This window comes from Fringilla coelebs (assembly GCF_963513975.1).
Source record: "Fringilla coelebs genome assembly, chromosome: 4".
Classification (NCBI taxonomy): Eukaryota; Metazoa; Chordata; class Aves; order Passeriformes; family Fringillidae; genus Fringilla; species Fringilla coelebs.
The window spans coordinates 45,415,854-45,556,674 of record NC_140032.1 but is presented as its reverse complement, the minus strand read 5'-3'; the positions used below and the strand labels follow the sequence as shown (position 1 = coordinate 45,556,674).

At 43.1% G+C, this 140,821-nt stretch overlaps 9 protein-coding genes across 15 annotated transcripts; 7 read left to right on the top strand and 2 right to left on the bottom strand.

Annotated features, from left to right (window-relative positions):
- Positions 1-27,764: 27,764 nt before the first annotated feature.
- CSGALNACT1 (chondroitin sulfate N-acetylgalactosaminyltransferase 1) lies at positions 27,765-42,015 on the top strand (the record flags this gene model as incomplete). Its single annotated transcript, XM_084204594.1, has 7 exons — positions 27,765-28,398; positions 35,349-35,565; positions 36,742-36,843; positions 37,624-37,802; positions 38,143-38,237; positions 41,281-41,362; positions 41,732-42,015. The coding sequence occupies 7 exons, from the start codon at positions 27,765-27,767 to the stop codon at positions 42,013-42,015; spliced, it is 1,593 nt and encodes a 530-aa protein (XP_084060720.1).
- A 3,743-nt stretch (positions 42,016-45,758) lies between these two features.
- SH2D4A (SH2 domain containing 4A) lies at positions 45,759-62,485 on the bottom strand. Of its 2 annotated transcripts, XM_084204212.1 has the most exons (10): positions 62,110-62,485; positions 55,510-55,854; positions 54,578-54,737; positions 53,894-54,056; positions 51,769-51,834; positions 51,219-51,354; positions 49,783-49,999; positions 49,243-49,373; positions 48,619-48,839; positions 45,759-47,198 (listed from the first exon to the last, which is right to left on the bottom strand). In XM_084204212.1, exons 2-10 carry the CDS (start codon positions 55,682-55,684, stop codon positions 47,106-47,108), a joined length of 1,362 nt encoding a protein of 453 aa, XP_084060338.1. In that variant the 5' UTR covers positions 55,685-55,854; positions 62,110-62,485; the 3' UTR covers positions 45,759-47,105. The 2 variants fall into 2 exon arrangements, with proteins under 2 accessions (XP_084060338.1, XP_084060339.1); XM_084204213.1 differs by lacking the exon at positions 51,769-51,834.
- A 1,492-nt stretch (positions 62,486-63,977) lies between these two features.
- Positions 63,978-67,515, top strand: AP5S1 (adaptor related protein complex 5 subunit sigma 1). Its single transcript, XM_084203894.1, has 2 exons — positions 63,978-64,161; positions 64,602-67,515. Exons 1-2 carry the CDS (start codon positions 64,004-64,006, stop codon positions 65,026-65,028), a joined length of 585 nt encoding a protein of 194 aa, XP_084060020.1. The 5' UTR covers positions 63,978-64,003; the 3' UTR covers positions 65,029-67,515.
- Positions 67,148-68,862, top strand: LOC311152638 (sulfotransferase 1 family member D1-like; the record flags this gene model as incomplete). The annotated part of the gene is made up of 7 exons (XM_084203896.1): positions 67,148-67,541; positions 67,616-67,741; positions 67,845-67,942; positions 68,036-68,162; positions 68,238-68,332; positions 68,413-68,593; positions 68,717-68,862. 7 exons carry the CDS (start codon positions 67,148-67,150, stop codon positions 68,827-68,829), a joined length of 1,134 nt encoding a protein of 377 aa, XP_084060022.1. The 3' UTR covers positions 68,830-68,862.
- Positions 68,863-71,196: 2,334 nt separating this feature from the next.
- On the top strand, positions 71,197-72,730 carry LOC311152633 (sulfotransferase 1B1-like; the record flags this gene model as incomplete). The annotated part of the gene is made up of 7 exons (XM_084203891.1): positions 71,197-71,344; positions 71,525-71,653; positions 71,765-71,862; positions 71,981-72,107; positions 72,184-72,278; positions 72,352-72,532; positions 72,604-72,730. 7 exons carry the CDS (start codon positions 71,197-71,199, stop codon positions 72,714-72,716), a joined length of 891 nt encoding a protein of 296 aa, XP_084060017.1. The 3' UTR covers positions 72,717-72,730.
- Positions 72,731-73,231: 501 nt separating this feature from the next.
- On the top strand, positions 73,232-75,534 carry LOC311152637 (sulfotransferase 1B1-like). Its single transcript, XM_084203895.1, has 8 exons — positions 73,232-73,323; positions 73,832-73,980; positions 74,205-74,333; positions 74,422-74,519; positions 74,699-74,825; positions 74,902-74,996; positions 75,071-75,251; positions 75,323-75,534. The coding sequence occupies exons 2-8, from the start codon at positions 73,833-73,835 to the stop codon at positions 75,433-75,435; spliced, it is 891 nt and encodes a 296-aa protein (XP_084060021.1). The 5' UTR covers positions 73,232-73,323; position 73,832; the 3' UTR covers positions 75,436-75,534.
- A 400-nt stretch (positions 75,535-75,934) lies between these two features.
- On the top strand, positions 75,935-78,094 carry LOC311152634 (sulfotransferase 1B1-like). Its single transcript, XM_084203892.1, has 8 exons — positions 75,935-76,025; positions 76,534-76,682; positions 76,863-76,991; positions 77,103-77,200; positions 77,319-77,445; positions 77,522-77,616; positions 77,690-77,870; positions 77,942-78,094. Exons 2-8 carry the CDS (start codon positions 76,535-76,537, stop codon positions 78,052-78,054), a joined length of 891 nt encoding a protein of 296 aa, XP_084060018.1. The 5' UTR covers positions 75,935-76,025; position 76,534; the 3' UTR covers positions 78,055-78,094.
- A 4,273-nt stretch (positions 78,095-82,367) lies between these two features.
- On the top strand, positions 82,368-94,831 carry LOC311153409 (UDP-glucuronosyltransferase 2A2-like). Of its 2 annotated transcripts, none has more exons than XM_084205272.1 (6): positions 82,368-83,188; positions 89,518-89,666; positions 90,874-91,005; positions 91,415-91,502; positions 92,116-92,335; positions 93,537-94,831. In XM_084205272.1, exons 1-6 carry the CDS (start codon positions 82,459-82,461, stop codon positions 93,811-93,813), a joined length of 1,596 nt encoding a protein of 531 aa, XP_084061398.1. In that variant the 5' UTR covers positions 82,368-82,458; the 3' UTR covers positions 93,814-94,831. The 2 variants fall into 2 exon arrangements, with proteins under 2 accessions (XP_084061398.1, XP_084061399.1); XM_084205273.1 differs by lacking the exon at positions 82,368-83,188 and adding an exon at positions 85,092-85,555.
- On the bottom strand, positions 91,129-117,614 carry YTHDC1 (YTH N6-methyladenosine RNA binding protein C1). 5 transcript variants are annotated; one of them, XM_084205268.1, is made up of 18 exons: positions 116,928-117,614; positions 113,042-113,143; positions 112,124-112,452; positions 111,637-111,991; positions 110,322-110,411; positions 109,756-109,809; positions 109,054-109,148; positions 107,117-107,225; positions 106,899-107,016; positions 105,967-106,051; positions 103,908-104,074; positions 101,327-101,409; positions 99,897-99,933; positions 99,765-99,804; positions 99,598-99,660; positions 97,991-98,125; positions 97,144-97,351; positions 91,129-91,212 (listed from the first exon to the last, which is right to left on the bottom strand). In XM_084205268.1, exons 1-18 carry the CDS (start codon positions 116,953-116,955, stop codon positions 91,178-91,180), a joined length of 2,133 nt encoding a protein of 710 aa, XP_084061394.1. In that variant the 5' UTR covers positions 116,956-117,614; the 3' UTR covers positions 91,129-91,177. The 5 variants fall into 5 exon arrangements, with proteins under 5 accessions (XP_084061394.1, XP_084061393.1, XP_084061396.1 ...); XM_084205267.1 differs by lacking the exon at positions 91,129-91,212 and adding an exon at positions 96,096-96,747; XM_084205270.1 differs by lacking the exons at positions 91,129-91,212; positions 109,756-109,809 and adding an exon at positions 96,096-96,747.
- Between the last annotated feature and the right edge of the window lie 23,207 nt (positions 117,615-140,821).

The window sequence follows — 140,821 nt, the reverse complement described above, 5'->3', positions numbered from 1 at the left end:
ACTTTTAATTCTGCAGTCACATTGAAAAGTGCATTCCACAGTTTGTATTTTCCCTTTTCTATTCCTGTCCCTTACCAATGCCATTCTTCTTTGCAAGTTCTTTCTGCACACATGTTGCAGGCATTCATCGCCTTGTCATTTTGGAGTGGCACTCATCTCTAAAAATGTTGCTGTCTGCAACCTCTTTTTGGGAAAGCCATCATGGTTTCCCTTTGTAGGCAGTGAAGCCCAGAAGGCAGCTCAGCAGACCAGATGCAGGTTGGAGTAGGTTGCACTGTGCTCTGAATGCCTTTTCTTAGGTCTCCATGGCTTGTAAAAGGAATGCAGGGCGCTGTCCTCACCTGCAGAGATCTGTGTGGCAGTTTCCTGTATGTGGTGATGAGTGTGGCTTTACTAGTGTTTAACCAGGTTGCTTGATGTCCTTATTCTGTTCACCTTATGTACATGGGTTCAGCCCCTAAAGATGTCCTCAGTGATGGAGCCATCATTCCTGGGAGGGACAGTTCACTCATCCCATGTAGCCGCAGTCTCTGGTGGCTCTCCAAGCTCTCTGCACTACACACAAAGCTAGGCAGCAGCATGTGACTACTGATTTCCTTTAGTCAGAGAGCACTGCTGGGGCTACAACATCCCAAGGGAATTGCATTAGAGGTTTCCTCTCTAAGTACTGTGCCTTTCAGGATTGCTTTCCAACAGCACACTGAATGGTCTAAGTGGGGAAGGGAGTTTTAGCAAGCAGTCAGTCATCAATAGCATCCTGCTCTTAAGCCAAGGTAATGATGGCTAGTTTGAGTGTGCCTGCATTTTCCCCAAGTGCATGCAGGTCTGCTCCCTGAATGCAGGTATGTATACGTGTGCAATTGCCCTCATCATGTGCAGCCAAGCCGGTAGAACAGTATGTTTATAGAAACTGTCCTTAAGAGTGATTGCCTCTTGAAGGAGTAGAGCCCATATAAGAGGAGTGGGACTGTCTCCAGCCAGCCCTGGGAGACGATGCTGAGAGCATATTGAAAAGCTGTCTTCAGCAAAAGCTTGCCAGTTTAACAACTCTGTTCACTGTTCCTATTGCACAGTGGGCTCTTTGACGCAACAGAAAGAGCTGCCTTTTTTTTTTTTTTTTTTTTTTTTTTTTTTTTTTGCTTCCTCTTAAATCCGCCTGGCCAATTTAAAGCTTGTGGATATTTCTTCCCCTCGGGGAAAGCTTATGTGAGGATTTTCTTTTTTGCCAGTTCATTCCGTGAAACCAATTTTTTTTCTCCTTGTTTGCTGTTAGAAAATGTTGGAGCTGAACATAAGGCTTCCATTGCAGGTCAGTGACTGAACTCTTGACCAAAGCATTTAATATTTGAGTGTTGCTTTAGTAAGCACTGTCATTTGGGAGGAAAAAGCAAGTTAATAAGGTTGTATCGTGTGAGCCCATGTGTGCTTACTACTGGAATAGGAATCTTTTTATGTCTCCAGTGTCCGAGTTCTGTGTGGATGAATTTACAATCTTCCTTTTGTAGATAAATGTACTGAATTAATATTTTAGTGACAATTGAGGTAATATCACTGCTAACTCTACACTATCTAATTCCTGAATGTCTCAACTCCCTTAAAATGCAATAAATCATTCTGTGAATTTAAAATATATAAACTCCTTGTCTTTTTATTTTGCAAGGATTGTCTTTTTGAGTTTTAATTTTTTATTTCTTTTCTTCACACTTTACTGGAAAGTGTGTTATTCCTTGGCACAAGCTGTCTGAAGGAAAGATAGTTATTTACTATTTTGTATTTCTTCTTAGATTGCTATAAAGGGAACTAAGAAAGGATGTAGGCATATTGTTAATGCCTCTCTTCAAGCTGTATTTGAGGTAAGGCAATTTTTAATCATTATCTCTGAAATTAGACTATGAAGTAGATGCAGTATTTATTTTCTTTGTAGTTGCTGAGATTATCCTGTTGCTATCTGTTTTTCTTATTGATAAAATGTGTTTATCCTTGTCACAAAACTGTTACTTCTCTATGTGAGACTTAAAATCCTGTATGTTTATTTCAGCAATATCTACTACATATCTGCATGGTCCTATTAGCTTTTGTTGTCTGCATCAATGAAAGATCATTTTTTGTAATTGCTTTGGTTTTGTCCTCTATGCTTATCACATTGTGTGGGAATGAGTGTATTTCTTGACCTGGGTGGGCAGTTCTTATGCAAACTTTGTAAAACTGAGTTTCAAATTGTTTCCACTGTGAATCACTTTCCTTGTAAAAGAATTACTTTTATGGTAATGTTTAACTTAAGTAGACTTGTTTTCAAACATATACAATGTACTTTTTGTGTATTCTTTTTTAAGAGCAGTCCAAATAAAATAGTTACTCATATCAAGCTGTTTACTTCCTTGTCTACTTAATGTTTCTTCTTACAGGAAGTATGTAGCTTTAAAAGCTTGAATCATTATTTATGAGCATCAGAATAGCTGAAAGGTGTCACTGCAACATTGCCCAATGCAACTGCATTGAAAATGGATTTGTGTGGGAAACCACTATTGGTGAGTTATGATTAGTGCATGGGGAATTAGAAAACACTACTTCTTGTTCACATTTCTTTTCAAACAATTTAAGAGCTTGCAATTCAAGGGATGTTAATTTTTCTTTTCTGCAGGTTGCAGGTTTTATAATTCAAGATTTTTGCTCATGCTTTATATCGTTTTCTCATTATTTAAATCAATCCATATGGATATTTGGTTCATCTCTTACAAGGGGAGTCTGCATCTTTTAAGGCAGACATGCTGTACTGCATGCCCAGAAACACTTTTGATTTAGCAAAATGTTTTAAATCTCTCTTGTTTGTCTCCTCACATCTCTGTGAGGTGTTTGAACAGACAGCTGTTTGCTGTTTGAATTCCAGTTAATGTTAGCTCCATTCAGAAGTGTCCTTAAACAGTTTGTCAAGAGGTTTTTTTTTTTACTTGGGATGGGGTAAGGAATGATAGAGGGCAGAGTTACAAAGTTACAGTAAACTATTTTTAATTTTATAGAACAAAATTATTTACCACTGTAAGCATTTACAATACTCAAATGAACAAATTAATTCTAAAGTGTTTTAAAACCCATTGAGGCTTAACTTTCTTTAATTAACATTACACCAAATCTTATTATTTTCTGTCATCTTATTTTTTGGAGTTAGAAATCCATATCCTGCCACAGTGCAAATACCCACTTTATGTCTGCAACCTGTTTTCTCTGTCCAAAAAAAAAAAAAAATCTCCTTTATTCCCTATTCTTAAAATTATCTCAAGTTGAATGTTCCTTAAAAAACTTAAAACTAAGCAGTATAATAAATGAATGCAGTCTTTGTAGAACATGTATTCTGAACCTTTTTCTAAAAAAAATATATAGGATCTCTGATTCACCATCCCTGGCAGAGGGTGTATTGGGCTGCCTCCCTTCCCTTCTGATCTGGTTTGAGAGGTAGCCAATACTGCTTTTCAAATCTTATTAGACTCCCACCATGATGTGTTGACATTTCTATGGACATGACTTTAGCAGAAAACATGAATGGGGAAGGAGGATGAGTGCTGTGGGTGGCTTGGTGTGTTCTTTGGGATCTTTGGAGTTGATGCAATATCTTACTGGATTCCATCCTTCTTGCTTCCCAAGAGCTACTGGAAGGTGTTCATTTTTCCATGATGTTTGTGGTGTCAGCTTTCTACCTAGTCAATGTAGCAGAGCTCATGGGTTGCTCTATTTCTCCTTGCATGCCCCAAACTGGGTTCCTGTTACCTGGTTAACTAGGTGCTTGTGTTCTTACCCTTGTGACCTGGTCTGTGTCTTGCCAAGGAAAGGCTCGTTAGTCTAAACCGTGCACAAGGTCAAGACAGGTTAAACGGAAATGCGCTGTGAACTTTTGTTTGTAACAGTTAAAATCAGCAATGCACTTAGAAACACGAAAGATATGGACAAAAACCATAAGGCAAAAATGCTGCATCTATTTACACCTAGCTTCTATTTTCTTTCACCCTGTCCTTCTGACTTGATCCTCTTCTAACAAAATTTTTTGTTTGCATGTAGCTTACCTTTCAGGTCACATCTACTGGAGAAAGCCTGCTCATAAGCCTCCCTCACTTAGTTACCCTCTGGTGAGAGAAAGCTCTGTCACACTGCGTCTTTGTCCACACCAGCAAACCTCAAGTCATTTTCTGATTCTTGAAGAAACTCTCATTTTTTATTCAGTCGCACTACAAAAGTTTTCAGACAGTGCAGTGTTAATCTTTCATCCCCAACTATTTGTGTCTACACAGATAAGATGTCATCATTGTCCTTAATGGTTTCCTTGTTAGAAACTCACAGATATCTTTATTAGCATAGGTGTAACATTCTTATACTTGACTGGTTAGTCAAAGTAGGAGTAAATGTCTTCACCTCCCTTTGGGACTTTGTTTTCAGAAAAAATGTCTGCATGGTGAGCTGTAGTCTCTACCAATGAGTAAATTAACACATTCAATGTTTTGCAGAGCTCTGTCTGTCTTCTGGCATGGAGACAGAAAGTTGATTGTCAGAAGATAGCAAAAAACCACAGCTGTGTGGTTTTTTGGTTTTGTTAAGGTACCTCAATTTTAGAGTAGTTACAGTTCTGGATTCTGTTTTCAGGTTCATCTTCAACAGGTTTATGCGTTTTAGGCAAAACTGTACTATGCTAGCCCAGTTCCATGCCAATGGGAATGTACTTACGAGTTCATTAGCATTGAACATTGTTTAAGGATCATCTCATTCCAACCCCCCTGCTGTAGGCAAGTACATCTTCCACTAGATCAGGTTGCATTGCCTTGATAACAGAGAAATGTTACTCAGTCACTTGGACATGAGCATCATCCTCCTAAAGTAAGAGAACAGTGATAGAAACCCTACTGAAGTTAAATCTTCAGAACTGTTTTTTTCCTTTTTCCTCTCCATTATGTGTCTGACAGCGGTTTGGCAATTTACTGGCAAGAAGACATGGAACAATATGCACTCCAGCAACCTTGGAACAGTATGTAGATACCCCTGGGAATTGTTTCTACTGGAGATGGTTGGGCAGCAAGAGGTTTCTGGCTTGCTACTTCTTAAAAGAATTTTTTTTTTAATAGCTGAGGCTATAAATAGCTGACAGTTCTTAAATTGAATAATCCCAGCTTCCTTTCCAGGATAAGAAACTGGATCAAGATTTTCAAAGCCAAAAGTCTGCAGCCCAATATATCTATTAATCATCTGCTTATAATGTTGCTCAGATTTTGAGGCAATTCTCTTATTGTTCCTGTTTTGTGTATGGTGAGAATACTCACACGTAATCTTGCCAGTGGGCCAGTGGCAGAACCAAAAGCTGGACTTATATATCCTGCATTTAAAGTCAGAGTTTTGCCTACTAGATTATGGCTTATTGTATAGCCATATTTAGAAATTAGAATCACTTAGTTTTCAAACCAGTTGAGCGATCTGTAACTCCACCTGGTTTACTAAGAGATCATTTCTTTTGAAAGTTGGCTTAATAAAGAATTACAGGCCAAAATGTTCAAACCGCAGGAGAGATTGACTATCCAAAGGCCTCCCAGGCACATGCACCAAGGCAGAGAGTTTCAGAGAGTTTCATGTTACCCAGACCAGTACTTATGGTCAGTGGTTTGTGTTGCACTGACATCTTTTGCTGGGATGTGAATGGTAAAAGGTAAGGAGATGTTATGTCACCTGTGCTGCCATTCCTGCTACCAAGGTGGTACTTCAACTACATCTGGGAAGGCAGAACATTTCAGTCTTAAAAGTGGGATTTTAATACTTGTACAATTTTAAGTTTTTTCCAGCATTTCCCCCTATGAATTGATTTAATAGAAGGTAGTTATGAAAGTCCTGGCCATGATCATAACCAAGTTAGACAGAGCTCCATTTGCCAGGGATCAATGGTAATCACTCAGTGAACCAAGTGGCTTCCAGTTTTGAAAGGTACAGTTTTATTTTTTAGCTTTTGTAGCCAGTCGCCCAATCCCTGATAGGACAATTAGATTTTCACTTGCCCAGACCAGAGTATGTCTATATTTGGGTTCTTTGCATTCATGTATCCTGCAACTGATATTTTCATTAGCATTTACAATGGCCACGTACGTACCGTCTTTCTTCACAGAGGGAAGCTTTGAGTTGTATTGATTTTGAAAGGAGGAGCTTTACATCAAATAGTCTTTCCCATGTGTGCTTTTAATGTGGAGACAGTATTTTAGAAAAGCATTCCTCTTCAGTTAAAATAGTCTGAAAATAGAGGTAACAGTTTTGAAACATCCTTTGTACAGGAAACTTTGTATTATTTTATTTGTGAGAAGGTGTAGCCTTTAGATTTCAGGGAAGAGATTTTAAATAAACTTTGGGAAATCTTGTAAAAAGCTATTAAAAAAATATACAGTGGTGTACATAAGGAATCATGTTACCTGCACAGCTTTTTTCTCATCATACTGCTATTAAGTAAAAAAACTGTCTGAAGGGAATATATAACACATCATAATGTTACCTCTAATCCTAGCAAATTTAAACAGAAATATTTTAGATTAATGAACTTACTGTGAAAGTAGTCATTGCTAGCTTAAAAATTGATACAGAGATTTGTTTGAGCCACAGGGATAGAAAACTTTTCAATTTACGGGATACTGTAAGGTGATTTTATGAGATAAAAGTCAGTGGTGAAGTTTTCTGATGCTTAATTGAACTATATATATAAATTTATGAATTAATAAGCTACTCCAAAAATATAGCGGCTTCCTCTGAAAATTGTTCAGGAAATGAAAAGCACTTTCGTAATGTTAAAGGAATGAAAGGAAAATTTCTCAGCATTAGAGAAAGGAAAATAAAGCTTCACTCTAAAATCCTTAGGAACCAACTACACTAAGAAACTAGATCTTTGCAAATGTAAGGTACCTGCAAAACTGTTTTGAGAGCACATTTCAGAAACCCTTAAAAGTTATGAATTGGTGGCCCTAGTTTTGAGATGCGGACAAAAAAAGTTTAGAATTTAATGGGCATGGATGTTTGCATTTGTCCAGTGTGGTTTTCACTTCATTTTTCTTCCTTGCTATTGGATCTGCCTTTTGCTATGACAGCCAGGTAGAGGAAGCTGAAGAAGGCTGGTGTTACACACCTTGTTTGCCAGCAATTCCAGGGAGGGGCAGGAGAGACAGAGCTATATGGTGTGCCTGCATGTGCTGTGTACTCCAGCTGCAGGAGTATGTGGGAAGCAGAGCACTTCAATTTCAGCAAAGCACCTCTTATACTGGAGTGCTGGCTCTTCCTGGTTAGCACAGGTGGGCAAGTGAGTCACATCCAAGGAAAATGTAAGCTTTTTTTAGAGATTTTACAGATGTATGTGACAGAATTTTTCCAGTAAATTCAGGGCCATAATTTTCTTTCTTTCAAGCAGTTCATCTGCTTGAGTTGGGGAAAATGGGCTCATCTGCTTTTTGGTTTTCCTAGGGTACTTGTCCATTTCTCATACTCTGATTAGGATCTTTTGGGCTATTCACTACTACTAAGGTCAAAGCTTCAGAGCCCAAGTAAAAAATCTTGTCTGGCAGCTACTTAGTAATCTTGTAAACCTATTAAACATCAAGAGCAAAAGAGACACAAAGGTGTGGATTAGAGTTATGAATTAGGACTTAAAATAAGATCTCAATTTTACCACTTTCCTAGGAGAAAGAAGCTTGTAAAATGTGTTTGAAAAGGGTTGTATCTCAGTTGGAACCCTCTGGCATTTTACTGAAGTAATCTTCACTTGTTTTCTAACCTCCATCACTGATATCAAGGACTTTTCCCTTAATATTACACTATGATTTCACTTTCATGCAACTCCAGCATGCCCTTTATGTGGGTCACATATTCCTTGTCCTCCTCTATATTGGTCTAGGATTTCTAATTATTTCCATATTGATGGAGCTCAGTCACTACACAGCCAATTGAAACAGGCAGGCTGCTCAATGTCTTTTCCACTCCAGGAGTAATTTAATCAGGGAGTGACTGCATTATTTTTTCAGAGAGCTGAACTGTGCGTGCCAGGTGATCTGCAGCGGAGAAGAGCATCATTATTAAAAGGCTCAGACGTTCCATGCCATTTGTGCTTCTGCGACTTGTAGTGCAGCTAACGGTACCGTCCTGATGTTTTTTCTCATATGCATGATTCAAATGTAGTCAGCTAGAGGAGGAAGAAAAGAGGATGGATGTATTAATGCTGCATGAGACCAAGTTTCAAAGATGTTGCATCCTGTGAGATCCTTCATCGCTGCTGTATTTGTTTTACAGAAGTCCTGGTACTCATAGAGCAGGTTAAGTGAATTTCTTTAGTTTTCTTTTGAAGTTCCATCCTGGAGTTAAAAAATCTTACATAGAATTTTGATATTGGTACATTCCCACATAAATACTTCAACTTTCATAAAGCGGCAAAGGAGAGATTTGGCTTTGGGGAAAAGTCATCAGGGAGTCCTTGCATCGATTATAATCTTCATCTGGGCTGATTAAGGTGCTCAAACAACCAGATGAAATAGGTAAGCCTTGGCTGTCACAGATACCTTAGATCCATGAGGATTTCCTTCCACTGAGAAGAGCCAAATGGATGTCCCTTGCTATCAAAGGGAGTCCAAGGGAAGGGTAAGCTCTTTTCCAGAGTTACCAAGGAAAGAGAGAAGGTGTGGGTGAGGCAGATCACAGAGTGCTGGTGTCATAAATAGCTGTACTGTGTCAATTTCTTGCTGCTGGGGACTGTTATTTAGATGAACATCAGGTACAGGTAACAACTACATTTTTCTTTGGAGTCCTTGGGCTGGATTACAAGCTTGTGGGTGTGATTTCATGATGGAAGAATGGCACAGGTGTGGTGAGCATTGCCTTGGGAGTGCGCTGCAAAACTGTCCTGAGGTCCCCTTTCAACCTGGTATTCTATGTTTATATGATTGCTCAGTAAAACTTTTCTGCTGTTTCTTTTAGGAGCTGTGTTTTCACATTTATATTGTATTTCAAAAAAATAGAAATTGAAAAAATCTATGGATTCAAATGAGAGTCAAATTGTGTCCACAGCTCCTCTCAGCTGAGTATGCACGATCATTAAGGTGATTGGTGATAAAATCATCTGACTCTTAAAGTCACAGTCAGTTAGACTCTGTCTAACTAGTTGAACCTTTACAGTGGCACGTTAAAAGCTTTCATGTTGGTCTAGACTTCTTTAGTTTCTTGTTTCCTCACTGCAGCTGCCATGCATATCCAGTCTGGGCACATTTTCCCCCTCCTATTTGAAGTAAATAGACATTTTCCAATTAAAATCTATGATAACATTCCTGTGGAGAGGGAAAAACTCCCACCTTATAGAGGTGATATTCTGATCTAGAGGTGAATTCTGATCTTTCACCTTGAGATTTTTGGAGAAGTATTCAGCGTATTAATAATGATGCTAACTCTTACACTGCTAGGGTTGAATCTGGAATGTCCAGTTCCAGATGCATTTCAATATGCAGTTCAATATCTTGTTAAGCTCCCTTGCATGATAGTCAGTGAAGAGAAGAAACCACAGCAAGTTATTTAATCTTAAGTACATATCCACTTCTGTTTATTTTCATCATCTTATATAAATGCATAATACAGTGGGCATCATCATTATTGTCTTTGCTTCAGATGGAAATATCAAGAAGAAGACAGGGAAATGACTTGCATAGGATCATCTGACCTTCAGGAAGGAGACTTGGCTTGCATATGTTGCTGTTCGGTCCTATAACATAGTGACATATATATGTCATCTAGGAATTGATCAGGACTACCTTCCAGACCAATTTCCAGACTCTTTTGCCTTTGGAAAGATATTGGAACCTGCATGTGATGACCTAGAAAGTGGAGTAGTGTTTTGGAAAGTTCTGATGTGCTGCACGCTGGTCACCTCAATGCGCTGAGAGCTTTTGCTCTTACTTACAGTGTTCTTTTGCTTTTACTCCATGGGCTTTCTTCAAGAGAGGACTTATTTCTCTATGTGAAGGTTGCAGTGTACTTTTGCCTGCTGAATGATATAACTTCTGAGCTGTTGCTCCTCAGCTTATGGTACACAAACAATTCCTACTAAACTTTTGGTCTTTCTCATCAAACTGATGTGTATGGTCAGTAGCAGTTCAAGGCAAACATTTCAGATCTCTTAGGACTGAAACAACAAAGCCAAGCCAAAAAAGTTTTACCAGCACTTTTTATATTGCACAGGGCAATTTCCATTCAGCTATGTCTATTTTCTGGCTACATATTTATTTGTTTTCCTTGGATATTACATCTTTTTCTTAATTCTGAACTCTTTAAAATTTTTTATTCTCTGTCATCTTGCTGGTGTTCCAGAATAGCATGAATTCACTTGCATTCCTCAAGATTGTATCAAGGTAGAGGAGAAGAATTTCTAAATTGCATTGTTGTTTTTCAGAAAGCAACTATGACATGAAAACTTACCAGCAGAGAAGATCTGTTGCAATTCACAAAGGAAAAAACAGCTGATGTCTTTGTGTTGTGATAACTATATCAAAATTAGGGCCTGAGTCTGCATTTGATTCTACATAAGCTGCAGCTAGAATTGGATTTTTGACAGTCTCCCAAGCTAAAACTGACATGGAGGTGCCTTTGTGTTCACAAGTTCCAAAATAGCTGTTTTAAAATTAATCCAGAGAAGGCTGAGGTGATACAGGAGGTAATACAAAAATGAAAAGCTTCTGTCCTGCCCAGTGTATTATTCATCAAGCCTAGGATACCAAACTGGGCTGCAGTATCACCACTCTGATATATTGATACTTATTGTCAATACTGCATTTCTGTGTTCTCATCTATTGAATAATCCTATTTAATGCCCAGAAATGTCAATTTTTACTGAAATCTGGTAGTTCCCAGTAATTTAATTTTGACTCCTGCTGAGACAAAACAGCGATTGTATGTTGTTATTATGTTTCTGCCTTTTTGGTGCTTCATACTTTGTGTCCTCATACCTGTATCCAGAACACAGTCTCTTATACTGAATATCTGCCTTGGTCCAGGTTTTCACCAAGTGGACAACCTCCCTCTTAGGCTGGCCTAAATTGTGATGTACTTACCACAATAATTTTAATCTTTCTTCAGGTATTTCAGTATGTGCAGTCCTGGCAGCCTGGACTTGATGTCTCTTTCCAGGGTTCATTTGATTTTTCCTATTTTTTCCTCTGTCTTGATGTCTGATTAGTTTGATACAGTTCACATAACTGTATTGTCTGCTAACTGAGTAATCCAAGACACGCAGACCGATATTTGGTTTTCAGTGGAATAGCAACTGGGAAAGAGGTCTGGTTTGTCTTTCCAAATATATTCAGATGCAACCTACATTGTCATACATTATTTGTGCAAAGATAGGCTGAAAAGCTTCTGAAAGATGGAAAATAGTCATCAATTCCTATGAAGCAATGTTGGGGTGCTTGGCAAGCAGTGCAGATATGTGCCATGGCCCTGAACTTCCACATGGTAGAAGGAAACACAGTGAGGCTGACAGAGATCAAAGAAGTAACACTGATAACCTACAAGGAACTGGCAAGATCCTCTTCAGTTTCTGCAGAGGAATCTGGGTTCAAGCTTTTTTAGGGATGTTTATTGTTCTCCGTCTCAGGAGCTCAGTGAGGAGTCCAGAGTGCTGAGCTGAGGTGTGCTTTTGGTCAGACAGCAAGCGCAAATTTTTGCCAGAAATTTCCTCAGAAAATGATTATTCCATATGGCTTGTGGGAGATATCTAGGCTATGTTTTGACCTTATATTTCAGGCTCTGTTGCTGCTCACCATGGCAATGGGAACATAAGTGGGGAAATGCTGGTTGTAAATAAGCACTGATACCTCTGATTCAACTGCATCACAGGACAGGTGACCAGGAATGTCTGAAGTGCAGAACTACAGACCTGGGGAGGGAGGCAGACAGTCAAAAGTTTATGGGGAGGCAGAAAGCCAGATAGAGACACCTGCCTAGGGTCAGAGAGGAGGACTAAGCTTTCTAAGATGAAAATATGTAGGGATGTGTCCTTTCTGACGCTTTCTTTTTTCCTGCCCTGGTTTACTAAGTTCCAGTAAACAAATAAAATATGTTCTATTTTTGAGGTAGCTTGGCTGAGTCACTACATTTCATAACAGTCGGAGGTGCCCAGAAAGTTTGTTGTAGCTGGATTCAGGCCTATTGGACTTTCCCAGAAAAATACTTTTTGTGGAAAGAGGAGTGTTAAGAGCTTTCTAACCCAGCCTATCTTTGGAAGAACAAAAGCTGGTAGAGGCTGCACAGGGAAAATAAGAGAGTAAATTGAGTGAGGGTCCCTGTGCACTCATCACTCCTTCCTGGGAAGACGTGTGGTTCTCGTCCAGGCCCTGTTGAGCTCTCTAAGGCTTTCCTGATGTTCTCTGCAGATATGTATGTCTTGAACATGTGGGGAGTTTTGTTGTTTTGTTGGGGTTTTTTCCCAAACAAATTTCAGAATCCAGGCCAGCTGCTACAGCTGCTTCCCTTCACCAAAACCACTTCAAGCCATGTTGAGGTTTTGTGGCTCTTTGTAGCTGCAAACTTACTCACAGCCAATTTCCTCACATTACAAGGGTATTTTAGCAACATAGTAATTCTAAGTGGTTCCACAAATGCCCTCATCTTTTGTCTCCATTTGTTTACTCCTCACTTCTTTCTTCCAAACATTTTTCCATCCCTTCAGCAAAGCAGAGTCCATAATGCTCCAACAAAGGTATATCGATGCTGATGGAGGAGACAAGAGGAATGCTTGAGGACAGCACAATCCACCATTTAACCCAGTCCTTTCTGATTCTTAGGATGCAGGTTTCAGCTTTAAGCAGAGTGGTTTCTTTTCTCACAACCATATGGCCTCTTTGCATGCATGTGGTCTGAGCATTAAGCAGCAGCAATCAGAGCCTGCAAAAAGCCTGATGCATTAGGAAATCTAGACTGTGCTGCTTGTTTACTTAGACTGTAAATGTCATCTTGGCAAGTGATCTCCTGTCTTGCATACACAGTTTGTAAGTTGATTGCTGAGCTTAAATGGCATCAGCTGGGTAATGAATTTTAAGGTTTGTGTTTCTGTTCTTTAGTGGCCCTGTGCACATGACATGAAGGTGCAAAGCATCTCTGAAGCTCCTTTCAGACGTTCAATCACAGTGTATGTGCTGAGCTAATCAGAGGGATTTGACATTTTGATATTGAATAGATTAACTGAGGACTAAAAAAAATATTACTGTAATTTTCAATGATATCAGGGCATGGACTGGTTGAAGTAATGGCTCTGGTCAGATGGTCTACTTGCAATTTCATTAATAGCAGTTACTACTGCTGTACTGATATTTTGGACTGACAAAATGCTTTACAAAGAATCAGTACTGATTGACATTCAGCAGATAATACTGTTCTATGCCTTGAAAAGAGCATTTTAAAAAATTTACTTTTAAAATGAAACTAAAACTTCCACAATAAATCATTATGACCTTGGTAATAATTTAGTTTTTCCATTTAGGTGATACATAGATACTCTTTGCATTTTTTTTTCTTTCAAGTAATTTGGGAAATAAGACAAATCCAAAGTCTCCTGATCCCCAATCACAATGGCATTCCAAAATGAAAGGGAAAATTGTTGAGAACATGTCTGCTTATAGGGGGGGAAGTAGCAGAAGTTAACGAAATGTATCCAGCTATAAGGCTTTAAAAATAATTTTCATGTTGTGTCTGTACCTTGAAATCTACCAAGGATGCATAAAATCAGATGTGTGAAAATGTTTGCTTTCCATCACTACAGCTGATTTGCTTTTAATAGAAAATTACAATTTGTAAATTCTTTCTCATTTGATTTCTCAGTAGTTACTGAAGTCAATGGTGTGACTTCCTCATGTTATCTGACAAGTATTAATAAAGTGTTGTGTCAGTGCTCCTGATTTTGTGTCAGTGTTCCTGATTTTATGTTCCTTTGAATACAGAGTATTTTGTCTCTGGCACAGGTAAGTGTGTCTTGACGGTTTTCAGTTACAGTAGAACTAGTACTACACATTACAAAATGTTCTTCTTCTAGTATCATGTCATCATGACCTTAGCTCCTTGTGGAAATTCCCTTTCTTCAAAGGAAAAAAAATTTAGTGACCACCCCAGTAATATCCTTTTTGTAAGATTTTTTTTTTTGGTTACATGTTTTGGTATCTCTCTAATGAAATTCAAAGTTGAGCTCTGCTTTCACAGTGAACCATCTCCTTTTAGCATCTCCTTTCAAGTAGTTTGTGCACTGTTTTAGTTGTGTGAGGAACCTTATCTAAATACCTCATTTCCACCCTGGTGAAAAAGACAGTGCGTCATTTAGAAAGCCTCCTCAGTGTTCCCAGGGATGGATACAGTGTTTCCAGCTGAGATTGATCCGGTGTTCATTACAACAGGAAATGGCCATGCTGGAGTCTTCAAAATCATGCACTTCTGGTGTAGAAAGTATTTAAACTGTACTGTCTTCTGCAGGTGTGGTGGAAGCATTTTCTCATCATTTTGTGATTTTTTTCTGGTCAGTTTTGCAGACTGAAGTGGATCACACCTGAGAACTGACTTGTCCAATGAGTATAGCCTGCATCTTGCAGTGTTGTGCTAAAGTGTGGGTTTGATCTGAGGGATGGCTGTGTTTTGCCAGTGCTTTGGAGCATGAGCAGTTGAACTTTATTTCTTTTCAGACCATAAGATGTGTTGCTAACAAATGCTCTATTGCATGAGCCTCTAGTGCAGTGTGTACTCAAAGAAAGGCTCTTAAGATTGAGCTACTCTGGAAAAGGAGGCTGCCTAAAAGAAAGTCTTCCCACCCATTACATCTAGCTGTCTTTAGTTTTTCCCCCCTTTGGACACCAGGGACCCATACCTAGAAAGACTTCCATGTGCAGTTCAACATCTGAGGAAGTCCATTCTCAGATGCTCCTCTTGACTCCCGGCTGGGAATCCTTTTCTGCCTGTGCTAAAGGATATAGAAGGCCTATCCTATAACTGCAGCCTGGGGATTTTGTGTGTAGCTGCACTCCTTAAACTGCAGCTTTCTGCTAATAAAGGAGAATGTGCTTGGAGGGAGTGAATTTCATGGGGCATCTCTTCTGGAAGTCAAGAAGGAGTGTGTAGAGCCTCCACGAAGCAAATGGTGTGCACATCAAAACAGTTATCCTGAGGGTGTGCCCTTCTTAAAAGAAGGAGGTGGAAAATGATGCTGTGAGATCATGGCAGGGGTATTTACCTCACATTTGCTCTTCAAATTCCTCCTAGTGCTCCTGTGTGACAGACTCATGTGAAATTCCAGATCTGTCAACAAATGAGGAACCTCACTGTGTAGCTGCAATATGTGCACAGTATTTAGTTTTAGACTCCTGATTTTAAAGGATAGATGAGATTATAGAGTTCTAATTTCAAGGTATTTACCGTTTTCTTACCCTTTTTCCTCTGGGCTGGAGTCACAGTTTGTACCATATTTAAGGTTTCCAGGCTGATTGCCAGCACTAATGTATCATTTCAGTAGACCAGCCAAGTTGGTTCTGCCAGGGCCTCTGAAGTGGCTTGCACATCTGTTAGGGAGAAACAAGAAGCTATGTGCCATCACCTGGTATTTGATGCCATGCTGTCATAACAGATTCATTGAGAGCCCAACTGGACCTGACTTCTACTGTGCAAAGTGTTGGACAGTAAGGAACACAATTGTTCTGGGAAGGTTTGCTATGGAGGAATAGAAAATGGGTAGGAAAAACAGCTAGAGAATATGCAAGGAGTGATAGGAAATTGTGTAGCTTGCATCTGGAGTAGACCCCACTTCCTGGGAGCCTGGACATTCTGAAAGGAATGCAGCAAGACCCCAGGTAGAGCAGTTTGCTCTAACATCACTGTTAGAGTGATGACAATATTTGCCTCTGGAAGTCGGGATTAAATTGCTTTATTTCTTTAACCATCTGTTTGAAATAGCTTCTTACCATCTTTTTTCTTTCATCCACAAATTACTTTTATATCAATATGCCACATGTTGCTGTTCTAAGAGCTTTGCAAAGGCTTGCTATTTTTAGGCTTGTAATAATGGATGTGTGCATGACTCCTCAGCTGGCAAGCAGCTTGTTAACTCAGACTGGTACCTGATTCTTGCATCTTTTTATATTTTGAGTCAACTGTATCTTTTGAGGTAGAATATCTGAAATAAAGCAGAAATAGGTGTATAAAACCAAAGGGGAGGCCAAAACCATCTGATTTTCATTATATTCTTTCCCTTTTCTGCTGAGTGCACCTTGGGTGTGTTGGACTTGCTGGAGATACACTGAACTATTGCACTAATGAGATCTCTCAGCAGCATGTCTCTTACAATAAACAAAGGAGAGTTCTGCCTATGATTGTCTGTAAGATAATAATGTTCTTTGAACTTTCCAGTTATTTACATATAATACACTTTTCTTTGTCCTTTTTGACTGCAGCTTAATAGAATCAGGTGAAGTACTGATCCAGAAGAGTAGCTATTGAAATTGGTTGTCCTCTTTCAGAAGTAGCTAAAAGCAGTACCTAAACATGTAGTAATATGCAACTTCTCTGACAAGGAGATGGGAAAATACCAATTTTGAAGCAATGGAAGTCAAAATCAGGGTAAAAATACAGAGGAGTTATGAAGGAAAGTAACATTTCCCAAACAGAAGAATTGTTTCTTGCGCATATCTGCAAAAATACAAACTTATCCTTAGGGAATAAATTGATCATCAAAATCACAAATTTATGCTCAGGGAATAGATTAATCATCAAAATCACAAGCATTAAAAAAGATTTCTTTGCTATACAAGATCTTTTTTTCACCTTCCAAAGCACTTGGTATCCTCTAAGAGATGCAATGTAAACCATTACATAGATGGCTGATGTTATCTGCTCCATCAGGCAGTTTTTCTTTTCTATATTTTCCTTTAAGAACATAGGAATTTCCCACAGCTCCTTCAGTTTCACTGAGTTTTTGTCACCCTTTCAGTGCAAAGTTTGTTGTCAAGGGTACGTGCCACATGAGAGAATTAAACCACAAAAATCCCCTGTGCATGCACTAACCTAGTGCTTAAAAATTCTCTCTCTATGTGAACTTTGTTTAAACCAGGTATGACTTGCTTTTTATCGCATGGTCCACATCCACATGCTGACACCATTTGCTCATATTTCATTCCTTCCTGTAGGAGCTTTCAGCTACTGTTTAACAACTAATATGTTCCACCAACAGTTACTTTCCTTCCTCTTTTAGACAAAAGGCTGTTAAATTCTCTTGACATTTGTCCTCAAGATGCCAGCCCTGGAAAACTCTGCCTGTTATTTTGACTGCAGTTGGAAAAAGGAGATGCTTTTACATCCATAGGAGAACAATTTTTCTTTTGGGACTAATGAACTATTTGTAGTGAGACGTTTTAGTGCTGTTTCTAATAGCTCTTGTTGAAGCCTTGCTCTGTGATAACAGAACACAGGGAAAGAAAGTAGTGGAGATGTAGGGAGTTAAACTGAGTTAAGCTGCCACAAGCTGGTGCTGAAAATGATATGATTTTAATATTCCACAGAGAACTGTGGAATACTGAAAGGAGGGAATGGGAGAAAACTGTAAAGACACAGCAGCAATTTATTCTGTTTCATTAGCTTACACAGCTGTGCCAGCACACATCCTAGCCGATCTTTGTTAAAATAAAAATAATGCTGTCATTTGCACACAGGTTTCAATGTGGAGAGAAACAGACTCAGTAGCATGAAGCTTAAACTCATAAGGAAATTTCTTTTCTTCAAGTATTCTGGTAGGCTATGAGATTACACTTTTTTCTCTATTCCTGTATTCTGAAAAGAATTGCACCTAAGGAACAAGAATAAGCAGAAAACTGTTTTCTTTAAAAAAATTTAACTATCCTTTAAAAAAAAAATTGTTTGCATCAACTTTGATACAAAGTTACATTAAACCAAGTCAGATACTTTCATGGTGCAATGAGGAACAATGTTACAGAGTAAGATCATATTGTGTGCATTATTTCATTACTTCACGTGAAATGGTTGTGCTTCTGATCGAGGCCTGAAGTTCCTTCAAAGGATATCTTTCAAAGAATAGGCTCTTTGTACCTTTTCAGGAAATGCTGAGCTGACTGCAGGGTGTACCTCTCCTGTGTAACAAAAGGGGAAAAAAGGACAGCTCTTGCTGGTTGGGGAAACTGGCTTTACTTATGTCGTCAATCAGCTCTGTGTTAGAGAACCAGGCTGCCTCTTGTGTAAACTGCTAACATTTAATGTGTTTCTAGCTGAATGACTGGGTTTAAGAGCTATTGACAACATGCAATAACTGCAATTAAAATCTCCTTAATAAACAGTTTTAATCCCAGATACCAACACAGTCAATGAGGGAACTGAAATTTCTTAAGGACCAATGAGAAATTATGTTTGTGGCTGTAATTTGGTATATCAGAGAGGTGTAAAAGAGAATATCAGACTACTTGTTTGAATTGAGGTATCTTATAAAGAAATTGAAAGACAGATTCCATTTTTAATGTGATTTGAGGATTAGAGATGAAAACTTAACCAAAGTAACTGTGATCTGATGTCTCATTAACACTTGAAAATGTGGCTTGGTTTACTTAAGGATATAGAAATGTGAAGACATTTTTCATAAAATTAAAAGAATATTTTTTTTCTTGTAGCCATTCAACCAAAAGCAGTTTTCTGAGGACCTGTGTGCATTCTGGCACCTTCAGAGATACAAAAACTGAGAGGAATTGGAAATTTGAAGCCCTGTGATTTGTTAAAACAAAGTAGACATTCTCAAGCTATTGAAATATTTTATTTAAAAATAAATCTATATAAGTGATAAAATATCATACAATGATAAATATCTTCATTCTGTTGAAATCAATTGACCTGAATGAAAGTTTGTAGACAGCTGTGTTTTGCAAGATAATTCTTTAATTTTTGGTTGTCCTCAGGTTTGGGGTTTTTAAAATTCCTTTTTGGAAGAAGAATTGCATGGTCAAGTGGATAGAAGACTATAATATTAATATTTTAAAAATTATATGTTATGTTAATATTATATCCTATTACATAATATGATATGATATTATATTCTATTATATATATTATATATAATATAATATATTATACATAATATATATAATATATATAATATATAATATATAATATATAATATGTTATATATTATATATATTATATATAATATTATATTATAGTTAGTATTTAATATTGTGTTATATATAAAATATTAAATATTTTTATAATTTATTTCATCTCTCCCTAGACCTTTCCTGCAGAGACTTTGCTGTGATTTGTCTTTTCAAGTTCCCATAGTAAAGAATTAGCTAGTTTAATGATAAAGGTGGAGTGAGTGAGATTCAAGTATTATGTGAGCCCTAAATTAAAAAATGGAAAAGATATTTGGAAACTTCTTCTAGAAAGAGAAAAACTGTTTTACTGAAATAACTGAAAGAGCTTGGGCTTTTCAAAGAATTGCTAGGAGATGGTTTCCTGGTATATCAAGGGAATGCTGGGGCTATGACCAAAACCACGTATCAAAACAGTGGTGATGAAGGAAAGGAGACCTTGTGGCACATCGTTTCTGAGTAACACTAACCTGGAGGAGGAAGGAAGTGGGGGCTGAATCAGGGCCCTGGGCTCTTCCTGTCAGTACAGAGCAGACTGACAGCGAAATGCAGATCCGTGGAGCTTGGGGGCTGGTACAGCAGCCCTGGGAGCTGTTAATGCTGCATGTATTGGTGCTCTATGTGGAGCCTGGGGAGCTTCTCTAATACTGAATCAGGTTGCAGTCGTTTTCTGGCTTCCTGATTATTTGTTTGTAGTCTGAAACTTGATTTTCTCCTGTAATGTAAACCACAGATGAAAAGTAATTTTGGTCAGCAAAATTAGTTCCTATCATGCTAATTCTTGCTTAGCCTAGATAACCTACCTAATCCTTAACACCTTGACTATCAAAATGTTTTTTCTGCTTTCTCCTTTGCTGTTAATTATTTTATTTAAAGCTCTGTATTGATACCATGCTACTCAGAAAATTTCATTTAAAGTACAAGGAGCTCAAAATTTAGGGCTCTGCATTGCTATAAGACTATAACATTAGACTTGTGGGAACCAGATGTCTCTTCTCAGTTCCCACATGCTGGACTCAGGAGGGAGGAAAGCTCTTCCCCTGCCAACTCTGCTGAGTTAATGAAGTTCGAGTCCACATCTAGCTTGATACCGAGCAAGAGATTATGTCTTCCTCTCCTTACCAGAAATCCCTGGCTGTACCAGGGATTTCTAGCAGGGAGAGGAAGACATAATCTCCAGGTCAGGCTAGATTGTTCAAACATCTTAAAACTCTGTTGCTACCTTACAAGGACCTTGATGGGATAGATACCTCCAGTCACTGTTACTGTACTTTATCACCTCACAGCTTCTCTCAAATCAGGGGGCTTTTACTGCACTGTGCACTTGTAGCTGAAGGCCTGGATTGGCAGCTAAATATATGAAAGGTTTTATAGCCTTGACTAAAGAACTCCTAGTCAAATACTGGAAGAGACACAAACTGCTTTCCACCCTGTGGCTCAGCCTAGCCAGGCTTTCCTGTGTCTGAGCACAACTAAGTAATGGATAAATGATGCCTTTGCTTAATTAGATAGGTGCTAAACCTTCCCTGATTCATGACCTACATCACAGCTGTGCATACACTGGGGTTCAGATTTCATTGAAAGTCTGGCTGTGCTATTGTGGCGTGTATACCTTTGGGGTTCCTCGCATAAAGTGACATTAATTAGAACTTTATACAAGAAAATGTTTTAAGTAACAGTCATGAGATGGTCTAAACCAGCAAGCATTCACAGTGTCGCCACATAGGTGTAGATCTCTTCAATTTTACAGGCCTTGCTGCTGCTGACCTGAGCTACTTTCATAAAGCTGTGGACATCTTCATTCTTAAAAGGAATGACTGTTCATTCCTGTGGAGGGAGTCAATTTTCTTTTGCTTGTGTAAATCATTGAGGGTGCATGTTCAAAGTGAAATAATAGCATTTTTTCCCAGGTCCAGAATTAAATGGATAAGTAAAATGTATCCCATTATTTGTTTTAATCAAGAAATTTTAAAGGATTTACTATTGCTAATAATAATTATTTAATAATTTATTAATACTCTGATTCCAAGATATTTCAGAAGCTGGTATAGATTGGTGTTATGTTAAACCTGAGTTAGTCTATCTGAAAACTCACTACATGCAGAGAAATTGTTCAATTAGATCTTAAAATGAAGTGAATTAGAGCAGCATTATTTAGCTGTTCCCTGGCTGTAGCTTGTCCTTGTTTTGTTAGCTAATTTCCTACAAAAAGAAACTGCATGTTGCTGTATTTGATGTTGTATAGGGCTCTTGCAGCATCATATGATTGGACAAAAATGCTCCTTTTTTCCACATGTGCGAAACAGAGATGGCACTCACCTAAATGAAATTAAAGTGACAGCCATGTTCAGAAGATGATGACCTTCCAGCTAAGTTGGACATCTCAGCTGTCCAGCCCTACCACAATTTTTTAGTTTTGGAAACTATGATACTTTGCTAATTTGCTCTTAAAAGACCAGGTTGAATTCCAGCTCAACTCAAAAGCATATTTCTTGTCTCCATTTTAGCAAAGTTCAAAACTTTTTTGGAGTAACTGAATTCCTAAAACTCCAGGCCAGAGCTTGATTATGTGAAATGGACCTTTAGAGAAAAACCTTGTCTTTGTTTTCCTGTAGTAGCATGGAGATGGTCTTTGTAAGTCACAGCATCTCTGCAGCAGCATTGCATGCTTGTCATCTCTTCTCTGCATTTTCTCTTTGGAGCCTGACAAGGCATGGATCTGTCATGTCCTTACTGGCAGAGGGACAGAGTGGTGGAGACTCACAGGAAAGTCCTGTGAAGGCTTTTGGAAGTTCCCTATAGTACCCCCAGCTGATAGTTGCACTGAAGATGTGCAGGTTGCACGTCTATAGATCAGCATGTTTAGCAGAGAAGGGTGGTTTGTTTTGGTTGTAAAGTGGAAATCTGAGTACCTCATACAAAAAATAGCATTCCTAATAGAGACCCTTGCAATGGCTGGTTATTGATATCTGGAAAACTGCCAGGTCTTACACAGATAATATTGTTCTGGGACAGAGAAAGCCGTTTTAGGAGTGTTGTTGCAGTTACTTGGGAGTAATGGGGTTTTTATCTGAAAAAATAATGTTATTGGTGTGTGGAGATAATTTTAGGTGTTACACTGATTCTTTTCAGATGTAGTTAGAAATTAATTATTGTTTATCCTCTGTGGTTTTTTTAACTTTTAAACTAGTTTTGTTAACAGCGGAGAAAGGAAAGCAATGGTGCTTTCACTCTTTTGTGTGTATACACATTGATAAACCCACACACAGAATAGGTATGCACTGGGAGGACCAAGGGACCTCAATACTCCTTTCAAGTGTCTTATTTAAAACGGAAATAATGATACTGTAGAAGAAATAATTATTACTGGATGTCTACTGTAAGAGTAATAATGGCTACTGTAAAAGTTAAAACAACTCTGGCATGTTTACTGCATATGATAGCAGAAGGCTTTTAGAGTCATATTAATTTCTGTTCTGTACTGCCTTTGGGAAGATTCCCTTCATGAGCAGTGAGACCACAGGTAAGTGGATGGTCTAACACAAGTACACATGACCTCAGACTTCAGCTAAAGTGGCACAGTAGATAAAGTTAATGCTTCACCCTTACAAGAGGAGCCAAATTAAATTAGCAGAAATGGGGTCCAGATACTATAAAAGGTAAAAGTTAGGACTTCTGCACTGGTTTTGTAGCTTCCAGAGTGAGAAGTCTATAGCAGTATCTTAAATATAAGCTGCTTCTTGAATGAAACAGCTACTTCTCCATTCCCTTACAAGAGGAAAATACAGTATTTCCAGGACTGTTAAAGTTTTGAGGGTTTCTTCTTTTGAAGTCAGCTTCTAACAGTTGTTGTAACCTATTTGCAAGAGGATCAGACTGTAATTGTTATTCACAGCGGGGAACAGTGTAATTGTCCTTCTGTGGGCAGGGTTAGATGCTGAGAATTTCCAAAAGAATGCGTGACAATGTAAGATTTTCTCTTGAAGATGACTGATATCAAAGATTAGGAAATGAAAAGTTTTACAGTAAGTTGTCTACTGTCTTCAACTATTAACATTTAACATTTTCATTCTGGATACTATTTCTTACTAACCCTGTTTGGGATGTGTGAGTGTCAGCCCAAGAAGGAGTGGTAGAATTTTTAAAAGGGGACAATACAAGAAGGCCAAGAAGGTACACCCAGTCAATTTATCAGACAGGCTTTTTTCTTTATTCAGCTTTTTGTTTAATTTAGCCCTAAACAGAAGAACTGGGCTGAGAAGTAGCCGAGAACTCATGATCTAGCCATAAGGAGAAATAGAATTAATTTTTGCATAAAGTATGTAAATTGTTATGTCAGACTAAATTTTAATCCCTGTGACATGTTCTATTCTGCTGAGGGTCTTGGATTTCTGTTGAGAAGCTAAGGGGAAAAATCTTGCTCCTAACATTTAAAGCAGACTAATTTGTCTGCAGTGCTATACACAGTCCTTGTAATTAAGAAATTCAAGGCAAATTACAAGTGGCTGCAGAATGTCTTTCTCTATTTTTGTAAGGCACTTAAAGTCTGGGAGGAACATCTGTTTCCTCCTCCCCACAGCTCATCTCAGAGACTATTATGATTCTAGTGAAATCTCACTGTGACATGTGCTGCTATTCAATGAAGATGTTTCAAACACCTACACAAAGCCTAATTGCAGCTTCTGCCACTTACTGCCTCTACTGAAAAAAAAAAAGAAAATAAAAGGAATTTCAGAGTTTTGTGAGCTAAAATGGGAGTTGCCAGTCTGAGTTACACCTACAATAAGAAGCTGTGACAGAAAGTACTTAAAAACATGGAATTATCTGCCATTGCTCATGTCACATGTGCTGAGAGATCACTGCCTCTGCAAATATGACTGAGCTTTTGCCATCCATTTATGTCCTCAACATGAGGAGTGCAGAAATTGTGAAGCTCAGAGAGGAGATATATATACAGAGATACTTCGGTTTGAGTCCCTTTCTCCTGCACAGATTCTCAGTGTGGTTTTCAAGAGTAAAAAATTCAGACTTGAAATACATTGTCATTTCTGTGCAGAGATGAATTTCCTGTATCTCTATAGTCCAATAAAAATTCAGATGTTGGTGAGACACAGTGATGGGTGCATTCCATCTGAAATTTCAAACCAACCAATTTTCCATTTTTTGCCGCTCCCTGTGATTGGGTGCAGCACCCCCCACTGTGCAGAAATGTTTACAGAGTGCTTAGAGTGACGACAGAATCTGTTTCTGTGTTTAGAGCATTTTTTGGGCCCAGGCTCCTTGAAAGCAAGTGAAAAGCACCTCTGTGAGCAGGGCTGACCTCTGGCTGGGCTAACAGGTTGAACTGAGGTTGAAGATGTTTTTGCAAGTGAAGGCTTTTTTAAGAATTAATGTCCTTTTCCTTGGCCACCAGACTAATCACTGCATATTTGTTCCAGCTTCTCCTTGCAAACAGACTAATACTACTTGATGCAGCTGACTGCTGTGAAATACAGAGGCATTTTTGTCAGTTCCTCGGAAAAAAAACTGACATTTCAGTTTGTCTTTTCATCTCACTTGGTGTGAAATTGTGTTGGTCTGGTGAAATCAACAGAATGGTTGTTAGGAGGAGTTACCATCCCTGGCTTTCTGGTACTTGCCTATGCAGCTGACATGCCTTAGCTGTGACCACCTTTGGTGTTGATTTAAAGTAATCTGCTTTTTTTGGCGCTGACCTGGATAGGGACTGTTTTCACAAGCATGCCCATGAGATAGTAGTACAGTAACAGCTGTATATTTAAATGTCAGTCACTGTAAGGCAATGCCACTGAAGCTACCAGTACAATTTAATAAGATAGATCCAGAGTGCAAGCAATGAAATCTTCTTGTCAGGATGCCTCCCGTCATGATGGTAAAATCCTGTGAAAAAGGTTAAAGTCCACATAGTCTCAATTCCTTACTACGATAATGGTGTTTCAAAGGACAAAGTAGCTCTGCTAATTTACTGTCCTGAAATGTTTATAAAGATACATCTTCGATGGCAGAAATTTCAAACCAGAAAACTATATAGAAAAGAGATAGTATCCCGAAGAGAGAGATACTATGTTTTAGTGATGATGGCTATCTATATACATATATATTCTAAGGTCAATGTTTGAAGAGCTCTTTGACCAAAACTCAAATCTGTTGCTGCTTATAGAAATTAAATAGTGTGTTTATCTAAGCCATTGAGATGTAATTTCAGTTTATACCATGTTAGTACAACTAATCCTTTCACTCATGTTCAGCTTCTGCCAATTCAGTCAATGGACTAATTGTGTGAAGGGAAGCATACAAGCACAGCAGTGTTTTATGTACTACATCTCACCACTTCCTGACCCTGTCTCCCTGCACACTACCTTCTTACAGTCTTCTAGCCAGATCTGTTGTACAGTTAGAAATGCCCAGATTAATTTTCCTTACTTTGACAAGCTCCTTTACATTGCAGGAGGCCAACATTTTTAGTGCATCCATAGGAAGCATCTCCACTACAGCCTTTCACCACACGAGAGACAGACTGAAGATGTAGGCAGCTGACAAATGTGAAAGCAATGAAGAGGTGTTCTGAGGCTGACAGCACTTTTCATAGTACACGCATTTTCTGGGAAAGGCATGAGAAGGGAGATAAACAGGCAATGGTTTTGGCAAGCTGAGAAGAAGCTGTAGCAGACCAAGATGTTCCAAAGAGATCACATCAAAAAGGTAAGGGCACCAGCACCCCGTACTTTTCTTCTGCTGCTTGAATATTTTCTTGAAAATCAGCAATTCTTTCTTTGAAAATGCTGACATTTTCTGGAGAATCCTATAAATGCTATACAAGTAATTTAGCATTACTTTGAAAAAAATACAGTACTATTTTTATGGCTCATTCTAGCCCCCTCAATTCCTGCTCAAAGTTGGGTTTTTTCCCAGAAGCTCTGCAAACTGATAAAATAATAACAGTCCAAACATCAGAAATATCTCTGTGTAACTGCTGCATATGGAGTAATAGTCAATCAAGATGGGGGGTGGCAGGAGGGGGGAAGCCACAGAGAAGTTTATAAAAAGTCCTACATAAGACTTTGATTCAAGACTAGAAATAACTGAAAATAACTCTGAAAGTCTTATTCTTAGTCAAACTGCTTTTGCTTAAGGGTGTGCCAGCAAGGATGTGTGCCTAAAAGGACTGTGACTCTCTGTCAAAAGAGTGTAATGATGTCATGCATGCATCCAAGGGGAGAGCACCAAGGGGTTAATTTGATTGTGTTTGTGTCTAACAATGTGTAATCTAGGATGCTACTCAGCCTTGATACCTAAGTGTACAGTCAGCTGAGTAAATGATGAAGCTCCTTGCACCAGCATGGGTTTGGGCCAAACCCAAGGGATTTTGAAAATCTCTCTGGTAATGTTCTCAGCACAGTTGTTTTAATGTAGCTTATAGCTAGATCAATATTCAACTTCAATCATCTATTTTTTTCCCCTTTTTTATATATACTCGAAGGAGTTTTATTAAAAATTATAATGTTCCCAGTTCCATCTTCTCTGTGGTCTGTAGTCCTAGGCAGACTGGAAAACATGGTCGTACTGTACATTTTCATAATGTTATAAGAAACAGAAGAGGGTCTTGAAATGTTAAAACAATGTGCAATGATGACAGTTTCAAAATTGCAACAAAGCTTCTGTTGAGTTCAGGTAAAATCAGCTGAGTGTTCCTAGAATATGTCCTCTTCCTCATTATTTGGTTTTTATGGGAGCATCTGGTAGGATATGTCAAACAATGATAGTTGCAGTAATTGGCCTTGATAACAGTTTTTAGTTTTCTGGTTATTAGATTTCTGCTCCAGGTCAGGCTTCATATGTTCAAATGGACTATATTTGTCATCCGGTGTTTTTGAAAAAATCTGCCTGGAAGCTAAAATGTATGTGGTAGCTGTGGGACTGAGTGCCTTCCTTTCAAAACTTGAGTGAACACTCCAAGATTTGAGAACACCTGAAGGGCCATCAATGCTTGGATGAACTGAGCACTTTAGCATCCAACCACCAGACTAACCACTAGACTCTTCCAAGTTATTCTGAAGCATGGGAGTCTTTGAGGCCTGGACTAGTTTTCCATTGGCAATGGGCCAAGACATGTTATAAACAATGAAAGGGATGCATATGGGATTTTCTGCATAAGGAACTTGGCACCTTTAGGGTCTTAGCCCAAGCACTTCACAGCTTTGAGATCTGCTAGAGCAGCTGAGAAACAAGCTAAATTAGAACATACTAAATAATCTGGACTGAATGACCAAATTCTACCTTGTCTGTCTTTGTCATTTATCTTTCAGGTCCTCAGGCTCCATCAGCCACCGTCTGATTATATTTCATCAACATAGGTGTTGCCATGAGGATCAGGACATATCCTGTCTGCTTCACAATTTGTCTTTTGGTCCTGCTGGGTATGCTCCAGAGAGAGATCCATATAGAGGCAGAGCACACATTTCAAGGGAGCTGACAAACCAGTTCCTGCACATACATGTATCTGTGTAAGAGTACTCCAAGACCAGAGGCCTCTGTGGCACTGCATGGATATAAGAACTGTTGCATGTGTGGGGTTAGACTCTGCTTTTTTGAGATATGATGCTCCGACGAGGATTTATTCTATTTCTTCCCCGACTTGTAGGCCTGCTGGTGGTGGCCTGTTGCTCAATGTCTATTGTTTATATGTTGGCCTGCACACCCAAGGGTGACAACCAGCAGCCTGCCTTGCCCAGGGTGCACAGTCCAACTGTGAAGGAGGGATACGAAGCCATTCTGCAAGAGCGAGAAGAGCAACACCGCAATTACATCATCAGCTTGAAGAAACAAATTGCCCAGTTGAAGGCTGAGCTCCAGGGCAGGACCGAGCAGCTTAAGAACATGCAGAACCTGTACCCAGACCCCTTGGACATTCAGCTTGACCACAGCAAGCCGGAGCAGGCCCAGGCCAACCTGCTGGCTTTCCTCCGTTCCCAAGTAGACAAAGCAGAGGTGCACAGCGGCGTTAAGCTGTCCACAGAGTATGCAGCAGTGCCCTTTGAGAGCTTCACCCTCCAGAAGGTTTACCAACTGGAGACAGGGCTGACACGGCATCCGGAGGAGAAGCCTGTAAGGAAGGACAAGCGAGATGAGTTGATAGAGGTGATCGAGTTAGCAGTGGGGAGCTTGAACAAGCCAGACGGGGTCAGCAAAGCAAAACCCCGTGTATACACAGCCTCCGACTTCGTTGAAGGTTCGTATGCAGAGAGCAGGTTAGAAGGTCCACGCAGTGCTGGGGAGGAGTTCTGGTGTGACTGAGTTGCTGAGGGAGATGGGAGCTGTGTCAGAGCACAGATGTCTGGGATGGTGTCAGTGCTGCAACCTAGCGATGCTGCCTCAGGCACAATTGCAAAATGGCAGCTTTCCTGGGGAAAAGGACTTTGTGACAACTTTGTGTCCTGTAGTGACACAAATGTGTTCTCACAGCTCTCTAGTCATGTGCTTGCCTCAAAATTGACAAAGCAAGGAGTGACTGACCAGGCTGCAATCCCAGATTGCAATTCCAGAGTTAACATTGGCAACTGCAGTTAAAATCCATGCTGCCATTCTCCTCCTTTCTGTGTGTTGTTTAATTTATCTTTTCAAAATATGGTTCTACAGTTTTTATAGGTGCTGAACAAGCATTTGTAACTGTTGGGCACCACCTCTTCCATGTGAGAGGGTGAGAAGAAAGGAGATGTTTCCTGACACACACTGGTTAATATCAATTAAGCTGTGAGCCTGCCTTTATGCATAATTAAGAGACTTTGACGAGGTACCAGCGCTGTGCTTGGGGAAAAAGTGCAGAAAGGTGTGGGGAAAAGATGCACGCTAGTGCTGGCTCTGTGGAGGTTCTTCATGCACTAATGGTCTTGCTGGCTTTCTTATACCATGGTGAAGTACTCCAGAGGGAGGAAGCCTTTCACTTAACTCAGAGCTCAAGAAACTGGAGGCCTGTGTACAGCTCAGTCTGAGCTCAGAGAACCTTTCTTGTGTCCTCCCCTGCGGGGCAGGTCCTTGCTTCTGTAGGTGCAAGGGAACAAATTCTAATTCTCACTCATCAGTGCAGACTGATTTGTTTGCAAATGCAGCGATCCATGTATTAGGGCTGGAAACAAAGAGATTTGGCAGAAAATTTCCCTGCCAAATCCCTTTGGACATCTCTGTGACCTCTTGTCACTCTTTTTTCTCCTCAACTTTATTCTCCCAAGAATGGTAAAAACTGCCAATCAAAGGACAAATCCATTGTTCTGTGTAACTTCAGTATATATAGGGAGGATCTGTTCCAGTTCTGCATTTCAAGTATAGTTTGGACTCTGAACTTGTTTTGGAAACAGTGCTCTGCAGGTGCTACTGCCTACACAATGAGTAATAAGCTGGATTCTATGTCAGCTTCCGGCAACTTAGTAAAAGTCCAGCAACACAGCAACCATGAGTCCATTAACCCAGCCAGCAAGCCAGCTGTTTTCATTTTCTGGAACTGCCATGGGCAGCTGGAGATTTTTGGGAGTGCCCAGATTTGCACTGAAAGTAATAGCACTAACCCTCTAAGTGTTTTCCAGCTGCTTAAGCAATAACAGCACACAAAACTGTGAGCCTCTCCTGTTAAATGTGGGGCTACTGCTTTCATCTTAAGGTTGGTCTTAAGGTTGTGCTGAAATGAAAATCAGGTAATCAGGATCAGAGACAGGATTTAAAATCTGAATTGCTGCTGTCAATATGTGGGATTTGTGCCCTTGTTTCTGCTCTACTTAGAGACGCCTTTGACACCAGCTTTACTCAAGTGTGTTGCTGATCCTGAGTCTAGCCAGAACATAGAGTTGTGCACAGTAATCTTGTTTTCTTGGCCACCTGTGTGGATTTTTCTTTTCTTGTGGATCCTGGCACCTGCTATCACTTTTTCAGTACTAATTCATTGCAAGGCAGGGTGGTGGTGTGTGGCAATAAACTCAGTTGGGGTCTGTATCTCTTCCTTTTTTAAATTTTGTGCATTTATTCTTGTCTTTGCAGAGGGGAAATGTTTCTTCAAACACTTCTTGCACTTAAGGAGAAATGTTTCATCTCTGTGGCATCTTAAAATTAGTGTTGCATTCTCTGCAGTTTCTAGACAGAGTAACTTGTGTGTGGAAATTAGACTGTAACCCTAGTACCTTACATTGGAGTTAAACTCCTTCTCAGCAGTTTGCTGTTACATGAAATTTGGATAGGATTCTCAGTTCTCCTTTCAGAGCAATAACTGACACGTAGTGGAATTTTCCATTTTTCCCCCCCTTAATCAAAACCAAGTGAGCCACACCTTCTCTCTGGAGGTCGAGATGTATCCATCTGGCTGCTTCTCTGCTTAGCTTCTCTCCTGACAGAGGCACTTGGACTGTTCAGCTGCTATAATGATCCCCTCTCCCCCTTATTCCTCCCACTTGTGAACCAAGTTCACTAGCTTTCTGCCAAGGGGAGTCAGTAAGAAACAGCATGGGGAAGAAAAGAAATTTCTGTGTATTATAAGCAGGCAAAGGACTGTTCTGTTTCCAGTAGAAAGCCAGTTGCTCAGAAAGCAGGATAACAGGTCTGGTCATTAATTTATGTAAATAGCAGCAGTGCCAAGTAGATCTGGGAGTTGCTCATTTTCTCAGAGATGGAGATACTAATTCGGAGACGGACAAGCCTCAGTAGTGTGTTCCATAAGTGAATGGAATCACTGCCTGATGATATTCTTTCCTAATGTGAACAGCTCCAGAAAATCCCTGGACTTTTAAGAAATGCCCTGCCATAACACCTTCAAATATGCTAGATCAAAAGTTTTTGTACTTGAAGTATGTGGCTGTCCAGTGACTGGAATTTTAATCAATGTCTCAGAGGCAAATGAAAAAGGATTATCTTTGCTTCCTCAAATGGGCAGCTATTGGTAGTGGTCTATCTGATGGAATTTTGCCATGGCTGCTTACTGGGAGCAAGGAATGATGCTTTTCATCAAAGGATAAGATGCTGTATTTTACTGCATGTGAAGTGGGACCACCATTGTCATACAGAGTTAAAACGAGGATGACAAATTCTGATAAATCCTCCTAGTGGCTCCTACATCATCTAACAGAAGGGACCTAATGAACATGAGTCCAGGGAGTGTTTCTAGAGACACTAGGAGACTTGAAGCCTGTAGTCTGTAGAACTGAGGCTAGAATTGTCATCCACTCAGCAGAATTTTGTTAAGAATGAGTGGCTGTTTGCTAGTTACATGTTTCATGTAGATCCATATAGGTGGCAGTTGTTTGTCTGCCCTGCTGAACAGACATCAGGTATTTTCCATTTCTTTAGAAAGCCCTGGGAATTGCTGATCTGAAGACTGGAGACTTACTGCTCTTTCATCAGTTCTTCACCCCAGGCCATTTTTGCTTCTCACTTGTTCTTTTCCTTCATCTTAGGGCCATTATATCTGCTGACACAGAGCTCCTGTTTACTTTTTTACATTGGGTTTACATTGGCTTTGACTTTTCTCTCTGCCTCTGAAAGAAATGGTGCATATTTTGAAACATATCTGCTGTAATGAAAGCAATAGATAATCAATTAACATTCTTTTATCAATATTTAATATCTAGCCTTTCCAAGGCTTTAATTTCAGAAGCAATCTTTTAAGGAAAAGGTTTTTTTGTTTACTTTTTTGAGACTACTTTTTTCCTCTCTTCATAGTTCATATCTCAGAATTGAGGTTGTTTGACACATCTTCCTGAATCACGTAGAAAGTCCAGGTTGCACAAATAAAGTAGAGCCTTTGGAAATGGAAAAAATTTGTAAAAGGCAGGATGTTCTGCTGGGTGAGTCGCCAGAGTGACTCAAGACATTCAGACTCATTTCCAAGGCTCACTGCCTGCCCTTGGGCACTTTGTTCTCTGCTTCTAAAAAGAAGATACTTTAAAAGGAAAGAACATTTTTAAAAATGAAAAACAAATTGTTTAAATATGCATGAAGAATAGCCATATTTAACTAGAGGCATTAAAGTTGCATACAGTTCTCTTCAGTATAAAAGATTAGGATTATAAATTCTTGGATTATTTTGCACAAATGCCTGCACCTAAGCTACTTGTTTTCAGCCATAGCTTTGGTCTGGTGTCTTCAGCAACACTCATCAGAGGGACTTTCCTGTTACAGACTAGAAGCATATCTTTTAGTGTAGGGGGTGGTTCTAGGGGAAGACTCAAAATTGCCGCTCAACACTGTTCATTTGCATTTGTAAATACAAATTTCCTCTAAAACCTCTTCCCTTGCATTCTCTTTTTTAACTTGTATTTCAATAGCTCTAGTTAACCGTTCTACAAATTTCAAAAAAGGCTCTGATGGTAGCTGCTTGATCTTACTATAAGGCTCCAAAGACCCCTCAGGTTGGAGGGAAAAGAATGCTTTTTCAGCTGCTTCTTTGACTTTCTCAAGTGTTTCTACAGGAATTGCAGTAACTTGGGTTGAGGGTAACGACCACTGGCCTTCACCATAGAGATGCTCTATGGTAATTGGCATGCCATTGGTATCTCTCGCTGTGTTTGGATCAGCATGCAAGCTTGGGAGAGCCTCTTTTAGCAGTTGTTTCCATGCTAATTCCCATAATTTGAATTCTGTGCAGGTCATAAGACATGAGAAAAGCTGTTTTAAATCATGTGGAACTACTACAGTTCCACTCAGTTCAGAATTTAAAAGGCCACGGAAGTATGGGCTGTATGGCCCATATTTCTTACCTGATTTGCACACCTCTTTAATCAATTGTCTTCCAAAAGAACTCCAATTAGCAGTTGGGGCTGCTTCCCCTCGTGCTGCAGGCTGATATGTAACAGGAGCCAATGACAAAGTGGGACCCTGTATTGGGTCTGCAGTTTCCTGCCCTGTATCACTTGAATCGGAAACATTGGGAACACAGATACAGCTGGGGGGGGGAAGCAGTGGTACTAAACAAGAACAAAACTACAGAGTTAGAAGCAGCCTCTGTGTGTATAGTCCTAGGAGGGACCCCAGTCAGGTCACAAACTTGCATTCTTCTTTAAGGTCCTTCTTATTTGGCAAGGTTTCCTTTATTGGATAGTACATCTCTCTAGGCAAGTGGAATTTGTGGGGTCACTGTTTCTTGGCTGGGGTAGGTAGAAGAGAATGTAAAAGCAAAAGCTGAGATATTGTGTACTAGATACTATTAGATTTGTTAATTTAATTTAGAACTTTTTTATTATGAAAAAATGTCAGTTCACTATGTCATACATGTGAAACAGTCCTATCAATTACCTCTAAAGGGAATGAAAATCAGATTTAATTTAGAATTTTGTTTAGCTGAATGTCAGGAGGTTAACCTTTCAAACACAAATGTCTTTGGTAAAACCTGTGTTCAAAAACTGCCTGAGCAAATGAGTGCCCCCAACAATGCACTCAGATCATCAGCAGGCTTTCTGTAAGAATAAATGGGTGAGCAGAGCTCAAAGGCCCAGATTTCTACTCTCTGGCCACCAGGAGGAGGACAATTAGCCCACTATGCAGATGACCTCCAGTTCAGTAACAGATGTAGTTCATGGTCTGCAGCTTGGGCAGACTTTATGAAAAAAGCTAGGAAGAGTCAAGGGCACAACTTTGAAAGATTAGCAGCAAAAGAATTATGGAGCTGCTATCTCCCTAGATTAATTTACTATGCTAGAAGGAGGATTGGAGCATTTGTTGAATCAGCTTATATTAAAAATAAAACATGAAGTGAATAACAGATCAGAAAATCTGCATATATTATTAACCAGCTGAAGTGTTCATTAAGAATAAAACATTTGGAGAATGATAGTCAAGATAAGACAGTCCAAGGAACTCTCTCCAGATAAAATCACACCTCATTAGTCTTTTGATTATCCCAATGTAAAAGCTGCAATGCAAGATGAACAGATTATGTCACTTTGCTCTTTGAAGAAAACTTTGACCCAGACTTTCACAAGAAATACAGACAGCTGACAGTCTATGGGTCAGATGCCCAGCAATGTTACACATCAGGGAATAACCAAAATTTTTTAAAAAGCAAGCCTTATTTTGGTCTTGTTTTTCATAACCACAAGAAGCTATGCTTCCTAGCCAGATGGAGAGGAAAAAAAAAACCCAAAAAGAAAGAAAAAAAAAACAAGTTAAGAGGAGGAGTTTTTTTTTTGAGCCATTTGTGCTTGTCTCTTTAACTTCTGTAAGAGATAGAAGGCATTGCAATTATACTCTTGTACTGATTAAGTTGTTAAAATGTTTACAGTGACTTAATGACTAGTTAGAATTAACATTAATTTTTCTTTCTTAAATCTAATGGATTTGCTGGTGAAAAAGCTTTATTTCAGTATATACTGTAGGGACTGAAGCATCATTTAGAGTAGGTAAAATCTATAGCCTTTTGCCAATTTGATCTCATTTAGGATATTATAGTATTTCAGTGGGGCATGATCAAGGCTTTTATAGTTCATGCTGGCTCTCAGCATGAACCAGACCAATTTCACCCATCAAGTATGTCAAAAGCTTCTTCCATACAGGAAATAAATGCATGATTGTATGAATTAAATATCCTGGTCTAGCCTCTGACAAACTGTAGTGTTATCCTTGCAGGAGTGGGCATTCATAAAGAAAATAGCGATCTCTTGAGAGCTGAGTAACAGGAGAGTTTTGTCCTGTCTGGCAGTGGGTGAAGTTGATGGCTGGGGCCTGTTTGCCTAGTTTTTTCAGGGGACTTTCCAGAGAACCTCCCAGTGCTCATCAGGAAATTGCCTTTCTGGGAGATGGCCTAATCTCTCTTGTTGCAGAGAGGCAGACTGCCTTTGCAGTCCCTCTGCATTCCATTACCATGCATGTCTGCATGTGCAATTGGAGCAGTCTGAAAAATAAGGACAGTACGTCTGCTGGGTTATATTGAGAGTGAGCAGTTGGTAATCTTCAGGGGTTTGTAACTCAGCCAAGCCTTGGAATGTGCCTGCAAGAATACGAAACAGCTCCTGCATCCCAGGGCTGTGTCCCTGCTACAGTGATGGCCTCCTCCAAATGATAGTGGATTGTGTATTGGTTTAAAAGTAAATAGCTCATTGCCTCTGCTGCGTTTTAAACTTAGATGTAGCAACTTAAGACTTTCTCCTTTTTTTCCTCCCAGGAGCCCAACTTTAATACAAAAATCTCTTCATTTTTGTTTTCATGCAGGGATCTACCGTACAGAAAAAAATAAAGGTACCTTGTATGAGCTGACTTTCAAAGGAGATGCAAAACATCAGTTCAAGAAGATTGTTTTATTCCGGCCATTTGGTCCTGTAATGAAAGTGAAAAATGAAAATGTCAATATGGCTGACACACTTATTAATGTCATTGTGCCATTGGCCAAGAGAGCCAGCAAATTTCGGCAATTCATGCAGAATTTCAGGTGGGTTTTCTTCAACGCTGCCTTTATTTTTTCTTACTTGGAAAGTAAGACGCAATTAAAAGAGTTATCAAAACCTCACTCACCGCTACTTTTCCATAACAGTTCATTGTGCCACAAAGTGATTTTTGAGATTACAGACTGAAAGGCATTTGGTTGCTTAATGCATTGTGATTAGCACTAAGAGCAATTATATTCCAGTCATCAGGGTTTCTGATTTTCTTGATCTCCTCAAGAGTCTCAATCTATTTGTTGGGCACATACAATTGTGGCAACATGAGAATGTCATGCAGTAGTTGCAAAGCAGCATTTCTCAGAAAAAGGGGAATCAGTGCTCCCAGACATTTTGCTACGCTCCATTAGATAAAATATTAAGGCAACAAAAGGCAAGAAGGAATATTCAAACTTTCACCATAGTTACTCTTAAACTATTATTTTTTCAGCACAGATATGATGTTCAGAGGAAGAACTTAACCAAGACGTAACTTCAAATAGCTGCCCAGAAAAGACTGTGTTATCAAAAGATTCTTACTCTTACAATGGGATGTTTTATCTAATTACAGCCATCTAAAAATAGGCTCCTTGTCTAAATTAGCCTTCTGATTAGTATTCTGATTATCTTGTTTTAGACTGGGAGAAATCGCCCTCTGGTCATGCTGATGTCTCTGCTGATTATAGATGAGCTCTTGCTAACTAAACTTAGCGCAAGTGAGGCATGGTTCTAGCATTTGCTCAGATTGGTCTTACCCTTGAGCTACAAGTTTGATCTCTGCTTAATACTTAGGTTTTAGTAAATGCCAAAGATCCGAACTCTGGAATATCTGTTGCAAAAACTCAAGGTTATGAGGTAGGGTATGATAAAAATCCCCTTTCTCATGTTCTCCTGAGTGCTGAAGTTATTGCCTGCCTGATCATTCTTCCTGGGGCTGGATGGCCTCTTTTAACAGTGTCCTATTAATATAACAAATGCTGCTTAGACACCTGGTACCTAATCTGCCTAAAAGACTTCTGTCTCTTGTAAGGGAGAAAGTGAGCTGCTTTCTCAGGACAAGAATGCCAGTGAATCATGTCCCCAGGAATGCCTCTGAGGTTCACCCTACTCTGCCTTCCCCAGCTGCTGTAGATTACTGAAGGAAGGCAACTTCTGGGACAAGTTACAAATCTGTCTCTTTTCTCCAGGGAAATGGGCATTCAACAGGATGGAAGAATTCACCTCACTGTAGTTTACTTTGGAAAGGAACAAATGAATGAAGTCAAATCAATACTTGAAAATACCTCTAAGTAAGTACCTGAACATCTGGTGCCGTTCATATACAGTGATCCTTCATGGAGACTTGATAACTCAAAACTCATAGTTGTGCCAAAAGGTTCTAAAGTGTATTGCAGAAAATAGCTTTCTTTTTGTATCAAATAAAAATGGTGTTACCCAGAGTCCCATAGAGTGGTCTTTAGAACTGCAGAGCAGATTTTAACTCAATTTACCTCAGTGCAACTGCTTTTTTTTTTTCCCTCCCCCCACACACACTGGTAACTCTTTAGTTCTTTGGAAGTAGCTTTGACAGTTAGGACTGAAAGCTGACTTCGAAAGGCAGGCGGAAGACAATTTCAGTAGAGCAGTAGAGCACAAAGGAACTGGATATACTTTTGGCCAGTTCTGCTCTGTTGAGTTTGGTTTTGTAGCTGTATTTATCAAGATCATGTGGTACTGCAGCCTTTTGCTTGTCTTCTCTGGGTAGGAAGAAGACCCTTGTATAGATAATGTAATTGAAATTTGCAGACTGAAGATATTTTTGTGAATCTAAACCTTGTTGGGATTTTTGTGAGATCTGCCCAAATAAAGTCTGACAGGAATGCTAGTGTGTGAGTACAGGTCAAGCTCTGAACATAGATAGGAAATCTCCTCAAGAGTCAAACAGGACATCTTCTTCCCTCCAGTTGCTCTCAGAACTGTGATACTACAGATTTCTATTAATCCGTTAATTCTTTCATATGGGGTTCCCACCCCCAGCTTGTATTAAGAGCTGGATGGACAGGGTAAGTTGCTAAATATTTTCCTTCTAGGTCAGCCAACTTCAAGAACTTTACCTTCATCCAGTTGAATGAAGAGTTTTCCAGGGGCAAAGGATTAGATGTTGGTGCTCGATTTTGGAAAGGAAACAATGTTGTTCTCTTTTTTTGCGATGTGGACATATACTTCACAGCAGAATTCTTGAACTCCTGTAGATTGAACACACAGCCAGGTACAGTTCCTCATGAAGTACATTGTCTTTCAACAGGTTCCACCTATTATGTAAAATCCTTCACCAGAGTATTCTTGCCTTTGAATTGGTAATGAAGCTACTGTAAATCAGTTGTAACAGTTCTTGCTCCCAATGTGATAGAATCTCTTGCCTTCAGCACCTGTTCTTTCTGGAACAGTATCTTTTTATTAATTATATCCACACATTCTCATGGAAAGAACATAGGCTTAGTGCAAAACTTGTGTGACTTTGTCTGGATTTGGTCAGGTCTGGACTGTATCTGTAAGAGACAAGTATGTTTTATACAGCTTTTTAAAAAATAACCCATTGTCATTTCCAGGGAAGAAGGTATTTTATCCTGTTCTCTTCAGCCAGTATAATCCCAGTATAATTTATGGTCACCATGATTCCATACCATCTTTAGAACAGCAGTTGGTAAGTACATGCTTCTCTGAATGCCTGCTTTTATTTGAACAAAGCATTTTTTAAAGGTACATGTGCTCTTGGATAGCATTTCCCTACTCCTTGTGCACAGTGACCACCACACAGACAAAATTAACTCTAACACTCACCTTACTGTGAGTTCTGCAGTGTTTTTCACTGGGAAGTACATTGGTTCCATTTACTCTAAACCTTTTTGAAGTTTTTACATGGAAACTAAGAATTTTTAAAATGTCTGCTTCTCTGCTAGAAGGAATTTCCTAACTAGTGAACAATTCCTCCATGGTGTGCTATCTTGGGGTGACAGTCCTTGACTTGCTCTGATTTCTTCCTATCACTGAATAGTATTTGCATTTGAATACATGACATTTGTAAAAAGCAGTGCTGTCCTCAGATCAGTCAGTAAAAAGAGAATTCCAGGGTCTGTCACAGTTATTCCTCACTTGCTTGAACACCTTACAGTGGCCTTTCCCTTCCCACAGTTCATGATTGAACTGCCTCTGAGCAGACAGTGTTTCTGAAGTGTCTGAGTCAAATCACATGCTTGGAGTTGTCACTTTATTCTGGCACTGATACAACACAGCACAACTCCACTGATTTTCATCTCACCTGCATAATTTTGATGTGAGAAAAAAGCAATATTTTTAAAAACATTGCCATAAGGCATACGATTAAGACATGTATGAGTCTCCTGAATGAGGGAGCTGTTGTGAGGAACAAAGAGCACACAGATGAGAGGTTCACATGAATGTTAGTGACCAAGCCATTGCTTGGCACTGCTGCAGACACTGTTCTTCTTTCTCTTGTGCTCTGGTGTTGCACTGTTGTTGAGCCTAAAGGCCTGATAGAAGGGAGTCTTGCTTCTCTTCAGAGTCAGTGGGTCACAGTCCTCTGCCCACTAGTGCTGCTAAGTGGCTGAATTTTCAAATTGAAACGTAAGCCAACTATGCAGCTTCATTCAGTTCCTCTGGGCCAGGTCCTAACCTGCCACATCTGCCTCTCTTACTGCCAGGCACTGCATTTACAAGGGCTCATCCTGTCCCAGGCTGGACACTGTCCCCAGAGCATCCCAGCTTCTATTGTTGTTCTGGGTAGGTATGAATTAGGGGTGTTGTGAGCCCAGGGACAGTCACAATTGAAAAAGATCACTTGGGCTCTGAGTCCAGTCTTCTGTCATCTCTACCCCCATCTTTGTACAGTTCCTCTATAAAAATGAAGAATGAGAGTTTGAAAAGTCAATCCAAAATATTTTAAAGTATTTTTTTTGTCTACTGCTCTCTGGGTTATGAGACATATAGACAGAAAGTCTTTTACTGAAGAGTCTGGAAAATTCCTTGTACTGGTTTTTTCCTCGGAAGAAACTTGTTCTGATCATACCATGGGATTCACATTAGCTTTTCTCTCTATGCTCAGAACCTGTCAGGTATCCTCAAGCTTCTAAGAATTGTGCTTAGGGAGTGAAATAGAGTTTAGCTTTCAAGCTAGCATAAATTCCACAAAGTACATTGTCAGGATTGTGAAAATATTTATAGCTAATATTTGAATCATAAAATGTGATGCTTATGTCAGAAAAGCTTCTTGATTTAAAGAAGTACAGCCAATCACATTTTTATGTATATTTTTATATTTTTAGCCCATGTTAGTTGCCAGGCATGAGGCCAGATCGATGGCAATAAAACAAGACAGTGCTAGCTCTCTGTCCTGGAACTTGGGCTGCTGAGGAGAAAAAAAAAAAAAAGCCTTCAGAAATCTTGGATAGAATTTGATTTGTGCAGCAGCCACTTGCCCTAATGGGAAATAATAATGCTAATGCACATGAGTATCTTGCTGTAAGGGCATTGTGATGGAGACTTCTTGTTACGTTACAGGCCTGACAGATACAATCTTATTTCCTTTTAATTGGCTTCTGCTGTGACTTGGCTTTTTTAAGGAAAGGAGAAAAGAGAAATGAAATGTATAGCAATGTAAGCAGTAAAATATTTTTTTTTTAAAGGCATTTGAAGTGACAAAAGGTGTGAACAAAAAGGGGAGGCATGAACAATAAATCAGGAGAGAAAATTTTGGAAGAGCACTTCTTCATAAAGGAAATACTAGGATTTATAAAACCAGAAATGGAAGTTCTCTTTCCTCATCTTCTGAAATTCTGTCACAACTAAGTCAAGATTTTCTAAAGCAGATGCTAATGGATAGCTTTCTAACCAGGCATTCAAGAGTGTGAAGTACTGCTGACTTGCTCAGAGGATTTAAATGCCTGTCCCAGTCCCTTGAAGCTCTTGGATGTCTCACCAGATTGGGTTAGGTCACTCACATGCATGAATTATGGCCTTAGAGATCTGTACTTAGATATCTGCCTTTCAAAATTATAGCCATAGTTTCTCAGTGCTCTGATTTTCTACCTGTAATACATAATATTTTCATTGTCCATCTCAGGAAGACAGACCATTCATCTTTACAAAGGCTTTTATGGGACATTTATCTATCACCAAGCATTTATGGAGTTAAATTTTAGGTGGATATAGCATTTTCTGTAATGGAAAATTATTCTCGTTACTCAAAATCAACATAATCAAAAAGCTGTTGATTGTGTGATCAGATTAGAACCACTGTTTTCTTCTACAGCTCATGTGGTCCACAATGCAGATGCCACCATCTGCTCTGACAGCAGAGCGGCTTCCCTGGTTTACCAATATGTTTCTTTTATCAGGTGTGAATCCCACAGAAATGAACAATTTTGGATGATGCTTTGCCTGCAATAGATATTGTTCTTCTTGGTCTACAACAGAAGGAGTGGAGCAAAAACTGATTGTTCTGCATCAGGGGGGTCACCCATGATAGCTAAGAACACAAATGTTTGGTGGGGGCAGGGGGGGCAGATATATCCAACGAGTATCTACAAAAACGGGTTCAGGACCAGCTGTGGATTCACATGGGGGAAAATAAAAGGGCAGTTGCTCCTATTTCTGACCACACTCAGGTCAGAATGCTCACTCTGAAAGCATTTCTGCTTCTATGTAAATATTCTTTTCCCTCCATGCAGATTATTAAAAAAGAAACTGGATTTTGGAGAGACTTTGGTTTTGGGATGACTTGCCAGTACAGATCTGATTTTATCAACATAGGTAAGAAAAATACACTCCAATACGCCTGCCTTTTTGCTAAAACATAGAAAGTTATGATGAGCCTCCCTTTCCTTTGCCAGTGTGTCTGTGTCACTAATTTGCAGCATTGCTGTAGTTAGATGTTCAGGCTTTTCCTAGATGCAACAGAATTACAAGAACCTAAACACTGCTTACAAATAAAATTACAAATAAAGAACTTTTCTCTGATGATGGAAGATTTGAAGATGGGCAGTTTAATGTTCACAGAAAGTGTGTGTGTTTTAAAGGGCTGACTAGAGTCAGAAAACAGCTGTAGTACACTTAATAGCATCGCGTTTGCTAACAGATTTCTAGTTTTATTTTGATTATTTTGACTTTTGTTTGTGTCAGGTGGCTTTGACCTGGACATTAAAGGCTGGGGTGGTGAAGATGTGCATCTGTACCGCAAGTACCTTCACAGCAACCTGATGGTGATCCGAACGCCTGTCAGGGGTCTCTTCCATCTGTGGCATGAAAAGCAGTGTCTGGACGAGCTGACTCCAGAGCAGTACAAAATGTGCATGCAGTCCAAGGCCATGAATGAGGCTTCCCATGGCCAGCTTGGGATGCTTGTTTTCAAGCAAGAGATTGAGACACACCTGCACAGACAGAAATTGAGCAGTAAGAAGACATGAATCCAGAAAGGGAGGTTGAAAGACCCTGAACTGGACTTCAGGGTGTTTTGGAAAAGAGGTTTTAACCAGAAAAGTTGGGATGAGACTGAAAGAGGACAGAGATTCCAGCAGGATGGCAGCAAAAGAAGAGGGGAAGCATCTGTCGTCCATACTTTTGTTTTCATTCAAATGGGGTTTTTAAGTACTCCACTATCCTGATTGTTCAGCACTTGCTTCTGGAAGTGTTCTGGGAAGACTTGAACACTTGATGAGATTCAAGGTCACATCACAGAGACAAATGAACATTATTTGTTATTATGTGACCAGTGTGGTATTCACACTAACAAATGGATGTGCTTTTCCTTTGAAATGTTTGTAAGATGTGCACAGTTATTTAAAGGATTGATCTTTTGGTGGGCCAATAATTAGGAGTTATTTCTTCATCTAATTTGACATATCTTAAAAGGGCTATTTTTGAATGAGTACAGAGACTCCTGCTCTGGGAAGGACATCTGATTGTTAACCATGGTAAAGCTGGAGTGACCAAAAATACTTTTCCTTTAAGGGGCTGGGAAGGGGGAACAGCAGCAGCGCATTAACAGGTTGTTCCCAGTTAATCCAGAGAAAGAGGTTTCTCAGAAAGTGCTTTCTAAACTTAAGAGAAACCCTTACTGGTCATGTGTGATGGTTGAAAAACCATCAGCTGGAGGGTACTGTTTGTTCTCCTCTGTGGACAGTGAACCAAAAGCAACGAGCCACATCTGTATCATGTGAATCTCATAATGTATTTCTGCTTTAGAATGCTGTATGTATTTCAAGATTTATTTTTAAATGAAATTCATTTGGCTTGAGAATTATTTTGCCATACTTCAGGTTTTCTACTTCTAGCCTTAGTAGGAAATAGTACAACCTTCCAATGCTTGGAAAATGCTCTGCAGATCTGCGTTCCTGTGGATGGGAACTGGAATAGATAAGTGATTTTTTTTCCACACAACCTGGGCACTGGAAGGCAGAAGCTTTATCATGCTGAAGAAAAGGAAATACATATCAACTTGCAGTACTGATTTAGCAGGAGGCTTTAAACTCCAAATGCCAGATACCAACAGTGATGAACATTTTCTGACTTTATACCAAAGTATTTCTTCTAAACCAAATACAGAGTCTTGCCCAGGGTATAGAAAGCTTTCTGTAATTAACAAAATAAATTTTTGTGATGGACTACTGGACCCTGCAAATTCTCTTATGATAATTATAGGTACTAATTGTAAAAATTAGTCATCTTCTTAATAGCTTTTGTTGCAATTGCCTAAAACTGTTGAAAGTCTGAGTTACTGTTCTTATAAAGCATTTTCTTTTATTGCTGACTGCTGACTGGCCATTTTAATATATACTAGCCAACAAAAACTGCACAGGCTTGTAAATCCCATTTGCTTATCTAAATGCTGTTTCTCTGAGCAGCCTCTTTGGTTTTTTTGGGTTCAGATTAATTCAAGGCACCCTGAACCAGATTCAAATTAGGTTTTTGGCTTGTAAAAGCTGGGGGAAGAAAGGTAGCACTGAACAATGAATGAACCACTCTTTGTTGTGCAGCTGTGCAGTAGGAAGCGTGCTATAAACCTTTTTTGAAAGCACTGCCTGCAAGTTCTGCAGAGACCATGCTGCTGTAAGTACCTTTTCCTTGGACAGGTTTATATGTTTGACTTTTACTGGTGCAAAGGATCTGCATTGCACTTGCCTTGCAAATCACCAAGTGTCCATAACACTGCAAAAGTACAAAAAGAACAGAAACTTTGTATACTTTAAAACCTCAACCCCAAAATACATCACTTACCATAGAAATTTCAGCAATCACTCAAGTAGATCCTCCAAAGAACTGCTTTGTTCCCAGAACATATAATAAATTATTTCCAAGGGGTTTGTATTGATGAAGTAACTTTACAAACATTATGCAATAGGAGGAGATAGGTATGGCTTGCTGAGTGCATATCAAAGTGTGGTAATGCAGCTGCTCCAAGACAAAAGTTGTTCCTACAGTCCCACTTAAACCTGAATTTGAAACTGGGTGTTGTACACTATGAAAGTTTTGTAATCATGACCTATGTCAAACCTCACATTAACTATTTCTATGATTGTTTTATTCAGTCTTCCCTGAGCTGCAACTGTAGAGCAGAACTAGACCAGATGATCTCCAGAGGTCCCTTCAAGCCTCTCAGTCTCCAGTTCTAAGCACTGGGCAGTTGTAAATTCAGCACTTCATTACTTTGCAAGCACGTCATCCAGACCCTGTCAGAGTTTCACAATTAATGTTTTTAAATAGCACCTTTATGATTTTCATTTAAGTCCTTCTCCACAGAGATGCTGTTCCTCTTGCTAGGAATAATACTGTACATGCAGTTTCTTTCCTTGGCTGCAAAAGCCAGTTTGGTAAGAGGTGATATGGTATCAGTGATGGAGAGATCCAGCCCACAGTCACTGGTGATGTGCAGGGCTATCTAATCACAGCAGAGTTCTGTCAGGGCTCTCTTAGAGGTGGAGACTACACTGACAGGAGAGGTAAAGAACAGCATGAGAAAGGGAAGCTGCTGTTACTTATGTTTCTGTCAGCCAAGTGGAGCTCTAACAGATCTTCCAGCCCAGTAAGAAAAAGGTGAAATCCAAAGAGAGCAGCCAACAGAAAAATAGATTTTGTTATGAAGGTGTCTACCTGTGATCTTTCTCAGAATGACAACTGATTTTATCTGGTTGAGGAAGGACTAGAGATGGCCCTGTGCAGGTGGGGAGGCCATCCTTGCTTTACTTTTTGATGACTGCAGCATACTCTGGCTAAAGGCATAGAGCAAAACAAATTGTCATGCTCCTCCAGGATTCATGATCTCTCCAGCAAGCAATTTGCAAATTGACTTCTCTTGTAATCCTTACACAGCATCCCTTGAAGAAGGAAAGTTCCTACAGAGAAACTCCCAAAGGTATGTCATCACCCTTGATTCTCAACTGCTGCAAGACATCCTTGCTGCACAAACTTTCAGGGTAAATGGATTTTGGAGCAACAGAAGAGCCAGTCTTAAGGGGATCTGCTCTAGCAAGGTAGTTGCCTTTGCAGTCAGTCCAGTCATCTAAATGTTCATTTTTCTTGCCTCACAGCAGAAAAGTAGGTCTTTGAAAAACTGAGGCATGACTCAAACGTGGATGATGTGAACATGGATAGTGTTTTTCCCTAGGCTGTACTGAGACAATATTTGCAAATAAGTAGTTTCATATAAAGGCAGTGAATCTACTGGTCCACTTGTCAACAGGTCAAACCCTGAGGAGTTTTACTAAAGATCTTAGAGTTAAAATTGATTATGTCCTGTTACGTCCATGAACGATTGGCCTGCATCTTATTTTGCAAGCTATCACCCTGTGTCTCAAAATGCCTTTTTAAAGCATACTTTTCCTCTCTCTTTACCCTCCCATAGGTCTTCAAAACACTTCACAATTTGTCTCCAGTGAGATATCAGCTATAGCACATTCTTCAGATGAAAACAGATGTTTTTCTGAAGGACCTTTCATTTTGACCAAATTTTTAAAAGGAACAGTTCATAAAGAGCGAAGGAGGGATGTTTTTCCCCCTACAAATAATCTAACACCCTTTCTCATGATTGATGCAGATTATATTGAAATTATCTCTTTGATACATGTGATATATTGCTCAAGAAGCTCATTAAGTCATTTGCAGTGGCAGAGTGTCTTTACATTCAGAATCTCAGTTTATATTAAGGCTTTATTTCTAGCAAGTGACACTTGTAACTGGAGTGTAGTTATCCCCTCTTTGCTGGAATGGAAACCGCCTGTCAGCATAGCCATAAATTTTAAGACCAGATGATCACAATTTCTTTAAATCTGTATTCTGCAAAACCCAGATTAACGTAAGACTGAAAGTTTTGACTGCTTCTTCAAGTTGAGTAGCCCTGATCTAACAGAAAAAAGAGAACAGGTAAAAAGAGGTAAACAGCTGAAACAAGACCAACTCTTATTCACTATTTGAGGATTGTGCCTCTAAAAAAATTATGTTTGCAGGTTCAGACCCCTCAGCTGCAGAGTTTGTCATGTGCAACAACATTAGGGAACATGGATGAAGACTAATTTGTTATGTGATTCTGTCCAAGCTCTCCCTCAATCTTCTGAATGATGTATTTAAAGAGCATTGCAACAGATAAGAAAAAAGAACATTATGTTGAAAGAACAAGTTCTATAAAAAAGTTTACACCAGATGCATCTCAGTAATTGGGACACAACTTTCAATAAATAGCTCCATTTTGGAAAATAGCATTCTTTACTGGCAAAAACTCTTCTGCAAACTATTAATACTGATATAGGTGTTCCTTCTTACATTTTTAGGCTCTGTACATGTGGTTGTTGTTCATAAAAATGACTCTGTCCCATCTCCTTTCGTTTTCAAAAAGGATAATCCCTCTCAATGCAGAAAGGCCTGTGTGGGAGTTAAACACAGGTTAAAAGAGTGAGGATCTATATTCAGAGACTAAAGGAGTTTAGAAAATGCACTCTTCATGTGTGCAAATCTCTTGTCACAGAGAGCACCTTTCACTGAAAGGCACTCAGGGTTTGCTTGGATGTTTGGCTGAACATCCTTCCTTCCAAGGACACAGCATTTTATAGAATTAATTCCCATTATGCAAATTACATATCAAGATCGATTCACCTCTCCAAGTTGTTTTGTGCCTTCGGGAAGGTATAATCTCATTCAGCTGTAGGTACTAATCTATTTCCCAGAGAACCTTGCATTCAAGAACAGAAGGCAACTTGAATACAGAAGTCCCCCAAGAAACCTACAAAAACCCACTGAAAATCCATGGCAGTATCTCCCTGATCAACTGATTACTTCATCAATTCATTCTCTCCATTTTGTGGGACGTATCCAGGTGCTTTGCAGCTTGCTGGGCTGATGCATCCTGTAGCTCACAACAGTACTTATCCTCCTACTGCTTTGTTGTGAAGGATACAAAATAGAGGCACTGATGGTTTCAGGTAAGTATCAGCAGCTCTAGTTCCAAGTCCAGTTCCAAGTTCTTTGTGAATACAAGTTCTGGGGCTGCCCAACGAGATGGGGAGGTTTACTCAAAGAGAGAGATGTAATCTGGCTCTTGGTCCTCTTGGCCACATGGATAAAGCAACAGCTCCTTCCCCAAGGAAGTGATGGGTTCCTCCTGTTAATATAGGATATCATCAAACACCAGTTTTCAAACAGACCCTGCCTGTCACAACTTCACAAGGTGGACAGCAGTCTTCCTGCCTCTGTTATGGTGTTCCCACCACTGTGTGATACAGCTCCGTTTCCTGGAGAACTCTGGGAAGGGCCCTCTGCCCTCTTTCTTCATAACACAATCTCCATGCTCTATCATAACTCAGTGACACAACTCTGGCAGTTCTAGGAAAGAGCTGTGCTCATCCCTGAGAAAACTACAGCTTCTCTGACGTATAGTGGTGCTCTGTATAGAAAATGCTAGAGCCAGGAATGTGCAGCATGCAGGTAAAGCAGGACCAGGGATTGTGAACTGTGCTTCTGACTGTGTTTGTGGGAGGGACAAGGGTGGATTCTGGAGAGAGCACACACCCTCTGCTTAGACAGGTCCTGTTCTAAGTACAGTCTGTGCTTCCAATCTCATTCTCCATCCTAGCAACAGATGCATGGTGTGAACTTGCCTTCTTTCATGGTCACCTGGTGGGTGATAAGCAGAACCCAGTGGGGCACTTTGGCAGAGTGGGTTCATCTGCACACATGTGTTGTAGTGCAGGGGAGCTACAGGATTCTTTGCAGACTGTGGGCTTGGCTCTATATTTGATGTAGCTATGCACAGCAAAGCCTTAAATCCTTTAGCTCTGCTACAAATAGCTGTATAACTCCTGCTTTTAATACTTTCAGCCTGAACTGTGAAAATCATGCAAGAAGCAAGCTCAGGCAGTCAGGTAAAGTTCCACAGAGCAAATGAGTATAGCTATTGTTCTCATGTCCAGTTTTGTTTAGCCATGTCTGTTGACATTATTGACCTGTCCCTGAGCAGATCTTACCGTAAACGAATGAACAATCCACTTGGCTCTCCTAGAAACCCACGCAACTGCAGTCAGTGCTGGCAAACACCACTATAATTGTTGCAAGAGCCTGCCAACCTGTCTCCTTCCCTTCTATTTTTTACCTTTGCTCAGTACCACCCCTTGTCTGCATTGAGATTATAAAGACACATTGCTCTCTTTCATGCTGAATCTGAAGGTAAGCAGGATTTTGTGATTACCCAACTTGCCAGTGCCCTTTAACCATGGAGAGGATACAAAAGAAAGGAGTTTGTATGAGTATGCTGTCACCTCTTATCAACACTTCTACTAAGTAACTTGGGCCCAGCATGCAAGGTGTTCTGTGTGCTTGAGGGTAAGTGAATCAAATCTAAGATATCTGAGATGTATTCGGTTGTCTGGGCTATACCAGTCAGGATGACATACCCTTCTAGAGCAGCACACAGGATACCCAGCAGCAGTTAAAGTGGGTCTTCAAAACAACTGAATCTAGTCTTTCTTATTTTGAAGTGCCCTGAGGCAATTAAGCAATTAATGAATGCATTGCTAGATATTCACCTTGTGGTAGTCTACAAGGTCAGCCAGCGTTGAATGCTGCAGCTGGTCCACTCCAAGGAAGCTGTAGGAATCACTGGAGGCATCAATGAGGAAATGTTTACATCCTTCCAAAGACCGATAGGAGAGCACATAGCCTTTGATTTTCTCACTGACCCGGATCAGAAAACTCCCTGGTAGTGTTTTATTCAGAAGCTCTTCTGCTTTCTTAGAGGTTAGGATACCTGTTCAAAACCAAAACACAAAACTGAAGGGAGAAAAGCATTTAGGCAGGACTGGACAAAACAGTTCTCACAAGAAATCTGCTCTAAAACCAGTCCATGGCACCTCCATCTCTTTCACTATTGTCTTGCCCAGTAGCCCAAGAAGAAGAGTGCTGCCATTGCTAGTAACAGGCCATGGCCAACAGGTCTTTGTTAACTGTGCCACACTTGGCTAATGATGAATGACAGATGTGGAGAGCTCAAAAGGACTGTTGCTGTGTTATGAGAGAGAATGGTATTGCAGTTGTTGAATGTTGATTCCAGTATAGGAGCTTTACTCCCAAGCCCAGCCCATGTTAGCAGCCATGTTAGCAGAAAAAACTTCATAAACACTTGGGTTGGGGTGGAAATTCCCAGGACTCACCATGGAACCAAGGTGCTATTGTGTCTGTGGTTTTCAGATAGCCAGCTCGGAGGGGAAATTGCTCCTCTTTGAACCACTTGATGATGCTTTCTTCTGTGGAATTGGAGACTGTCCTCTGGACTCCCTCTTTCCTGTTAAAAAAGGCCTCTGGTTTGTGCATCAGATTCAAAAGACAGGTTTTGAGTCCCTGTGCGGGATTTACATTTTGCTTAGGATTTTAAGACCAGCCCTAAACAGTCAGCTTACACCAGTTCAGCTGTATGGAATATGGTTTTCAGTGGACATCTGGCATCATAGGGGCTCTCTGTGCTCCAGGCGTAGGACACTCTACTCACTAAACCTGTTACCCTCCAGGAATGAACACCTGAAGGCTTCATCACACCCTAGGCTGGGATACAGAGCCTAGGCTCTGTATTTTTCCCTGCTGGGTGTCTCTTCCACACAAGGAGGAGAGATAAACGTTCCCTTCTCAACCATCCCATGCTAGAGCAAAAGAATCTCATCCCTTCTCCTTTCCACAGTGCACAGGGGCTTCCTTACCTAATTGCTCTCCCATTTGCTGTTGCAGGAGGTAGAAGTTTAGGCTTGGGGGGGAGAGGTGGATATTGAAGTGGTCGCCGATCTCCTGCTGTGGCACCCTTGGAAATATCTGCCTGCTTCCCTCTGTGGATGCCCTGCAGTGAAAGCCTTCTGTAGTCATCTCTGGCTTGCCGTGCAAGGGAGCGTCTCTTCTCATCTGCTGCCTTGGATTTCCGCACTGGAACAAAAAAGGAGTCCTACAGGAGCGAACAAGCAGCAAGTTTAAAGCTTGCTACCCTTTAGCCATCTTCCTGCTGTTGAAATGTAAGAATAATCCATTTCACAAGCTGAAAGTCACTCATTTGTGAGACCATTTGCTACCTCTCTCCCATGTGTTAAGTGGCACAGTTTTAATTCCTTTAAAAGATTAAAAACCAGGGGGTTTTTCTGGGGACAAGATTCAAAATCTGTGTTTTTTCTCAGTACCAGGTCCTTTTGTACTCAGAGACTTCTTGGTTTTGTTTCAGACGCTGACTCCTGGTTCAGACATGGATTTCTGTAGTGCCTTTCATGTAAACTGGTGTGGGGGGCAGAGTTTGAAGCTGCTGGAGTTGAAGCTGCTGAAATGACCCTAAATCAACCATTTGAAGGATTTGAAAGTGCTAATCAATTTTGGAGGGTGGGAAGGAGCCTTGCTGAAACTATTATGGAAAGTGGAGAACTTGACTATGTTTTTGTTTGGGGTTTTTTTCCTGTAAAACTGCCTCTGTTATCTAGGTCCATCTCTCCCTGGAATCTGTATGAGTAACCAGCTCTCCGGTCAGCATTTTTTTATCAGTCAGAAAAATAAAACCATTAGACTGAAGTGGAAACAACTGGTGGTACAGCATTGCCATCTACTGAGCAGCAGGGGAGGAACTGGGAAGAAAAGTGCATCAGGTCCTCTTTCAGGAAGCATTTGGCAGAAGTGATGGCTGCTACTGCAAGTCTCATACTGTTTGCCATTTTACTTTCTATTACTGGAATTCATTACATGAGACAGTGCAGCAGTGCTTTACTTGGGTAGGATCATGCTTGAATGATAGGGAAGCCCTTTTTGATTAGTCCCTGTTCCCCATTATCCTTGTCCTCAAGAGCAGTTACTGCAAAGTCCTACAAAGTACTACAAGTCCTAGATTAAAATTAATTGTACTGGCTATACTCATGTGGTTCCTATTTGTTGCTTTTTTTAACATAGTGTCAGTTGGAAAAGTTTTCCATTTCCCTGCCCAGCTGTAGTCTCAATCCTGTGTGGACTTAGAAATATTTCTGATAATACAGTGCTGTATTTCTTGGCAATACTCTCCACCCTCCAACCTATTATTCAGTTCTAGTATGGCAGGGGAAGGGTTGAGATGACCCCATAGAGCCCTAGGATCTCTCAAGCCTCATAGGAAAAGGTAATTTTAAGATCTTACGGAATTCCTGCCATTCAGGCTCATTCTCATCCGATTTCTGCGGCGTTCTCTGGCTCTCTGCGCTGGAGTGGCTCTGTGGTATTGGCTTCTGGGGGGCTGTGTTCTCTTCTGAATTTTTCCTCTGTGCTTCCTTCATCTATGAAAGAAACAGTATGCTTTGACAGCTTTGACTCAGGCAAGCTTTAGCTTTGCTTTTTAGCTAGCCTTGAAACACTGGGAACTCCGTCCTTTACAGTGAATCCCTCCAATTTCAACAACATAGAGACCCTCTGTCTTTACTGCAGGTAACAACTGGGCAGGAAGGGAAAAGAGCCCACCAAAAATCATCAGGAGCATCTCCCTGTGCTACTCCTCAGTCTGCCAGCCTGGCCTGCTTTGTATCATCTCCAAATCATCACACCATAGATGAGGAGCATAGCAATACTGGATAAAACTGGTCCAAAAGGTGAGAACATGCTTGGCTCATATGAGTCTCTGAAGCTGACTGAAACTCTAGGATAAAGCACTGACCCCACTCAATGTGTTAGGAGCGCCATAGGTTGCCACTTACCTGTTGGAAACTATGCTTCCTCACATGGCAATCCGCCAGCATCTGGTGAATATTTCTGGTTCCCCTCTGAGCAGAGCAAAGGAGTGGTGAGAAATAAATGTGACATTAGGACAATTGCTCCTTTTTTTTGGTGCAATAGGTGTTTAATGAAAAAGCAGTTAACAAGTTTTTCCAGCCCACTCTGACAAACATTGTGGGGGTTTACCCATCATATTTGGCCAAACATGCCACAGGAGGAGAACTCAGGGGTGTCAGGATACCCATAAGCATGCCCAGATTTGCTAAGCAATACTCATAAGTGCTCCCAGGGAGTAGTCCCTTTCTTCCCTTTCTCTAAAGCAATCCCTTGCAGAACCTGCTGTCTACAGCTTTACCTGCCTGTGCATGTTTGCAGCTGTGGCTGGGTTGCTGCAAACTCCTACTTTACAAACTGATCCAACTGGCTGGATATTTCGTGTTCTTTCTTCCCTGAAAACCAGCTCAGCTGCCCTGCCAGCAGTCCCCAAGCTGAGGAGAGAACTCCCTCTGCAGACGAACTGCAGACGAAGGTTTGGCTTTCAGTAAACACCCATCCACCTCCCCATCAGACCCCAACTGCCTCCCACAGTACAAGTGATGAGTTAACTGTACTATTCTACTTACCAAGGTCACACTTCCTTTTAGCTCCAACACCTACTTGGCTAATATTTAATATGAACATGGCTTTACAATTTCCCTCTCCTCAACAGGAAACTAGGAACTTCAAATGTCTGTGGAGCAGCAATTTCTTTTGGAGATCACCCTATTCCCTCCAGCATGATACCTGGATCTCTCAGGTTAAATGAGAACTAGATCTCAGAGAAAATCTTTTAATGCAGGAGGTGGAAAAAAGCCTCTCTCCAGGCCTAGAAAATACAACAGGGGACTTCAGTCTGGAGCCCTCTTCTAACAGCAAAAGCCCAGAAACCTGAGAAAATTTACTAATAATATAATGACAGAAAAGAAGGGAAAATATACAAACCCCATCTATTCCCATGAGCAAGATTTTGAAAGGGGGTTAGATTTTTGGTGGTGGCTTGTTTGTTTTTTGGGGGTTGTTTTTGGTTTGTTTTGGGGTTTTTTTGGTCAGTTTTGACTAATAAGCTCCTTTGAAAAACAAGAACCTCCCACATAGTTGCTCAACTTCAGCAAACAGTGCAGAGAAAAACCCCATGTGACTCAGAGGCTTTTGATAAAGGAGACGGTCACTTCAAATTCCATTCACTATTTTGGTAGCAGTAGGAGAGCATTTTGCCAAAACCCAACCTTCTGTTATCATACTTTTTATACCCAAGTACGGAGTGGCAGTATGATAAAAGAATATACACTCATACAAGTTCATTCAAGGCTGAATGAAAACTGCAGAATGAGATAGGACTTCTCCCATTAAATTGGCAGGACGTCCTGTTCCTTTTGTTCAACTGTAGTTGCATGGGTAGTTAATTTAACTCTTTGTTTTTTTTCCTTTCTCTGCAAATGGCTTTTTGTAGACAGTTAAAAAGCACAAATGCATTTATTGCTGGCAAAAATATTTCTGTAATGAAACACCACAGGAACGCAGGCACTGTTCCACTGCATTTGGAGCTGTCCTGTGCTATCAATGTCTTAAGCTGTTTTCTGTATTATAAGACAAAACTCCCCAAGAACCACCTAAATATGCATGTCAGATGATGCTGGTAAAATTATCTTAATTTGATCTTTTATAAAAGTAAATTATTTCGCTGAGAGCTGTGACATTCCATTCCATTCCATAAAAATCTTAGGATAGCCTCCCTGGTCTTGCCCCAAAAGCCATTCACACCAGCCACGGTGCAGAAGGGGAAGTACTGCACCCCTTGTTTCACCCACAGAGAATGATAGCAAAGCAATTCAGAGTAGTTTATCCATTGGTGCAGAGCACATCTATCCCAGCTGAGAACAGCACACGGACCTTCTGAGTCTTAAGGAAGGATGTAACAACATGGCTTCCTCTCTTTTGTAGAAGAAAAGCTTCAAAAGATTAATGGCTTTTTCCTTCAGATTTGTATTTACAGCAACCTGCATTTGCTGAACTTCCTAGACCTCAAAAAAACCTGTTTCTTATAGTTATGGGAAAACTGAAAACTACCTTTGTGAGCTCCTGGCTTTTTCCTGTTGTATCAATATCAGTCATTCTTCTTCCATGTTCCTCCTTTTTCTCTGCAGTGTTTTTTGTATTCCTGTGAAGATCTGTCTCAGCCAGAAGTCCTGGCTGTGGGTGCGGAGACCATGTTGCAGAAGAGTCAGTCTCTCTGAAATGCAAGAGAGAGTGGACTTAGGAGGGAATCCCTTTCTGATGTCTGAGCATCTCGTGAGGAGGCTGCACGTGAGCAGAGCAGAGCTGCAATAAAGCCACATGTGCATAGGCAGTTATATCTCCAGATCAGGTGGGTGGGTAATTAAATTAATGACTCGTGGTGAGTACCCTTTGTCCGGCAGTACCCGGGCACCTGCCGGTGAATCAGAGCGATCTGAGCCCATCACCTGCTGCAGTGACAGCATCAGCATTTCCTGTGGTCTGCAGAGGGTCCCACGCAGCAGCCTTGTCACAGGAGGCTCAGTGAGCCAGGGCAACTCTTGAGCTGTAGCTGGTCTCTGCCAGCTTTGTGTGTCCTCTCAGAAAACCAACTTTTGCCTGTGCCTTTTGCCAGCAAGACTAGCATGACAGTGCTAACCACAGCCCCTACAGAGAAGACTCCTGCTCATGCGTCCCTAGACAAAAGCCTTCTCCTCCATATTTGCCCACCGAGTCCTTCAGCTGAAGGGTCCTTACCTGCCCTCCTGGCCTTGCTCTCTCTCTAAGCGCTTTGCTCTTTGTGCCTGGATCTCTTCACAGATGGCTGCATAGGATTTATCTGAAGGATGCTCACCCATCACCCAGACCCACACTTCATTGTCAGCGCCGAGTTTCCATGTCACTGACTTCCTGTTGGCTGGAAAAGAAGCAGCTCTTTGACAAATGCTGTTTGCTGGGTAGCTCTTTGCAGGGCCTATGCTGCACTTGCTGTGTCCTACCAGCTGCTGTTGGTTACAGAGCTCCCCCAAAAGCAACTGTACATGAAGAAACTTGACAAGGATACAGCCCACACTTGCCAATTTTTTCATACTCCTTGAGCCAGGTCAGTGAAGGAGGCATTGCTGAGACTGGGAACAAAGGAGAAGAATCACCACTGTTTCTTTTCTTGCTCTAATTCCTGATCACTGTCCTCCCCAAACTGTGTGAGGGTGAGCTACCTACAAACAGAGCATGTGAGGGAGACCTGGGAGAAGAGAGCTATCTTCCTAGCAGCCGGCATGCTGTGTAATCCTGGCAAGGGAACTTCAGTGGGAACTGCTCATCAGATCTAGTGCCTCAGGAGAGCTATTCAAATCCATGGTTATGTTAAAGACAGATTCTGAGGCACCATTTAGTGGGAAACTTAATGAGATTCATCTCCTGGGGGCAAATAAGCCCTGTCTTCCCAGCCAGGGGAGTTGAGCAATTTGGTCAAGGACAGAATGTCTGGGCCAGGGAGTAAAAACCATTGTGTGCCTGGCCAAAACTACCCCATTGCAGGTGGATTTATTTAAGTTTGAAAATAAGCCTATGCTATGTCCCTTGGAAAAGAAATTAATCTAAGAATACATTACTTCCTATTTCTAGGAAGCAGTTGACTAGGCCAGATACATGCCAGAGGGTGAAGCAGCCAGGAGGCAGAGACTTACCTTTCCTTGGCAGTAGCTTCTTTGCTGAAATCTTTTCTGCAGATGCTTCTCTTTCCTCCCACCGTCTGATCTGTTCCTGCCTCATCTTGAAGAAGAGGATCTGCTTCTGCTCCTCACTGAGTTCTGCCAGCAGCTCCGGATCGATGTACATGTCTGATAATATCTGTTTCAGCATGGCTGCAGGTTTCACTTACGCACGTTCGTGGCAATAATCTTCAGGGATCGGATCCTCTTCCTGGCTCCGACAAGAAAGAGTGCCTGCCCGTCTGAGACTGAAGTAGGAATGCAGGCGTGCCAGAGCAATTATACTTCTGTCTCTTTCCTTTTTTTTTTAGCTCAGACTTCCTGCACAGACCAAAAAAAGTAAATAAGTACCTTAAAACCTGCTGTTAAGATTCCTTGGACTAAGAGGTGAGCTCAGCTCTCATGCAGCCCCTGCAGGGAGAGCTGGCCAGAAGGGGAGAGTCCTGGAGTGGGGAGGTTGTGTTGATACTCTGATAAACCCAGCTGATAGTATATCAAAGACAGAGAGCGCTGCCTGTTAGTCATCAGAGGTGCGGCTTGGCTGTGTCAAGCAAACATTCTCGCTGGGCAGGGAATCAATGAACCCATGACTAGACGGCTCCTCCTCCTTCCAAACAGGAAAACTTTGATGATTAAAAGCCCAGCCTGCCTCATTTTACCAAAGAAAGACAGAGAGGACTTTTGACTCTGCTCTTGAGGTGGGAGCGGGAATTTCGGAGCGCTACCATCCATCAAAGTCAGCCTCCCAGCAAGTCAAGGGAGCCCAAGGAGTGCAGCTGGTTTGATGAAAGCTGATTTGGCTAGCCAGTGTTGGAGACAGCTCCTGCTATGACACAACTTGCTGATGCACCTGCCCACGTGGTGAACCTGGCATGGGACATCCTTGTCTGACAGGATGAAGCTGATGGGGAGAAGGGGCATCCCTGTTCCTACCCAGGATACTGGCTTGTGTCCAGTGCATGCTAACATCCGCACAGCCTTGCTTTGCGCTCATGGATTTACATTTACAACAGAGATTTCACTGGAAAATTGAAAGCTCTCCTGTCACTTGGGAAGGTGACAAATGAGAAAGCAGAAGTGTGGACTAAAGACCTTGAAAACAACTGCTTTCCTTATTTTATCTGGATACTCTTGTGAAAATCAGGAGATTGGTTGGCAGTGCTTTTGGTGACATGGGGAAGCTGACAGCCACGTATTAAGTGCAACACCAGAGCAGGGTGGCTGACTGGCCAGAAGTGGCAGGGACTTTCTGGACAAACTCTTGGGAAATGTTCCTATTGGACTACAGAGAAAATAAAGCAGTGGGACTGTCCTTCTGCACAAATCCTGGGAGTCTAAGGAACAAACATGCTAGAATGTAGCACAGTAGTTGGGAGGCAAAGGGTTATGGGGGGCAGTAATGTGGAAATACAAAGGGCACAGACATGGCAGGACCTGTGTTAGGGTGAAGTCGGAATACATATTAAATCAAGTTAATGGGGTCGAATCAATTAGCCATCTTACAGGAGAGAGACTGGACTTCTAGGAACCCAAATGTTGGAAGAAAACTGCTGGGAGCATCTTCAGCTTCACAGTATGACTGCTTGGCTTCCAACAAAGAAAATAACAAAGAAGGAGGTAGTAGATGAGCCAGCAAGTGCAATACTGAAGCTTCCCAAGGAGCATGCACAGAGCACACAATTATTTAGATGAAATGGGACAGCACAACAGCAGCCATCATGAAGTCAGACTGTCAGAACAGTATCTGCTGTGTTGGTCTACCTTTCTCCATCTTGCACCCATGCTGTGAGCAAGCAGTCTGTTCCAAGCATCCCCCTGCTTCTGAATATATCTTGCCCTAAAATTGCAAGAGATACAGCTGGCTGGAGCCCCACTCCAGGGAAGTGCCCATGCACTTTCAGCAGGAGGAGCCTGAAAGCAGCTTGGAGCAGGGAGGGGAGCTGTAGGCAGGGAGACAAATTGCTCCTCAAGGACCTCAAGGAAACAAGAGAGCAGATCATGGTCCCAGAAATGCATTGTCTGCAGCAGAGCAAGAGTCCTGGGGAGTGTGCAGTGACCACGAGTTGGTGTTAAGTCTTCTCATTTCTATTTTGTTTTGATTATGTAATACTTTCCCTATTAAAAATGTTAACTTCATTCTAGAAGAAACATGAAGCTGCTGTTCTAAATCAGTATGGATTCGGTTTAAACAAGTTACTTTCTTGATTTAAAAAAAGGTTTTTAGGGGAGATGATCTGACTTGAGCAATGCTTTCTGAGTACCTCCCTGAAGGCAGAGATTTTTCAGCTCAGCAGCCAAAGGGTCTTGGGCTGTCCTTGAGCCATGGAAATGGCAGGTATAGAGAAGGAAGAGCTTCCTGGGACATGACACATGAGAATCCATCAGCAGAATGCATGCAGCAGCATATCCACGCTGCTCTGACTTCTCAGGAATGGGAATGGCTTTGCTATGGCACTTACTTAGGAGAACATGGTGTGCTCTGCCATATGCCATGGTGACAAACTGGTCCCTCTTTCCATGCCTGGGGACATAGTGTGTTGACAAGATTGAAGGGTGCTCAGCAAACAAGTTTCACAGTACTGATGCAGTTTTGCAGAGTTGGATTTCCTCATAACATTGGTTTTAAGATGAAATTTATAATGCTGTATCCCAAAGGTACCCTTTAAAGCACCAGCGATTTTAATACAGGGAAATGACATAAGCATCTCGAGAGATTTGCGATATTTCTGTGTTAGCAGTCACTTCATTAAAGATCTAGGAGCTGGAAATCCTTGTAATCAGTCATATACTGTCCCCAAAGCCTGAATCAAAGCCATATTATTGACACCTGGCTGGAAGTGGTTTTGCAGATGCTGTAAGTAGTATATTTACAGCTGTAAGTAATATATTTACTGTAAGTAGTATATTTACAGTTCAAACTTTGTGAAGACAAAGACCACAGTAATGGCAGAGGGACCTCCAAGCAGGTACCTTGCAGGAAAACTCAAGCAGAGGTCCTGTTAAACTTTCTACTGCATTTTGCATTTTTTTCATGGGAGTTGTAGGTGGGAGCTGGTTTTGTGGAGAAATAGAGATGGGAGTAGCCAAAAATAGCAAAAACTAAGTGGGTGGATGTGGGAAACCAAACCAGGGCTTTGGGGCTCTGCCACTCATGTATAAGATACTCAGCCTGAAAGCCATAAGGATAAAAACAATTCAAAGGCTAAATGATCCTTCCAAATGTTGTCCTTCACACAACATTTAAATCTCCTACTGGAGGGCAGCCTCTGCTCTGTGCTCCTGTAAATCATCTACCATGAACAGGGGAAATAACTCTATGAATACACATGAAAGTGACATAGCTTTGAGAAGAACTGGCACGAGCTCCTGCTCGCGTGTGTAGCAGGTGACACTTTGGACACGACAGGATCACAAGACACTCCCACCTGGCCATACTAGTTCTGGTCCTCATTATCAGTGCTGCCAGCAGAGGGGAAGCTTCTCCAAGAAAACAGACAGACAGAAAATCATAGATCTGATTTTCACCAAGAAATCAAAGAGCACAGTGTAAAGAGCTCATTTTCAAGGAGGCAGCTTATTCTACTTGCTGCACACATCTCCACTGTAAATGTGACAGTAATTGTAAATTAAAAATAACCCAAGAAACCCCACAGTGAGGAGGAAAGAGAATGCAAGAAAGGCTGCTTAAGGGTACTACAGGCTGATGACCTAAGAGGAGTCCTACTGTCATAAAGTAGTTTTCCCCTTAAAAGGCAGATAAGACCACTTTGCTCAGTAAATGGTATAAACTATATAATTTAATATAGTTTATACTCAGTAAACTATATTATTTTGAGTCAGGAGCTTCTCTTTGGAGCTGATTGTTTGTTTAGTGAGAGGTGGCTTCAGAAACACCACTGGGAATTCTTTTCCCTGTTCAAGAGGCTGGACTGGCAAGTTCCTTTCACTTGCCAAACTAAACCTTGCAGCACTAGGAAGCTCAGGTTTTTCTGGATTTCTCCAGTTCCAGCCACTCCAATGCCATCAGCTCTCTGCCAGCCTACATAAAAGCATTTCTGATTTTTTTTCAGAAGTAAAGAAAGGCAGAATTGCAAAACCCACTTGAAATCAGTGCAGCCAAAAGTAATCACCACCCCAGCCTTCCTCTGAGTACACAAGCCTTCATGGGTTAACATATTGGTTCATAGCATGCACTTGTGTCAGAAAATATTTATGTTAGCAGCTGCACCAGCAAGGTTAGTACCAAAATATCCTTCCGTGCTTTGGGGTTTAGCTGCTTATTTGTTTGTTTTGTTCTTGTTCATTTGGGGCTTTTTATAATCCTCATCCTGTTCTAAATAGGGGAGTGATTAATTCCTCTCTTTCTGTTTAATTTTGCTCCAGCTTACTGGTTGTTTTTTTTTTTTTTTTAATAGATGGAAGGAAATATTCTAGTTTGGGTATAAGAGAAAGAAAACGCAACTGCACAAGCACAGCCCCCAAAAGACAGAACCAGACCTGTTTGTATCTTAGCATTATAAAATGGCTTGGGTTAGAAGGCACTTCAAAGATGATCTAGTTCCAACCCCCCTGGCCATGGAAAGGGCCAGTACACTTCCAGGGATGTTCCAGTGCCTCATCACCTTCATGTGGAAGAGTTTTTTCCTGATATATGATCTATACCTGCTTTCTGTCAGTTTGAAGGCATTCCCCTTGTCCTATCACTCCATGCCCTTGTCCAAAGCCCCTCTTCAGCCGTCTTGTAGCTCCTTTATGTACTGGATTCTGCATAAGGCTGGCATATAGTGCTTGAAAGAACAAAACAAATGAAGTCACTGCAACATAAACTACCTTGAAATTCCCTACAGCTGAACTGACTTGCCCTATAGGTTCCTGATATTGCTGGAGGGGGCAGCAGTTATCTTGTAGCAGGTAAGAATGGATGGTAATGACAAGAAGGAAAAACAATTTGATATAGCAGCAGCCACTGGACACAGTCTGAGGCCTCAGGGCTCTATTTATGAGGAAAATGAATCTTCCCTCCTTGAACAATGCGCAAACATTTCTTGGATCATCTCCCTGTACCAAAATTACTGAAAGAATTAACAGTGTGGTGAAAAGGGTGAGAGCTTCTATAGGTTAACACACAGGATCAGATACTCAACCAAACTGAGTCACTGTAAAAAAGGAGATTTTTCTAACCATGTAATTTCATTCACTGTCCTGCACAGAAAGAGGTGCTGGGTGGTAAATCCCAGAGCCAGCACCTTGAGGCACAATCTTGGGCTATTAAGTCTTACTTAAGTCACTACTTGGCTTAAGTTGTTATTGGCTCATCCTTTCTCTACCTCAAATTAAAGCCACTGTGTCCCAAGAAATCATAGCCCATGCCTGGTGAGTAGTAGTCTTTTTGTAGGGGGAGATGCATGAGCTGGGGTGTGGTTTTTACTATTATAAGGAGCAAAAGTTCATCGCTAGGGCAAGTTCTCACTATAGAACCAGTAAAAACCGGGGATTTTTTTAGTTCATCATTAACATCCTGGATTAGAAGGGTGTTATCGTTCTGTGGTTTTCCCCTTCAAGAACTTATGCCATCAATTTTCTCCCTTCCACATTCCTGTGATTATTGCTTCTGTTGCTTAACCACTTTGTTCTTTACCTTGTTTGGAACTTCACTCCCATTGTTCATCAAGGTGGTCAGAGGAAAGCTAATGTCTTTACAAACAATTTGGTGAGTGACAGTATTGGTAGTAATGCCTTTGAAAACGGTGTTAGTGTCTCTACTAACTTTGGGCAGCAGGTTTGTTGCAGAGACCAGACAGACAGCTTGGCTCCTGAAACAAGCAAGTGGGTTTGCACAAGCCTGAACTTCTGAACTTTGGGGTAAAACAGTAGGTACAAGTGGGGATATGGGGTAGGCGGTTTGGGAAGGCTGTACCTTCTGAGTAGCTCAGCCAATGGGGAAAGGAAGAGAGCAACCTGAGGCTGGGAGTTGAGGAGAGAGGCTGTGCCCTCTGAAACCTCGAGAGAGAAAACCCCGAGGGCTTGTGCGGGACTCGCTCTCTTTATTTGAATAAAGTTGCAGGACTCCTCTGTCTCCTTTACAGACATAAACTTCTGGCGTTTGTGGATTTTCCTGACAGTGGGAACCGGTATTGGGGCACCTGTGGGGAATCAGCCTGTGGGAGGTTGAAGGTCCACTTGCATTAGTCCAAGAAGTTTAGTCCATCTTCAGACAATGAACAGATATGTCCGTTCATATTTAAGTTATGATAGTGATTGATTTGTGGCCCTGTCAAAAGCCAAGATCATTTGAACAAGCACAAGCAGTAACGAGCCAGAGCAGAAACAAACTGGGGGCACAGACCAACCGAACATGGGAACAAACTGGAGCTGCAAATAAGGTGAAGCCAGAAAGAAGCCAGGGAAGGTGAAACCAAAGTGGAGTCTAAAACATGCTGGAGGCACGAACAAACTCTATGAGCTGAACTGAGACAAACTGGGGACAGAAGCAAATCACCTGAAGCTGCAAACGAGGTAAAGCAGAAACTAGAGAGCACCTTCCCCGAGCTGGAGACGTAAACTAACGGGACTCACAAAGGAACTCAGCCGCCAGCTCCTCGCAGCATCTCTGCGCGGGCTGAGCCGGCTGGGCGCTGGCAGGGCCGTGCTGAGGGCAGGCAGCAGCAGCATCGTCCTCGGTGCAGGCATCCCGGCGTCTTCCTGGGGGATCCACACGCGGCGCGGATCGCTCGGGCCTCAAGCGGCTCCGGGTGCGGCCTGCTCAAGCTATTCTGCCGGGTTACAGCAGAGTCAACGCGGGGCCGAAGGGTTCGTCCGGCCGGCAGTGGCTCTGGAAAAGAGCTGGGGAGAAGAACCAAGCTGAGGCACGGTGGCGGGGGGTTGCCGGGGGGGCTGACCCGCAGCTGCCCCCGGGACGGAACCCCCGGGAAGGGCCCCTCAGGCTCCCGCGGCCCCGGGCGGCGGCGCCCCCTGGCGGCCGCGGCGGGGAGCGACTGTGAGGGCGCCTGTCCCGCACCGGGCGCCGCCTGGCGGCCGCGGCGCGACCCCGCAGTCCGGCCCGCAGCCAGCGAGGCGCTGCTGTGGGATGGGCGCTGCGAGCTTGCGTGAGGATAGGGCTGGCCCTCCACTCCTGAGACAGCTCCGGGAGGGACACTGTTAGGAACATGAATCCGCCATGTCAGAGGTTTATGTCCAAAAGGGAGACAGAGGGGTCGTGTGACTTTATTCGAAGAAAGGGAGAGGCCGTGGGGATTGTTGGGGGACTCAGCCTCCTTTTTATCCTAAATTCCTGGCCACATCACCCTCTTCCTCTTCTCCATTGGCTGAGGTACTCAGAAGTTACAGACTTCCAAAATCGCCTACTCTATGCCCATATCTGATATGCACCCCCCCTTTTCTTATATAAAAGAAATTAGAAAAATAAAGGTGTTCATTATTCTATTAAGTCTTTTTTCTTTTTCTCTAGGTTCAGGAATTTAACACGGCCTTGACTAAGAAAGAGTCCGTGTTGATTAGTAACATTTTCTAGAACTAACAGTTTCTTCTGTTACTACTCTATAAGTTCCCAGCCCTATCTACAAGCAGATTCACATGGTCTGTTTGTAGAGACACATTCATCTTATTCCTTTCAGACAGCGTGCCTGGGATGGATACAGGAGCTGGAATATGGACACTGTAGTTAGAATACGCACACCATAACTGGGATATCACATTCCCAAACATGCCCCAAACACAGCAGAAAGTCCCTCCCATTGTCCCGCTGCCACCTCCCACCCACGAATAACCAGCCACAGCCATAAAAAATTTGTCAAAAACCATTTTTGCTACTGAAGCCACCTGAGGCGGAAAACAAGTTTTCCATGGCTGGAAAGGTCTCATGGAAGACTCTCATGTCTCCACCCACACATGTCCCTCTCCATGGCCCCTTGGCCATAGGCCCCTCCATGTCCCCAGTGCCAGCCACACACTCCTCCATATGCTCACTCAAACACCTTTCCATGCTGGCCCTGCCACGTCCCCCTGAGCCACCTCAAGCCATATTTACGCCCACGTCCTCTCCCAGCCGTGTCCGCCCCATGCCTAGAGAAACAGACTCCCTCCCGCACTTGGATCCCAAAACTGTGCTGTGCTGCAACTTTAAGTCACAGACGCCGTGCTGCATTCCGTGGCCGTACCCACGGAGACACGCCGGGGAAGGGAACACGGAGCGGGAGCCGAGACGGCTGCGGAGGGGATGCCAGGGGTCCCTCATGAGGGGACGCCGCCCCCGCCTAGGCCGAGCCCCGAGCCCTTTCCCCGCCCACCGGCCTTGCCCGCCAATCAGCTCTCGCTCCCCCCGAGCTTGGCCAATCGTGACCTGCGCGCCCGGGCGCCCCGCCCCTCAGCGCCCACCGCGAGGGCCGCTCCTTCCGGGCCAGCGCCGCCGCTTCCGGCGCGCCGGGTCCGTTGCCGGGGCCGTGTCGCCGTCATGGTGCGGGCCTTCGTGCTGCTGGCGCCGGGCGGGCCCGCCGGCCACGCCCCCTGCCGCGTGCTGTACGCGCGCACCTTCGGGACCCCCCCCGGCGCCGCCCCTGAGGGCCCCCGGCAGCGCCTCCGCCGCAAGGAGCAGCTGCTGGTCGTGGCCAGGTACACGCGGGACGTCCTCCGCGGGAATCCCCTTCCTGCGCGTGCTGGGCTCGGTGGGACACCCGGCACCGTGTGCCCTCCATCTCCTGAGCCCTCTGGACTTGGGACACCTCCTCCCTCTCCCTGGGATCCCTACAGCCGTGATACACCCTTTGTTTGATGAGAGGGCTCTTGTCGCTGACCCCCAGGGCTGGCGTACTCCTTGACTGTGGGACACCTTCCATTCCTGAGGAAAGCCTGTGGCAGCCCCCTTTTCGGGGGACAGGACTCAGCGAGAGCCCCAGGATCATGCTCCCCCCCCACTTCATTCATGGGATCCACCCTTTTGGGGATCCTAGGCTCGGCAGGACCCCTGGGACCCTGTTCCCCAAAGAGAGGGGTCACTGTCCCTGGATAAGGTGGAGATCCTTAACACGAGGGGTCCCCCTTTTCTCTTCCAGGCAAGTGGCTTCCCAGTGTCAATTGCTTCAGGCATCCTTGGGGCGCCCGTCCTCCCCACAGCTTCCCCAGCTACCGGATGAGCCGATGTCACTCCAGGATGCTCCAGGGGGTCTTTTCCAGATGCCCCCCGGAGACCCATTCCCTGAGCGGGTGACAGTAGTCTGGTTATCAGTGCTGGCACTCGCCTTCGCCTTGGTTTGTGAGCCCCAAGAGAATCTGTCGTTGGCTGAGATCACCCTGCGGCGCCTGGCTCCCCGCCTGCTCCTCTCCCTGCGCCTCCTCGGCCCCGGCGCTGACGTCCTGCTCCGTCCTGATGCCGCTGATGGCCTCTTGGACCGTCTCCTGCCCCATGGGCAGATGCTTTTTCTCAATGAACACTTCCTCCAGGCAATGGACCGAGAGCTGGGTCTCAAAGCATCCCGCTGAGCCACAAATGACATTCCTGCCTACCAGATATTTTTGAGGGATGAGAGACAAGGGAGGGATCTGAGATGGTCACCAAGCCCCAGTGAGATGGATGAGGAACATAGTTCAGGTATAAAGAGCAACGAGCCAGCTAAGAGCAGGGTTTTAATCCATTTATCACCCCAATGGCATCATGGGAGAACAAATAGCCATCCCCATAAATCCACCTGGAGCTGGGACAGTGCCAAGTTCCTGTGCTGTTTTCCCGCACTGCATTCCTGCACCACCCCACGTGCACATGACAGCTAGTGGAGGCTGCACGTGGCCGTGAATGAGGGACCCTGGGTTGTGGTTACCCCAGCTGGGCACTGTGGGGCAGGCAGGTTTCTCTGGCAGGGGAAACATGGATCTGGGATGGGACCTTGCCAGGGTGCATGGGGCAAGCAGGGGTGTGCATCTGGCCATGGGGCAGTGGGGTCTCTGTGTGGGGGATTAAATAAATAGGCAGCGGGGCAGGATGTAGCCGAGTGCCTGGCACAGCAGGATGCTTGTCCCTAGATGGTGCTGCTTGGGGCCAAGGAATCTGTGACACCCTGGGAGCTGGCACCCGCCTACCCAGCTCTGCAGGGTGCAGTGGGGAGCAGGGTCCTACCCTAGCAGTTTCTGGGTGCTGGGAAATCCAGGGAGCCAGGAGCTGCTGTGCACAGCTCTTATGCCACTGTGCTGGGAACAGACTGGGCATTGCCAGGCTGTGCAGAGGGGCTGTCATGGGGCCAGACCCCAAAGTGCTTTCCCTTGTAACTGCACCAGTAAAGCTGGAGCACCTGAGGAGAGGTGCTGGGCAATGGGCTTCAGCCATGGTGGGTCTTTGGCTGTGCTGGGGGATCTCACTGTGCGCTGGAGGTGTGGGGACATTGGAGCCCACTGTGGCATCCCACCCTTACGGGGAAGGGAGCACAGTCTTCACCTTCCCATGCGATAGCAGCTGTCACATACTGCACCCACAACTGGCTTGAGAGCCAAAGAGACATTGTCCTGGAGTGTTTCAATGGTGTTAGCAATTAATTGTTGATGAGAATCAATTGGAATCTGAATGTATGGGCCATTATTGTGTCTGCACTGATAGGGTTCCAGTTGCTGGATTTCAATATCACCTGGTTTATGGCCAGAATTTTCTTGCAAATCAGCCACCTGAATTGGATCAAATGGGATAGTTATTTGTGTGTGATTTCCCTCTCCACCCTGAGGTCTAGTAGATTCAGGGGGAGTTGAAGGAGATAAAGAATCATCTTTTCCCAGTTCTCTGTCATGAAGATTGCCATGTATGTTTCCATCCCATGTAAGTCTGCCAGACTTTTCCTGGAACTTTGGTCACCATATATGGCACCATTTTGGTAGCAGTTTGCTGACCCTGCCCATCATCTGTATTTCAATTTTAAGTAAAGGTCATAATGTTATTTCCTTATCATCAGATGAAAATGTTACATGTATTTTTTTGTCAGGGCAACAGACCCATTTACTGTCTTCCAACTCCCTCATTGGATACAGAAGGTCAGAGTTGTGAGACTGTATTTCTGCAAATAGTCCAGATGCTCTATCCTGCACTGGTGCCTCCTTTCCCAGAGACCCCACTGACCTGGCCTGGGCCAGGCACCACTTGGCTTCTGCTTCTCCTTGGTCTCCTCCTGGAGCGAGAGCAGCACCTGTTCCATCATGGTGGGTTCCTGTATTCCACAACCTGCTGGGTCAGATCATCCAGGATGGAGCGTATCAGCTTATTCAGCCCTTTCTTACAAGAGGCATCAAAGGAGCACTCAAGAGGGCAGAAAAGGGGGCTACCCCTGCTTGCAGTACCCTCAGCCAGGTCCATAGCTGTGCTCCATAGCTGAGCCAGCTCTCATTAACCTTTACAGCTTGGGTGTGGCAGGAGTGTGGAGGTGCCAGGGCTCCTGGGCACCAGAGCACATGGAATCCTGAGAGGAATGGCTGTCTGCAATGGGGGTCCTGGATGGCAGAGCTGTCTCTGCACCTCCACAACCCTCTGGCACTCCTTAAAGGGGCTGTGGGAGAAGTGCAGACAGGTAGGAGGAGAGGTGATGCTGGGCTCCATTCCTGATCCCTCATGGCTTGGGCTTAGTGCATGGTCAGCATCCACGTTACCAAAGTATCCTACCAGGGATCAGGGCATGCTCCTGGGGCACTGGCAATACCTCTGTCACGTGTGATTTGGGCTGGGCTTTGCCTGATGGGGCACTGCCCCGGGCACAGTCCTGGCACAGGATCCAGTACTGCCCCAGGCACAGTCCTGGCACAGGTGCCAGCCAGTTCGGAAGTTGTGGAGGCTGCCAGCAGGGAAGACAGCCAGTGCTGTGTGGACCCACTGTCAGCCATGGAGCAGGAAGGTGAAATCGTGCAGGAGCTGGGAAACCTCCAAGGCATCCCTCTCTACAAGAGCTTCATCGAGGGCTGGCCACAGGTGAAGGCTTTCCAAGCCCGTCCAGATGACCTGCTCATCTCCACCTACCCCAAATCGGGTAAGTGGTCCTGGGGAAGGGTGCAGGGGGGATGGGGTGACGCCAGCCTTTGCAATGCTGTCCCTGTGTGGCAGGCACAACATGGCTGAGTGAGATCATGGACATGATCTACCACGACGGCGATGTGGAGAAGTGCCGACGGGATGCCATCTATAACCGCGTGCCCTTCCTGGAGTTGAAGGCCCCCATGGAACTGAGTGGTGAGCTTCCCCAGCCAGCTGCCTGGCTTGAGCGGAGAGGGAACAGAGCCAGCATGGGTGCTGAGGGTGCTGGGGCTCACACCTCTAAGTCCCTGTGCCACAGGTATTGAGCAGCTGGAGAACACCCCATCACCACGGCTGATAAAGACCCATCTCCCAGTCCAGCTCCTCCCAACCTCCTTCTGGGAGAAGGACTGCAAGGTAACATGGCAGGTGCTCCCTTTCTCCCCATCTGGGTTGGTGGGGAGGAGACACCACTCTGCACCTCCCAAACACATCCTTGGCTCTCTCCAGATTATCTACATGGCCCGCAACCCCAAGGATGTTGCCATCTCCTACTACTACTTCCACCAGATGGCCAAGATACACCATGATCCTGGCACAAAGGCCGAGTTCTTGGAGAACTTCATGGCTGGCAAAGGTGTGAGCTGAGCCGCCTGTGGGAAGGACATCCCCCGCTACCCTCTTCAGCTAATCCCTTGACAATATCCCACAGTGCCCTACGGATCCTGGTATGACCACGTGCGCGGATGGTGGGAGAAGAAGCAGGAGAAGAAGATACTCTACCTCTTCTATGAGGACATGAAGAAGGTGAGGGTGGGATGTAGGGGAAGGAGCCCTGGTTGCCTCCCAGCTTTTTTGGCAGCCTCGTCATGTCAATCACCCTGCAGGACCCACGGCAGGAGGTGCAGAAGATCTTGCAGTTCCTGGGCAAGGAGTTGGCAGAGGGAACAGTGGATAGGATCCTGCACCACACCTCCTTCCAGGAGATGAAGAAGAACCCTGCTGCCAACTATGAGACCCTGCTCCCCACCTTGATGGATCACAGCATCTCCCCCTTCCTCCGGAAAGGTGGGGGTTCGGCTGGTGGTGGAGGATTTGGGAGGGATATCCCTGGATTGTATTTCAGCCCCCATCTATGGCTGCAAATATGTCGTGTGTGAGGATTTACCCCAGTTATTTTCTTGCCCTAAGGGATCGCTGGAGACTGGAAGAACCATTTCACTGTGGCCCAGAACGAGCGCTTTGACAAGCACTACCAGGAGCTCATGGCAGGCTCTGACCTCCACTTCCAGATGGAAGTCTGAGGGGCTCATCTCCCTTCCCAGGAGGACTGCGCTTCCCCTTGCTTTCCCAGTGGGGAGGATGGATCCAGATGGAGATTCTTGCACTAATTCACTTTTCCCCCAGCAATAAATTGTAATAAATGGAGGTTGAGTCATTGCCTGCAGGGAAAATGAGGGTGGGACTTGGAGCTCCTGAACTCCAGGCTGTGTCCAGGAACACCTTCATGGTCATCAGGAGGGAGGGTGGGCACACAGTGGATTTTTAGTTAGTGATGGTCAGGCATCACCAGGAGTGGGCACCTTCCCAGAAACCACCTCTATCCCCTGTCAGCTTGGGCTGCTCCAGCCTGCCAGGGTGCCTGGAGGGACAAAGATCGATGATGAGTGGAAAATCCCCAGAGCACCAGCAAATCCAGTGCTGCCACAGCCCTTGTGTGCACAGGAGCTTTCATGCCTTTGGGTTGGGGCAAGTTTCTTGACAGAGTGGGTGGTGGTCAGGCTCTCCTTGGCCCAGCTGGAGCTTGGCAGCCTGTGGTCTGTGGAACAAAGGTGAAGGGAAACCGCTCCCTGCTGGTATGTGGCCAGGCTCAGCAACATCACTGTCCTTTCTGGATTAAGTACGCATCTTTCAATCTATAACCTGGCTGCACCTTGCCCTTGCTGTGGGATGCCTGGAGCAAACCAATCCCTGTCTCACTGGGGGCAAGGGTGTGCTTTGGAGCCCAAGTTCCCCATTTACACCCCATTTCTGGCTGGTTCTTCAGTTTCCAAGACTGCAGCTTCTTGGCAAGTCAGCCTTATGGGGTTGTTCTATCCCGAAAGAGGTGCAGCCCAGATCCAACTGCTAAAGAGCAGCAGCACTGTCAGGGAACCTGCCTCACAGAAATAAATCCTTTTCACACATTCATTTAAATGCCATGATGCCATCTCCAGTGGGATGCCTTCCACTGGAAAATGTGCTTACCCAGCTCCTAGCTTTGCACATGCAGCCAATTTTGCTGGCACGTGGACAGCAAATCACCTGAACACTTGTCGTGGCATGCCTCATCTTACCAGGAACTTGGCCCTGGAGATAAATCAGGGATGTTTTTCTCAAGACTACCAATAGCTGAGCTGCCCAACTGCCATCTCTCCTGCCCTTCCCACTCCCTCCCAGCTAGGTAAGGAAGAACATTTCCCCACCATCGGCACCTTTAAACACTTTTCCCAAGAGCACTTGTGCTTTGCAACCCCGCAAACTTTGGACCCGTATTTGAGTGGAGTAGGGGTACTACCAAAGCCTGAACCCCCACATCCTGCTCGCAAGCCCCACGTCGGTGTGAGGAGCTGGGGACGTTCACGCAGGTGATTCTTGGACCAGAACAGGGTGATGTTCAGTGTCCCGGGAGGTGGGCTGAGATTTCCTCCCTGTGTTTACTTCAGCGGGTGGAGGGGGAAGCTGCCATTTCCACTCGCACTGCCTTTGTGCGTCCCGACGGGTGCTGAGCACGGACAGCTCATCACAGGCGTTTGGGGACCGTCCTCGTCCCCGCTCGCCCCTTCCCCGCACTCCTCCCACCGCAGCACCGGGACCGGGTAGCTCCAGGCTCCTGTCCCAGCCGTGCCCCCCGGCGCCTCCATCTTCCAGGCGGGGGAAGGGAATTAACAAATCCCGCCCCGTAAGCGCCGTGCCAAACTTTGCCTCCTCCCTGCCAGAGCACTCGGAAAAGAGGCAAGTAGCCGCGGGGCTTTGGCCACGGGCGTTTCGGGGTGCCCTGGCCTCATAAGCCGGGGACCTGCAGGGGTGGCTTCGGGGACTCCGTGTACCCGCAAGCCCTCGGGAGAAGGAAGCAAGACATAAAATTTCTCTCCAAAAATCACAGCGTGGGGGTTTTGTTGCTGGCATGTCCAGCGTTTCTATCCTTGGCCGTGGGTGGAAAAGCTTCCTAGGGAGAGAGTTCTGTGAGTTCTGCTCCTCGTTCCTGTCTCTGTCAAACCCTCACACAAGCCCCCTGAAAACAAAGCTTCCCCCATTGCTGCTGTAAGACAGGGAGATGGGGAGGAAAAGGAAAAGAGAAAGCAGCCTGCAGCTCCAGCCCAGAATGCCCCTGAGAGTTTTTACACCCAGGAACAGCGCTGCCAGCTTGGTATGGGCAGCTGCCCACTGCCTGTCTGACCTGAGCCCCCCCCGAGCTGCCATGCCCTTCCACTCTCCCTGCACTGCCACCGGGGCCCCAAAATCCCCACAGAAAACAGGTGCCACCTCCTGCAATGGGCAGGTCATGGTTTCCTTGCTATGGCCAGAATGGCTGGGTTCAGCAGGGATTTTGGGGCACCCAGGGACGGAGATGGCCCCGTGATGCTCCTTGCTGCCAGCCAGCCCTGCCACATGTCCCTGTCCCCAGCAGGATGGCCGATTCGGACCCCTACCTGCGGCAGCCCTGGCTCACCGTGCACGGCATCCCCATGGTCAATGCCTTTGCCCGCAACTGGGAACGGATTGACACCTTCCAGAGCCGCCCCGAGGACATCGTGGTGGTCACCTACCCCAAATCTGGTGAGCATGCCCAGGCACCAAAGGAGGGCCAGGCTCAGGAAGGGAGCCCATGCTGCAGGGGCCTGGGCTGGGACCGGGGCTGTGCCAAAAGGCAACACTGGTAGATGGTGACCCTGTGGTGCCGGAGATGGGTCTCCAGTGGGAAGGTCATCAGCTGGACACCCAACCTCTCCTCATTAGGCACCACCTGGGTCAGTGAGATTGTGGACATGGTCCTGAAAGGCGGTGACCCGGAAAAGTGCAAGCAGGATGACATTGTGAACCGGGTGCCCATGATGGAGTGTGCTGCCCCTGGGAAGTTACCAGCAGGTAGGGGGGTGGCAGAGGGTGGTGGGTGGCAGTGGGTGCTGGATGGGGACAGGTTTGGTTTTGTATGGGAGGGCACCACAGTGGGATCGCTGCTGGAGGAAATCCTTACAGGCACAGAGCAGCTGGAGTCCATGCCATCTCCTCGCATCATCAAGACCCACATCCCAGCTCACATCTTGCCCAAATCCTTCTGGGAAAACTGCTGCAAGGTAACAGGCTGGAATGAACATGCCTGGAGGGATCCAGCAGGTCCAGCAGCCCCCATAAGGAGGCTCCCTGCCCCACTGGGACCTTGCAAGTCCCTACATGGCACCAAGCTTTCTGCAGATGGTCTATGTGGGACGCAACGCCAAGGACGTGGCTGTCTCCTACTACCACTTTGATTTGATGAACAAGTTCCACCCTCACCCCGGTACATGGGCCCAGTACCTGGAGGAGTTCATGGCTGGCAGAGGTAGGACAGGGCACCCTGAGTGCATGCAGGGGACCCTGCAGGGGACTGTCACCGACTGGCTGCTCTCCCCATGCAGTGGCGTATGGCTCCTGGTACGACCACGTCAAGGGCTACTGGGAGCGCAGGAAGGATCACCCCATTCTCTACCTCTTCTACGAGGACTTGAAGGAGGTGATGGGGCAGGGCGGATGGTGGTGTGGGGTCTGGGGGGCAGGAGGGGTGAGTGTCAGCCTGTGTCGCACAGGACCTCCGCCGGGAGGTTGCCAAGGTGGCCCAGTTCCTGGGACAGAAGCTGTCGGATGCGGAGCTGGACACCATCACCCGACACACATCCTTCGAGGCCATGAGGGACAACCCTGCCACCAACTACACCAAGATGCCCTCTGACATCATGGACCAGAGCGTGTCGCCCTTCATGCGCAAAGGTGAGCGGCTGCGGGGGCCTGGCGCGCCGCCTGCCCCGGCCCCTGCTGATCCCCATCTCTCCCGGCCACAGGCACCACCGGGGACTGGAAGAACCACTTCACCGTGGCCCAGAACGAGCACTTTGACCGGGACTACGCGCAGAAGATGTCAGGCACCGACCTGTGCTTCCGCACTCAGATCTGAGGGGACGCCGCCGGATGCCCTCCAGATCCACCCTGTGCTGTGGTGGCACTGCTGCCATTCCTTCCTCTTCCCTGGAAGTGTTGGAGAGAAATAAAATGTGCTTCCTGACCCTGCCATGGGCTGCTCACTGTCCTGAGCCTCTGCTGATCCCAACCCCGCTGTCCCCCTGGGGCTGCTGTCCTCTTCTTGGGCTGGGGACAAGCAGGTGCCACCCCTCAGCCGCTGTGGTGGGAGAACTGTCAGCAGCAGCTCGTGGGATTGCAGAAGGTTTTGGCAAATCTGTGTATGGGGAACATGCTGGGTGGGTGTGGGCAGTGAGAGGTATCCTCTCCCCCCCATACAGCAGGGTGTTGCCTGGGACCCGTGGGGCTGAGGTGTCCTCTGTGGCCCTGCCTGCAGGTCAGTGGCTGCTGGTTTTACCCTGCCCTTGCTCCTCCCTCTCTGCTGCTGTTGGTCTGGCAAACATTACTGCCCTCAGCGCCCTGCCTCTTTCCTTTTCCTTCCCTCAATTGCTGAGGGAGGCCCCGAATCTCCCTGTCCTCTGCTGTCAGCCTCCTGGTGTCACTGTCCCTGCATCACCCTCCCGGCGCAGAGCAGCAGGTCTTAGGTGAGACGGGTGTCCTGGGGTGCCCTGTGGGTGCTGTGCCCATGCTCAGCTGCACAGAGCTGCATGCTGCAGGAGCCAGGCTGGTGGGTTTGGGGCATTTTGGGTTTGTGTGCAATCAGCACCACCAAACCTTCCCCTGACCTGTGGTCTCCTGCGATATTCCCTGGGACCCAGTTCCCTGCTCTCCAGGGGTGCTGAGCCAAGGGAAGAGGTGCTATTCTAGGCTAATCCCCTGGGTCTGGGTGATGCTGGCATGCTGTGGGCACCCCTGTCCTTGCTGGGGCTCTGGGTGTGCTCCTCTCCCTGCAGCCAGGACCCGTGTTCCCAGCAGTGTGTGCAGCGATGGCCGAGGTGCCCTCTGGTCTGTGCTCTGTGGCTATCACTGCCGCTCCCTGAGCAGGCACAGTGCCAGGTGACCGGGCTGCCCTGGCTGATGGCCGTGCTGAGAGGGAGGGGGCGGGACCTCCCTTCATCAGCCAGCCCTGCCACATGTCCCTGTCCCCAGCAGGATGGCCGATTCGGACCCCTACCTGCGGCAGCCCTGGCTCACCGTGCACGGCATCCCCATGGTCAATGCCTTTGCCCGCAACTGGGAACGGATTGACACCTTCCAGAGCCGCCCCGAGGACATCGTGGTGGTCACCTACCCCAAATCTGGTGAGCATGCCCAAAACAACCAGATGTGCTGGTACTGTGTGGGCAAGCGTGTTGTTCAGCTGAGACCCACTGCCTGGGAGTGTGCAGCACATTTAGGGGATGTCAGGACAGAGTTGTGTAGGATTTCCCTTTTCTCCCATGGCATCTGATTGAGATCTGAGGGATTGTCAGTGCTGAGACACCTGATGCCCTGGCTGCTCCCCTTTATGGGTTCCTTTCCCCAGGCACCACCTGGGTCAGCGAGATCGTGGATATGATCCTGCAAGGCGGAGATCCTGAGAAGTGCAAGCGGGACATTATCAGCAGGAGAGTGCCTATGCTGGAGTTCTCTGTCCCTGGGAAGATGGCAGCAGGTAGTGAGGTGCAGGGGTACCCCACAGGGGCTGAGACCCAAGGGTCTTTGCCAAGGGCCCACTGAGGAAGTGCTCTGGGATCCCCCAGGAACAGACCTGCTGACCACCATGCCCTCACCCCGCGTGGTGAAGACTCACCTGCCGGCACATATCCTGCCCAAATCCTTCTGGGAAAACCACTGCAAGGTAATACCCAAGCCTTGTCACTGCCCTGGAGAGAAGTGCAGCAGCCCTGTTCCCCTGAGACATGACTACCTGCTGCTGCCTCCAGCATCTTAAGTGTTCATGGGAGTGCTAGAAGCTGGAGTGTCCTCCCTGCAGGCGGTCCTGAGGCTGCCCCTCATAAGTTTGTGGCCCATCTGCAGATGGTCTATGTGGGACGCAACGCCAAGGACGTGGCTGTCTCCTTCTACCACTTCGATTTGATGAACAAGTTGCTGCCGCATCCCGGTACATGGGCCCAGTACCTGAAGGAGTTCATGGCTGGCAGAGGTAGGACAGGGGACCCTGAGTGCATGCAGGGGACCCTGCAGGGGACTGTCACCGACTGGCTGCTCTCCCCATGCAGTGGCGTATGGCTCCTGGTACGACCACGTCAAGGGCTACTGGGAGCGCAGGAAGGATCACCCCATTCTCTACCTCTTCTACGAGGACTTGAAGGAGGTGATGGGGCAGGGCGGACGGTGGTGTGGGGTCTGGGGGGGCAGGAGGGGTGAGTGTCAGCCTGTGTCGCACAGGACCTCCGCCGGGAGGTTGCCAAGGTGGCCCAGTTCCTGGGACAGAAGCTGTCGGATGCGGAGCTGGACACCATCACCCGACACACGTCCTTCGAGGCCATGAGGGACAACCCTGCCACCAACTACACCAAGATACCCTCCGACATCATGGACCAGAGCGTGTCGCCCTTCATGCGCAAAGGTGAGCGGCTGCGGGGGCCTGGCGCGCCGCCTGCCCCGGCCCCTGCTGATGTCCATCTCTCCCGGCCACAGGCACCACCGGGGACTGGAAGAACCACTTCACCGTGGCCCAGAACGAGCGCTTTGACCGGGACTACGCGCAGAAGATGTCAGGCACCGACCTGTGCTTCCGCACTCAGATCTGAGGGGACGCCGCCGGATGCCCTCCAGATCCACCCTGTGCTGTGGTGGCACTGCTGCCGTTCCTTCCTCTTCCCTGGAAGTGCTGGAGAGAAATAAAATGTGCTTCCTGACCGTGTCCTGAGCCTCTGCTGATCCCAACCCCGCTGTCCCCCTGGGGCTGCTGTCCTCTTCTTGGGCTGGGGACAAGCAGGTGTCACCCCTCAGCCGCTGTGGTGGGAGAACTGTCAGCAGCAGCTCATGGGATTGCAGAAGGTTTTGGCAAATCTGTGTATGGGGAGCATGCTGGGTGGGTGTGGGCAGTGAGAGGTGTCCTCTCCCCCCCATACAGCAGGGTGTTGCCTGGGACCCGTGGGGCTGATGTGTCCTCTGTGGCCCTGCCTGCAGGTCAGTGGCTGCTGGTTTCTCCCAGCACTTGCTCCTCCCTTCCAGCAGCTGCTGGGCTGGCAAACATTTCTATCCTCAGCGCCCTGCCTCTTTTCTTTTCCTTCCGGCAATTATTGACGGAGGCCCCGAATCTCCCTGTCCTCTGCTGTCAGCCTCCTGGTGTCACTGTCCCTGCATCACCCTCCCGGCGCAGAGCAGCAGGTCTTAGGTGAGACAGGTGTCCTGGGGTGCCCTGTGGGTGCTGTGCCCATGCTCAGCTGCACAGAGCTGCATGCTGCAGGGGCCAGGCTGGTGGGTTTGGGGCATTTTGGGTTTGTGTGCAATCAGCACCACCAAACCTTCCCCTGACCTGTGGTCTCCTGCGATATTCCCAGGGACCCAGTTCTCTGCTCTCCAGGGGTGCTGAGCCAAGGGAAGAGGTGCTATTCTAGGCTAATCCCCTGGGTCTGGGTGATGCTGGCATGCTGTGGGCACCCCTGTCCTTGCTGGGGCTCTGGGTGTGCTCCTGTCCCCGCAGCCAGGACCCGTGTTCCCAGCAGTATGTGCAGCGATGGCCGAGGTGCCCTCTGGTCTGTGCTCTGTGGCTATCACTGCCGCTCCCTGAGCAGGCACAGTGCCAGGTGACCGGGCTGCCCTGGCTGATGGCCGTGCTGAGAGGGAGGGGGCGGGACCTCCCTTCATCAGCCAGCCCTGCCACATGTCCCTGTCCCCAGCAGGATGGCCGATTCGGACCCCTACCTGCGGCAGCCCTGGCTCACCGTGCACGGCATCCCCATGGTCAATGCCTTTGCCCGCAGCTGGGAACGGATTGACACCTTCCAGAGCCGCCCCGAGGACATCGTGGTGGTCACCTACCCCAAATCTGGTGAGCATGCCCAGGCACCAAAGACGGGCCAGGCTCAGGAAGGGAGCCCATGCTGCAGGGGCCTGGGCTGGGACCGGGGCTGTGCCAAAAGGCAACACTGGCAGATGGTGACCCTGTGGTGCCGGAGATGGGTCTCCAGTGGGAAGGTCATCAGCTGGACACCCAACCTCTCCTCATCAGGCACCACCTGGGTCAGTGAGATTGTGGACATGGTCCTGAAAGGCGGTGACCCGGAAAAGTGCAAGCAGGATGACATTGTGAACCGGGTGCCCATGATGGAGTTTGTTGCCCCTGGGAAGTTACCAGCAGGTAGGGGGGTGGCAGAGGGTGGTGGGTGGCAGTGGGTGCTGGATGGGGACAGGTTTGGTTTTGTATGGGAGGGCACCACAGTGGGATCGCTGCTGGAGGAAATCCTTACAGGCACAGAGCAGCTGGAGTCCATGCCATCTCCTCGCATCATCAAGACCCACATCCCAGCTCACATCTTGCCCAAATCCTTCTGGGAAAACTGCTGCAAGGTAACAGGCTGGAATGAACATGCCTTGAGGGATCCAGCAGGTCCAGCAGCCCCCATAAGGAGGCTCCCTGCCCCACTGGGACCTTGCAAGTCCCTACATGGCACCAAGCTTTCTGCAGATGGTCTATGTGGGACGCAACGCCAAGGACGTGGCTGTCTCCTACTACCACTTTGATTTGATGAACAAGTTTGAACCACACCCCGGTACATGGGCCCAGTACCTGGAGGAGTTCATGGCTGGCAGAGGTAGGACAGGGCACCCTGAGTGCATGCAGGGGACCCTGCAGGGGACTGTCACCGACTGGCTGCTCTCCCCATGCAGTGGCGTATGGCTCCTGGTACGACCACGTCAAGGGCTACTGGGAGCGCAGGAAGGATCACCCCATTCTCTACCTCTTCTACGAGGACTTGAAGGAGGTGATGGGGCAGGGCGGATGGTGGTGTGGGGTCTGGGGGGCAGGAGGGGTGAGTGTCAGCCTGTGTCGCACAGGACCTCCGCCGGGAGGTTGCCAAGGTGGCCCAGTTCCTGGGACAGAAGCTGTCGGATGCGGAGCTGGACACCATCACCCGACACACATCCTTCGAGGCCATGAGGGACAACCCTGCCACCAACTACACCAAGATGCCCTCCGACCTCATGGACCAGAGCGTGTCGCCCTTCATGCGCAAAGGTGAGCGGCTGCGGGGGCCTGGCGCGCCGCCTGCCCCGGCCCCTGCTGATCCCCATCTCTCCCGGCCACAGGCACCACTGGGGACTGGAAGAACCACTTCACCGTGGCCCAGAACGAGCACTTTGACCGGGACTACGCGCAGAAGATGTCAGGCACCGACCTGTGCTTCCGCACTCAGATCTGAGGGGACGCCGCCGGATGCCCTCCAGATCCGCCCTGTGCTGTGGTGGCACTGCTGCCGTTCCTTCCTCTTCCCTGGAAATGCTGAAGAGAAATAAAATGTGCTTCCTGACCCTGTTCACTGTCCTGAGCCTCTGCTGATCCCAACCCCGCTGTCCCCCTGGGGCTGCTGTCCTCTTCTTGGGCTGGGGACAAGCAGGTGCCACCCCTCAGCCGCTGTGGTGGGAGAATTGCCAGCAGCAGCTCATGGGATTGCAGAAGGTTTTGGCAAAACTGCATGTGGGGAAGGTGTTGGGTTCCTCCCCACTCTCATACAGCAGGATGTTGCCTCGCACCTGTGAGGAAGAGCAGTACTGGTGGGGCTGGAGATGTCTTCAGTGGCTTTGCCTGCAGGTCAGTGGCTGCTGGTTTCTTCCTGCTCTCGCTCCTCCCTCCCTGCAGCCCCAGCATTGGTAAACATTACTGGCCTCAGCGCCCTGCCTCTGCCCTTAAAAACTGCTGCTGTCGCCCTCCCATTGTCACCCTGCTGATGTCACCATCCCAGCGTCACTCTCCCGGCGCAGAGCAGCAGGTCTTAGGTGAGACGGGTGGGCCTGGGTGCTGTGCCCATGCTCAGCTGCACAGAGCTGCATGTGTGAGGGTCCAGGGTGGTGAATTTGGGGTACTTCGGAGTGCAATCAGCACCCCTAAACCTTTCTCTGCTCTGGGGTCTCCTGCAATATCCCCAGGGATATTGAGAGGGAGGCAAGGGCAGCGTTCAGTTCCAGTTCCCTGCTCCCCAGGGGTGCTGAGGCAAGGGAAGAAGTGCTTCCTCTGGGTAATGCTGGCACACTGTTGGTACCCCTGTCCTTGCTGGGGCTCTGGGTGTGCTCCTGTCACTGCAGTTGGGACCCCTATTCCCACCACTGGGTGCAGTGCCCTCTGGTGCTATCTCTGCCGCTCCCCGGAAGGAATGGTGTCTGGTGACCAGGCTGCCCTAGCCATTGCAGCCTGCCTGCTCTTTGCCTAGCTCCTTCCTGCCCCAGCAGCAAACTCTCCCACTAAAACAAACGATTAGCAGGATGACTGGGAAAGTCACGGGGAAAGGCTTGCCATGGGATCATGAACAGCAAACATTCATGAAAAGCTGGAATAGAGAGAGCAACTCCTTCTTTTTGGGCTGGTCTAGATGAGTCTCATCATGTCCATATCCGTGGGATTTGTAGATTTGCCCATCATCATAGCGTGCAGCTTTCCCTGCGAGGTTGGACAGATGATGGCAAGACAGGAGTGTGCCACATCTGCAGGGAGCTTGGGCAAGTCTGCTGCTGCTCCTCACTGACAAGCACAGGGTGCAGCACCTAATCTTTCACCAACAACGCAGATTCCTAGCAGGCACACCAAGCTTGGCCTGAACTTTCCCTCATTTCTTTAATGTTTTGGCTTTGCAGAGTGGAAATGGCTCCCATGCCAGCCACCCTGATTGCTGCTGTTTACTTGCCAAGGTGCCCTGGCAGCATTATAGCAGCTGTGAAGAGAGTTCATAGAATCTTAAAACAAATAAAAAAATCCAAGTGCCTATAAACCTACCCTGTTTTTTTTCATCCTGCAGTGCAGGTAACATCCTAACAGTGCAGGGGTAAAAAGATACAATTTATTCAAGAAAGATGGTCATGGTGAGGCAATTTCTTCTCATTAATTTTTGCTGGAGTTTCCCTATACCCCAGGGATTACAAAGTGCATGTGCTTTTACTGAGCGCATGCACGTGACTCTGCAGAATTGCTCAATCCTGTCCCCTCTGTGTGTAGGGATGAGCCAACTTTGAAATTTTCCCAATCTAGTATACTTCCTTCCCCTTGCCAACCACCCTCCCCCCAAAAAAAAAAAAAAAAAAAAAGCTAGTGAAGACTTTTTAAAGTCTGCTTTCAGACCAGAAGCTGCTTCATTGCATTAAGTGAAAGGCATTTGGTGCCTCTTCAGGGCAAAAGCTTCCCTTTCCCACCCTGGCCCAGAATTTCTGAGGTACTGGCTGGAATGAAGGTTTCCTAGAAATCAAAGTGCCATGCACACTGCAACCCCCAGCCAGCCAGCACAATGGTGAAGAGACCCGTGTGTGGAAAACATCAGTTTGCATTGCCTAACTTTTGCATGAGGCCTTAGCCTTGAAAAGGCTGTTGTTTTTTAACAAGGCTGGAGGTTGCATCACTGTCTGCAGCACTTCTATTAGTAATGTTAGATGTGTGAAATACAGACACTTAACACCATCGACTTTCTTCTGCCCCACTTCTCTCTCATGTGCTGGATTTTTTACTTTAATCCTCTCAAAATGCTTATCTTCTCTGATCTGAGTAATCTGAGTATCATCTTTAGAGCTGGCCATGGAAACAGGACAATTTTAACTCTTTGGTTCCCCCAGCAATTGCTCTGATTTGCTATGGAGGAATTTGATACTAAGGGGTTGGAAACAAAAGTTCCCATCTAAGTTTTTATCCAGGGAAGTGGTCACAGCACCAAGCCTGAGGGAGTTTAAGAAGCATTTGGACAATGCTCTCAGACACATGATGTGATTCTTGGGGTTGTCTTGTGCAGGGGCAGGAGTTGGACTTCAATGATCCTTGTGGGTCCCCTCCAGCTCAGGATAGATTCTATGGCTCTATGATCTGTTCTAGCCCATATGAACATGGCCTTTCAGTAGTTGCTGGGAAATCTATAAGTTTCTTATAGGACTTCAACAAATAAGCTAAATTAGCCTGAAAAAAAAATCTTATTCTGGATACAAAGGTCTGTGGAGAGACTGTAGTGAAATTCCTGGCTATAAGGCCAAATTATGGTTGAAACATGCTGGCATAATAGTCCCGGATTCTGAGGGTTTAGAAAAATCCCTGTTGAATAGTATGGACAATACTTAAAAATCATTGAAATGCACCTTTAGATTACTATATTTTCAAGTTATTATACACTTGCCTAGATCTCCAGAATTAAGGGCCATAGAGCCAACACAGGTAACATACCAACTTTTGGAAATTTGCACAGACAACACCAACTTTTGAAAACCTCTGCAAACAAACCACAAGATTCACTCTTTGTTCCTGTTGACAGTTTATATACATACCTACTATGTAACAAACAATTTTGTTTTGCCACCTGGGACCCTAAAGGGAGTAAAAAAGTATTTTTAGCAGTCAGACACCATATTTCTTATCTCTAGCATACAAAGTCTTCTGAAGAACCTGGCTCTGTAACAACATTATAGTATATCCTGGCAAGGGAAATACCATCTCAACCATTAAATTCCCAGAGCATAACAAAGCAATGAATAAGTACAGAATACATGCCTTGTTGCCATCATCCCATATTTTATTACTTCCTCCTTTTGAAAAGTCCAGTTCAGAGGGTAACTTACTTAAGCTCCTTCTGCCTGATAACCAATCCTGCTGAAGCAGCCCCAGCACAGAGGAGGGGAGCAGCAGGGAAAAGCAGCAAACAGGTGTAGCATATTGCACCTTGCAACTCAGAGCACAATGTTCATGTACCTCGGAAGACTCTGCTAGGTAAGAGTTTTTTTCTGCATGGTATTTGTTCCCCAAATTGTGTTGGATTGAGTGTTTCACTGTATGTGTGGGTTTTAGTTGTCATTTTGGCTCCAGGTGGTTAAAGAACTGCTTCCAGGCATGGCGTTTACATTCAAGACACAACTTTCTAAGGGACAGCCATCTCAGGCCATCCTAGATGATGTAGGTTTTGCTCTTTAGCACCTTTAGGGCACAGAAGAGGCCCAGACCCATGTTTAGACATCTGAACTGAGCCCAGAACATGAGCAGGTTGATGGTGATATGTCACAGGCAGTAGCAATGGACTCACTATCCACTGTTATTTGGGAGCAGTTGGAAGCTACTGGTGTCCTATTAGAACAAATTGCATGTTATTATTGGCATTATCATCAACCAAAGGAAGGATTTGTTGACTTCTCTCAGCTTAAGAAATATCAGCACTTCTAGCATCTCACTGTGAAAAAGGATGACACTTCCAAGTCAGCCCTGCGGCCTCTTATTCCTTGGCCTGCTACTGGCATTGCTAGTTCATGGAAAAAATGCAAGGGATTTGTTTGAGTTTCAGGGCTGGCATCCAGGGGACTGGCTCCTTTGACAGCAGGGAGATTGCTGTCATCCTCCTAACAGGAGAATAGAACTCCTTCAGTGGGAAGCTAACAGGGTAGAAGGCAGAAAGAGAAAAAATGAATCACCAAACGTATTTTTTTTTCAGAGCTCAGACGAAACACAGGTTATAAAGGCACTACCTGTGCAACAGCAAAGTCTCACTTCTGCTAAGAGTGCCAGGAAGGAGCCATCAAACAAAACACAGAGGTACAGAACTCCCAACTGGAAGGGAAAATTCTCAGACTATCAAGCCCTTGACTCTGCCACGGCCATGAAAACAACCGGCTCAAAGAAATACCTCCAGCTGCTCCTTTTTCAGGTTGCTCTTCTAGGGCCTGTCTTCTGTGGGAAGATACTGGTTTGGCCAACAGAAGGCAGCCACTGGCTGAACATGAATGTAATGGTACAGGAGCTCATCCGCCGTGGGCACAGCTTTACCATCCTGGTAGCCAATGCTAGCCTCTTCATTGAACCCAGGCCTAAGACCACGGAGAAGTTTGAGATCTATAATGTGCCCTATGGGAAAGATTTACCTGAGACCCTGATTAATGAAATAGTGGATCTATGGCTCAACCACAGGCCAACCATCTTGACCTTCTGGCAGTTTTACAAGGAGCTGGGAAGACTGTCCGTAGGCTGGCAGGAGATGAACAAGATGATGTGCGACGCAGTGCTGACCAACCAAGAGCTGATGGCTCGTCTGCAGGGCTCTGGCTTTGACCTGCTGCTGTCAGACGCTGTGACCCCCTGTGGGGAACTCCTGGCTCTCAAGCTGGGCATTCCCTTTGTCTACTCGCTACGTTTCTCCCCAGCCTTCACTCTGGAAAGGCACTGTGGCAAGATCCCAGCCCCACCATCCTACACGCCTGCAGCCCTGTCTGAGCTCACTGACCGCATGTCTTTTGGGGAGAGAGTAAAAAACTTTGTGTCTTACCACCTGCAAGACTATGTTTTCCGGAGCTACTGGGGACATTGGGATATCTACTACAGCAAGGTCTTAGGTAAGCCTTTTGATACTTCACTTCTCGTTATACAGTCTGTCCTTATGATCTGCAGAGCTAGGAACCCACCAGGGTCACAAAGTCAAGAGAAGGGTCAGCAAGAGTTTGTCACTATGTCCTACAAAGGAGCTGAGCCACAAGCAGTCAGGGTGCTGTGCTGCTATGCCATTGCATAGAGACAGGATTGGGGTCATTCCAATTGATGGATTTGACTTTTGTCATAATTGTAGCATGGAGTTTGATATGACTTCTGCCCCATACAGGGTGCTCAGCAAGGGTAACTACTTGCACAGAAAGCAGCCAAGAACAGAGCCCTTTTCCTCATCCAGAGGACCATAACAAGGAGGGGAGAGCTGGTGAATTACAAGCCAGCTTTGTCACCCTCAGTAGCAATATTTAAGTGCATTGTGGCTTTCTAATAGAGACTTCACTTATGTCACTGGTCATATAAAACCAATTCTCTCTGCACAAAACAAGTTCTATTTAGAACATATCCTCCTACCCACAAAGCAAACTGAAAACAACAAATCTTTCTCTGCAGGCTTTTCTTCTGCACTGTTTTGAGTGATTAGGTAGAAAAACATGTTTATTATTAATCACATGTCATTTCTACTACCTTCTCATTGATCTCTTCAAAAAGACCTCTTGCATATCTCTCAGGGTTCAATTGCCTGCAAATACCTGCCTGATGCAAGACTCCACAAGTACACCAAGCTGGTGTCATGTGTACAGTACATGAGGTATCTCAGTTTGGCTCCTCACAGTCCAGCTGTTTCCATGACCCACATTTTTGTCCCAGAAAGGGTGTCTAGGCAGCATGGAAACCATACTAAAAGCCTTGGATGACAACATTAGGAAACTGTTGTGTAACAGCACTGGGCAGAAACTCTGCACTAATGATTTTTTTCACAGAAAAGAGAACTTACAGTATTTCTTAACTGCACATCAGGAGGGACCATATAAATTAAACTGTTTGATGGATTTCCTAGTTTAATTTATAGTGCATAATTGGCTCTTAGTGGCAGGCAGGAAGCCTGCACTATCCACTCCTGGTCTCCCATGGTGCTCTGTAAGGGGCAAGTTCACATGAGGACAGTCTTACTCTGATATTGGAGTAATTTGCTGTGTAGTTTCGTGCATTTGATGTGGAACTCTTGGGCTGCAGCGCTGGATCAACACTTTAGTGTGCTCTAAAGAAATGTTTAGTGGCTTTATAAAAGCAAAAAATTGCCCACACATCTTTGCTGCCTACCCAGCTGTGTTTCAAAGAGCCAGAAGAATGAAAAAGTCGCCTCTTCTACCAAACAAGTAACACAGAACCTGTAGTAAAATGGGCAGGAGGGACGGGATTACCAATAGGATAAAATCCTTGCTGGACTGAGCCCTGCCAGGGCTGAAGGCTCTCTCTGCTGCTCCAGAGGAATCACATCTTCCAGCTTCAGCAAGCTGTTTACCACCAGAGGGTGCCAGCTGGTGCCAGTCACCTTTTCTGTGTCCTAGGTAAACATGATATTAAACATGCCAGGATTTCACACTGCCTACCTTTGGCTCCCTGCCCAGGGATCAAGGCAGTGTCAAGTCCCAGCCCAGTTCAGGAGTGCCACTGCTCCCAGTGAAGGAAGGCCAGAGGCATTGCCACACAGGGCAGGCTATGGCAGGGAAGGAGGTGGCCGTGCTGGTGCTGCTGGCCGTGCTGGGCTGGGGGTCCGGGGGAAAGGTGTTGGTCTGGCCAGCTGACAACAGCCACTGGCTGAACATGGAGCACATACTACAGAAGCTTGTGGCCCGGGGCCATGAGGTGACCGTGCTGCTGCCTTCGTGCTTCCTCATCGTCAATCCCACCCAGCCCTCGCCCTACCAGTTTGAGGTGATTGAGGTGCCAATCACCAAAAAGGAGATGGCTGACTTAATGGATAAAATGTTTTATTTTTTTTTTTTATGAGGAGAAAGAGCTACCTATCTGGAAAGGTACTTTCAAGATAGCTCAAATGATGTTGGAGATGAAGAACATAACCAAAATAATTTGTGATGGAGTTGTGAAGAATGAGGCCCTGATGGAAAGACTGAGGGCATCTGCTTTCGACCTCCTTTTGGCAGACCCACTGTTTCCCAGTGGGGAGCTGGTTGCTGAGAAGCTGGGTATCCCCTTTGTGTATACGTTCCGGTTCTCCATGGGCAACACGGTGGAGCGGCTGTGCGGAAAACTCCCAGCACCTCCTTCCTACGTACCAACCACCCTAACCAGCCTAACAGATAGGATGACCTTCTGGCAAAGGCTAAAAAACAACTTTGGCTACGCTCTGCAAGATTTCATGTTTCATTACATTCTCTGGGCAAACTGGGATCAATACTACAGTGAAGTTTTAGGTAAGGCTGCTCTCTTTCCAGAAATTACATCTGCTGTGCACACAAGAGTAAATTCTCAGAGATAAGAGGTAAAGGTAAAAGCAAGACAGTCCCAAATTCACTCTCCTTCCTTCAAAATCCCTGCATCAAGTCAAGCAATCCAGGCAAGTACAAACATTGCCTGTTAATCCTGATCTGCTACAGTGGTAGAGCTCAGTCTGTACAAGTACTTCCACAATATGTAAAACAGTGCTAAAGCACTTGAAACAGGGCTCATTAGTCATATTCATAGATGAATCATGACATAAACTAAGAACAGTAAAATACTATATCCCCAAAACCCACTAGTACTTCTTCTCCCATAGCACACTTCTTACTTGCTACCTTGTCTCAAAATTAGAGGCAATATCCTCCTCCGGATCTTTAAAAATACAGATTAGATGAGCCCCAATTCACAGTGATAAAAGGCCCTCTGCAGAGACATGGTTCTTTGCTTTTCTGAAAGTGTCTGAAAAACTATTATAGTTATATTTATTTGTAAGTGGTTTTTAATTTTTTAAAAAATAATAGCTGTATAATTGTTTTTCCATTTTTGCTCTAGGGGATGCTTAAAAGGAAACAGGGCAAACATATGCATTGCTAGTGGGGAGATAAAATGACTACTTCAGTATGAGACTTTAAAGTGTTTTTATTTATATTTCACTAGTAAGGTATAATTCTGCTGAGAGAGCTAAGTTGTTAAGGTATCCTACTCTTAGAGTACCTAGTGGTGCTTTTGTGCTGCTTATCATATTATGATGACAGAGACTAGAAAATCTTGTGCTGGCTGAAGCACAGTTTGGTTTGTTGTGTAAGCCTCAGAGCTGGATCCTGGATCTTGTGGTGTCTTTTCTTATTGTGAACTGCAGGGTTTTGCATTTAAGGCTCCATGTGCAATACCTGTTTTGCTAGCTTGCATGGGCTGCATGATGGATTTGTGCTGAAAAGAGTTTTGATAATCCAGGGATGTTTTAGTTATGGCTGAGCAGTGCTTACAGAGTGTCAAGGCCTTTTCTGCCTCTCTGCCCACCCCACCAGCAACGGGGCTGGAGATACACAAGAAGTTGGAAAGGGACACAACTGGGACAGCTGACCCCAACTCACCCAAGGGATACCCCAGCCCATAATGATTTTGTGCTCAGCAAAATAAGACATGAGGGAGAAATTTGTCAGGGCCATTGTTTCTCAGGGACTCACTGGGCACTGGCTGGTAGTAAGCAACTGTTCTTTTTGCATCACTTGCTTTTCTTGCACTTTTTCTTTTTCCTTTTTTTTTTTTTATTTTTTGAATTGTCTCAGTCTCAATCCATGAGTTTTATAACTTCTGCCCTTCCTTTTCTCCTCCTACTGTGGTAGATTCAGAGGCTCTCTGGTTCATAGCTGCCTATCAAGATTAAAGCATGACACAGGGAAAAGGCTTCTAGTCTTCACATGCTGCAAAATGCACTTTGTGGTGAGCAGATAGGAGCTGCTGTAATTTTGAGATCAGCTGTGTCTCTGCAGGACACTTCAGAATGGGATTTACTGCTTGCCCAGCCCTCCCATGAGTGCTTTGTGTTACGACATCTCCTCTTGCCACGTTTGCCAATCTTGTCACGTTTTCCAGTCTAGTCACCAAACAAATGCCACTTTTAATTGGTTGGCTCTAAAACAGTTGCACAGTGAAGCCAAGAACTGCTTGCAGTTCAGTCAGACCAGAGTTGTACGTGAATGCTGAGATGTTGGGGCCAAAGTTACCCTGGCTGCTCTGGGCCTACACATGCTGCTGCAGCACTATTTTTTGTGGGAGGGTGGTGGTCTGGCCCACTGATGCCAGTCACTGGATCAATGTGAAAGTGCTTCTGCAAGAGCTTGTTCTCCGGGGTCATGAAGTGACTGTGCTGGTGCCCTCAAGCAATCTGCTCATCAACTACCAGGATACTTCCTCCCCTTTCACTTTTGAGGTCCTGCAAGTCCCCTTCAGCCAGGAGACCCTGGATGCCTTCATGCAAGACTTCCTCAATTTCTGGATGAATGAAGCCTTTAATCTCTTCCCCTGGGAGATCATGTGGACGATGAAAGAGCAATTGGAGGTCTTTACCAATATGTCAAAGCATACCTGTGACTCCTTGGTGAAGAACTCTCACCTGGTAGCAAAGCTGCAGCAGGCCAAGTTTGATGTTCTGATTGCTGACCCCCTGTCTATAGGTGGGGAGCTTGTAGCAGAAATCCTAGAGATCCCTTTTGTCTATAGCTTCCGCTTCTCAGAGGGGAATGTGGTAGAGCGGCTGTGCGGTGGGCTCCCGGCCCCACCTTCCTATGTGCCTGCCAGCACAACGGGGCTGACACACCACATGACCTTTATGGAAAGACTACAGAACTTCATCTTTTACATTTTCACGGATTCATTTTTCATGAAGTTTTGGCGAGATGAATGGGATGGGTACTACAGCAATGTCTTAGGTAAGGCAGGTGTTGGGTGTTTTCTTTTCTTGCATAGGTTGTGCCTTTTGAATGCTTTGGGACCACCATGTTGTTGTCTCAAAATACTCTTTCTCAATGGCCAGCAGAGGTGGCAATCCTGAAGTATCTTGCAACTCTGCATAGTGCAGGATGCTGAGTGTGAATTCAGATTCTCAACAATAAATGCTGCCACCTTTCCCTTTCATCCACCATTCAGAGTTTGAAACAGTCTCCTTAAACTACATACATACCTGAAAATTTTGCTCCATCATAGTACAACTCAGGCATGATTCAACATTTACAAAGAGTTCCTTTTAGTTCAATGGACTTTGAATCTTTTCCAGAGTATCTAAGTTTAGGCAGATAACAAGTGAACAGCAAACACAAGGGCATCTCTTCTGGTGCTGTCCAATCTTTTCCTGCATTTGCAAAGAACGCCTCTGTGCTCTGAAAACTAGTCCCTCTTAGCTGGATTTAATTTTTTAATACCACATAAAGATTTAATTACACCTTTGTGTCACTCTACTTGTAATGCAAACTTAATTTTCACTTCAGGAACTTTATAACTGACTCATTGCTCTCTAATTGAAATATAAATAAAAAATTACTGGTGTAGATTATTATCCTGTTCAAGTAGTGTAAAAGATGCCCTACAGATATTTTTTATCTTGCTGCTTATTTAGGTTGATTCCTGCTTGCATTAGGCTGGCTTTGGAAAACTATTTATCAATATTTCTAACCCTTTTACGCCCCAGTTTCACTTTGTGGAGAAAATACTGGAAAGAAAACTTGCAACATCTACCTAAGAATATATATATTTCCAAATGGTAAACTATAAAACATCAGATTACCAGTAGATTTTTTTTTCAGATGGATTTCTAGAAATACTGGATTTTGCATAAAATGACATTAAAAGTATCTATAAAGTTGGCTGAATTTTCCCAATATTTGTCAGAAGCAGCTGACCCAGTCCTCAAGAACACTAGAGATGTCTGTATCTGTGTTTTATTGTTATCTGAGCAGCCGCTAAATGAGTCACCATTTGAAAAATGCTACAGAACCTTGTTTAAAAGCTTTCCTGACAGGTGATCATCACTCTGTGATTAATTCATTTTTTATTTGGAACTAAATTTTCTATGATCGTTCTCTTTCCCAAGTGTGCTCTGTTTTTACTATAAGCACAGGTAATAATTCAGCACTACAAGAATTGCACTTCTATATCAGATACTAAAAGCTTCTCACTTGTATTTCTCTAAAGCAATCATGACGGTTCAAAATCCTTTTAAGGATTGTACCTTGCGCTCCTGGCCACCTGCTAAAGCTGAGCACAGGACAGGGCAAGGAATAGATCCAGATTTGTTGATGTTTTCATTTTACGCATGGTTTGATAAACTATGCTGATTAAGAGTGCAAAAAGATAAAGGTAAGACTCCTGTTTCACAATCCAGAGCAAACAAGCTCACTCCTGTGCATGTTGTAAATCTCTTGTACCTTGCCCACAGGAAGGCCCACAACCCTGTGTGAGACGATGGGGAAAGCAGAGATTTGGTTAATCAGAACATACTGGGATTTTGAATTTCCACGCCCTTTCCTGCCCAACTTTGAGTTTGTTGGAGGACTTCATTGCCAGCCTGCAAAACCATTACCAAAGGTATCCCAACTTCATTTTTCTATTGGCTAGTTTGTTACAATGACTTTTTCTTTCCCAGACAACCATGCAACACCTGTCCTGGGAAAGCTCATTCCTATTCAGCATCCATCCATACTTGTACAAACTGAGGGCCGGTTTACAGTCTGCTGTCTTAAAAGAGGATAGCTGATGTCAGCACAGGGTAATAGAGTGTCTGTTTTACGAGAAAATAGGTGCTACCTCAGGGTACTTAAATTGACACAGACTTGCAGCCCATGAAAATATTGAAATACTTGATACCAGAAGGCACTGTGACACAACAAATTCTCTAGGTAAAATGGGGTCAAAACGTGCAAAAATAGATGAGTGATAAACACTTCTTCTATTGTACCTTAGTTTAAGACAGCTTAAAGGGAGTAAAGCACTGAGCATCTCTAGCTTATGCTCTCTGTGAATTGAAGTAATCATGTGGAATTTGAAACTCCTAAATACTGAAGATGACAACACGACAAGCTCTGGGGTAGATTATCTTTCCTGCAGGAGCCTTGGAAGATACAGGCCATCTTCAAGTGCAAGCTGTCTACTAAAAGAAACCTTCTAACTCTCTTCACATTCCCCTGTAGGATGGGTTGAGCTTGGGGAAAATGGATAACCATTCTCTCTTGCATGTTACTGCTCCAGTTCACATGATACTAACTAATAAAAGGAACAGAAAAACCTACTGGTCTGATTTGTAGATGATGTTTTGAGCAATGTGGTGCATTGTAAGAAATGGGAACTGTCTGATCAGCAAAGTGACAGCACCTACTTGGTGAATCTGTGATCAGGATGCTGAAACACCTTTTCAGCAGAGCTATGTTATATAAAGTACTTGTTCCAGTAAAATCCAGAACCATGACCATGCTAAGGACAGTGTCACAGAGTATGTATGGCCTGCTCATGATAATGCCAGGATTCATTCCTGCTGCTTAAAATGAATCCCAAAACTTGCTTTCAAAAAGACAAAGCATCTGCACCTGTCTCAACTTGTCCTGCTCCTCGTTTGGGAGAAACTGACTGTTTCTGTTTTCCACAGTGCCAGGTCTGTCTTTGTCAAGCCCTTCTGTCAAGAGGTGCTTACACCACCATCATTTCCTTAAAAAGCTTAAAAGGTTGTGCTCTCTGTTCTCAGAAATCTGTGTAATGTCCATTGTGTAATTACCCCTGGTATGTCTTCTGCCTCTCCTAGGAAATGGAAGAATTTGTTCAGAGCTCAGGGGAACATGGTGTCATCGTATTCACTCTTGGGTCAATGGTCCACAGCCTAAGTGATGAAAAAAGTAATGTGATTGCCAAAGCCCTCAGCCAGCTTCCACAAAAGGTGAATTTTTTTCAAGCCTCAAACGAGTTGCCTTGTTTTTTTTTTTCACTCCCTTTTATGTCTGGAGTAGCCTGTTCTTTACCTGCATCCCTGCTGGATGGGAAACAGCCAGGAAGCTGGGCTCTCTCAGAGAGACACACCGCTGAGTTACTTCATGGGGAGTTCTGGTGTTTCACCTCCTCTGAACCAAATGACATGGAGGTGCATCTACAGGCCAAAATACAAAAATCACTCCATGCATTTTTTATAATTAGCACATAATAACCAGTCAAAGAGTTCAACTGCAGCCAAAGCTATCTAAATTGTGGGAAAAGGTATATGGGTTTGAGATAAAGCTCTAAATTACATGTAATAATTAAGAAGGCCACATCACATGCACCGTGTTTATCTTATTCTTCCTTTGTTCAAGGTCCTCTGGCGGTACAAAGGAAAAAAACCAGAAACTTTGGGCTCCAACACCAGGATTTTTGACTGGATTCCACAAAATGACCTTCTTGGTAAGATTGTTTCTATTTGGGATGGAGTGCACACTTGGAAAAACTGTTTCCTTTTTTCTTTCCACTAGAATAGTTAATTCTAGCCAGAACCATGTAACACTTGTGGATACACTTAGTTTCAAGCTTAAGCTGTAGAGCTTTGCTCTTGGGAGCCTTTGTTTCCTAAAAGGCTCTTAAGAGAGCTTGGCGGCAGTTGTCTGAAGAGCTCAAAAGTACCTGTAGGCAGGAGTAAATGCCAAAGTAGAGATGTACTCTGGAGTTCGATTTGGCCTCTGCAGTTCATCTCCAGGACTCATTCTTCAAAATGCTTGACTTAAGCAAGGTTGAAGCACAGGGCTGTTCTGACCCTGATACCGTATGAAAACTACAAGTGCACAACAGGGGAAGGGCTGAAGAAACTGTGGGGTAGTCTGGAGGGACATGCTGACTCACATGCTGTGTTAAAATAATTATGATGATGTGAAAGCTAGGCAAGCAAGCTCTGCTGCTGATCCAGAGGTCAGGGCCGTTCCCTTCTCTAGCAGTGCATTGGCCTCTCTATGCTGTGTTCACATCCCAGTGAATGCGGTCGGCCACAGCTGTTGTAACATGTCCCTCTCCTTCTCTGTTCCAGGCCATCCCTTGACAAAGGCCTTTATCACACATGGTGGGACCAATGGGCTCTATGAAGCCATCTACCATGGGATCCCAATGGTTGGGATTCCCATGTTTGCTGACCAGCATGACAACCTTGCCCACATGGTAGCAAAACGAGCTGCAGTTCAGGTGGATTTCAACACAATGAAGACACAGGACCTGGTTGATGCACTGAAGACAGTAATTTACAATTCCACGTGAGTTTTGTTCTTGCCTTAGAGTGGGCTGAAGTTATTAAAATCCTGAGCTGCTCATGCAAAAAATTCTGCTAGTTCTTCTGGGAATCAAAAATGCAGAGTAGCTGAAGTTTGGATTTCAGATGAAGACCATCTTTCCTTTCTGAGAATCAGCATTTCTCAAAAAGGAGAGATCAGTTATTTGCTTTTCCTTATACCACATTTTATGAGTGCTTTGAGAAATATAGTTCTTGGAAACTTCAGAGGAGCTGTTGAGAGTTCTCTGCTAGTATAAATCCTCTGGAGGACCTAATTCTATTCTAGTTTTATTAAGTCTTAGCTGCTGTAGTCATAAGTTTTTTCTCCTACCCCTGATTTAGCAGTATTCCAAGGTAACTATACCTATCAGCCAGGACTTAGAGGAGAAGGAAGCCCAGCAGTGGGATCCTTTGTCTGCGGTCTTATTCTTAGCAAAGGGACTGGAAAAATGCAAAGTTCTCAATCTTTAGCAGCAACTCCCATCCAGTGTGAAGGACAGGTGCTCCTTCAAGTAAAAACCTGCAAATTCCTGAAGCAAATGGACCAGCACTGATAGAGGTATCTAGTATCTGCGGGAGTCAGCCAAGGTAGAGGTGATATGTAACAACCTGGATGGCAGCTGGTATATGAGCCTGACACCGTAGGGTCTGGAACCCCCTAAGGTTAAGTTGGGATCAGCTTTCCTTGTTCCACCCCCTCCCAGCCTCCTCACTGGTAGGGTGGTGTGAGAAACAGGAAAGACCATGACTCAGTATTAGCTCAGCAGTAAGGAAAACATCCCTGTTGTATCAACACTGCTTCCAGCACAAATCCAAAAAATAGCCCACACCAGCTACTATGAATAGTGTTAACTCTATCCCAGCCTAAATCAGCACACATATTGGAAGAGAAATGCTGCAAATGCTTCCATATTGTTTTTTTTTTTTAAAGTATCTGGAATAACTTTTAATAACTTTTTTTTACAAAATATTTGCTTTCTCTATTACTATTCTTAAGCCAATTTTACCCATACTGGAATACTGAATAAACTGGAACAGTTTCACATATATTTAAATAAGATTGATGAAAGTAAAAGCACGGCTGTCTACCTTCCTCAAGAGGATTGCCAGGTGCTAAATGGTTTATTTCAGAAATAAGTGAAAATGCTCTTTGGTTTCTTCTTTTGTTTTTTTTTTTTCCCCAGCTATAAGGAAAATGCTCTGAAGTTATCCAAGATACACCATGACCAGCCTGTTAAGCCTCTGGACAGAGCCGTCTTCTGGATTGAATTTGTCATGCGTCACAAAGGAGCAAAGCACTTGAGACCAGCTGCTCACCATCTCACCTGGTACCAGTACCACTCCCTGGATGTTCTGGCATTCTTGTTCACCTGTACAGCCACTACTGTCTTCATTCTTTTCAAGTGCTGCCTATGTTGCTGTAGAAGATGTGGCAGGATTGCAAAGAGGAAGACAGAATAGACACCTTGTTCCCATCTCTCCTAGGCTGATTCAGCAAGGCATTTATGCACATTGTTTGGTGAACAAGTTTATTGGGATGTGTTTTAAGCTGGGCATATCATAAATGCACCACAACAAAGCTGCTGTGGGGCACAGCTGCTTGCTTAGACAGCAAATTCCATCTTGTCTAAATAAAACTGAATTATAGTTGCTTTATCCCTTGAGACCTTGTTAGCTGATCACACATGGTCCTTGCCATGGTAATTGTTGCTCTGTATTTTCAAATATCTCAAATATTTTGCTATATTTCATAACTTCAGCCTTGCCCTATGAGCCTGCAACTAGGCTCCTTATCCTAACTCTGTCCTCTCCTCTAATTTGATCACTGATTCACAATCACAATGCCTCTTCTCCAGTCAGAAAAACTCTCTCCAGACTGGACAGTGAATCCAAGATCATGGGCTCTTAAAAAGTGCCCATCTGAAGGGCCACAATCATGAAAACTGGGAGCTGCAAGTGGCAAATGCACTGACTACTTGGGGGCTGAGGGGAGATTAGAATCCTAAAACCACCATAAACATTACTTTCCTGGGATTAATTTATCTTTCCCATTCAGTCAGGGGTTCCTACTGCACATGCCATCATTCTAACTGCAACATTGCAGGGGTGTGAAAACCACCTCTGTCAGGAACTTGCCCATCTTAACCCCCAAACACCTCTGAGCATGCTAATTGATAAGTGCAGGAAAACCTCTAGAGAGGGAACTTGCAAAGAAGTAACATTCTATGTGGGAACAGTGCAACAGCCACTTGCCTTGCCTGAAAAGCTGTAGAGAAAATAGTGCTGCACTTGGGATAAGAGTGGTAGTAAACATAGTAGCACTTCAGGTGTTAAAGATGCCAGTAAAATGCTGCTAGTCCAGGCCTCCTTTTCCAGGTAAGGTTATTTCATTGCTGTGCCAACTTATTCAAGAAAAAAACCTGCTCAATTTTTAACTGATATTTTTAAATACTCTGGAATTGTTTTCAAGCAGAACATGATTATTTGTTTACATAATAAAATTCCTTATGCCACATCAACGGTTTTTTATTAGCATTGTCATGTTTCAACATCTGCTTAAACTTCTTCATACTACAACACATACAAAAGCTCAGCTGTTTCCAAACTATAGAGGGGTTACAAGAAGACTCATGGCAATTTCTGGTATACTGTTCCTGTGTCATGATGGGATCATAACCAGGAATATGCACAGTGAATAGAAAGGGGAACTGCATGACACTAAGGACCCAAACGGAAAGGGGTCGCTGGAACTGTGCCAGGTGGGTCCCTGGGTACAGCTCCACCAAGCTGGATCACTGCGAGCTCCTGCCACCCAGGTGCTGAGATGTCAGTTCGGATGTCAGAAGGCCAGCAAGTCCCCCAGCATGCTGCACAGGTATTCGTCAGACAGGGCTAACAAAGGCCACTGGAAACAGGCTAGATGGGAAAAGCTGGACAAAGTGCTCCATAGTCCCTGTAAGGAGGTGCTTCATTTCTGTAACCTACTCAGAGTAATTTGGCTTATCTAGTACTGAACTTAAAAAGTAAAACAAACAAAACACCCAAACAAAAAACCTCAAACAAAACCAAAACCACCTCTTCATTTTAGAGTCTGTATATAATGCAGAGAAAGATATCAAAGTATGAGGGTGGTCTATGACACATTTCTCCAATTAGACACAGAATGTATTCTAAATCTGACAAACTGATCCAATCCTCCAGCTAGCAGTCATTACCTCTCTGTGCACAATAAACTGTGCTGAGGAACCCAAACCCATATTCAGCCTTTAGTACTGCTTAAAGAATCCAAACATATTTGTACACTGATCTTTTTGTCTAACATATGTAGATGTTTACTGTGACTGTAGACTAAAATAAACAGAGCACGAACTATTGCCAGATCAAAAAAACACATTTCCACAAATGCCACACAGTGGCCAGTCCTATACTGCCTTTTATAAAAACAGCTGCAACACCCAGCAGGAGGTGTTTAAAGTACAGTCTGGATTTGTTACATGAGAAGACACTGAAGGAAGTTTATGAAGAAGTTCACCAAGGCAGTGCTACTCTTACAAGTTTTGGAAAGTTGGAAATTGCTGGATAAACTGAAGAACTTTCCCTACAAGTTAATTTCTCCCCCCCAGTAACAAATGATCACTACAAAGAATGTATGTGCAGACTCTGGATCTTACAGGACTAACACATTGCTGAGACAGGTACATCGCGGCTGGGGACAGCCTCTCAACAGCCTGAAGATCATATGATTAGGTTGAACATGTAGGGCCTTAACTCTGATGAGCTGCAGGACTTACTGGCTACTTCACTATGGAAACAGAAATGCAATTACCTTTTATATCAACAGTCCTTTTCCTAAATTGAGGCTTCAGATCAGTTTTGCTTACCACGAAGAACATTTGAACTATTTCTGAACATAGATCTTTTCCTAGAACTGCTGGAATCTAGCAAAGCTGCCAAGCTTAGAAAACCAAGAAACCCAACATGGAGTTTTAAACATTTCAATAGTTACCAATTTATTTTTATAAAAAAAAAAATGGTAGCAATGTAGAATACAGCAATATTTTCTGGTTCCACGCACGCAGGTTGTGAACATTCCAAGCAATGTGTACATTTTGGAAAGAGACCAGACAAGAGAATTGACCAAAATGTTACTGAACACAGGAAGATTTTTAAAAAAGGCTAAAAATTAGGTATCAATAGTGTCTTCTTAATATTGCTTTCCTTACTGAAGACTGAAAAAAAACCACTTGACTTCACAGATAGGGTTAAAAAATAGGGGAAAAGAAGGGGGGGGAAAAAGGCTGCTACAACACTGCCATACCGTCAAAAAAAAGAAAGAGATCATACTTCAGTATTTGCATACTTGATAGCAGCATTCTCCCATCGAACCATATGAAACTACAGGAAGAAAACATCAAAGCAAAAAAAAAAAAAAAAAAAAAAAAAAAAGGCAGTTATCCATCAGTATTCAAAAACCTAGAATGAAGTCACTAAGTAGAACACTTATTGAGAATTAATCAATATCTACATTCTTAGCTGCTTCCAACTTTGTTCCAATAGAAACATGAAGCTGAGTGTCAGCTTTGTGTATTTTATTTTTGGCCTATTTGAGTTTTTCCAGTTCATAGTTCACTGCATGCTTGGAATAGAGAGGGTCATTATAAATCCTTCTACACAACGAACTTTAAGTAGACAGCTGAAAATAAAATGTACTACTTGTAAACACACAAAAAAATACAAGCTTTTTTTGTTTCAAGTGAGCAATGTTCCAGATAGATTATCTTCGGTATCTACCTCTTTCACCTCTGTCTCTGTCCCGGTCACAAATCCTCTCTCTCTCCCTTTCCCGATCACGGCCTCTGTCCCGTTCTCTGTCTCTCCGATTATCTCGAGGCCGGTCGCGCTCCCGCTCTCGGTCCCTCTCCCGGGGCCGGCTTCTCCGACCGCTGACAACAGCTTGTGTGCGGCGAAGGAAGTCATCTACTCTCATGTCATAGTCGTGCTGTGATGAAAGGAGAGCTCTGCTATTTTCTTTCCCAGTTCAGAATTCCCTCCCTTATCTATAAGGCTGGCTGTAACTCCTCAGAAAGCCCAGTATTTAAAAAAAGACTAACCCAACCAAACCAACTGTCCAGCATCCATGTACAGAATCTGGGGTTCAAATGCCAGACACCAGCAAGAGACCTGAAAGCTAAGGAGCCTTTCAAGCCAGCTAACAGAAATTTACTAATCTGCCCTGTTTTCTGATGTGCCTGTAAGAAGTTTTAAAACACAAAATTCTGCTGATAAAGTAATTTGTTGCCAATGAACACAAGCAAAGTTACAGGCCTGTCCTTATTCATACTGGGCTTCAGCATGAAAATATTCAGAGGTGGACAGGCCAGAAACCAATTTAAGCATAGACCTCAGTTTAAGAGTATGAGAATTTTTCACCTCTACCTCACCAGGGAGAGAAAGGCTTTTCAAATTTGCTATAAGTGTGCAGTCAATCTAAACAACCGATCTTTCCAAGCAACTCTAATGCAGGTCATAAACAACCTGTTTATCACAGCAAACAAAGCTCAGGCTAGGCTACCCCTGGACCCCAGATTCCTACTCCGGCCTGCAGACTCGCATCCCCTCCATCTGGGTGGACACTTACTACTCGTTTGTCTCTGTATCTCGCTTCATGGGGTACAGGATGATGTCCTGAGTATGGAGGGTGAGCTTGAGGTGGAGGTGCATGGTGCTGATAGTAAGGGTGGTGTGGTGGTTGCTCCATACCTGGATATGGTGGCTACAAGAAAGTTACAGGAAGTTTGTTGAAGCAAAGGAATGCACACAAAGAGTGCCTCATTCACATGGAAAACACAGCACTTAAATAAATCTGATCACAGCCTCCTAACTGAACAGCAGACTACTTTCCATTAGGCTGGCATGCTTTACTCCCTCTCTACCACTGCTTGGAGAAGTTTGGTAAACACCCTCCTCACAGCCCAATATTCCTTCCTTCTGCATCTGCCTCAATATGACACTGTACACAAAACTTCTGCTACTTTAATGTGGCAGTCTTGGGTTTTTTAAACCTTTTTAAACCTTGGTCTTGGGTTTTTTAAACCTTTGGGTATAGAATGTGAATTCTGTCCAAAGCAGTGAGCTCTTACAGAAACAAGTCATACTCATTCCTTATGAATATGTTTCTATTCTAAATTAAAAACCAAATAATTTGCAAGACAAATAATTTGACAAAATGCTAGCCTTTTTTTTTTTGTTTTTAACAAGACCTATTTTAGCTGATTTCTTCAATCCGCATGGTCCTCCTTTGCCTAGTACCAAAGCATCTTGGCTTGCATTTTTGTTACAAAGAAAGTAAATGGAAGCACTGGATTCTAGGACAACTACTTGGACTGCATGCAGAACAGGGAAGGAGGAAAAAAAAGTGAGTTTCTGGAGGCTTAACTGTTTAGAAAAACTGTTTTTCCTCCCATGTGACAACCTCATTTACTTCCTTCAGTTGTAAGGAGTTGTGTTTCAGCTGAAAAAATTGAGAGGCTATAGGAGCATCTCTACATCTGGCTCTACTTTTTGCTCATTGCCAGTACAAACAAGAGCCAAAAGACTCATTATAGTTATAGAAAATCAGGCCAGACTTACTAAATATAACCAAAATAACCTCACTGTGACTACTTCTCTGACATGAAGGCAACAACCTGTACAAGTGAACCATCTACATAGCTGTAGATAGGTCCACTCATGTATCTGCTCATCTTACTGGGAAAAAGTTAATTTCAGTGGAGGCTGTAATACAGGAAGACTTATTTTAATTAGGTTGTACAGCACATTTTGCTAGTTTCCTGCATGCTTCATTGCCATAGCCAAAAGCAAGCCACTGCACAACACTAGAGTCCAGCAGCCCATTCCATGAGCCTCTTCAACAAGTCCACCTGTTTGATGCATTTGCTGTTCGAGAGCCAATTACCATCAACATTTAGCAGGACACAGAATGTGATCACACCCTCCCACCTAGGCTAAAGGAGGGTTCTGCTATTTCTTCAGAGCTTACTAAGAACGCCAGACTATTGTTGAAAGTAAATTTCAAAATACTTATTATCAATATTTTTTCCACTAAAATTTTTACACTGTTACAGCAAAGATACATTATAGGAAAAGTGAAGAGTGAAAGCACACTGAATATGCCAGGCTCCTTTTGGGGGAAACAAAAAGAAGCTGTATGCTAAGGAGAAAAATCAAATTCAACAAGACACAAACCATTCCTTGCCATGGTGGTGGTGGTCCCATGTTGTGGAACTCCCTCACGTAATCATTGTAGGACTAAAATGAAAGACAGTAATATTAAAATTACTGCTGAGTGTTCTTTGGAAGTGCAGAAAGCTGAATATAAAGTTGCCCAAAAAAAACTGCATGCAGGAACTTACCCCATTTAAAAATACATCTCGTCGAACTCCTGAAAATCGTCTGTTGGGAATAAAAATGTATAGAACTAAATCCAACTTATCCGTGCAGACAAGTTACCAGGACATAAAATGAGTAACATGAACACACCTTACCTGTCTACTTCGGGATATCTGGGATCCTTTATATACCCTGTTCGAACATCAAGCAGTATTAATTCAATTTACTGTCTCAGGTTAACAACCTTAAAAATTATATTCATTAAAAAGCATCCTTTATTTTGTGCCTGCTACAAAATTATGTCTATCTGCCATTACCCTCATTTTTAAAATAACTCTTGAAAACTTACAGCTTCTAACAGACAATGCAGACAAGTAGTAAAATGTAATAAAAAGGTGACATCAATAAACCCCTTAAGAACTTGCACACAGTAGCAACAAATATGCAAGAGGGGAAACTGTGCAAATAAAGACTTGAGATTTAGTCAAATGAATTAGGAATGCACATGAATTTGAAGTGCTGCCTCCAGGCATTTAGCACCTGGCTGTTACTACTTCCTAACTGTGTATTCAGTAGAATGTGTTCATCTGCGCAACCCTTAAAGCTCATTTCCTAATATGTTTTGGATACGATGCCACCCAGGAAATTAGAAACAAACTAAAAAGTAAAGCCCCACAGGGCAAAGAATTCTTATAGCTTCAGTAAATCCCTTTAAAGAGCTCAGTAGAATGGCATGCTTGCACTAAAATAAAATAGGGACCTTCATTATTTTTTAAAAAAATCTTGTTGTTTTAAACAATAGCCTTAGAAAGATGCAGAGCAGCAACAATCCTTTTTGCATGAAAGAATGCAGTCTTTACAGACAAACTGGACAGTACAGGCATATTCTGAATAGGTTTAGAAATCTATGACTGAAATAGCAGAATATGCTTTTCTAAGGGATGTGAAGCACAATTTGGTAGACTAAAAGTGACAATTTCTTAATAGCTGCTTTCTGAAGGAAAAAAAAAGCTGCACTATGAGCAGTGCTGTTGCTGCATTACCACTGCAAACATTTCTTTCTAGGGAACAACAAACTTCCCTTCATCATTAGATCCTCTTGTAAAATGCAGTGCAACATCCTCCTCCCTAACTCATGTCAAGCTTGTAGAAAAAACTCTCTCTGAAGACATAACTGAATGTCTACCATCATCTTCACACAAAGGCTACTTAGTCATGCAGTCTCAGCTGACATTCTCAGGTGGAAATTTCTCAAACATTTTCATTTGATGATTAGCATCTTGACAAGTAGGTCAGATCTATTTTTGTGCCCACATTAACACAGCACTTGAGAAGATCATTCACAACAATGTACACTATTCAAGGCTCTAAAAGGGTTCAGCTAGGGTAACTCAGCTCTCAAACCAGCGACACAGTGTCACTGACTTCTCTGAGAGGTGGGTTAAAGCAGCAGGCAGCACTTGAAACAAGTCACATTTTTATATCTAAGTTATATCAGTATTTTACTGTTGAATTAATGAGGATATCCTAAAAGAGAAAACACTAGTGAATTGGTGCACACAAATCTTCATAGTAAGATATTAACCTGGTCTTTGGTGAAACTCAGGGGGATAGTCAATCCTTGGTTTCTTTCTGCTGTTATGAATATCATAATCTTCTGGTCGACGCCTACACAAATTAGATATCAAAGATTAAACAAGGTTGCTTGGAGCGTTTGTCACAGCAGAATATCTCACAGGAATAGTCTGAGCTGCCCAGGATACCAATGTAATAAAATTCTCAACTCTATTTGCTTAAAAATATTCTACAGCTTTAAATCTCAACTGAAAGAATCAGAAATAGCTCAATTACATACACTCCACTGTTACTTTCTGTTTACAGGAATTTTGGTAGTTAAGGAATAAACTCTACCCAACTGTATCTTCATCCCAAACAAAAGATAACAAATTTGTCTAAACCAAACTCAAACTTAGGCATTAACATTACACTTTCCACATTACATTTTGAAATATCTATTGGAAAACAAAGAATTTCACAGAACATTGCAGTCAGAGGGTATGAAGACTACTGCATTTGATAGCTAATGGGTAAAGGATTGAATAAAAGGTCTACTTACATAACATTTATAAATAAAATCCTGCATGCTTTGTGAAATTGCAACTTTAACTGTGACTTCCCTAATTGAATAGGCCAATTATATTATTTCTAAAAATTTTTGTTCTAAGCAACTTACTAGCAATGCACTGGCGCATTTTTCAATTTAATAACACTCCAGCTTTCTAATAATTAAAATAATTAGGGCTCTTTGCTATAAAAGCAGCTCTTTGACAGAAGAGATATTAAGAACTCTGCTCTTCCTTATAAAGTTACATGCCAGTTGCTGTTAGGCTCAAAAAAGAGCTGACAACTGGGTGCTTATTTTGTTCCAAGGTACATAAACATTACTGTAGTGGAAGACTCAAGTGCTAATGTAACAGTGTTTCTAAACACAAAGCAGCTACAAAACCATTCCCTTCTCACCCCCCTCCCCCTCCCCAACAGTATAATTCCTTATGACAAGACATTAACACTTTCTTATATTGCTTAATTACTGTGCAACTTGCCGGCTGAGTAACAAGCTTATATAGCTTTTACTTCTATAAATAGTGACTTCTCCCTCCCTTCCCCAACTTCAGTCATTAAAGCCCACCATACCCAGTTACTAAGCTTTATAAAATGGAAGCAGATTCTTTAGTATGAGCAAAAAGCCCAAAAACCAAAGCAGTTGCATCTACAGCAAATTCAGATCAAAGAAAATAAAAGCTGGTGTAAAGAATAAACATACCGCTTTCTTGTAGTTTTGAGAGTGCATTTACGACCGGTATAAAATATGATAGAAACAGTTCATATAGTAGTCCAACTACTGACTTTAAGCTGTAAGCCACACACATAAATGGAGGCCCTGGCAGGCTTGAGAAGGTGTGGTGGTGTTATATGTATAGTTTGCAGTCCATTGCAAAACCTTCATTTGTATATACTTTATTGCACTGGAAACCTCTTAGCTTAACTCCAAAAGCCATCTTGGTGTTCAGTCCTTTAAAGCCAAAAATAGGGGGGCGCTGCCAGGTTTCCTCCTACCTACTCGTTACAGTGTCCTTTTTTTTTTTAAGCTCAAGGAAATGGGGACTCTTGTTGGGGCTCTGTACCTACCACAGGATGTTTCCATAAAAAGGAAACTTAACCAAAGGTTTCAGCCCAAACCATACATCAGTCTGTATGCAAAGTGGCTACCACGGGGAAAAGGTGTTTGGCAGAAGGGCTAGTATCAGTTCTTTGCAAAGACTTCTCCAATTCTGTAACAAGTTATACCCCCTTTTTTCTGGAAAATGATGTTAAGTTCATAAAGCAGTGATCAATAACCATGTCGATCCTCTAAAAATACTTTAAGTCCACAGGTACTGCCAGCATCTGGAAAGGTTGTATATACAGACACAGCAACAGCCATTCTTTTTGGTTTGTTGCCGGGTCTCCAAGGGCCACTTGATCCCTTTTGGAAAGAACCTACTGTTTTCAGAAGCTCAGCAAGAGGTGTGAATTCAGTGGTTACATGTTAGAGAATATTTGGCAATAGGGTTAACACATCACGGTGACACAATTTGAAACAGTCCCAATAATGCTCCTCTTGAATATCAAAATAACTTAAAATATTTTTTTATCCTCAAAATGAGGCGGCATCTTCTGCAAAATTCTAAGTGATCCTTATAAAAGTCCCATATTTGATAAGGCTTATCCAGAGACACACCTGAAAGAAAAGGCTTTTACAAGATATTAACACATTTTTGGCATATAAATATTTCCTCCTCTCCATCTAGCCTGCTCATAATCAAGCCAAGCTTACCTATAGCTAGCATTACAAGTTGCATTAGCTCAATAAATGATCTAGTCTAAACTAGAGACAGAACTTTAAGAGCTTTTTTCTGCAAAAGCAAAGATCCCCATTTTCCTCTTGAAAAATGACAGACCGGGGAACCATGTGAAATCCTCAATGAAGCCACAAACTTGTCCATGCAGCTTGATTTGAGGATTTTCTCTCTTCTTTATCGCAGGGAAAGCTTTGACGAATCACATTCCTCCATCACGTTATTCTCACACATGTGCCTATTATCAGTCCAAAGAACGTTTCTAACCTTCCCACGTCCCGAACGGGGTCTCGACGGGATGGGCGTCCTCTTGATCGGGGTTGTGAGTGCATTCTTCTCTTGTGCCTCATTTTATGAATGACTTGATACAAGTCAATACTTTCATCAGGAGGGAAGAGAAGACAAAGTTGGGTTCCACATTCCGGCTCAATTTCCTAGAATTAGTTAGAAGTTCAGTAGTGGTTTATAAACTGGAGAAATGAAACTCTCCCCAAATACACTGACAACAGACATTTAAGGGGAAAAAAAAAGAAAAAGGACACTTCAAAGATATTTCAGTATCACTAGACACAGCAAAATTCACTTACATTACCTTTAACTCTTTAGGTACTACTTAGAATTTTCATAAAATATTCCAACAATTTGGGTAACCATATCTTCCCATGAGACATACAGGCCACATCACTGTTTTGCTATAAAATCAGAGGACTGTTTTTTCATCACAAAGAAAATGATCACCTATTACAGAAAGAAAAGTGACACACGTAGGGGAAAAAAAATCCATCTCAGCTTCACATATAAAGCCATGGCCTGATGAAGTCACCTACTACCACTCAGTATGAGTTCTTCATGTATGGTAGACAAGTCCATGAAAATACCAACTCAGGTTTGACCACAGTCAGACAAGCAGTTCGTGTGCTAAGGGTTATTAGGAAAGGAACATGGAATAAGAAAGCCACTGTATCACACTGAATTTCATGTTCCACCCACACCTTAAATACTGGGTGCAGTTGAGCCCCTGCATCTCAAAAAATAGGGGGACAATAGAAATGGAAAACTTCAAAGGGCACCAAGAATAACTGAATGGCTGCAACAATTCCTACATGCAATGACTGAGAAGGTCAGGTCTCTCCAGCCTAGATTAAAAGTGAAATATGTGGGATATGGGGAATAAGATGGAGATAATGGGACCATTGGACACCACAAATTGTCTGGAGGAGAAAGGGACAAACATGAACTTGCTGACTCTCTCTTCCAATACAAGAACTTGGGCCATCAAATAAATCTCACAGGAGCCAGGTGCAAAACAATCCCAAAAAGTGCTTCTTCAAACTGGTGACTGCAGGCCTGCAGAACACCTTCCCAAATGATGTCGTGAAGGCAGATTTTTCAGTGTACGCATCCTCAGAAGAGAGATCCATTCACAGTTGTGCAAATACAAATGGGTAAATGACAACCACTTCAGGAAATAAGCAGACTTGAAAAGCAGGGAGAGCAAGCATCAGGCAATGATTGACCAGGCCATAACAGTACAGTAATTTGATGAAAAAAGCTGAAACCCATGTCCAGATTGCAAGTCTATTGTAGACAAAACATTAGGAAAAAAATATTTCCTTGGCCATTTAATGGTAGCTAAGTTAATTGAAATACTTTTTTTTTTTTTTAAAGTTCACACTAAACTAAAAACAAGACCAAAACTATTGTTTTTCTCTTGCTACACAACAAAGCAAACATATCTGTGGGCAAAACAACGCAGCATGAAGTTGACATTTTCCATACAGTATGGAGATTACCTCCCACCTAGTCTTTAAGAAAGCAGAACCTGTAATTTTACCCACAGCTTGGGTACACGATGACAGCAGCAACATACCTGCGCTCTGGTATGTCTGACAAGACAAAGAGCCAACCCCACTTGAAATTTGCTTAGCATATATTCTATAATGAGAGTCTATGCCTTAAGCAATAGAGTACATATAAAAAAAATGTAATGCAGAGCACAACTGGAAACACCAGACATTTTTCTTAAAACCTGATGCTATATGGCTTGCACACTATACAATGCAAGGCACATCACATTTCAAATTCAGAATATCACACAGTTTTGAAGCAAACACTGTTTATCATAAAGATGACAACAGAATTGGCACTGTATTGTTTCCTTTTCCTTTTTCCACAACAGCATTAGAAAGAAGAAGCTAAGTGCCTATGCCACAGCACTCTACTCTAAGTAACTGCTATAAAAACATTCCTACTCTCCTGCACATTCTAAGCTGGAAGCAAGCACTAGAGGATGTCAGTTATAGAAAAGAAGTAAGAATTAACAAACCTGTCCATCGCGTCCAATCTTTACTGGTTTATGTTCGTTCCAAGGATTGGTCAGGTGAGCAGATTTAGTGAACGGCAATTCCCGCCTAAATATGCAAGTGGCACCATTTATAGTTTTGCCTCAGTTTTTTTTTTATTAGGAAAAGAATTAAAAATGTATACAGCAGGAGATAACATGTTAAATAATCCTGTTATTCTTTGTACTATTAGGTCTCTGAACATATTTTTATGTTCTACATATTAGTAGCTGAAGATTTCACTTGGACTTATTCCAGTAGTAACTAATATAATTCATACTATGACAGGCCCTCTTTTAAAAGAGAATATTTTGGTCTTTATGCAATACTGAGACTATGCTTGTTTATTATCTCAACATCTGAATACACTGACCAGTCTCTACATGTGGTAGCTCTTGGCACATACTTAAATCCCTGAGCACTGACCTAACTATGAAGCTAGAAGTGCTCTGAGCTGGAGGTGGGAGTCAGTACCTTCAAAAGGACTTTTCCAACACAGACTTTTTTCTAATTCAAAGTCTTGCTTTTCCTCTATTCAGTCTTTCTGGCAGTCTGAAGTACTTGTACAACCATGCAATGTGCTTCACAGGACTGCTTTAACTTTTTTCCTCAATACAGATTTAAAATTTTTTCTGTAAGAACATACTGCTCACAACCTGTACATCATGCAATATTTGCACTATCTCATATGTTGCTTCAGAACAGTAGTATTTTCTTTGTTCAGTCAGATCAAAACAGATTTGTCCTTACATGATTTTTTTCTTTTTTATCCACAGCTGTCTATTCAAGTGAGCAGTGAGGATAGATCTCTGGTTGAGTCAAGTTTCAGAAGGATGCTGTTGGCACTTGAGTAATACGCAAAAATTATATTATAATGCCTTCTTACTAACAGCAACATAAATGCACAACTGGTTACCTGCAAATCCAGTCAATTTTAAAGACACCTCCCAACATTTTTGCATTCATTCCTGCAGGCAGCACCCAATGTATAGGTGATCCTCCATGATGGGACTCTGAAGATAATCTTGCAAACCCTAAAGGATTTTGTAAGAATTGTAACAAAGATACAACAGAAAGGCTACTGCATATAGAACTCACTTCCACTCACCTTGATAATAGCTCACTTTTCCTTACCTTGGAATTTGCCACTCTCTCTTACAGAAAATATCAAAATAACACTCCTTGCTGATCTAAATGCAGCATTAAGCTTCTTTTCATTCACTGGAAGTGTTGACCATACTCCCTAAAACAGAAAAATATCCACCCCATCACCAAAACATAACAGTTAACCTCAAATGATTTGGCTAACATAAATATGTAATGTACATGAAAAAAACAAGACCAAAATATTGTACTGGAGTAGAAGATAACAGAAAGAAAAACATACCACTAAATTAATTTCCATCCAGAAATTGCCTTGTACTAAAACTTTTAAAACACTGACTTTTCAATCTTTTTTTGAACACTCAAGATGCATTTAGACCATCTAGATGCATCCAGACTTCAGTTGTAATTATAATGATGGGCAGTTAACTTAAAAATAGTAAGGGTGAAAGTTTTCACATATGCTTCAAGTGACTTAAGGAATTTAGGTATTATGTAACACACAGGAATTATGAAAAACCAACAGAATACTACTAATAGGTGGGCAGGTAGACTTGACTATAGTACTGCAGATTTGCTGAGGACAGTTTGCAGACTTTAAAATTCTTTCAGTGAAACGCCAGCAATGTGAAAGACACTGAAGTAACAGTTTAACACGGCAAGACAACTCAAATCACTTTGTTTAGTCTTACATATCTCCTACTAAGTATTATCTTTTCCATTTTACCAGCTGTTATGCAGCCACACACAATAAACTCAACCTGTTTAAGGCGCCAGCTGAGATGCTGAATAAATTTAATGAATTACTCCTCCATCCATTTTCTGGGTAAACAAGCTTCAGCCTCAGAACAGGATATACATAGCAAAGTCAACGTTCCTTCCCTTGCATTTCTTTAGTGAAGGCAAGTATTTATGCCCTACTCTGAACTCAGATCAGTGTTTGTCTGATTCTGGTAATTCACTATAGCCACCAGAGAATATTTGGGGATTTTGCTAGTTTTCAGTCAGATTCCATGGCTTTTGGCTGCTTGTAAAGCCCTGCTGTGAACTCAACAACCTATTACACTGGCACCACAAAAGTGAGTTTCATGAAAGTCCAACATCAAAGCACTGATGCCTCTACACTGAGAGACAAAGTATTAACTTCAATAACATCAAGAACAAGGCTACTACTGCAGCTCCATATGTGGATGAAGCACAAAAAAGCATAGACTCCTTTACAGAGTCACCAGTCAGAATGGTGTTCACTGCACCTTCAAAGCTGGAAGGAGGGGTGAGAACCAAACATGCCCAGGACTTTGAGATTTGTTTAACCATTTTGATGCTATTTTTATCCTAATTTAGGAAATCTTCATTAAAAGAATCACCTACTCTATGTATATTGTGTAACAGCAAATCAAGTATTTTCTCTATGACCTGTTCCAAAGAACACCTGCCAATACAAAACCACCAGAGTGGTGCAATGGACACCTAGTGCAATTCCTCAACAGCTGAAATCTGGTGCTCTGGAATCCCTCCCAAAGACCTCACTCACACCAGCACTGCCAGGCATACATTTCCACAGTAAGGCTTCAGATCCTGAATCACCTGACCCTAATTACTCATGTAGCATTAGAAAACAGCCAAACAACCTTCTGAACATTCTCAGAGTGCAGCATTAGGAACAGAGGTTCTGATGGATGGGAGAAAATACCACCCCAGCATTCTCGACAGAGCCTTGCTTTGGATGTTATCAAACATACCCTAGGGCCCCTTTAACCCTATTCCTGGCAAGATAAATGGCCTGTGGGCTAGGGCCTTTTCTAGGTTACAGTGGAAGCCAAAGAACCAAGGTGCAGTAGCATTTGTTGCTGCATCCACTGGGATCCAAGCGATAAAGAAAATAAAGCATCCAATTACACACTCTCCCAAACTGATGGGTGTCTGAAAACAGACAAAAGGATCCCTTTGTAGAAAATACAACATACCTTTGCCTTAGCAAGTGATACATTTTCATGGTTATTACTCTTGATGAGAAAGAATCTTGCATCTTGGAGAATGTATTTAAGTTTGCTTGTTTGGTCTGAAAAGAAAACAAAGTATCAAATAAGTTGAACTGTAAATACTTACCAAACATGTTGCTTTGAGTACAGATAGCTGTTTGCTTCCTTAAAAATACACAGTATTCCACCCATTTCCTATTTATGTATTCTCACAGTCAACCACCCGACTTAAAGTCAAAGCTGCAGAGCACAAAATGCCAGGGGAAACCAAACCAAAACTAAAACTCAGATAACCAAGTAAAGAAAAAAGTAAAATAAAATCAGCATGATTCAGTGATGTTCCGATATGTAGGACTTATTTCCTTGCTTAAAGATCTTTGCATAAATGATGGGTAACACTCGTAACAAGCACAAACTGTTCAATAGAGAATGGTGAATGCTGTTCCTCTTTGCAGCTTTAAGCACTTTCTTTTTAAATTTGCTGCCTCTGCAAAGAGCACAGTGACTGAACTTTTTGCATATCGCTCTCAAAACATGCAAAAGTAGCTCAAGATTCAATTATCATGCTCAGAACAATGACGTGCTCAAATTGATTTATATCAGAACATCACTACTTACAGGTAATTAATCAACAGAGACAATGGCTTGCTATGGGGCATGCATTAAAAATTCAAATTTAAATGATACCTTTTTGGACAGCACGAACGGAAGATGATAATTTCTCATGCTTCTTTTCTGAACCTGTGTTTAGCCAAAGTACATTTGTTCAGATTGAGCCTTAATAGAGATAATATACAATTTCTACAGCCTTGTCCCATACAATTTTCATTCATGACAAATTACGCTTTCTGGCGCGCACCCACACACACAAAAAATACTATTCAATGTGCACGAGTGTTTTGTTTTGTTGGTTTTTTTGTTTCAGTTTTGGGTTGTTTGATTTGGGTTTGTTTTTTTTAAAATAATATTTGAACAATTTCCTACTCAGAAAACTAGTCACTGAATCATCATCTTCCAAGTTTAAAAAAAAAAAAAAAAAAAGTGAAATTTCCACTTAAGCAACAGAATAGCATTAAAGTAACAAGAAAGCCTACTTCCCCCCAAAGGTATCCACACACAACATGCCAGAAGTCAATACCAAATTATACAAAGCTACAGACCCTATAAATCTCTACAGCCAGTTACATTTATTTTAGATTACACATTAAGATTTGATGCAAGTCACAATGACAAGCAACAAAAGGGAAGAATACCTGCATATGATTCTGATGCAGAACTCCCACTTCTGTCAAAAACAATTGGAGAGATACCTCTAGCTCTCTTCCTCTCCTTCTTTTTCTCGTCTAAAAGAAACCATAAAAAATAAAAGCCATACTTCAAACACAAAGTTGAGATTAAAAAGTAATGAGACAGGAAAATAGCATCAGTAAAAGTGAAGTTACCATTTGGTTTGCACATTGAAATTGTGGTTGCTGCCACAAAACTATCAGGCACAGAAGAAGCAAATGCTAGTTACTCCAGCTTTTCATTCACAAAAGGAAGATAGATGAATGGTGCAAATCTATTAAATCTGTGCAATGTTTAGAGACAGAATTTATTATTATTATATTTTTAGTAAGGGTGGGTTAGCGTTTCTTTTCAGCCCTCACCCAAACGTGCAACATCCAGAACAAATTGCGTAGCAATAGTGACATGAGCTCATTTGCCCAGAGCTCAAAAACAGTAAGAGACAGAAAAACAAAACACTGTGGCACACAGGCAATTATTTCCGCTTTTAAGAAAGTGTTACGTTATACCACAGAGTTTTTTAGAACAGTTATTACAGCTTCACTTGTCTTTAGGTTACACCTTGCTGTCTCTAATTCCATACAGCAGAGCTGAGCTAAAAAAGGCAGCATATTAAGCAGGACGACCATCTATGGAGACTTCAGACAAGGAAGATACACAATAGGAATCTTAACAGGATTGCAAGCTGTTTTCCTAGAAAAAACAAACAACGAACAGCAAAACCCGAAAGTATTTACGCCATTAGCGCTTCACATCTGCAAGTTAGGACCACTTACAATATTCAAATACAAACCAACTGTTTCTAGTTTCTGCTCATTTAATTCTAAATTTGCCCTAATAATTTCAATTTAAGTTTAGATTTCCTATGCTGAACACAGCCACTCTAAGATTCAGCTATCCTTCCCCAGGGACATAATGTTTTACTATACCAGTCTACCTGGTCACTCATCTAGATGGATTCCAAACAGCTCAACACTGAATTAAAACTAATAGTGTGGAAAACAAAGCCTTTAGATACCCAAGAAAATACTAATTTTAGTGTTTCAAAGCATTGAACAGCAAGGCCAAAGCAGTCAAGAATACAATGAATCCTCAACACAGTAATCTGTTTTACCACTTTCCAGTACATTTTTTCCTTGCCTATGGTATTTCATAATTAACATATTCCTGACTTCTGCCACCACGGCTTACTTTTGACATGGTCAGGAAGCAGTTATTTTTCAAAGCAGTCAAACTTTCAGTGGCAAGGTATTTCACATTAGCATGCTAGATGCTGCCTACCTGATGCATCTGAACCAGACCCAGATCTGACTGACCCATCTGTGAAAGAGGCAGATTCAGAATCAGAATCACTGGCTTCACTGCGTGTATCATAGTCATTTCCTTCCTTCTGATCCCTCTCATCCTGTTCATACTCTTCTTCATCTTCCTCCCCATCTTCTTCCACCTCTTCATCCTCCTCCCCTTCATCATCTTCCTCTTCTTCCATTCCTTCCTCCTCATTCTCTGTGTTGCCTTGTTCAGAGGAACCACTACTGCCAGTCTCGTGATCTGAACAATATTCCTCAGAGTTCACCTCTTCTTTAGAAGAATGGCTAGATCTGCTTGGTCTTCTATCCACATCATGCCTGATTCTCTGATGTTTAAAGAAAAAGTGAATCAGCAGTCATATAACATTGTCAGGATGCACACACAGTCCTAAGAGAACGTGCCTTACAAAAGTCTCATAAAATTGCTTTATTTATAAGGCAGCAAGAATACTTAATACCTCTGAAGTGTCCGGTGTAGAAGACTTTGCCCTTCTGTCAATATCCCTCTTCCTCATGTAAGATTTTTCTGGTTGTCCTTTATAAGGTTCCCTGGAACTACTTGACATTCGCATCTTCCGATCGCCATCTGGGCGCTTGTTTCTGTCAGATCTCTGATACTCCTCTGTCTTGTACTCTGACACCAGCTTTCCTTTTGTACTCACTATTCTCTTGTTATTGCTAACTGATGAACTGGGAGGCTTTGGCATCATCTGCCTCGAGGAATGCACAGAAAGTTTTTGCCTCTTGCTTTCAGCATTTTCCATCCTGTCAGTTTTTCTTTTTGATCCTTAAATAGAAAGAAATATCAAGTTCAGTGTTATTTCCGATACCAAAACAAAAACTGTACAGAGGCCTCTACATCCTCTATTTTAAGTAATTACCCTGCTGCAGTCATAGGGAACATCTCCCAGTCGCAGGCTTTACAGCAACACTCAAAACTGCTACTTAGGAATAGCTCATGTTCTAAAACACATTTTACTTCTAAGAGGTATGTGTTTCTCAGATTTTACACATGGAAATGCTAAATTAAATGCTTAGGGGATTGGCCTGAAGCCAAATAAAGAACTGAGCTGGAATCAGATTTGCTGCCCCTTTGCTCCACTTCCATCTCACTTCATCGAGCCAAAAAGGACAGTCATTTTCCAACAGCAAATGAATTCAGAACAAGCCAGACTCAGCAACTGCTCTTGAGACAAAAGGCAATGGATTTGACTGCTTGGAGGATCAGGTGAAAAACCACATGTCCATGAGATAAAGAACTGATTCACTCTTTGAATCAAGTTATAAAATCCACTACTTCAAAGAGTAACTGAAATAAGACAGACATTTTTTACTACCTATGTTCCTGCAGAATATCCACTACCAAAGTCACATACCCTTTTTCTCACTTTTGTCTTGCTCACTGTCGGGGTTATACAACTCATCATCCTGGTCAGGAGCATCAGTCAAAATGTCATCCAGAACATTCAGTTCACCATCTGAAAATACACAAAAAAAGTCAAAACCAGCCATAAAAAGTCTGGATATGTAAACCACAGAACTAGTATTACAAACCCAAACATTTCCTTCAGGGCTACAGATCCGCAACAAAGCAAAAATTGACATCTTCTTGATTTATTTCTACACTTTCATTTGGAAGGATCAGGCAGAGCAAATAAAAAAATTGTAATACGCCACAAGACGCGTTTAGACCTCTAAACAAGGTCCAAGTTGGCTCCTCATGTCACAAAAGCTTTTCAGCAAAGCTGACCTACAAATGAAAGCTGAACATAATATTTTAGAAAAAGAGAGACCAGGAGATAGTTTGAGCACCATTAGTAAAGAGGAGGGACCCTTATCTCCGCAAAATTCTGAAACTTGCATGATGAATTATCTCTCTTCCACTATTTTTGTTGTCATTGCTGTGTTAGAATGGTGGGTTTTGTGGTTCACTAACAAATAGAAAAAAAGACAATGGGAAAGCAGTACTTATCTGCTGCATCATTAACTCTGACCTGTTCTGATAAAAACCCCCCACAACTTGATCAAAAGTGCAAAAGTTAAAGAAAATTAATGCCAGAAGCAGTAAATGACCACACCTGCTCAAAAAACTTTTAAAATCTGTCACAATTTCTGGCTGTTTCACTTTGCCTGAAACCAAAAGGGATATATGGTGATCCCATTAGAAGAAGGAGTCACCAGCTCCAAGCACTTTTAAAAAGAGTGAACTAAGCCTAAACATGCAAAAGGAAAAATAAGAGGTATTAATTTTGGAATCTCTCCAAAATTCTTAGTTCTTTCCACTTAGTGGTTGATTGCATTTTCTGTGCTCAGGAAAAAGAAACCAGAGCAACCTCCAAGGATTCAGCTGGTTTACAATATCCATGGCAGATGCAGGTAAGGACTCAAGTACTGCATGAAACTGAGGTAATGCAGCAATAAAGTCTTCCAGAGCTTGGCAGCTTGTCTAGCTGAGCCACAAAATAAAATTTACAGCTTGATATTAAAAAAAGCCCAAACATAATCCACATTATATATATAATGTGGATTATATATATATATATATATATATATAAATAAAAAATTGGTATTATAATTTTCTCTCTACTATATACTACCAAATCTGAAGTCAGCATGTGCACTAATGTTCCTACTGGCACTTTTCCACATTTGCAGTGGTAGGGGAATGCTGAAGTGATCCCAGGACTGCTCAGTTGGTGCCTCTAATGCAAAGGAAATGGTGCAGAGAGAAGGGGATCAAACCTTTCCCTGGCAGTTTACAATTAGCAGGCATTTAAATGCAACACAAACTTGCATCACAATTCTCTTGGGAACAGCCCTTTATATTTGTAGACATACATCTATGGCAAATATTCTTGCTGCAACTGATAAATATATGAGAGTGAGATTCACGGCTGTGCAACTGCCAAACATGGGATGCAATTTCCTGGCTTGCATTCTGCTTGCCCACAGGAAGCTTGGCAAATCTAGAGCACAAGGTTTTTTTATAAGACACTAATGAAAAAGAGGTGCACTGAGATTAGAAAATTAAACATACCATCCATCTCAAATCACATGTATTGAACCTTAGATTTGTTTCCCTCTTGGTGAGACAACAGCATACTTGAGTAAACTACATTTAACCTACCTACTAGAGCAGCATTGAAAGGTGCTAAAAGACTACTGTATCAGCTCATTCAAAAGTAAATGAGAAGGAAAATTTAACAGAAAATGCAAGTCTGATACACACTCTCTCCTAAATCCCTTCCAGGTTAGATAGGCCTCATTTGCAGCTGGAACCTTAAATAGGGTGCAGGAGACAGAAACAGGATCCCCCATCCCCTTTTACAGGCACATCGACCTGATTTGTTTAGAAACACATCTCCAGATTTATTTAGCAGCCTGCTTCCTGTCTGGCACTGGATATGCTGCTTGACTGACTTGCACAAGACGATTCCTCTTGCTGAACTGCCACTGTCAGGGTTCAACCTGAAGAGCTAAATTATCTCAGAGAGGTATCAAGAAAAACACAAAAGCATAAACAGAAAAATGGCAGAGGACAAATGTTTTATAGTCCATACCCACTGAAGAGGGAGGGACCAAATGAGTTCTTTCTGTGGTAGATACTCCCAACAGGGCTTTCCTGCTGCTTGTCTTTTGTGGGATCCTTCCATGAACAAATTTAAGTCACCCAAAATAGCAGGAAAGTAGCCTGGGAGGCCATTTCGTCTGCAGGCCAGGAGAATTACAACTATCAGAAGGGTCCAAGCAAAAAACTGATTTGGCACACAAAAGAAATAAGACCCCGTGATTTCAAACTAAACAGGTCTGCAAGCCTTATTTTTGCTTTTTTTCAAGTGGTAAAACAGCATTTCTTTTTCAATGGGAGTACTTACAGCAGAAACCAGTTCAGCTGCAAATGTGCATCAACACCTGTTATTCAGTGAAAATAACCCCTTTCACATGAGAAAGAATTAAAAACAAATTAAAGTAAAAATATAACTTGACCACTGGCAGTGATTAACAAACACTGAAAAAAAAAATTCAAGCCCAACTGGAGAAATACTTATATGAACAGAAATTTATAGATGACAACAGCAAACATTTCAAATTCACTGCTCATCCACAGTAGGCGATCAGATCTCTTCTGACCCAACCTGATCATATCCCAATCTACCAGTTTTACAATAATACCATTAAGGATAAAGCACAACCAATAATTTTATTTATCAGTTCTAACAAAATCTACTGGGAATTTTCCATGTCATATAGTTTCACGATAAATAACAGACAGAAAACCTTTACCACTACGACAAAGCCATTTTCTGGGCACATATCCTGCAAAGGCTTTACAGGAAACATTATACAAAAATCCAAATGAACGCAATCCAAGCCACAATACCCTAGTGATACTTTGCCCTTTTTATAACCCCACAACTCTGCACTAACCACCAAACAGCAATGTGCTACACCTAACTTTGGTCTGGCTTCTTAAAGAAGCTATTTTGTGAGGACTGACTAACATAATCTCACAGATAACACGCGGATCACTTCGGCTTCCGTGGATAGCGGTAGTCATTTATAGGAGCTGTGATTCTATTATTCGACACTAATTGCCCTAGATTATTATTATTCCCGAGTAATGACTCTGAAATCGTCCGATTCCTCTAACTCAAATTTATTTACCCACAGTGCCCAGATTTCACAGCTGACTGCAAAAAGCCGAGCAACAATCGGCAAAGTAAGATTCCAACACCAGTTTCTGCTTACTAAAGTAACTACACCCTCCCCACAGAAAACCGTGCAAAAAACCCCAAAACCAAAACGGCCTAGCGATCCAAGCAGAAACAAAAAGCAGCGATAAAAACAGCAAATATTTTTTGCGAAAACACAACCTGCAGTAACTCGCTGTCGATGATGTAAAACTTACGGCCCACGAACTTCTCCCTCTTCCCACTGCTCGAGTCACCTTGCCCCGAGCCCGGTGCTGCGGGGACACCAAAGTATGAGGGGCCCTATAGCCTCCTGCTCCCCAACAAAACACAGAGAGCGCTTCCGCAAAAAAAAAAAAAAAAAAAAAAAATCATCCTCGAAGGGTCACTCCTGACCCCGCCGCCCCTCCGTTCCCCTGGAGGAGACGGACGTCTCCCGGCTGAAGGCCCAGCACCAGCTTCCAAGGTGGCGCCGGGGAAGGGGGAAGGCTCAGGGGAGGATCGGGCCCCCGCCTGAGCCTTCCCCCTCCACCGAGGCCTAACGCTTACCCTCCTCTCTACCGATACATACCCTTCTCCTCCCGGCCATCCGTCGCCATCCCGCCGCCGCGACGAGCGCCTAAGATGGAGGCTCCCTCTTCCTGCACGTAGCGCTTCCCTCTTCCCACAGGGCGCCGCTTTGTTTACGCTCCCCGCGTCAGAGCGCGCCGCGGGCGGGCGGCGGCGGGGCATGCGCCGCGCGGGGCCCTGAGGGCGCGGCCGCCATGTCAGTCCCTGGCGGCTCTGGGCTGGGCTTGGCGGGCCGGGGGAAGCGGTGCCGGGGAAGGAGGAGGTTTCTCTGCTCTCGAAGTGCGGGAACGTCGCCTTTCTCCCGTGCTGTTGTGATGGCTGTGTGTGGTGTTAGAGCCCTTTCTGAGAGTCTTGAGTGGGGCAAAGTTTAACTTACTTAACCCCTGCTGTTGGGTGTTGCTGTTCCCTCGTTTTCTCTTTTTTTTTTTTTTTTTTTTTTTTAACCTTTTTCCCCCCTTATCGTTATTTTTTCCTTTCTTCTGGCAATGAGGCCAGTTCAGAGGAGCTTTACCTCTCTGCACCTCTCCTATGAGGAAAGGCTGAAATAATTGGGATTGTTCAGCCTAGAGAAGAGTTTGGGGTGACTTAATTGTAGTCTTCCAGTGCTTGAAGAGACTTTACAAGAAAGATGGTGATAGACTTCTTACAAGGATATGTAGGGTGAGGGCAAGGGGGAATGGCTTCAAAATGAAAGAGAGTAGGTTTAGATTATATATCAGGAAGAATGTTTTTAGGGTGAGGGTGGGGAGGCACGGGCACAGGCTGCCCAGAGAAGCTGTGTGTAGCCCATCCCTGGAAACCTTCCAGGGCGGGTTACATGGAGCCCTGAGCAACCTGATCTAGTGGAAGGTATGTGCCCTTACAGCCCCATGGTAGAGGGGCTGGAACTGGATGACCTTGAAGGTCACTTCCAACCCAAGCTATTCTGTGAAATATGAAACAAGTGTGCCTTATCTATCCACCTTGTTTTTTAAATAAATTTCAGTTCAGAGCATAACTTTTCTACCATAATGTAGGTGGAAACTTTACTACCTCATCTTAGTTGCCCTTTCGGGCAGCTTATGAAGAAGCTTGGGCACTAAGTTGCATTTGCTAGTTTATCAGCCAGGCGATCAGGCCAAGGCATGGGTTTAGAGAAGGTGGGCCCTTCTTGACTAACCTGATCTCCTTTTATGACCAGGTGCCTGCCCATTGAATGAGGGAAAGGCTGTGGATATGAGTACATGGCCTCAGTGAAGCCTTTGGTGCTGTGTCCCACAGCATTCTCCTGGAGAAGCATGGCTCACCCAAAAGAACAGGAAGCTTGGGGGAGACCTTGTTGCCCTCTACAATTACATGAAAGAAGGTTGTTGTGTGGTAGGAGTTGGCCTCTTCTCCAGTCAAGTATCAGCAGGATGAGTGGAAATAGCCTAATGCTGTGCCAGGGGAGGTTCAGGCTGGATATTGGGAAGTATTTTTTCACAGGAAGGTTAGTTAAGCTTTGGAATGGGCTGCCCAGGGAGGTGGTACAGTCACCGTCCTTGGAGGCGTTCAAAAAACAACTGGACATGGCACTTACTCCTACTGTTTGTGAAATACAAAGCTGTGTTTCGTGTCAGGTACATACAGGCAACGTGTATTTGTGATTGTAATATGTGTGGAAACTGACCATGGGACAGTTATAAAGACAAATTCTAATAATAACTGAGAAAAAGAAAGCATGGAAGAAGGCCTTTGAACCTCTCCTTTGTTTGCAATAAACCTTTAAAAGTCTTAAGTTGATTTAGGAGCATTTGAATTAAAGCTTTAAGGAGGTTGCTTTTTGACCGGAACTTTCTGCTTGTAGTTAAGCCTTAAAGAGTTTTGCAATAATAACTTTTTGAAGTATAATTTTAGAATATTTGGTGTAGTAAGGATCTTTTGAAACTACAGCTTTAGAATATATAAAAAGGAAACATTCAGCTTGAGAAAGGAAGATGAACATCAACTCAAGGATTAATAGTTTCAACCAAGGGAAGCTGGACATCACTGTTATGAGATTTATCGTCCTTGCAATCAAAAGGTGGACCCACATCTGGAAACTGGACCAGATTAAATACTCCTTCCTTCTTTCGGAAACCGGACCACCACCACCACCTGGGATACTCTTTCGGGATCTACATCCTGAGAAAAACGAAATCACTATAGTGTATAGAACTGTGACGTAAAAATTGGGACTAGAAACTGCTGATGAGTAAAAATTGGGAATAGAAACTGCTGAGAAAGCTTATGAGTACCCCTATAAATACCTGTAAGCCCCACTTATAGTGTGCAGTCGGAGGGAAAACTTCCCCCGCTGTACCCAGCGCTGTTTTGCTCATACTTTACCATATTAATTAATAAATTGATTGTTGCTTGAATATTGGGCCTAATCAAGCTTCTTATTTATAACAAGTTGGCATGGTGGTAATTGGTCAAAGGTTGGGCTTGATGATCTTGGAGGTTTTTTCCAACCTTAATGTTTTCATGATTCTATGATTAGGGCTGTGTGTAATTTGCAATTATAAAGTAAAGCTTGTTTTGTCCACTAGGGTAATTTATATGTTTATATCTTATTACCTGACATGCTAACTGTTATAAAAGCTTGACTTTTATTTATTTATTTTCTTTTTTTCCTTAACTGGAGTAGAGGCATAGCAAAGTGAGTACTGCTGTAGACTATGGGATAGTTTTTGTTGTAAGGCTGCAGATATTTGCTAGACTAGCCTGATAGGTGCAGCCAGTCAACTAAATACCTTGAATTCCCCTCTCCAAAACACTGCATTTCCAGGAATCTTCACTCCTGATATTCACTCCCAGAGTGGACAGGTTGGTAGAAATGCCCGATCAGCACAGCAGCTGTTGGCTAGCTTAAGGGAGCACTTTTCCTTTCCAGTGGTGGGGGCTGGAGTGCAAAAGGCACTCTGTAACACTGCTTGGTGTTGTCTGTCTCACCTCAAAGCTGTGCAAGCAAAGTCTGAATGAACAGGGGATGAAAGTGTACCCTGAAGAACTGAAGTATTTCTGCAGAGAGAGATGATGAAAGATGTAATTATGTGATGAGGTAAAAATTAGGAGCTGATGGTGAAGTTTTGCAGCATGAAGTAAAGGTTCCTATTCTTCAACTTTGTATTGGCTTCTTGATTTGATGAAAGGTGATTACTATTGTAGTGCTACAACTTGAGCTCATTCAACATTTATCACATTTATCTGTTCTCTGGAGTGTCAGATAGGCAGATTTACTAGTAGATTTACTGACACTTAGCTTCTGATTCTGTAGCCAAACACTGAAGCAGTTCTTGTGTGTCTGTTCTGATCACATCGATCATCACTTGGGTGAGCTTCTTGTGGAGTAACCTTTCAGTGTCTGTATGAACACAACAAGTTTATTTAACATGTGTTATTTATAAGCAATACCTCCATTTTCTAATTTTACTAGAAATTACTGTGTGGTGTTAACTTTGCTTCCTGTTTTGCTACCTATGGAAAAAAAGGTCTGTTTGCATGTAATGCACTAGATGGTGCTGTCAGCACGACTTAAATGGAAGGGCACTTCCTGTGGGGCTGCTCCTGGTGTCAGTTTTTGTACTTCCCTTTGAATCTGCAGGTGCACCAAGACACCTTTGGAGAATACTGTATTTTAAAGCCATCGTGGTGGGTTCCATGGGACAAAGTTCAAATATTGGTAGCATGAGCCCAGCACCTTTACTGTAGTATGTTGTTAGTGGTGGTGGGTACCTGCAAGTGAGCATAGCTGCTGGTACTTTTTTCAAGGATGTAATGTTAGTCTATATAGACAAAACCACCTCCAGAGGTCCCTTTCAGCCTTAACCATTTTTTTTTTTTTTTAATTGATGGGCGCTCGGTCGAGAATCTTATGGTAAGTGAAACTCCTTAGTGCAGCAAGCAGCTGGTGACTGTGGCTTCCTGCATAGATTACAATATAGCAAATCGCTCTGGATGGGAGGGGAAAAATGGTGCTAAACTTGGTAGTGAGTCCCCTTTTAGATCTTGCTGTGTCAGAGATTTGATAGCTACAGTTATTTAAAGGGACAGCTAATTCCTTTGCCCTATCCTGTTTTAAAGGGATGTTGAAGAATTCTCTCAGTGTCTGCCAACTGCCTTTCAAAACGAGAACACTACAGCTGCTTGGAAATGCTCCCTTTGAAATGTCTTTATAACATCTTAATATTAGCCCATTTGTTCTTTTTTGTGCAAGTAACTGCTGATGGCCATTCTCTGAAGACTGCCTACTAAGATGGGCCACTGCTGAGAAGTGACTAGGGTAACTGAGAACATCTGTGTTCCACGTAAGAGACAAACTTGGGCTTGCTTTTATGTCCAGGCCTTCTGCTATCTATCAAGGAGCTGAATGGGAATGGTTGCTGATTGCCTGAGGTGTATTTTTGGAAATTATTTTTTGTAGGACTGTTGCGGTCTGTATAACTTAGAACTGTGGGGAACCAAGGTGAGGTGGGACTATCACTTCTGTAAAGTAGAGCAGTGTTTCTAAAATTAAAATGCAGAGTCTGCTGGTTTGAAATTTGTGCTCTGGATCAGAGGATAAGCCTTGTTACTGCTCTTGCTCTTATCAAAATCAGACTTTTGTGATGCAGCTTAGCAGGGAACCATCCATGTAGCTGCAGCCTGGTGTTGATACACCCATATATTCGACTGGTGTTGCCATGTGTGTGATTCCTATAAAGCCTGATACCTTCCAGAATGTATGAGCACTAATGCTTGTCAGCTGCCTATAACCCAAAAACAGTAAGGTAAAGGTTATAATAAAATTTTCCTCTGCTTTGCTCTTATTTATTTATGCCTAATAGCCTTTCAAAAGCCACTCTAAGATGCCTGCACGTCTTTTGGCTATGTCAGCCCATGGAAGATGTTTACAGTAAAAAGAAAATTGTGATTTTTCAAGAAAGCTTCAGAGAGTGCTGGTAAACACTTGTTGGTGTAGATATTAATGACGTATTGTTTGTTTTAATTCCTAATTTGCGCCAGAAATAAACTGCAGGAGGTGCTGGTGGAGAAGTATAACTCCTGTGTGCTTCTTGTTCCTGTGCCTTGGTGTACTGGCAGCTTCCTGTTTACAAGGTAACTGCTGTATGCTAGACTGAGTGTGTGTCAAGGTCACGTACTTCAGGCCAGGGAGTTTATTGGATCACAGAGTAACTGCTGTGTAAACAGGAAACTCCCAATGAGGATTACTCAAAAAATTACTTTTAATTAGTAAATTAATAAGTTGGAGTGGGGAGGGGGGAAAGGGAAACTTAAGTTCTTGGAAGCCAACAAGATTTTTCCCTGCTTGCCACAAGATATGGGTTTGACTGCTTTTCCTGTAGTTTGTCCAGTTTGTGTTTGTTGCCTGGTTTTTTCCCTGGTCAGGCTTCTTCCTCTTTCCCCTGTCTCATCAGGTGGTGTGGTTCTTATGCTGGTAGTGTTAAGAGCGATAGCTGTTTGTTTTCACTGGTTTCAAGGAGGGTGAGCATTTTATGAATAGATAAATAAAACCTGATAAGTGCTTTTGAAAGTGCATGTTGTGAGACAGACTGACTATGAAGAGTTGAATAGTTGCTTCAGTGACAAGCAAGTTAGGACAAAACTGAGTTTATTGAATGGTCCTTTTGATTTTGGTTTTGTGGGGAGACCTGAAGAATCTGCATTTCACAATCATCACTGCAGTTTTCCCTTCTTTGAGCACCTCTGCTTTAGAGACCAGACTGTTTCTCTGTCCTTTGTCTTTTCAAATCCCGTGAAGTAAGGTTAAATTACAGAGCTGAGGTGATCTGTGTTTCTGCTGCAGGATATGGTGACCTTCTCTTCTATCTCTGCTCCTTGCTTTCAGTTGTGCTGCCTCCAGTTCTCACAGTCATCACTGACCTGATTTAAATTGCTTATCTGAAATAAAAGTTTCATTTTTTTTTCATGGATGGCTTTCCAGAACACAAGTTGAAATAGCTTTTCAAGAGGCAGGGGGAACACAGAGGAAAGGAAACTCTCCTCTCTTGGCAGCCTTGAGTAGTGTTTAGATGGGCTCAGTCCAGCTGCAACCTTGTCCAGCTTTGTGGGTTTTCTAGGTCAGTCTCCCACTGAATCAGGAGGTGGCAGCATATTGTGTTTGGTGCACATTTTGATTCCATATCAATATGAAATATTTTATTTTCTTTGCTGCAGTAAAGGGATCTACAGTGGTTATGGCTGGAGGAAAAGAAATGCAGGATCCCCTTGAGATCACTGGCATAGTTGGACTTTATGTGGAGGCGGTGGGTGGGATTTGTTAGGGTGATATTTCAAGTGGTAAATGTTTGCTCCTTGTCTGCTTCCCTGGGAAATGAGAGGCTGTAAAGTTGTATTTAAGGTCATCCCTGAGATGTGTTTCTCAGATCTGTTTTTGACATTTGCATTTGCTGAATTCAGCTGGGCCTTTACAGAACTGTGAGAGCTGTCTGAGCCTTACAGTAGCCACAAGATCCTAACACCTGAAGTTAAGCATGGCCTTATAGTCCTTACTAAATCCTTTTGCAGTTACTCTTTACTGGCAGTGAGCCCTATACTTGGAACTCAGTATACATGCTCTCCTGCACTGAAGGGGTGGGGTGTGTATTTGGTAATCTCACTCCCCTCTGCTGTGATTTATAGTTGCGGAAAGTACAGCTCTCTTCTTAGCTGTCACCTCACTGGAAGTGTATGAACAATTACTGTGTGGTACAAACTGTCTAGCCCAATTAGACAGGGGTTTAAAGAACAAGCTTGACAAGACTAGGTGGTACTAGACGTGGTACTATAGTAGACCCTATCATTAGCTAGATAGCCCTACCTTAACTTATCCTGAAATAGATGAATAGCACCCTGATGCAAACCAAGGAATTCTTTGGGTAACAAAAATAGTGTCCAGGTCTCTGCACACAGTGTTCCCACCCATGGGCAGCTGCACAGTTTAAAGCTATACAAAATGGACAGATAGCTTTCAATAACATCATGGAGAGAACACAAGTTTCTCTGTCTTGTGCCAGTGTATATTTCTCTATTTTGTCCTGAGGAAGAAATGTAGAGGGTTTCAGTTTCTGATACTACAAACTGAAGCAAGGCAGTGCCGTGTGCTGTTTAGGTACCAGACTGTAAAGGCCACCTTTTTGAACTCTCACTGTCATAGCCAAGCACAGCAAGGATTCAGTGTGCTGACAGTTCTGAACATCTTCTGCTGTGTTTCTCTCTGCAGAGAGTTCTTCAGGGTTGAAGGTCTGATTAAAGACTGAATGTAATTATTGGGCTAATGTTTCTGGGAAGTCATCTTTAGAGAAAGAAGGAAACTTGTATTTGGTGAGTTTGTAGGGAGTTTTCTGTTAATAAGTGGTTCTTTGGGAATCCTAAACAAATTAAAACCCAGTTACCTGTATGTCTGTAGCAGAGTTTCTCGTGTCTAACAAGATGTGACCATAAATGGTGTTCTCAATAGGGGTAGTAGCCTCTTTTCCTACTCTGCTCCCCACCCCTTCCTCCAGCTCTTAAAATATCAAAGCCCATTGAGTTTCTTGGGAGACACTGCCTGCATTAATGGTCTGTCTTTGAGAAATCAGGTTCAGAGTAGCAGTTGCTCAGAGGTTTAGTCTATTAGAAGCAATATCCAAGGGGAATCAAAGGGCAGGGAGCAGCTAAGAAAAAAAAATGGTCTCCATCTCATAATTGTAGAAATGCTTCTTTGGCATGCATATCTGGTAACAGGTAGAGGTTTTGTATGTATCCATGTCTTGACCCCAAAACCATGAAACTACGTCAGTGGGACCAAGTGTTATGTTTGTTCACTTAAAAAAAGGACAGTGTGTAAATAGACATTACCAATTGCATGAGGAGTTACCGTGTCGTTCTCCACATATAAGCGTGTAGATGGTCAAGTTGAGACATACATTTTACACATTTTACTCTGGAAGAAAATTTATTTGCTCCCAATATTGTTCCCTTTTGCATCTGCAATCTTTATGGTCAGACTCTTGGTTGTGACTAAATGTCTTGGTTCAAATTGCAAAAGCTGCTTTTCAAATTGGCTTTACTGTGTTTGATTGCAGATGGCTGCAGTGCATCGCTTTCAGGAGATAAGCTGGTAATAGCCATTTGTGTTTGTGATGGGTTTTGCTTCTGTGATGGCTATAGTTTTTCCTATTATTTGTACTCATGAAACAGGTTGCCCTGTTCTTAACCTCTCATTCCAGCACCAAAGGAGATGTTAAGGCTGTGACTGTGTGTTGTCATTACAGTGCAGGTTTTGGCTTGTCTCTTGCTTTTGTACTCTCTTTGTCTTCCAGCTGAATCACTGCTGTTATCTGGTATCACACCCTATTTTTTAAGCCACAATACTTTTCTGTTTCTGGGGCTGCTGGAATACTCATGCTTCATAGGATTGGAGTTTAGACTTGCTGATTCTGTGTCCTGCTTCAATTGTCTTATGTTTTGGAATTTTTTTCCGTGTGAGTTTGATTGTTTATCAAATAGTTTGATTGCTTATCTGTGTTACCCTCACTGGATACTTAGAATCATGAGTCAGATACCAAAACTGTGGGATTTCATAGATCAACAGTAGAGCTGTAATAGAAGCTAGGGCTCAAAGGATATTGATGGGTCTTCTGATTCCTCTTCCAACTCACAAATTATCAACTACAGTTAAGTGCTCTTGGCTGTTTACTTACAGAAGCTTTAGAATATCTGTAACTGAAGCTTAGAAGAACAGGTTGAACACTTATTAAGTGCTCAGATACCATAAGAGTGTGTGTTCTCTTGCCTTTAAGTTTTAAAAGTAGGATTCATACTTTGGTGCTTTGTGTCACTGTAAATGTTAAAGAAATGAAAGTAAATTACCAGGAAGTGCCTTGTCTGCAGTAGACAAGTGGTAAGAGATGAAATGTTGGAAGGAAATTATTAGACTCTGAATCAGTGATCAGAATCAGTATTGACAAGATTGCATGTGTTTGAAGCCTTGATTTCATGTAGTAGGTTTCAATGTAGCACTGGAAAAGTCGAAACTTAAAGAATTATACATCTTTCTCAGGAAATTGTCCATGAATTGGATTCAAGAACTGTTTCTTATTTGAGATGGCACTTCTCAGACTGTGCATATGTTCCTCTAAAATTTTAAATTATGTCCTCAAGGGCTTCTGCACATCTGGAGCCTTTACGTCTCCTTCAGTTATGCAAATGCCTCCGACACCATCACCCAAGAAACCTCTCACCATTTAAAATTGGGATACAGTGTGACCCCTCTCCTTGTACGGTGTGTGTTGTGGTACAGTGCTTTGGCTGGATAATGTTTGTGAGCTAATCCTTAATGACTGAGTCCTGCTGCTGGAAGCTGAGGTGCCAAGTTGCATGGCACAGCTTCCTGTGGGGCTTGATAAGTCTTGATGAAACACAGTGATTGTCAGGGAGACAGCACATGTGCCAGAGGTAGCAGGAGGGGCCTTAGGCAACTCCTGTGCCTTCACAGGTTTGCCTCAGAGAGGAGTTATTGTGGGAGCAGGTAATGAAATGCAATAGATTTAAGATGACAGCAACAGTTCAGTCCAGAAAAGCTCACGAACTTAACTTGACCTTTCAGGTGTTTTCTGGGAGCATCTACTCACCACATGTCTCTGTACGGCTCTCATATGTGTTGGTACATATGGAATGTGGCTTATCCTTTTCTTCTCAGCCTTGGTTCTCTGTTGTTATTGTACTAATCTGCTTCTGCAGCTCATCACAGCTGTACTCTGAACTTTCATTTGTTCTATCTCCTTTCTGCTCCTCCTCTGCCACCTGGCTTTCTCTGCAAGGTACCGACAAGTTCTGCTGCAAAGCAAGGCAACCGAGTACAGCTTACCTTCTGTGACCCAGGTGTAGAAATTCTTCCATGCTGAGATGTTTTTTCAGACACAGCTTGCTCGGCAATTATTCAGATGAGTCATAAATACATGGGTCTAATTTAATCTGTGGTGTGGTTTTGAATTTGTCAGCACCGTTGGCTTACTCATTTGCTTTTTTCTGACATAGGATTTAATGTTTCATTTTGAGCCTATTTGTAGGGTTTTGTACTTTGACTGCTGTATCTTTTTTTTTTCACCCCGAGAAGTACTTTGCATTTTTCTCAAAAGAGTTAACACAAGCCTGAGGATTTTCCATTCCACATCTCCTAAAGTGAAAGCAGATGCAGAAATATGTAGTGTCACTGCACTGACTTTATCTGCCTTATATTGGTCCTGGTAGTTTAGAACCCATTTAACCAGCTAGCTTCTGATGTATTGAAAAACCTACATGGTTTCTTTTTTGTTTTCTGCTCCTGAAATCCCTAGCTATTACAATAAATTTTCAATTCACCTGTATTTTTTTTCAAGAGCCCCCGGTTATCCTAAATTTTCTTTAATCTGACCTGCATGACTTCTCATTCCTTGGTTCATAAGGAGTAACTCTGTCTTTTGGGATTCTGAAGGGAGCTGACCCTGGTTAGCAATTCATAATCAGCTGATGGCTCAGGTCCATCCAGCAAGATGAGGGAGAGAATCAGAAGAACAAATGCAAGAGAAACTCTTGGGTCAGGATGAAGGCAATTTAAATGAAAGACAGTGTGTATATGTGTGGACATCAAGTGACACAAAGGCAGTAACTCACCATGTTTGACAAGAAGTGGGATGCCCAGCCAGTCTCCAAGCAACAATTACTTTGGAAAATATGACCCTCGGACTTTACAATATGTGATATGATGATATGTGATGAGGTATCCCTTTAATCAGTTTGGGTCAGCTGTGCTATCAGTGACCCTTCCCAATCTTCTGCCTATCTTTTAGCCTACTTGCTGGCAGGGAGTGGAAAAGTAGAGTGGGCAACAGAGAAGGTCTTGTTGCTGTGCAAGCACTGTTCAGAAATAGCTGAAATATTGGAGTGTTATCAATACTATTTTGATTACCAATTAACCCCACCAAGTATACTCTCCTGTGGTAGTAGTCTCTGCAGTCAGTTGAACAGTTTTAATTGCCTCCTGTTTTATTTTATAACCTACTAACTGCTGCTTTGAAGTTCTTTTTAAATTTGTATCATGTAGCAACATGTTAGTAATTCTTGCAAGTATTGAAGTAGAAATCATAATTACGTGTGTATGATAGGTTAATTATCTTAATTATGGCTTCCTTGGGTATTATAGTTGCTTCAAATGTGGATATATTAGATAAGAACTTGACAATCCAAGGAACAGCCAAGAAATTACTTTGCTTTGGGAACAAAAATAACTTTTCTCTGGGAACATTTTTGTTTGGTTTGAAGTTTTTATGCCCTTCAAGGTCATTCTGACAATGCTAGATTACTTCAGTTTCAAAGCTTCTATATTTAAAAAAAAAAAAACACCAACAAAACTTAAGCTGACTGTTTTTCAAGCTGTTCTATAGGGTAAAATAATTTTTAAAATTTCAATTTCTGAGTTACTTCAAATCAATCAATTCCATTTATTCTGCTCATCATGGCTGTAATTTTGAGATATGGCCACAGGATATTTTGTTCAACCTCAGTAAACATCTTCTAGTCTTATATCTGACAAGGTGGCTGCGACACTGAAGAAGCCAGGAACCTTCAGATTTGGTTCCTTATCATTGTTGTCTCCTCATCTTGGAAGGCTTTATGACAGCTGTCCCTCTTCAGAAAAGACTCCTAGAATTTGTGGGCCCCTTGGTTCTTAGCTGCCCTTTTGCTGTGGGAAAGTGTGTGGGCCCTATTTTGTGGCACAGCCACCTTCCAGTGCTTGTGGGATTGTTTGTGAAAGGGTCAGGTTTCAGTTCCCGTGTTACGAAGCAGATCACATCACATCTGGGTGTATTAATTAAAAACTCTTAAATGGATGAAGTCAGATTGTGTATGGAAATACAGGCAGTATCAAGGCAACCCGAACAACATGAAGTCTGGCTTTCTCAAAAGAAAGCAGGGAACACTACAAGGTCACGGAACCTAATGTCAAGGATGTAATCTTTGCTTGACTGGTAAGTGGCAAAAGGGATGCCAGAGCCCTGGGAGCCTGCACCTGATGGGGGATGCTACAGACTTGGGAGCAGGTGACCATGCCTCTTGTAACAGAAAGAGCAACTTCCCTGGGGGAGGGATTCCATAGTGTTTGCTGCAATCCAGAAACCCACCAGAGTGACCAGAAACAAACCTGCCAAAGAGGACAAGTCTCTTAGGAGAGACCTGCCTATACATACTTCGGTTTTTTTTTTTTTTTATTTTGCATAGTCACTTTGTTTTTCCTGCTTAAAAAGTTAATTTTAGCTTGTAGTAAAATTTTTCTCTAAGTTTTTAAATTTCTGCAGAGCTTGCCACTCCAGAGATGTCTTGACAGATGCAGCTAGGGAGGTCAACTTGGCAGGTGAGAGCTACTACAGATGGCTGTGTGCAGGGAGGCTGCCTGGCAGCCCCAGCTGGCCTGGGCTGCACAGACACTGCCTTTTTGACTACCTGCTGGCAAAGAATGGTGCATTGTGATGGCTTTCCCATCTGCTAGTGCGTGGGAGGGTAGGATGTGGCTTTCTTCTGAGTAAGAAACTAGGCACTATTAGCAGATTAATACTCTTTTTGCTGTTTTCTAGGATCAGAGGCTTTAGCCATTAAGCATTAGCTCCATGCTTGTCCTAGCTCCTGCTGTATGCCTGCCTGGATTGCCAGCACTACTCACAGAGCTAAAGTCAGCTTTTTTGCCACCTTCTCAAGATACTTGCCACCTTCTCAAGATACTTGCTGTTGCAGCAAGGCCAAGCAACTTGAGTTTGTATGGATCTTTGTCTGACTGGCTTTTGGTTACTGTTGTTGGCTGTGTCACTGATCATCTCACCCGTAAGAGTTCCCTTGTTATCTGGGAGCCCTGAGTTCAAACACCAGCCTTTCATCAGTACAGGTATAAATGTAAATCCCTTCATATGGTGGCACTGAACTATTGAGAGTAAGTACAGGGGAAATGTGGTGGCAGAAGACTTTTTTCTTCATAAGAAATCGGGCTTTGGTATTTTTTTCTGGGTCTGATACCAGTCTGAGACAGATCCAAAATCAGATCTGCTATTTCACTTGTAGTTCAAAAGAGAAATGGAAATACTAGTAGTGAATATATTCTGATGATCAGATCATCTGCAGTGGGAGATACTGTAAGGATGTGCTTATTGCATGTTCTTTCTCTTTTACTCCACAGCTTTGTTATGTAGTCCTCCAAATGCAAGTTGGGCCAGAACAATTGTACCTCACAGTGATCCCACTTTATTAATGCAGTAGGTTATGTCTTAGAGGCCAATGTCAGTTGTGCAGAAGGTTATGTCCTTTGGGAGATCCTTGTTTTTATGACCCATTTGCTGATTGCTTTGATATGGGCTAAGTGAGGACTTGTGCAGCATTGCCACAGCTGGAGACAAATTCCCTCCAGTTACATACAGGTAAGGGTGATGTCAGCCTGGAACTGCCCTGCTATTTGAAGCTGGATAGTCAACTGCTTTATACTTTTCATAAATGTTACACTGCTGTTTGTCACATTCATATCTTGCAGCAAGGTAGTAATTGGATAATGTGTGAAAACCCACTGTAAATTCATTGCTTTTAATTTCACTAAACGCCTGTAGCATTCGCATTGTTTGATAATTTTACAAGTGCTGGAACTTAAATCAGGCCCTGCAGGTGGTTAAGTCATGTCTCCTTGCTAGTGTGATATCTCTGCCTGTGTGTCATGTTGTCTTAAGGATTCAAAATTAGAGAGAGATTCTTCCTTTTTTTGTTTGAGAAAGGCTGAGGCTTGTTCTGGCTGTAGGTGCTTAGAAATGTTGGCAGAGATATCAGAAAATACAGTGATTAAAACTATCATACCTCTGCTGTTTTGGAGGTGTGTTTGGTTGCTTCCTACCTTGTTAGGCAAACTGCTGAGCTTTTCAGGCCTTGGGTTTGTCAATTCATTCCCTCTTAATGCTTAGCTAAGAATGTGACAGAAATTTTGATGCCTGTTCAACTTCTCTTCTTGTGTTTATTGTCATGTGCTGGTCTCTGTTTGATTTACTAGCTACCTTTTGTGTGGGGGAATAGCACCTTGAGAACCAGCTGAAGTTTTAATGTTGTAACTGCTGTCACACATCTTCAGGATGGGGAGCCTCTGTTCTCCCTTCCTCATGTTCCACTCTGTAGAAGTTATTTTTGAATGTTTGGTTGAAATTACCTGACTTTAGCAAATGCTGATAAAAGAATGAGTGAATTCTGTTCTGCTGAACACAGAAGACAAACTACTTCTAAAGAAGGACTCCAGAGTACAGACCTCACCAGGCTGGTGTGAAGAACTTCCTTAACTTTTTGTTTTGAATGCATCTTCTTTTGGTACTCCTTTAACAGTCCGATAGTTGATTGGTCCTAAAGACTTTCTACCTAACATGCTGAAATTTATCGGCCGGTTTGTCTTGACCAAACTGTTCAATAAATCTTTCTGTGATTCTTTCTTATGTTGGCATTTTAGAACCAGAGTTTGCTATTTTCCTTTGGAGATATCACCAGCTTTTTCAAGGGTATCTTAATAGACACCTTTCCTCTGCTCTGTATTGTCTCTTTTTCTCCCTTGTTTCTGAAGCCTTTTTTGTCACAAGACCCAGGCTTCCAATATGGTGACCTGAAACAGCCTTCATATTTCTTATAGATGTTTAATCCATTTAGCTGTCAAGGCCTGATGGGAGTCACTAAGAATAGGTCCAACACGCCCACACTGCTGTCACTCAGAGGACCGGATGTGTGGCAGACATCCTGCAGGTAGCATTAAATTGGATGAACTGCATTCTGGAAGAAGTCAGGCAGCTAAACTCACTATGACATGTAGACAGACAGTAATACTGGGTGCGTTAGTGGAGCACCAATTAGATGTGTCTAAAAACCAACCGCTTTAAAAGCCTTAGTTTATTGATAAGATGTTTCTGGATATGAATTGCCTAGCTATCAGCAGTAGAAAACTCTGCACTCCAGACAGATCATTTCCCTGTTCCAGCTGTTCAGCACAGGAGTCCTGGGAAGAGACTGGCAGCCAGAGCCACTTCCAGTCAGAGGCCAATTCAGCTGTTGGGGCTATATGATCTATCAATAAGCGCTAGTGTTTTCCCAGCGGGAGCCAAGTGGCTACTTGTTCATAGTGGATTTTCATTGTTTGGCTTCTCTTTCTTGAAAGAGAATGAAGAACTGAAGAGAAACAACCACCCCTTTTTATTAAATTTGTATAGGTATGTATCATGCCTTAGTGACAAGCCGTTGCAAGCAGCAAACTGATTCTGGTTTTTCTTTTCATATAGGAATTAGTTAAAGTTTTGGGTAGTCAGAATCTAGATCCTAGTGAAGCATCTTTCATATTTTGATACACCATTTCACTTTCCTTAACCCCAGCCTTAGATGTTTGTTCAGGCAGTAGGAGCTAGTCCTCTCCATCCCAGAAATGCATCTGAATGTAGCTCATAAATTAGCTGTTATTTCAAAACCTGCAGTCTGCAGAGGAAAATAGTGCAGTTGTCACCAGAAGTGGAGGTAAGGGAGAAGGTCAAGGAAGACTCATGTTCAGGATGGAAAGATGGAGACCTTCACCTGAAATACAGAGCAGTGCAGTATATGCTATTCCAGTCATGAATAATGGTTAGAACACAGCAGGTTGCTTTACTTAACAGTTAGGAATGTCTAATGAAGACCTAGTAGCTTAAATGATACAAATGAGTCTTCACTCCTCACACAATTAAGTTTTCCATGTTATTGGCAAACATTACACTTGGAGCAGAATAACACAAGCTTAGATTTCTTCAAACTGATTATATTTAGATTTTTGTCTGGCCTGGGTAGAGTGTGTGGGAGAATTTTGCTTGTTAGGTTTTTATCTTGCATCTAGTGGCTAGTGACAGACTGTTTGTTGCTGTTACAGCAGCAGCTCCACCTCTTTCCAACATCAATTAGGAGAGGTTACATACAAATTAAGTAAACTAGTCCTGGGGCTATCTGTGAGGATGACCACAATGATACAGGATGAGAAGGGGAGGCAGAAGGGGAAAAAGGATTCATGGTTAACAGGTTTCTTATGTTTTCTTCTATTGTTTTTTTCTGGTGTATTTTCTGTCAGGATATGGGAAGGAGATAATAGTTAACTACAAATAGTGCTGTAAAGGTGCCGCATCCCAGTGCTCCAGGAAGGATGGCTAGGGACGCCAGAAAAAGGGGTGACCTTTGGATTGCTTTTGTTCAGCTTTGGTACAATTCAGCTGAGTCATGTTGACTCCATGGTTGTTTCTATCCCATCTCAGCACAAAGCAACATTATAGGAGCTTAACACCTTGTTGTAAATCAGATGGAAGTAAGCTTGGGTCACCCTGCAGTTGGCAGCTGATTAGTGACTGCAGTTCAGCAGGTAATGGGTCACTAGTTAATATGCAGTGACTTGGCTGATAGCAGGCATCTCTCCTCAGGCTCAGCGCCCTGCAGGACCACCTCACAAAACTTGTGCCTTGTGATCCTAACTGCCAGCATTGTGGGTTAAATATGTGGCTTTGGAAGGCAAGCTTCTGTCTTCAAACATAGGACTCTCAAAGATGTAGAGCTTTCTGTTTCTTTCAAAAATCCTTGGAGCTGTTTGGTTGGATAATTAGAAATGTCTGCTTAGTTGCCTGCCATGTACAAGCTTTTGGTTTTGATGCAAAATTAAGTATGAATGACCTTAGCAGTGTCTCCCACAGGTTATTCTCAGTGTAAGAATCCTGGAGTATTTACAGTATAAACAGCAATTTCTGATCTGGTCATGTCTGGGAATTGACTTTCCTCCATCTGTGCTGAACTTGCAGGGAGAATACTTGAGTGTGTTATACTGCCAGTGTAATGGAGATTTCTGGCCCTGGAAAGAATAGTGGTAAGAGCACTGTCCCCCTGGGGCTTGATTCAGTTGTCATCATATTGGCTTCTAACACCATCTGAGACACCTTGGGGTATATGAAATGTCCTCCTGGGTCTGGCACGTAGGACTTGGTCAGATCCTCACCTTTCCTGAGCAGCAGTTGGAGCCTGTGTGTGACAGAGATGTCAGCACAGGCACAGAGCTGCCTGCTGTTGGCTCCTTTGGTCTTGAAAAAAGAGGGAGAAGAGCCAGTCCAGCAGCACCTGACTGCTAGGCTAAGGGCAGGGGGAACTGATGCTTGTGAATGTCAGCTACTCATAGTTTTGTCCACAAGTGTGTCAGTGTTTGAAGCACAGGTAATAGTAAGATACCGTCTCTCTTTCTCTGCAGCTGAATATACTGGAAATTTGTTCTCCTTTTCAAATGTATTAGCACTCATTCTGGGATTTCTGGTGGGCAAACCCAACTTCAGTTACAGATATTTTTTGTAAAGGAAAGCAACTTTGAAAAGCTGTAAATTTTTGTTGAATCTTTTCTTTCTTGACAGTCCAGGTTTTGCTGACTCGTGGGAATGTCATGGATGGCTGAACATCTTGAATGCATGCTCATCATCTCCAGCATAAGATTTATGGTTGCCAAGCACTTTACAAGGGTTTGGCCTGGGAAATTTCAGGAGTATTTGAACTAAAATACTGTTTACAATGGATGAGCACTAGTCTGTACAAAGTAAACTGCCAAGCTCTTGTGGAGTCACCATCATTGCAAAGAATTTGTTTTGTGGACTATGTCAGTGAGCAAGACTGCCTTCCCAAATTAAAAAATTTGCAAACTTCTAGACTTTTTCATTCTGCTAGTGCTAACAGCTGTGTTGAATGAGCTTTGGATCAGGCGAAGAAGGCATTTACATGGCTTCAAGTTGTAACAATATTGGCTTTCTTTACATTGTGGAAGCAAAACTATTTCCTGTTATTTATTAGCAGCTTAGCTTATATTAGCAACTAAGTCATACAGTCATGAAAGCTCTTGGCTAGAACTGTGTCTTGCAGCACATGTTCATACAAAGCATTTTTTTCCTAGCATTGGGTGCAAGACCAATTTTTAATGAATATTATGCACTGGCCCTGACAAATCTTTTATGTTCACCGTGAGACTGAGTGTTAAAACAGAGAGGGCTTCACAGATATTGCTATTGATCAGCTGACTGGGAGGCCATGTGCTGGCCTGAGCTCACCTTGCAGCGTAATTGCCTTGCTCTGTGTGCCATCCTGCAGGGAAGCCACTCTTTTAGAAAGGCAGTGAACAAATGAAGGATGAGAAGTCACCCTCCATGTGTTTTCCTCACCTGTGCAGCACCATCATTAATTTGGCAAAGTTCAGAGCATTTCTCTCTGTGGCTCAGCAATGAAGACTGCTGGATGATCAAAGCTCATAAATGGGGTGGTTTCTTCCTGCCCTGTGGCTTCAAGCTATCAACTGTGTGGTAAAAGTTAGTTTGCGTGATTAGAAACCATGCAGTCGGTTTTCTTTAAACATCGTGTATCCATTTCTGTTCCCTTCCAAATGGTTCTTTTCCTCTGCTTCTTTCCCACAAGTCCAGAGGATGTGGAGAAAAAAGGTTTAGTTGAGATGGAGCTGACTACTTAAGGATGAGCTACCATTCAGCAGTACCAGTGAGATGCTCTCCTCCATCTTGCTGACTTGTCCCTGTCAGGAACAGAACAGGAGCTGGCTTATCACCAAACTTCTCCCCTTGTAATTGCTGTGTGCTGGAGCACACTGCCCTGGCTCCCTGAACAGAAGCTGCCTGGCAGTGTCTGCATAGCAGAGATGATTGGGTGAGATGGAGGCTTCTTCCACTGAAGTCCAAGAGCCTATTTCTCCCCAAGTAAGGGAGGTACAGTCTATTTGTACTATGCAGACACAGCCGGAAAAACACAGCTGTCACCAGCACTGTTTGATTCGATGTCCCCACCCAAATGCTTTGTGAGCTGAGCTCCCTGCACTAGCATTCGCTTTTTTTAGCAACCCAAACCAAGGCCTGGCCCACCCAGTTTCAGCAGGCAGGAAGGATAAAACATCCTGAGAACACTGCCTCACTGCAGGGAGATTACATGTGTGATCATGTGAGACCATGACGTGCTCAGCACAAAGATGTTGCTGTGTTTTTATTGCAGCCCTGTTATAGCTAAGCATTCCAGATGTATGTCTCCTGCTCTAGTGTAAATATGTGCACTACTGTCACCAGGGTGGAGGCCATCCTCTAATATCTAAAAGAATGGGGAAAAAAAAGTAATCCTAAAGAATGCTGTGTTCCAGCTTGTAAAAATCTTGAAGCAAAGACTCTTGGTGTTTGCAGTGGAAGGTTGCTGGTTGTAGAAAGATTCTGCCTCTGCTGTGTGCACTCTCTTTGGTACTGAGTATTACAGGTACTCAAAGCATGATCTGGGCCTTTTGTTTCGTGCAGGTGATGAAGTTCCAGGCTTACTAGAGAAGTCACCTGTGATTGCTGCTGGGACACTTTGAGAGCAGGAAGGAATTTGGATCAGTCTGCCAGAATAAACCTTCTCTGACTATTGGAGCTGGAGGCACAGGCAGTTGTATGCAGCCAGGGCAACACTGTTCTTGCTGGGCATGGTCTAGTGCACTTCTGCACAGCATGGACTGGAGCAATGAAATGCAACAGGTCACGGGTTGTGTCCCTCATGTGTTGGTGGTTACTTGTATGGTGTCTTTGCTATATATTCCCTGAGTCTGGTACCTCTATAGTGAGACTGTGACTTTGTCCTTCAGTGTGGTAAGAAGGTTTCTGAATCCATGAGACTGCAGGATCCACTGGGTTAGTACTGAAGAGCTGTTCCTTTTTGCTGTCCAGGAGTTATAACACTGGTATTTCTTTATTTGTTGCTATAGCCTTTAATTTCCCTTGCTCCTTTCTGGGTGTACAAGAATAATATACATTTCTGATTCCCCCCCCCACTCTGTTTAGCTGAGTTTAGTTCTTTTTCATTTGCAGGAGCCTCAGCCTACATAAGGAAGTGCTTCAAGGTTTAATTTCCAGCATTTTTGATTCTCATCTTACTCATGAGAATCTCACCACTACTTTCCCTTTCCTGATTTAGAAACTAGAGCTTTGCTCAAGATCGTATCTACTTCCATCTCCTTCTTCATACAGACTAATGGCAACCTGAAAATATTTTTGTCCTTTCATGAACAGGTTGTTCATTTCATGGTTCACAATAGGAATAAGTTAATTAAATATCTCTCCTTCTTAATACTAGCTTTGTAAAACAGTTATGTTAAACAGTACACACAAATACCAAATTACTTCGCTCTTTGGAGTCATCTTTTTTCCCTTAGAAATGTATGTTAATCCGAAAAGAAATTCATAGGAGAGATATTTTTGTTAATTGCCCTGATCTTCTCCCCCTTTTTATTTTGTCTCTAATGAGACTTGCAACTTAGTCTCCAAGCATGCGTTGCTGCCTGTATGTGAATAGTCATCCCTGAAGTAAAGGGAAGAAATCTTCAGCTAGTGGGTATTAGCACAGCTCTGTGCTGGCTGAATATGAAATCATCTGAAGATGATTTGAGTCATCCAACTGAGCCTATCAGTTTCTGTTGTTGCACTGAGTCCTACCCAGGCAATTCATTACAGCAGCAGCTGATTGTTCTTGCTTCTCTGTGTTTCAAGGACTGCCCAAGGAGAGGTTAAATACTATGGTGATGGTATGGACTGTGGGCATGTCCATGTCTCAACAGTGCTTACGGAAGAAAACGAGAGCTGTCCTGACAAACATGATGGGGAGGAGTCACAAGGGCTGCTGAAGCAATTCTTGTGACACATTAGTAGAGCAGGATCTTGTTAATGGATTAGTGTTTAAGACAATTCTTCAGCATTCTGCAAGTCAGGGCAGTTCTGGATAATGTTCATTTCTCAATTAGGGAAGAGAAGTGATTGACAAGGCAGCAGGAGGCTCCAAACAGAAAAATTTCTACACAGTAATTTAATAAGGAGGAGAGTTTTTTTAGGATTATCCTAAATGAGAGACTGATTAAATGCTGCTTGACTCAGAGCCTTAGGTGAAACTGTGCGGTTTGCTCTTAAGGGCACAAAGGAAGCAGAACAAATTGGAAAAAAAAAAGTGAAGGTTCACAGACATGAAAAATTACTCCTGTATCCACTGGCTTTGCAACACATGAGTTCAATTAAGTTCATACTACAGCAGTAAAAAAAGGACAGCTGAAGATTTAAGTTTGGTTGTGCTGTAAGCTCTGCTGTAAGTAATACTCAGCTTCTACACAAGCTGCTGGCGCTGGTTGCTGCTGAGCAGAATCCTGGCTATTCTGTAGCTTGTGCTGATACAGTTTCTAGCAAAGCAACCCATCCTGTTGGTGTTTTGTTAGGGACAAGTCAAAGCAGTGCTCTAAAAGGAGGAAGTTATCAAGTGCCTTTTCAAAGGCTGAAACAGCACTTACCTTTGTTTGCATATGACTTGCTTATTGTCTGCTTTATGCAAGGATAGAGAATGAAGTCATAGGATGTGGGATTATTTAGGTGACACTAAAGGTGGCACTAAATGTATCAGAGCATTTGTGGATGAGACAGGATAGTGAGCTCTTTATGGGGAAACTCCAAGCTCTGTGCAAGCCCTGTAGGAAACTTTGGGGCTTAAGATAAAGCCATGAACCTGCTCTGGAATCAGTCACATATCTGTCCCTTCATGGATTTCCTTCTTTCTCTGTAACAACCAAACCAGAGTTAAGTGACATATATGCCTTACTACCATAGGGCGTTCCTGCTCAGACATCACTAAATTTTTTTTAAAGTCTAGCTTTGTTTTAAATTTCTTTTAGCTTCTGTTCCTGCAGTTACTGTGCTTGAGGGCTACATAGATTCTCATGTTCGGAGGGACTTGACATCAGCAAGATGATCTGGTTTGGACAGATCAGGTAGACCAAGATTCAGGCTAGAGCAGATTCCCAAGGTGGATTGAAGGCTTCAAGTTTCAAGCATATTTTGACTTGAATTAAACAGACTATTAATAAAAATAAACTTGGCAGCAAGTCCTCTGGCCTTGGTAATCAATCACGATCTGATGACAGCCTCAGCTATCGTGGTGAAAAAGCAAAGTGTGGGTGAAGGTCCTTATGCATTGAAAATTTCTTTTGTTTCCTAAAGTTTCATAATGAAAGATATTCCCTCAATAAAATGAGAACGGAAAGGTTTAGTCGTTTTTTTTTTTTGTGGGCCTGATAAACGATATTCCCTTTTGTGAAAATACACTCAAGCTGAGGGACAAGTCAGTTTTTAAAGTGTGTTGGGTGTATACTCTTCTTTTTTCCTCACACAGGAGTTTGAATATACCTTTCCTGAATGCTTTAAAATAATTATTTTTAAATGTATATTTTTTCCTAATATTTAAAATATTGCTAATATGCCACTGTGCAACTAAGATACTCGAGTGCAACCATGAAGAAAAGCATAAACTATGGAATTTGGATTTGCATTTGTAATGGGTAACAAGAGAGCTGTGTTGCAAACTTTTTTGTGATGTTAATAATACAGATCTTACCTTTTCCATTCCAATTTTCCCATCCTGTAGGTAGCCTTTCTTTCTTTCCCAACTGGGACTGTAGACCTCAACTGTGACACAGTTGCAATGTTCTGTGTTGAAGACTGAATTCTCTAAACTTGTGGCTACGAAGGTGTGGTGAGGTGTGTGTGCCTCAAGAGTTGTAATTGTGTTGACTTTTTCTTGAAGGAAAAGGAATTTGTCAGGCAGGAGCCTCTGTAGATGCAAATATTCTTTCAGGAGTTTTCTATTCTAATGTTAATTTAGACTTCTTATGAATAAAGGGGATTTTATTTCCCTGGCAGGTGTCTTGGTAACTGGAGAGCTTTGGAGGAGAAAAGATGAAAAACATACTTGGCTCATCAATCACTGATGCATTAACGTCTTCTCAGTGTCCCCATGTGAAAGAAAAAGTAACTTTCTGCCTTGACTTCAGGTAAGTGCCTGTTGTATACCATACCTCACCTGTCAAATTTTAGGAGTATCTAAGAAAATAATACTGTATGTCTGAAATTAATTTCAAAAACAAATGGCAAATTTTGGTCAGGTGCAAGACATGAAGTGCTTTGCTTTAAGCTCTCTCAGATCAGAAACTCCGTCCAGCTAAACTGGGGGGCCACAGCCCCTTTCTGGAGTCTGATGTGTCATCAGGTGCAGACCATGCAGAGAGGACAACCTGTAGCCAGGATTGCCTGTTGCTGCAGAGCACAAACCTGTCTGTACCTGGAGCCTAATGCACTGTCAGGTGCTGAGAATGCAGTGCCTATAGCTACCTGGCATCAGGCTGAATGATCCCTGTAGGACCTTTCCAATTGGACTGCTCTGATGAGAAGTGTGCCATGGTTCCTCAGCTGTCTAAAAGGAAAGACACCAACGTGTCCTTCCTGTGCCTCCTGGTCAGGGTAGGTGGGTCAGACCACATTTTGTTCAGAACACAGATGGGGAAAACATCAATTCCAAGCTGCTGGTTGTTCTATCAGAGGATTAATAGTACTTTGTTATTGTTATGAAGGAATGTCTGGCAGCTAAATGGGCTAGGTTCTTGTGGAGTAATCAATGGAGGGCACCTAGAGAATATGAGATACAGTAGTCAGATTATGGTCCTTCCTGAGAGTGTTTTTTAAATTTCCAGTGATGGGAGTCAGGAAATTCTTGGATCACCAAGCTGAATCATCACGTCATAGAGCTCTATGTGGCATTTTCTTCCAGAAAACGGATTATTCCATTTGAATGTGCAAACTAGTTGGCATTATACAATACACTGAAGCAAAGAGTCACATACCTGACCTCCTTTTTATGGGTCAGAATTTTCTTGTGCCTATTTTAAATTGGCCACTCTTGTTTGAAGTCCCCTAGTAATTGTATGAGGAGAAACTGTGAACAGTGGTTTCCTGTTCACTTTCACTACTTCACACGGTGCTCTCTAGACCCCTATCCCTTTCTATACCT

Excerpts from the sequence above, each read along its gene's own strand:
- LOC311153409 (XM_084205272.1), top strand. The coding sequence starts at position 82,459 with ATGAAAACAACCGGCTCAAAGAAATACCTCCAGCTGCTCCTTTTTCAG. Across the intron at positions 89,667-90,873 it reads CTGCAAAACCATTACCAAAG|GAAATGGAAGAATTTGTTCA; the intron begins GTATCCCAACTT and ends TGCCTCTCCTAG. Across the intron at positions 91,006-91,414 it reads TCAGCCAGCTTCCACAAAAG|GTCCTCTGGCGGTACAAAGG; the intron begins GTGAATTTTTTT and ends CCTTTGTTCAAG.
- LOC311152634 (XM_084203892.1), top strand. The coding sequence starts at position 76,535 with ATGGCCGATTCGGACCCCTACCTGCGGCAGCCCTGGCTCACCGTGCAC. Across the intron at positions 76,683-76,862 it reads GGTCACCTACCCCAAATCTG|GCACCACCTGGGTCAGTGAG; the intron begins GTGAGCATGCCC and ends TCTCCTCATCAG. Across the intron at positions 76,992-77,102 it reads CCCTGGGAAGTTACCAGCAG|GCACAGAGCAGCTGGAGTCC; the intron begins GTAGGGGGGTGG and ends AAATCCTTACAG.
- AP5S1 (XM_084203894.1), top strand. The coding sequence starts at position 64,004 with ATGGTGCGGGCCTTCGTGCTGCTGGCGCCGGGCGGGCCCGCCGGCCAC. Across the intron at positions 64,162-64,601 it reads CAGCTGCTGGTCGTGGCCAG|GCAAGTGGCTTCCCAGTGTC; the intron begins GTACACGCGGGA and ends TTTCTCTTCCAG.
- LOC311152637 (XM_084203895.1), top strand. The coding sequence starts at position 73,833 with ATGGCCGATTCGGACCCCTACCTGCGGCAGCCCTGGCTCACCGTGCAC. Across the intron at positions 73,981-74,204 it reads GGTCACCTACCCCAAATCTG|GCACCACCTGGGTCAGCGAG; the intron begins GTGAGCATGCCC and ends TCCTTTCCCCAG. Across the intron at positions 74,826-74,901 it reads GGAGTTCATGGCTGGCAGAG|TGGCGTATGGCTCCTGGTAC; the intron begins GTAGGACAGGGG and ends CTCCCCATGCAG.
- YTHDC1 (XM_084205267.1), bottom strand. The coding sequence starts at position 116,955 with ATGGCGACGGATGGCCGGGAGGAGAAGG. Across the intron at positions 109,149-109,755 it reads CGTTCGTGCTGTCCAAAAAG|ACCAAACAAGCAAACTTAAA; the intron begins GTATCATTTAAA and ends TTTTCTTTTCAG. Across the intron at positions 97,352-97,990 it reads GATACAGAGACAAACGAGTA|CACGACTATGACATGAGAGT; the intron begins GTAAGTGTCCAC and ends CTTTCATCACAG.
- SH2D4A (XM_084204212.1), bottom strand. The coding sequence starts at position 55,684 with ATGCTGAAACAGATATTATCAGACATGTACATCGATCCGGAGCTGCTG. Across the intron at positions 51,835-53,893 it reads AAAGCCAGGAGCTCACAAAG|AGGGGAACCAGAAATATTCA; the intron begins GTAGTTTTCAGT and ends TGCTCTGCTCAG. Across the intron at positions 49,374-49,782 it reads GCAAATGGGAGAGCAATTAG|GAAAGAGGGAGTCCAGAGGA; the intron begins GTAAGGAAGCCC and ends CTTTTTTAACAG.